This window comes from Sparus aurata, chromosome 20 (assembly GCF_900880675.1).
Source record: "Sparus aurata chromosome 20, fSpaAur1.1, whole genome shotgun sequence".
NCBI lineage: Eukaryota > Metazoa > Chordata > Actinopteri > Spariformes > Sparidae > Sparus > Sparus aurata.
The window spans coordinates 24,237,170-24,381,348 of record NC_044206.1 but is presented as its reverse complement, the minus strand read 5'-3'; the positions used below and the strand labels follow the sequence as shown (position 1 = coordinate 24,381,348).

Genomic DNA, 144,179 nt, shown 5'->3' with positions numbered 1-144,179 from the left:
ACGCATTTATGTTGGTTCCCACAGAGCAAAACATGTTTTTGTCAACATCTTTTTTTAGATGTTGATGTCCAACTGACATCTTTACAGGCTTCAATGTGATGTTTTTACAATGTCATCTCCTCAGCTTCAATTACAGACCTCTAAAAGGACAACCAGGTTTTATGAAGGCACAGTTTCACTCCAGGGAACCAAAAGCTCAGGGTGGAATCGAACCATCAACCTTCACCTCAGGACGTAGGGCATGTGCTCCACCGGATCAGCGATCGATCAGCTTTATTGAGCAAGATTCAAACCCTTGAGTAAAACTGGGCCGTCATAAAAAAAAAACCTGTTATTTTGAAGTGTTTTATACGTCTGTAACTTGAGTTGAAGAGATTGTAAAAACTTTAATTTCAAACCCAGTTTGACATCAACAGTGAACGCTGAATAGACTTCTAAAAAAGACTTCACAAAAACATCTATTCTGGCTCTTCAGTGGGAGTCTTTGGACTGACATCTTTAAGATATCTTTAGCATGAAAGGGAACATAGGGACACCGCGTCTTTGCGTTCAAAGCAAACGGCGTAAAGTGACAATATTTCATTTGAAGAGGCAACAGCCAGCCCTCTGTTGCCACCACCAGCGTTGGTATTGTTGTCACAAAGACGACTGGATCTTTTCTCCTTTTTCCTCAGATTGGCAGCTCCCAACGCCAAAGGTCAAGACGTGAGTTTAGTCCTTCGTTTAGTCAATAACAGAGACGTGACAGCGGAGAGAAATGGTGCCGGGCAGAAATCTTGTGTCAAGAGTAAGTTGTAAGTTGTTTCAGTGAACCGTATAAATGTTTGTGCCCGTTTTCAAAAGATACACTCCAAACTTCACACCAAACTCAAAATTATTGTTACGAGGAAATGCAGCGCTGACTTTTTAAAACTAGCATCGGCGTCCACCGTTCATTTCCTGTTTCCTACTGAGTCAACCTGAGCTTCTTCCTTAAAGTATTAACACAGCACTCACCAATTTATCTATCTAGAATTGATTTACATATATTACAGATTTACATACAAGGGAAGGGCTGAAAAAACTCCACCCAGAAGTCTAAAACTGTGCAGCAATAGAAAACAATTGTTCTCAAAGTGACGTTCTCGAGGGTCCTTGAGGGGCTCCGAAGGGATCCAAACCAAATAACTTACTACCACTTACCACAAGAGAGAAACTTGTACACACACTGGTTTGTTCTTTCGACAATGTAAATGTCGGTCAGAGCGTATGTGAAGCCTCTGTACTGTTTGTCTCCATCGTGTGTTTACGTCTGCTGCCTTTACGTCTCCGTCACCGACGCGGACTATAAAGCCCGCCAGAGTTTTTCTAGCAGCGAGCAAAAGAGCAGTCAGTTTATTCTAATGTGAAGTTTAAGACTAATCCCTTCGAGGCCTTTGATATGTGATTGAAAAAACGCTTGCTGAGTGATGTGCTGCAGAAATAGAGGCCACCAGGGTAACTGCTCCTCACTGCTGCTGCTGCTGCTGCTGCCTCGGGTCCTTGTTGTGGTTCCTGACACCGGACCAGAGAAGATCTGAGCCCGGCTTGACGGAGCAGAGGACGCAGACAGATAGGCGGGGGGACCCTTGATGATTCTTACTTCTTTCTTGTGCCCTTTTCTGTTTCCTCCAGGGCTAATAATGATGTCACTGAAGTAATAGCTACCGAGCAGCTCGAGGCAAATCTCCTGATGAGCGCTGTGACGACTGAGCTGCCATTACGGAGGCTCTCGCGGCGCTCTGAGCGGAGGGTGTGGTGTGTATGTTTTGAGGCACATGTTTTCTACCAACCAGCGAGCCAAGCAACCAGCCGGCCCCACCCGTCAAGCCCTCCTGAGAGAGAAGCTCGTGGTAATGGCCCTCGAAAGTGTTTGAAATAGTTGGAAGGATGACACACGCAAAAGGAAAAGAATGGCAGAGCCAGAGTAGCATGAAATAAACTGGCCCTCGAGCAGAGACAGAGACCAGAGAGCAATTTGTTTCCCCTTCTGCGAATTACAGGCCGGAGCCAGCCACTGTCTCTAAATGGGAACCAGCTCGGTTCTGCCCAGACACCACCACTCGGGCACAGTAAGTGATTTGAGTCGAGGAAAACACCGGCCAAAACCCCACGTCTCCTCTGGGCTACGAGAGCCTGCCTGAAAAATTCTTGGGTGTTCCTTTTAAAACAATCCCTGAAAGGACTTATATAAGAGCGTACAGTGGAAATATCTAACACGGTGTCGGAGCTCTGAGGCGTCTGTTCTGTTTTATCAGTATCTGATTTGTGCAACCGGCCACGTGTCATCATCCGCCTGCATACTCACTGCACCGACAGGAGACTCAGCTACATACACACACACAGACAGTGTTTCCTTTTTATTTGCTTATAAATGTTTTGATTAAAATTGCTGTTCTGCGTGAAATTGTTTAGATAAATCATTTCTGTCTCCGGTGGTTACACATCCAGGAGACTATCAGTACAAACTCCAACAGCTGAGGCAACAAATAAACTACAAGCACCGAAACATTATCGAGTCAGATCCCTTTATTAGCCAATCATCATCCACCTGCCACCTGCACATCAGGAGCTGCATGTTACTAAAACTTGATCGGTTCCAGATTAAAACTCCGGATCAACCGAATTTAAAGATGTTTTCATTTGATATTAGATTAGGCTTGACTACTTTAAAAGGGGACTGTTGGACCTATTTGTAGTTTTGCATTAAATATATTTAATTACCTTGAATTGACTTGATCTCAATATAATATTTAGACTCCAAAGAATATAATTCGTAGGTGAAACAAGTGTTTTTCCTCAAGTAGAAGGAACAATATCTTAAAATGACTCGTCTGACCAGCTTGGACCGCTTGGACTGTATTTAATTTCAAATACGAGAACGCTGGCGACCGCAACAAGATTTCTTAAGTCACCCATGAGAATAAATCTGTCCTGACATGATCCCATCGGTCTCACCCCAGAATCTGAAAAATCACTTCATCAGCGCTTTCGACGACACTGAGTAAAACTGGAAAACGCCCCAAAATCCGTCCCTGTGTTTTGAGCCCAAACACCATTAAGATCATGTTTAAAGCTGCACAGTCAACTTGACTTCGCTCTCTGTTCCCTCCCCCTCAGTCTGCCTCCGAGCCATTTCCATGAAACTTTAATAAACGCAGGGACGGCAGAAGTGATGACGGCCTGTGTCTCTCTCGTCTTTGAGGTTAGAAACCTCATTGCATAAAAGGAACGTCGACGCCGTGACCTGTGACGTTATTACATGTCAGACGCTGTTTTCTATCATTTCCCGCACGCATGACGCAACGTGTTTGCTGCGGCAATTGGCAGACGGGTTTCAGATGAGTCACCGGCTGGACGGGCCGACTCAACTCCCAATTCTTGCTGAGCGAGCAGATCAACCCCACACGTTTTTATTACAGAATAAACATATAAATAAAAGCACGTGCGCGCGCGAAGATGTCGGATCAAACGAGCAAAACAGCCGCGCCACGGGTGCTGATGTCCGCGCCGCCATTACAGCAACAAAGCGTCCCGCGGAGTATAAAAACGGTTCTGCAAGCGTCTGGTCACTGATGTCAACAAGCACCAACCACAGCATCACATTAAAGATATTAAAACGCTTCCCTCCGGTCGTTTCTTTCAACTGCATGGGTGTTTTTTCTTCTTCGTCTTCCTGCACGCGGATACGAGCGTTTCTACTTCAGACAGTGCCACGTATGATTTCAGCCAATCGCAGCCGGTTGGGTTCGGTTTTCCACTCACATCTTGTGCCCCTGTGGCCACTTAGCTCATCTTGTCCTCTGGAAAGAGATACTTATTCAAATGGATTAATCACCAGAGGGGTCCACTTTGAAGAAGTGCACAGAGACGAAATGAAGGGGTGGAAAGACGGTTGGAGGAGAGTGGATGTGAGGGGATAAGATGCGATGTTGTAGCCAAGGCAGCGGGGAGGATTTCAATAGCAGGCTGTTGGCACGACTACGTGGCTTAAGATTCCTGGCATTGCCTGCATGTCTTCAGGGGGCCGTCTTTTGCGTGCCCACCATATTAAGGTGGGCCAAGATCCCTCAGAATTCAGCCCATATGCTCCCCCTCTCCCTACCCAGCAGCACCCTGCGCCTCAGCCAAAGCACACAATCTGTCCCGATTACCAGCCTCCCCCCCTCCTCCTCCTCCTCATCTCTGATACTGGCCTCATCTAAAATATGCATGTGTCTGGTTGTCTCTGCACCATAATAACTCAGCTGCACTACAAACCACGCAGACCCCACCTGTCTTTACCTCCGCTGAACTGTGTCCAGCAGCTTCGAGTACAAATCAACAGAAGTTTCCTCGCGGTGCGGCAAGAAAGGAGGATTTCATAACGGAGCACAAACCGCCGTCCCACGTCTTCTCTCTCTCTTTTTTCGGCCGCTCCTCCATCCATCGTTCAGCAGGGGTGTGACATCAGAGCGCTTCCCCGTGCCAGGCCGAGGCCGGGGCCAGACTGAAGCTGCAGTTTTTTCGTGGTGCCTACTAGCTATATCGGACACTCTTGGCCCGGCGTGGGGACGAGTGCAGCTGCAGACGACCCAGTCCACAGCGTGCTTCTGATGGCTGTTTATTCAGTCAGAGTGCCCCACTAATGGCCTGCCACATGTAACCAGGACGAGCCAGACTCGCACCGCGGCGGCCACATGTCTCTGAAAATACTGATGCACCACATACAGCCAAATGTGCACTCAGCCGACGATCATTTTCATAATTAATTAATCAATTACAGAACCTTTGGGTCCATAGAATGTCCAAAATGCTAGAAAATAACAAAAATCGAACAACAGAATGTCACGTTTTAGACGCCGGAACAAGCGAATGTTTGCATTCAGGCACCAAAGCACAAACACAATCACACACTTTCAGACTTTTAGAAAAAAATAAACTACTTCCTTACTTCCTCCATATTAGGCAATAAATGGGTTTATTGATTTTATTTCAAAGCCATAGAAGAAACTCTGGTGACACGTTTACTCATAATTAAATTCCATTACAGGGCAAACAGCCAAACGAATACAAAAGAAAAGTATGACAAATACACCTCATCCAACAAACCTAATACACACCCCCCCCCTCTGCCTGCGGGGAATGCTTTTTTTTTTTTTTTTTTTTACCTCTGCACAACGTAGCAACGCAGTACGTGTTTGTCTTGCTTTGGTGATGATGATGATGGCGGACTAATAGACTCCAAGGACAACAAACAGCTTTACAAAAGCGAGTTGAAAAGGGCTAATGAGTAACTGCAGGTCAAACATTAGTGAAATATGGTCCCCAGTGACGACAGGGTTTTTTTTTCCTCTGAGCTTGAAGGCAGCCACCCGGTCCTGGCTCCCGCCTTGTGCCGTGCCATGTTGAAATACTTCCTTTGCTTTTACATGCTTTCATTAGAGCCTGAGTGGTCATTAATCACAGCTCCTCTGTTAGACAAGGCTCTGCGCACAACAGAGCGAGAGACTTAATGTTGGTTTATAGCAAGAGCAACTCCACACTGACACGCACATTACACAAAGAGGCCGGCTCATAGAAATGCTAACAAGTGTGTGCAGATACAGATAAAGCGAAAACACAAACGCTCGCACAGATCAGGGCTCGAGAGTAATGGTGTCCGGTCATACCGAGGGGGCGACGGGAAATGGGTTTGGGACGACGCTTGAGATAAACTCTGGGACATCTTCTGGACGAAACACGTAATTATCTCTTAACAAATGACAAACTGAACCAAGTGGTGACAATAACAGAGCACACAGGCAGGCGCAAACCGTATTTCTTTCCCTGATAATATATTGGAAACAACAAATAGAGAACCAGAGTCCCAGGTGAGTGCTGAATTCACTCAGGGTCGACCTGAATTTTTGTGTGGTTGCTTGCTAACGTTAGCTTTGTTCTCTGGTACACTGAGGCCTTAATCCTAATTTTCTTCATGAAAATAACTAGAAGAGAATAATGACAATGACTGCTGGTTGCAGCCCTCCAGTTTAAAGGGATATTCCGGTGTAAGTTTAATCCATGGTCTAACACACCGTGAAACTGTGTTAGACTCCCTCTCCAGAGATCAAGTTAGCAGACCGCTAATTTACAGAGTTTTATCAACCTCAGAAACGACCGCACGACAACAATACACTGCAGTAAATGGATCCAAATATAAACCGCCACCAAAAAGCCACAAATAATGCTCAGAACAGCACCAAACTTCAGCAACAGTACAAATAGGGTCTCAGCACATAGTCCGGGGCATCTAACCTCCGCTAGCTTAGCTGGATTTCTACTGAAAAGCTGACTAAATTTACCACTCTTCTGCAGCAGCTTCCTGTTGACGGGAAGTCCCGACGAGTCGATTACCGAGTGCAGTAGAGTTCCGCGGCTCATGGATGAAAATGTATGATTATGACTCCATGGAAAAGCAATCAAAGTTCATATGTGTCTTACCTGCCAGTTTATAACAGTTATTATCGAGAGCGGACAGGGAAAAGAACGGAATTGAGCGTTTCTAACCGCACTCGGTAATCGTCGCGTCGGGACTTCCCCGACCCGGAAGCTGATGGAGGAGAGTTGAAGTCTGTTTTTAGCTTCCCAATAGAAATCCAGCTAAGCTAGCGGAGGTTAGATGCCCCGGACTATGTGCTGAGACCCTATTTGTACTGTTGCTGAAGTTTGGTGCTGTTCTGAGCATTATTTGTGGCTTTTTGGTGTCGGTTTATATTTGGATCCATTTACTGCAGTGTATTGTTGTCGTGCGGTCGTATCTGAGGATGCTAAAGCTACGTGAGCTAGCGCTCTGCAAACTGCACAGTTTCACGGTGTGTTAGACCATGGATTAAACTTACACCGGAATATCCCTTTAACATCACTTCGGGGTGGTAAACTTCATTTTTCAGGGCAGTTCTGGGATGTGGTGGAGATGTTAAGTCTTCAGCCCTGGCACTGGTTCACACATGGTACAAAGCTGCACTCTGACACATTTTCTTCATCACTGATAAAGCTTTGTACTGCGTAGCCTATGAAAAAAATACTAGAGGAAAGATCTTACCATTTGTGACAGACATCCAACCACCATATCTGATGTGGCGGGCTCAAGTTTCAATCTGTCGTGGAAACTCCAGCAAAATTCAAACAGTGCTACAAAATCCAGCCGTCGACCGAGACGTAATCGGTTGTGACGCGAGTTAGACGCCATCATCGAGTTTTGCTTCGGCCAACTGGAGAAATGGCTAGACTTTACAGAGCGCATTCTTTAAGTCTCAGAGATGACTTCTCCATACGTTCAAGCTGTTTTGGGCAAGAATATAAAACGCCAATCAGCGATGAATCCTGCGCCCGTGCTGACACACAACGCTAGTGAGTGTTATTCAGCCTGATGTCAGAAGCTGCCAAACTTTTTATGTGCCAAACCTGATGAAGTTAATACTTCACCCTCATCCGACGCATTATTTAATGTTAAATTGTCAATTAAACTTTTATGCCGCGACCGTAGAGAGAGCCACAAATCTTCAGCTCCATCTTTTATTTATCCGGGCCTAGTTTGCGAGATACATAAAGCCTCGCCATGTTTAGCACCTCGAAACCGTCCGCTCATCACTCCCGACATATTTTTTAACAGTCTGCAGTAATATCTTAATGTCTGCCGATTGGATGACCTCTTTTTTTTAAAAAAAAGGTGAGGTGCAACATCGAGGTCACCTTGTGTGCATTAAAAGTGCTCCGCTGAAATAGAACAGAACCAGAGACAAAAGGTGGGAGAGGATCCAAAGAAACGGGGAGTTTAGGAGTCACACCACATCAATCCAGAGCTGAAGCTGCTTCAAAGCCGATACCTCACAGCTCATTTACCTCCGCGGTCATTTTTCATCTGAGGAATCCTTGACAGCCGGCGAGGAACATGCACGATACACGCTCACAGATGGACACCCTTTGGCATTAAAAAGGAATCCAAATGAATTCTTACAGTATCAATTTTTACCGTCTCGGAACACGTAAGGGCATCCAGCTGTCAAATAGCGCTTCAGTAATTTGACGAGAATCAGTCGACCCCGACGGTGATAATGAAAGATGCACGGAGGGTATTGTTCCTAAACCATGTATGAGAAACTTCCACGGCCGTTTGTGTGGAAAGCTTTTCAGTCTGTTAAACCTCCTGGAAATGAAAACACATTGACAACTGTGAAGGGCAGAGAGAGAGAGGGAGGTTTGTTCATACTTATTGGCACAGTAGGCCACAGGAAACAGAAACAGAGGAGTTCACATTCCCCATTTGGAATCCACCCGAAAGCCCATATCCATCCTTTATATTCACCAGCCATTAAAATCAGACTGGGAAATAAAATCCAGAAGCATTTTTGGAGAGGAATTCGAGAGCCAAGCTGAAAATAAAAAACTCCCAAATGTTCTTTTTGCTCTCTCTCTCTCTCTCTCTTCTGAAACGGGGAAATAAAATCTTTATCACACTTTTAAACAGAGCCTAGTTTAATCCCTCAGGGGAGCTTCTGTCACCTCTCAACCTGCAGGACGACAGAAGAAAATCTGTCTACTGTTCTCCAACGGAACATCGCTCAAATAAACAGCTTACAGGTTTCCTCCGTCAGGACACGTTTTCAATCAAAAAACGGTCAAATTAATCGATTTTCCAGCGCTGAAAGAACCAAAAAAAAAAGTACCGGTTTCTGGCGCTGTCGTTTTGCGGCAAACCTCGTTCTCCAAACAGGTTAAACCGAAGCCCGTGAATCGTCTGCAAATACCATTTGCCTCGGCTCAAACTCACGACTATATAGCACGTTAGTGAAAAGTCTCCAGTGGGACGGATCAAAAAGAAACTCTGAAACATAACATCTCATGTTAAGTGCAAGGTGCATTAAATTCTCTTTTTATTCCTCTGTCCATTCATGGGCAATGTTACTTAGCTTATGCGTCACACTTTTAGCGTACTGCATGTGTGTTTTCAGAGGTGAATGACTGTGTGTGTGTGTGTGTGTGTGTGTGTGTGTGTGTGTGTGTGTGTCAGGACTCCTTGGACGCTCTTCACGGCCGTGACATTTATTCCTCTAAAACTGTAAGCTATATATTTGCTGGCTCCATTAAAACCTGCACTGTACCTCAGGAGATGATCCAATAGCGTTTACATCCAGGCCACCCAGCAGAAAATACCCCTTTAACGATGGAAATGGAAGAAAAGAAAAGAATGATCAAACTGCCGTCGGGGTTTTAGAGCATGCAGCGCCTTTGATACAGGCCAGTCGACTGTAGCGCCGACTGAAAGATCCCATTTTGCTCTAAGGAGAATATAATGCAAACCAGCCACAGGAGGAAGAGAGAGAGAGAGAGAGGGAGGGATGGGAGGGATGGATGGGGGTTCACGTACGTATATGGAGACAGCGGAGAGCGCTGTCCATGCGTCGGCGTGATGAAGACCTGGAGATGCGGGCACGGGGAGCCTGGGATGCGTCAGCGATGACGAGCAGCCACGGGAGCGGACGCCACGCAATTCATCTCTATTAACTCCGATTCACCTCTCCTTTGAACTGTCATTTGACTGGATGGAGTCTGTGCATGTGTTGCCTGAGCGTCATGGCGCTGTGTATACACTACCTTACTGTGTGTGTGTGTGTGTGTGTGTGTGTGTGTACGTGCCCTGTGACTGTAACCAGCCATCTGAATCTAATTTGATAATGACTGCATCTTCCTCAGCAACAAATCTGCGCTATTAACTATTAACTGCCTGGTTTGTTTTTTCAACAATATACAGTTTTGACGTTGTTATCATGATATGGTACATTTACAGGATCTTAATGACCGATTCATGGCTTACGTCAAAAGTGTATGTTTTTAGAGTAAATTAACTGTTTCTGCTCACTTTTATCTTTATAGGCTTTTAAGCGAGTCGTCACATGTCTTAGCTAGTACATTGTTATATTCAGAACAAGTCTGGGTAGATAGATATTCCACAAATTTGACTATAAATAGTTTTATGCAATTTAAGATTGAGGTTTTTATGTGTTCAGGCTCGTGTAAGCTTCCAACATTTTAAACTTTGACACAATACGAGAATAAAACAGGATGTCTGATACCTCTTTAGATAGCAGAGTATCGAAATATCAAAGCCTCTGACAACCTAAAGCCTCGAGAGTTTTAACGAGTATCTTTACATAAATGCATGAAAGTGTTTGTCATTGTTTGAGGAAAATACTGTAAGAACCATGCCGGTTATGCCAAAAATATAAATATACTTACGTCTCTTTTAGGAGTGATCATGATCTTTCTCCGCGCAAGTTTTACAACAACTGTTCCCATAATGATTACGGGGGACGTAAACAGGAAGTACAATATCGTCAATCAATGATTCCCAAGCACTTTTATGCATATTTATTCACAAATGTAATGAGATAATGGAGAACAGAGTGCCATTTTAAAGGTTAGACAATGAATCGCTGGGTAAAACACTTCATAGATTATTTGATAATGGAACTTATTTTTAAGTGCCGTCCTCAAAAATGCTTCAATTCTTCACTTTTTCCATCCCTCAGAATATTTGCATTCTAGGCATTTCCTCTAATCCAAGTCTCTATAGAGGATAAATCATAAATCGGTTCTGTGTGTCTGCAGCCCGAGCGATGATGATGATGATGTGTTAGTTGGATCAGTAGTTTGGGGGGCGAGTGATGATCCCTGTGAACCATAATGGCCTCTGTTTTTTCCCCCTGGACCCACTGAACAGGAGCCTAATGATCTCTGAGACCAGATGAGACGCATCGCGCTAAAGCCTCCTGTGTCGGATCACACAAACACACACGTGGGCGAAACACATGGGGGCACAATTAGAAGCATATGTGCATGGAAACACAACATAAGGCTCACACTTACATATAGATAGGGAGTACTTTGATACTGATATTTTGCACCTGGGTTATCGACTGCAGCGGTTGAGGTTATGTAACTACAATACCTCTTCTGAAAACCACCAATCCAACCTCATGTAGCCGAAATCATCAGCATCAGTGGTGGGAAGAGGTCTGCAGAGAATAGATTTTTAGGGGTCTAGTGGGTAGACAAGTACCCCAAGTCCAGACATCCACCGTCTGTCTGCTCATCCGCTCCCCAGGATGTCACTCCATTCATCATCCGACGGCACGCCACACAGCTCCGCTTAGCCGCATTCTTCAGTTACAATCAGGCTTTCATACTCATCCTCTGATGACTAAGCCAGACACTGGAACAGACAGTTGCTCCCTCAGTTGGCTCTCAGTGACAGGAGATGCGAGGACGGCTCGATACCCTATCCTGCAAGCAATCTGCCAATCAATGCATGTAAAACTATATCTACAGAGAGATTGTGTGAAGAAGTTGCCCAGGCATAATCTGAGTTTGAATGGTGCACCAACCTGCGCGAGAGAGTGAAGATCCTCCTCACAAAAGAATGGGGGGGAAATGTGTCCTACAAGGGTTGAAAGGCAGGTTTATGACTCGAAGTTAGTGGAAGTTGGATTGATTTCCAGCTGAGAAAAGCTCACGGGATAAAACGAACAAAAAAACGTCTGAATTCCTGAAATGAAGATGGGCGTCTACTCGGTCCTGGGGGTGTATTCAGTCCATTTATATGACTTCTCAGCAGTGAACCCTAAGCAGCAACCCTTCGTTTTTTCCCTTCCTGGGATGGCGATGGAAAGTTGACGTTAATCCAGTCATAGGGACCAAATATTCCAGACATCAAACCCAGGAAGCTTATGGTTAGGGTAAGGGATTAAAGCCGTTTCCCACCAGTGCAAAGCGATTGATCAGAAATCCGCTGACATCGACGGTCGGACGAATATTTGTTCCCCCCACAAGAATGTTCCTGCAGCGATGTAATATGTTAATAACAACCTTGAAAATTAGTTTTTACAAACTTCTTTGTGAATTTTTTTAGTAGACGCTTTTGGAAAAACATGCACGGAATACTTTCTTGTAGCGAAACAAAGCTAGAGACCAGCTTGCAAAGTACTGAGTCTTTACTGCATTGTTGCGTTTGGTTGAACTCTTCCCATCTTTAAACTTGGCTTTTATTCTGATCACAACTACATACCTGTGAGTGGTTTTAAAACTAATGTGAGGCAAGGTAGTAAACTGGGGCGGGGGCTTCTTCCCTGCTTCAATCTTCACACTCAGCCTTCATTGTGATCTCATCTAAAGACCTTTGAAGCATTTGATGCGATCATTTTCATATAAATACGTTTAAACATCTGCAACTGTGCTGTAAATCGCCTCTGTCATAACTCCCGCTACAATAGGTGTTTCCAGGAACAAACTGTGCCATGAAACCAAACACAAAGACTCACAAGGCGAAAACAACCTGGTCCAGTTCCACAGAAAGTCACAACTTCAGCCAAGTCCTTCTCTTCATTGTGTTGTTTCACTCCTATATATTTACTTCTCCTGTAATTTCAGATCCAGCCACTCCCTCCTTCTCTGCAGAAACCCTTCTCCTCGCCATTCCCATCACCTGCTCACCTGTTCCCCATTTCCTTCATTAGTCTCGCAGTATATACACTGGCCCATTTCCACTCCGTCTAGTTTGCATCCACCTTGGCTGCCCGCCGGCCCCACTTTCCTGTTGCCACTGGTTGTTTTACTTTGGTTTATCTTCTAAAAACTTTTCGTTGGCTTCGTGATTATTATAGATTCATTTATTTCGTTATAACAGTTTAGTCTATGAAATGTCCAAAACCAAAGGATAACAAATATTTGCTATCCTAGAGGAGTAAGGAGTAAATATTCTCATTTAGTTTGAGCCACCAACCCAAAGCACCGGTATTTGATGAGTTGGGAATGAGACTCAAAAATCAACTTTCTCACAAATTGGACTATTTTTTTGTCAATCACCTAATTAGCTCTAAATATTTTAAAGCCTTCCCTTGTCATGAGAACCAACATTTTTGGTTTAAGCTGCCATCAAGTCCGCATAAACGATGCAAGACTGCAAACTAGATCAGTCCTCATCATCTTACTCAGCAGTGCTGCTGTCTGACGGTTCATTCTTTAATTGTTTTCATTGCAGACTTTTTCCCCTGACATAGAACCAGTTCTGTTCCCATTTGTGCACCTAATTTCGTCCTGAGCATTTGGACCAAAATTGGTTCCGAACCTGAAAAAGTTTGTTCCCAGCTGGAACCCAAAATAGCAGGTTTTCCTCGACCATAAGTGTGAACCAAAGTGAGCGTGACATATTCTATATTGTTGTTGATGAAGCAATTATAAAAACGATGGCTGTGCTCAAAACAGATGAACAGAACAGGAACTGGAGCTCATTTGGTGGGAAACTTTGCTTTGTTGCTTTTTCACAGTGGACTGTGGTTGTCACGTGCACAACATGACATACTGTTGAATGTAAAGTAATTGTTCCCAATGGATATAGACTGGAAAGGTAATTTTAGTACACCAAAAAATCTGAAGTCCAATTGTTGACTGAGCTACAGAGTGCTCCCCGAGGAGCAGAGAAGAAAACCAGACGAATTCTCCTTGTAGTTCTTCCACCATCTATTAAAGAAAAAGATGACCTCAGTGAACGGTGGAAGAGCAGAAAGCATACAGGCGGATGACACAGAGAACACTGTCAAACCCTGAGGACATAAAACATGTCTCCCCTGTGATTAATCTGAGGTATAAAGATGAAAATCAGCAGTGGTCCTTTAATAAGGATAACTGATCTGAAATAACTGAACCCAAGACGCCGTAAAAATGGAAAAACCTGAGCACTGAAAATCTTTGTCTAAATCATTTTTTAAAAATATGTCTTCTGAAATTATTGTAAAAGCCTTTTAATGATAGTCTCTGTAAGGAAATCCTTTGATGAAATACCTGCTGTGGTCTGTCTTTTTTTTCACACAGTAAATGGAGAAGGTAGCTGAATCCCTCTACCTGTCATATTAACGGCCCTCAGAGCTCTCACGATGCGTTTCTCAGAAGGTGATTCAAAGTTAAAGAGCCGGCGAGCCTCCCGCAGACAAACCCAAACAAGAAGAAGATTTACAGATACCCCCGAAAGCTTGGGTGAAGTTTCACATGAGGGAGAGAATAAAGAGGCTGGAGAGGAGATTATTTCTCTCGACACTGATCGAAAGATTAGAGGACCGGGTCTGGTTTTGAAGTTATACGCTCCCGAGTTCCTATTCTGCTTTTCTCAGCGTCAACTTCACATGACAAGCCTTTGGAGAAATATCTGCGTTGGATCAACGGAAAAGCGAACCAGTATAAGTCCTGACATTTCCTATCAGGAGGTTTAATTGATTGATTCTTTTGGAAGAAGGTGCACATGTTGAATTTATTCTGTGCAGCAGTGCTCTTGTGACAAGAGTGCAGCATTGATAAAAGACTGTTCAAAAGAAACGTGCTGAATGTGGAAAAAAAAAACAGTAAGTAACAGCTCCACAGCTCCGGCATCACCTCAGGATTTCTACTTTCTTCTACTTTCTTTCGAGTCTTATTTACCGATGATTATTCATATATAGGACCGGGCCCGTTGAGAGGGGGGGTGGGTGCAGAGAGTTGTGTATAAGGTGAAAAACAAGACTTGAAATGGCCAAGGGGAAATCATTACCAGCTCCGGCTCTAGAGGGAAAAAAGGGAAATCCACAGTAGGATTCCTAGACTGGAAACTTTGCTGAAGGGGCTGTTCTGTAATTAAGGAATTTGCAGGAGAGGACGTCGTCTCCAACAGCATGAGAAAAGAGAAAATACCATCATGTTGGTGGGTTCACTACTGCTAATTACTCTTCTTCTCCTGCTCTTTCTAAATCTACTTGTACTTCTTAGAATAACACAAAAACACTACAGAACTTAAATGCTTTTGTAATGGATCACTTCAACACAGAACAAAAACAATGATGAAGGAAAGATGTAAGAAACAATCTCATAATTAACGAATCGTTAATGGTTCCTGAACAAATCTGATGTAATGACTATATTACAGTAATTCTGCGTGAAGTTTGGTAACACGTATGTGGATGCAGATGAACAGCTGGTGCTAAAAATGGGCGCTGCAGGATGAGGCTCACAGATTCGGGTGTCAACCACATGGACGCCTTTGCGACTCTTCAAAGCTGCAACTTCACCGGTTAAAGTTCACCGAAGCTCAACTCCACATCAAAGATGCAAAGATGCCTCACAACTTGAAGGGAATGTTTAAGTCACTCCTTCGCTCACACAGATCTGGAGAGAAGGCAAATATTCACCAATGTTGTGATTTTGCATTTCTGTGCTTTAAAATGGTCGGTAACAGTCAAGTAATCATGAGGTAATGAGGAACTACTTAGTAAGTACTCAGTAGGTAGTATCACTGAACTTGAAAGGGAACAAGAGGAGTAACTATCGATGAATTAATTTGTAATACATCTTTGCTAGTTTAATAGCAGATGCAGACTTAATCAGGAACAACTCATGAACTAATCATTAGCTAATGAGTAAAATGGTAAGTCGTGTGAACTGAGTAAAAGCTACTTTCTTCTTTCTCTATGAGCTTTTTTCTCACTCATTCCTTTGAAACTACTCACATTTTGTGTTCCGTTGTAAAGCGTCACCAATAAGCATTAAATAAGATCTCAGGCAAAGAGCTGTCACCACAGACGGTTTCATCTTTATCCATTTATGTGTTCTTCATTAACGGCAATCATTTGTTTTCCGACTGCACTTCGAGCTGCAGGAAAGATTTAACCCACCATTTATTTATGCTGACAGATTGAACTCGGATCAGAAACGTCTCTGGAGCGATTGGAGGGGAAAACTTTCAAAAGACAGAAGAATAAAGGAGGGACCGTACGATGCGAGCAAGCCAGCGTTTGGAAAAGATTCACCGAGCAAGCCTGCGGCAGGTGGAAACAATGGAAAGCACTTAGCCTGGGTTCTCATAACGACGTGTCGCTGCAGTAGCTGTTGACATCCCGGCTCAAACAGAATAACAGTAATAACGCAGACTTCCAGATGCGGCCCGATCCACTTTTTTGGGAGGCGTCATACAGAATCAAATTCAGAGTGCTATTTCTGCTCATTCCCTTTGTCACTTTCTCTTTCTCTGGCCTATATTTCAATGCTACACCTGTTCTACTTTTTATTTTTAGCGCTACACAAACATGAGTCTCGCTCTCCTTCACCATTATCATCTTTCTCTGTGTTTCCTCTCGTCTGGCAGCGGGACAAAAGTTATCTGGCTCTGCTTTCCAAATGTCAAAAAAAGTGGGCAAACGCCTCGCGAATGTGATGCTAACTCCATGACAACTTCTAATGCGATGATTTATCGCAGCCAAACATGTGTATATGGGCGTACGGGCATGTGCTCGGAGCTCGTGTCAGCTCCACTTACCACATCCTCTGCATGATGAAAAAAAGATCTCATACCTTATCGATTGCACTCCTGGTTTAATGGTGTGCATGTGCACGGAGGAAATACCTTGTCTCAGAGTATCCACAACAACTCCAGACAAAATCAGTATCAATCATATGAGGGAAAATCCCCCGAATATCTGTGGGTTTGGCCATTCCCAGCCACAGGAACCCCAAAAATCATAATAGACACATTCGCGCTTGCCAATGTTTGGCTCCGCGTTCATTCTGTCGAAGAATCAGAACCAATCTTTTGCAAATGACGGCGAGGGGAAGTTGAAATATAGCTGCCGTAGATCTATTAGATATCCACAGTATAATATTTAGCTGTCTTTGAGATGATCCTTATGAATCGAGGCAGGCGTGAAATTGTTGGGTGAGTTTGGAGCCTCCGTCAGTTCGAGATAAATTAACTACATCAAAAATAACTTCCGAATAACCTGTAATGACTTTATATATCAGAGAATAAATGTTGCCAGGTCCTGTTTGAGTTGTGTTTTAGTCAGTTTTTATTACCAAGAGTTTTAAACAAGAAAGAAATCATCGTCATGGGAACCAAAAACTGACTTTGTGTCAATTTTGTCCTTCTTTTTATGGGTTTTATAATTATTATCTTTGATTTTCGTACTCGTTGTTGTCAGGTGTCGTCTCTCAAACGGGCTCACGGGTCAAACACTGGCCCGGCTCTTGATGCACGTTCGACAGGTTTGGTCTGAACTTGGAATGACTGCTTTTCTCTTTAGTGCACCAGACTACAGAACACAGCACCTCCTTCTGATCAATACACTTCTGCCTTTTAGGCATTTTTACAAATTTGATATCAAGTCTCACAACCTCCACTTTATCTGTCAAATTATACCACAGTTGCAAAGTTTAAACTGTATTTCAGTTTATAGTTTAATCATCTCAGTGAAACTTTTCTCTGTAACATTAAAATCTTTAGTGTTTTTTATTATCCAATTGTCTGACTGCATTATCTTTGTAAGTAAATCTTTTTAATGTTTTATTTTTTCCTTTTCTTTGTTTTGTAGTTGACTTGATGTCATGACGACACATAACTCTCTTTTTTTAGACATGCAATCTACGACGAACCAGATCAGACGCAGACTCCTCCGGCCCGGCTGACCTTCTGTCTTTCTCTGTTCAATCGGGTCCTGGAGCCGCCGGTTCCTGTGTGGGCTTATCAGGCCGATAAGAACCTGTGCCTCCTTTCCCAGGGAACTCTGGAGCTCCCGGGCCCTGAGGGTTCTGCAGAGGATAGAGGCCGCCTCTCAGGGCTTATCTCGCCTTTTTGCCCAGCAGTACAGAGCCGGAGCCAGGTGGGCATCCCTGTGAGGCATGTCAGCGCCACGCCAACCACACACACACACACCCTCCAGCCGTCAGCCCTGGGCTTGTTGCCTCCCTCCCTTCCATCACTATCTACACTTGGCAGCCGGGTCAGGGCACAACATGAAGCGGATATTAGCGATATGTGGGAGGCTGCTGACAAACCAGAGCACAGACTGTTTCTTCTTTATATCCTCTTTGTCTGCATCAACACTGACACCAACTTTCATGTTGCTGCTGCAGCTTTTACACCATCAGTTTGCCCAAATTACGAAACAACAGATTTCCTCACTTGTGCATCAATGTGCTGTTTATATACAGTATAGTGCCAAAATAATTTCTTTATCGTCGATTCATCTTTTGATTATTAGTTTGGTCTTGGCGTAGATCTTCTTTTGTACACAACAACTCGAAGATATTCCGTTTACTGTTATAGAGGGTGAAGAAATCAGAATAATATTCATATTTAAGAAGCTTTTTTCTTTAAAAAAAAAAATACTTAATATATTTTATAATTTAAAAGGTACAAGAAACATTAACCAGCAGATTAATATCTGCAGTGACTGATTTCTTTTAATGTCCAAACAAGCTTCATGACTGAATAAACTGAATAAACAAAGTGACCTTAAAGGACAACACAATTTTACTTTGTTTATATGTGGCGGACCCTGCCACTCTCTGACGTGTTTTCACTCAGGGACATTTTCTTTGGTAGAAAGTCATTCGGGTGGAAACTGTGACACTGATTTTTGCAAATTTACACAGATAGTAAATATTTTAGACGTAAATCTCGACTCTTCCCTGGTCTCTGCTGTTGTATTTATATCTCAAATACCTGGCAAATAGAAGCAAAGCTGAGCGGATGGCTAGATAAATCACATGTTTGTTATCTGAGGTGAACTAAGCCTCTACATTTGCATTATTCTCCTCTTCACACCTACTTTACATGATGTTTTATCATCCCGTCTACACTGTGAAGTCCGTAATAATCCACTTTCAGTCGTGTGAATCCTGTATTTGTGATTCACTGCTGTCCAATTTAAAGTTTTCCTGCAGCAACTGAATAAAACCAATAATTTATGATCTTTCAGTTGAAGACAATCACAACAATGTGAAGCACAGCAACAATAACCGGCCAAGAAGAAGAAGAAGAAGAAGAAGGTGAAGCAGTTTCTCTGTCGCTGCACACTCAGCAAACCTCACCTCCAAACTTCTCCTGTGCTACTTTTTTTTTGCCCGCGGCCTCCTCCTCCTCCTCCTCCTCCTCCTCCTCCTCAATCTTCTTTAATTCCATGGAAATTTCCCTGAAAGTCTTCCCCCTTAATCAGATGATGTGCTGAATATTGGATTTTCAGAGAACGGTGAATGTTTACACATGTGGTAACACTGATTGGCCCCCCGGAGTGTCTATTTGTCATTAGGAATGAGAGCGGTTCATTAGTGATCGCAGCCAATCGTGAGTCTTCGGGGCAAAAGATGTTTTTGCAGCGGTGTCGACTCAGCGGATCACCGAAGGTAACCACGGGGGAGCGGATTCATAAAATATGAAGCGTTTATTTTGGGTTTCCTGAAAGAGAGAGAGAGAGAGACAGAGCGCTTCTTTTCTTTCAAATCAAGGAAGATTAATACAGAAACAACAGAACGGAGACGATAACCTCAGTTTTAATTTACAGTATTTTCAGTATTTACGAGCTGTAAATACACATTACGTTAATCTGGTTTGATTTATTTTGTGTAAAAAATGAGTTGGAAAGCACTCGATTCTAAACTGGGAACAACAGATGATTTCCACTATTTAAAGAATAAACTCCAAACCTTGGATAAGGTTTATAGCAGCTACTCAGAGTCTGGTGGTTATTCTTACACGAGGACGCTCGGTGTTTGTTTACCGCGAGCGCTGCCAGGCTCCTCACATGCTCCCGACCAGCGAGCGTTCTCTCTCACAAACAACCCGAGGGACTTTTTTTATGGTTTGTGTTTTGTTGCCACGGCCTGGCGGAGAACCGAAGACATTTCGGTGTGGCGTTGTTACGACACGCCTGCGTACGAGCAACCCGTTTGGGAGAGGAACATTACGTTACTGCAGCGGGACGGAGCCGGAGGGGAGGAACTGGGTGTTTAATCACATAACAATCAGGCTTTTTGTTTCAGGTGAACGCCCTTCGTTCCTCGTTCCTTTATATCGCCCTGAACTGGTTGGCTTGTTGGGATAGCTGCCCCTGCACCTGCCTGAGCATTTCTTCAGTGGAGGTGGAGGATGTGATGTGGAGGGTGTTGGGAGTGGGCGGTGCTCTTCGTGTTTGATTGACAGGTGCAGACAGGAACTGTGGCAACAAGTGGACTGCAGTTACTTCAGCTGCAGGGTGGAGGAGGGTGGAGGAGGAGGAGAAAACAACCTCAGCTGTGACGAATCTGTGGGCCCTTCACAGTTCAAAGGCACCGACACATGAAGGGGAGGGAGGGGGTTGTGTGTGTGTGTGTGTGTGTGTGTGTGTGTGTTCTTGTTTTGTGTTAAAGAATGAATGTTTGGCTGACGGTGATCTACGAGGAACGTCTGAGTGTTTGTGGGAGCGTGTGAGGCCAATTTAACACAATTTCTCCAGATATTTCTTCTTTTTGCATAATGCTAGCTGTGCTCACTTCGATTTGGACTGCAACTGACATTCGTTTTCAATATTAAGCGCTTGATTTTCTTCTATCACGTGAAAATTCGATCGTTTTTCTCCAGTCTTTGTCCATTACAAGCTCAAGACCGGCAAAAAAAACCAGAAAGATATCCAAATTACAGCGATGTAAAACCAAGAAAAGGAGCAAATCCTCATATTGGAGTCGATTTAGCAAGTGAACGATTATTATGAGTCAAAGATTTACTTTTACGATTAATTGGTTATTCACATTTCTGTCAAATTGTTCTTTTCTGTCATTCGGCTAATGAATTAATCAAATACTTATGTGAGAACTAGATCGTTCCTGTAATATCTAAAACTGCAAAAAGGAGGAAACGCAGGAAACAGAAACACTGGAGGATCATCATTCAGTGCAATTTCTGATTTAATGCTCACGATTTCAATTTGATAAAAAAGGAGAAGAAATTCAGGATTGATGGCTCTGCTACTGTGAGACTACCACATTTGAATTTGCAAAGATCAACGCATCATTTGTTTTATGTCTTGACATCTCATTTACATAGAAACAGAACAGCAGTAGCTTGTCTTTTTGTTCCTGGTGGCCTTTTTTGGGGGGGTTGGTTAAAGCAAGTTAAAAATATCTTTCTTTTAGTAAATCCTCTTCACAAAACAAATAAATAGAAAGATCTCTGGTGATGCTCTCTGTTGAGTTCTTCCCTCATGACTGAGCTCTCCTCTCAAATAAATCAATAAAGGATCTCTGATGCTGTCGGGGCCTCGACCTCAGTTGATGTGTGATCTGAAGTGTCTGACGTCACCAGGAAGACGGCTGTGATGTTCTTTATTTCCTTGGGATAACGATACTGATCCTGAGGCCGAGTTCGATTAATTCTCCGCTTCAGTGGCGTGCACAGACTTTTTGAAGGGCAGGGGAGAAAAGAAGGGCACTTGAGCGCGAGTTTTGGCTCCCAAGAGGGCACTTTAGCGTGAGTTTTGGCTCCCAAGAGGGCACTTTAGCGTGAGTTTTGGCTCCCAAGAGGGCACTTTAGCACAAGTTTTGGTTCCCAAGAGGGCACTTTAGCGCAAGTTTTAGCTCCAAGAGGGCACTTTAGCGTGAGTTTTGGCTCCCAAGAGGGCAGTTTATTATGTTTTAACCAGCCAAGGGGGCAGTTTAGTGTGTTTTGCCAACAAAGAGGGCACTTTGGCATGCTTTTTTGGCTCCCAAGAAGGCACTTTAGAGCACGTTTTGGCTCCCAAGAGGGCACTTTAGCGCAAGTTCTGGCTCCCAAGAGGGCACTTTAGTGCAAGTTCTGGCTCCCAAGAGGGCACTTTAGCGCAAGTTTTGGCTCCAAGAGGGCACTTTAGCGTGAGTTTTGGCTCCCAAGAGGGCAGTTTATTATGTTTTAACCAGCCAAGGGGGCAGTTTAGTGTGTTTTGCCAACAAAGACCCATAAAAAAGAAACTGAGCTAACACCACCATGAACTATCATCATCATCATCATCACACCGTATATATTCAGCTGCTTTCCATTCGCTGGAGTTTTAATAAAGACGGGTGTTTTCTTGTCATTTTTCTCACTGTCTTGTAATCAAAATCAATTTAATCTAATTAAAAAAAGAGAGAGAGATCTCGTGTTTCTCCGCAGACACGCTTCGCTTCCTCTCTGATACGATCAAAGAATAGCATTCCATCGCCTGGACGTCTCACCGCATACTTCTCTGACACAGTAGTCTCGACCCCGATAGAGAGAGAGAAAAAAAAACACCCAATGACGCTTGAAAGAATTGAGAATTTTGAATTATCTGTTCGGACAGTGAATTTGGATTAGCGTTGTTTTCGTTGGCCAGCGCGTCTCGATCCTGTTACAGAACCGCACATACCTCTGTGTGCGGCGGGTCGGGGGGAGACGGGGGTGAAGCCAGAGCCCCCCCCCCCAGAGGAGAGACACCTGAGCCGGGGAGGTGGGCACCCCTGAGAGCTCTCCCGTTCCAGCTAAAACACAGACTATTTAAGAAGGAATAATAAAAACGCCTAACCTTGTTAAGCATAAGGGCAAGTATTCTCATAACACTCACATGCAGAGGCATGGGGGAATTCAGTCATCGAATTGGTTAGAGGGGGCTGAGCTCGCATCACAGCGTTTTCACCCTGCAGCAAGACTAGATTGCCTTTCCTAAGCCTCCCAAATAATATCGGCTACGCGGTGTGAAATGGCAAGAATGTTCCAATCTGATTTGACATAAGGGGAGGATTGTTTCATTTCAATCTCTCTCTCTCTCTCGCTCCCCTCATCTCTCTGTCACACACATACAGACAGACAGACATGGTGCCTTGTCCTCGGAGACTGGCAGTAAAAATGGCAGGCAGTTGTTGCTCTTTTTTTCCCCCATCGGTTTGGAGAGTTGTGTGGCGTGTAATTGGCAACTCCGGCCCTCAGGATCTTTGAGCAGATAATAACTGTCTGTCTGAGAGGGGCGTCTCAGACCAAAATGTGCTAAATTCATTACCTGGGACCATTATTCAATTACTCCACTCCATTAGGACATCAGTTATTCGTCGTAGCCGTAGCGCCGCAGCCCAGATAAAGATGATCACCGGAGCTCAGGGGGGAGAATCTGTCTTCTATAAAGGATGAAGGTCAGATTAGGGGGATGCAAAAGACTAATGAGGTATGACACAGTGAGGGTAAAAAACATTTTCCGAGCTGAAGTTGCAGTTTTTTGCAGGGTAGAAGTGAGACGGCTACAGCAGCGCCGCAAAATGTTGTTCGAGGAAATCACAAATGAGACCGAACCACAACTTGTCACACAGTAACAATCGAACAACACAACAGCGTGAGTGAACGCTTCCTGGAGGAAAAAAGAGCACAGAAACCCAGATGACTGAAGAATGTGAAGAAACATCCAAATGTTTTCTGTGTGAGACTGAAGAGAAAATCAAAAGACCGTTATTAAGTTTAATTTACAGGCATCGTTTTTACTTGTACCGCAGTGTTTTTCCAAGTAAAATACTTTTGACAAGATAATTTAGGTTAACGTCACATAATTGAAATGGAACTTTGACTTTGATGCCTTCATCCTGTGAAGTAAAATGTTCTTTAAAGTGCTGCTGCCTTTTAAAATCTAACATTCCTGCAGTGACACAAAAGTGTGCATAGCGATCATCTGCAGTTTAACAACATAGTGAGACATTTTGGGGAAATGCTCTCTTTTTGGCCAAGAGTAAGAGTAAAAGATTCCATCCCAGCATGTTCAGTTAAGAGCTAGAGGCTGGAGTTAATTAGCGTAGCTTAGCATAAAGACTGGAAGCTGAGGGAAACAGCTAGCCTGGGTCACTGCAGAGCTCAGAAATGCTTTTAAAGCTCAGATGCTAACACATGGTCGTCATGGTTTTATCCAAACACAAATCAATGTGTGAAAAAGCTAGTTAGCCATGCTAGCTATCCCCTCTTCTTCCAGTCCTTATGCTAAGCTAGGCTAACCGACTTCCACATACATGCAAGTGGTATCAACCTCTCAATTGACTCTCGATGAAAAATAAATTAGCAAAATTCTCCCACAAAATAACAGAAATTAACATATTTGTGCTCTAAATAATACAACTAAATCAAAGGCAATAAAACCCACGGCTGCTTTATTTAACACCTGTATACTTTTGTCGTTACAGCCTCACTCGGCCTGGTACGATCGTTAATGATAGAGGCTAATGTTAGCTTACATTAGCAAGCTTCCGATGGACTTTATTGAGTCATTTCAATGGATCTACTTGTGCCAATGTTAGAAATAATGTTTTAGCTTCTACCATGTGTCCATAATTACCACTTTAGTCGAAGTTTCATAGTCTTGAATTAAAGTGGAACTTTAAAACAAACAGCCCTCAACACTGGTGTCATTGTGAGACTCAAAGCCTCGGACGTCTGTGCCCAGGTGCCGGTTGAGACGAGCTGGCATGAATATGAAAAACTAGCAAAAAAAAAAAGAAAGCGAGAGTCGGCCGGCTGGGTGAAGCTGTCCCACTGACATGGAGCCCCGGCAGACTGCAGAAAGGAAAGCTATGAAGGTGGGAGGAAGAGGAGGAGGAGGAGGAGGAGGGAGGTGCAGATGGCCCCGATGGTGCAGGAGCCACACAATTTCATGGCGTATTTTCTGCAGATGTGTCTGTGGTAACTCATGCGAGGGCGCAGTTTGGCCACTGACAGGGGTGATGGATAGACCCCGAGTCCCACTGTGACAAAAAAAATAAAAATACTTTGTCTGCTCTTCACGCTCACTTTTCAGACCGCGGCACAGAAATACTTCTCTTCTCTTTTTTTAAGAAAACAAAACAAAAAACTGTAAGACTATCTTTTAATGTTCTGCCATCAGAGAGTGACGCTGAGACGGGGAAGCACATTTGGCAGAACGAGGAGCAGAACAATGCCGGAACAGCAGCTGCTCCGGGGGAAACGTTTCACTCTCCCCTCAGCTGGGAGCTTCATCATGGACCCACTGAATAACCTCATCAGTCCATTGATCACTTTTTGAATCAGACCTAAATTAGATTGAGGGATAATCCATAAATGCTAATGTGAAGCGGAAAGAGATTTGATGCCTCCACACTGGACATCTGATCCGAGACATTTCTCTTCGCTTACATGTGATCTTCAAAAACTTCTCTCTACTTTTCGAAAGTTAGAAAAACTAATAATCAAGTGGATCAGGTGAGAGTGGAGGGCTGGTGGAGCGAAGGTATTCACGTGAATGATTTCCCCATTCACCTGAAATACAGCGCCATGCAATTTCCCCCCTCTGAAAGGTGTGAATTTCCCTCAGGATGAGCCAATAACACGCTCGTGATGCATGATCGATGTGATTCAACGGCTGATGAAAATGAAGCAGATGTTTCTAAACCGAAACATTCATCTTGTGTCGAGCTTTTTGTCCCGACGTGCCGGCTTTCATCCAGCAAGATGAAGAAAAAAAAAAAAAAAAAAAGCGATGTTTTGAGAGGCTGATGAAAATTACATCATTGGGAGGTAATTTACTCTGCAGAACAGAGGAAACACATTTCATCAAATCAGACTCCAAATACTGATGCTAATTTGATTAATGGTCACAGTGTGATGTTATTAACGTGGCCGCGCAGGAGTCGCTCATGCGGCGATGTTCCTGATTAACAAGTGGAGACGTGCACGCGTGGCAGCGTGACACATTTAACATCTGACTGTGTGCATCCACAGTCTGTTTTGTTTCTGTCCGACCCGTCTCGGCAGATGTGGTTCTTTGTACTGCCACCTGTGGAAGCCCTCGGGATGCCCTCCCTGCCTGCTCAAAACAAAGTCTGGGATTCCCCACATTCCCAGAGCCCCCCCCCCCCCCCTTTTTTTAACTTCCGATCCTGATTTCCTCAGGCAGAAGTGGGACGATCCTCCTGCGTGTTTGCTTCCAAACTTCATTCATGATCACCTCTCCCACAGGTAGGTCGGTGGGTTTCTCCTGGACCACACAAACCTCAGACAGAAACTTCTTGTTTCAAGTTTATTAAAAAGATGGAGGGGGAAAAAGAAGAGTGACTTGAGGCATGATATTCTAACCTCAAGGTAATAATAATGTTTACTGTCTGAGGGACATTTTACTTTACATTTAAGAAGGGAATAATTCATTAAGGACGTTTGTTTTCACCTACGAGTGTGTGTTGGTTGGTTGGTTTGTCGGCAAGATTACACAAAAAAATACTGAGCTGATTTCCACAAAACAGACAGAGGATGGGTTCAGAACAAACCCCATGAACTTCTGGCGCAGATCTGAAAGAAAGGGACAGATCCAAGAATGTTCTTCTCACTTTCTTTAACATTGTGAGATGGTGAGATGTCTTTAGGTGGCTGGTATCTATTTTTGTGAGTACAAAAGACGAGTGTTGGGCCTCCGGAGAGGTGCGTGCTCAACTGAGCCCACAACATGTAACGTTTGCATCGTATCCAAGCTGCTGGGAGGATCTCAAGCCTGCACTGAGTCTGTTTGATTGAAGTGTACATGACTTTCCTAATAAAACTCTGGATGCAGGTTTGTTCACATCATAGAGTCGAGGATTGTCGCTGAAAATAAGATTTAAAAACAACATTCAAATTGCCATCCAGATAAAATCAACCAGGCTTTTGTCCGATCTGATTATTGTCTAGCATTTGTCTCAACTTTAAATGACTAAAATCAACAAAATGCAACTTCCTGGAGGGAGATATACGACGTTCTCGGTTGTCAGATCGGGTCAGATTCAACCCAAAGCATCAGCATCTCTCTGCAGGAAGTTCTTTAAACCACTGCTGCAAAAGTTTCAGACAAACTTCTCTGCAGTGAGCTGATTTTACATTTACGTGGTTGAACTCCATCCTGACAACATACTGTACGACAGAAAAAAAATTGTCCCTTTGTTCCTCTGACCGAGGTTTATTGATCACTCCTAAATCCAGGCAGCGGTCCAGAGGAGGCTGTGGAGTGGTTTCCATCCTGTTACAGCTGAAGGGTAAACTCTCTTCTTCTACCTTCAGCAGAGTTCAGACCACCGCACTCCGGACACCTTGCTGTTTATAGATCTGTCCGCGGTGATGGATTACAGATATTGTGTGGACTTTGTTCAATGCCCCCCCGCCGCTGCACTTCACCTGACTGATCGGACTGTCTCCTGGAGGAGCGCGGATCGATACCGAGTCTCCCTGCTCTTTAAACCAGACGCATCCCGATTCTTTATTGAACAGACGTACATAACGACGTGAGAGGAGCCCGCCTCTGATGAATGCCTGCGAGATTAGATTTACGAATAAAGCTTGGTGTTGAAGTGTTTTCTTTCATAAATCTTATTTTTTTTTTCCCCCCTCAGATGACAGATTGAATTGTGGTTGCGGGTGCACTCACCCACACAGGCATTCTCAGACAAAAACATCTTTGACAAATGACGGATCGCAATTTAATACCGAGCACGGCGAAGGAAAAGTACAGAACAATAAGGGCACAACACTGTAGCACTGCATTTCGCGGACCTGACGCCATGCGGTCAGCACACATGCATCCTGCAGGGCGCCGGCTCCACCGAAAGCCATCTGCCCCCATCAAGCAGGACCCACCAAGGCACATGCAATCTGTTGCCTGCCAGTCAGAGGACTGCTCTGTAATCTCCCTGAATCTACTGGTCCAGAAACAGCCCTCAGCTCTCCACAGTACGGCTTCTCTTTGTGTAGATAAGGCTGAATAGTCCCCCCCCCCCGCGCCGTAAACTGCCCTCATAAACCCAACGTCCCTGCTCACTTCAGCAGGGGGCTAATCATCCAGACCAGGGGGAGCTGAGGTAAGAGTCTGGGGCTGGAAGGGTAAGGAGACGGGGGGGAAGGGGACGCAGCCAGACAGAGAGCCGCTGCAGTCACCAAGAGAAGGAGGTGACGATCGCACCAAGAACAGAGGGGGGGGGGGAAAAACACAACTGGAAGCACGGCAAAGTTTGCCGACGACCCGCCTCGACAGATAAGAGAACGAGTGACTGCGCAGGATAAGAGAGGAAAAGCACGGAAAAGGTAGAGCCCCACAGGAAAAGAGGATATAACGCCAATCAGGGAGCCGAAGGGGCTGCGCGAGGAAGCTGAATTTCCTCCGGTGTTTATCTTAATGCCTGGATTTGAGGGCTGGGAAGAGTAAAAGACTTTGAGGGGCTCATAAAAGGACAGTCTGGGAGGATTAGAGAGATCAAGAGGGTCGCTGTTGCTACCTTACGTAAGTCACAAAAAAGCAGAGTAAATTCAGATTATGGTGGATTTGTGCTCCTCAAATGAAACTTTACGTCTGCGTGCAACACCGAGCACATTCGTCAGACTGCAGAGGAGGAGGCGCGAGGAATCCTGATGGATATTTACCACAAAAACGACCTGCAGTTTGCTGGTTTTATTCAGGAGCTGTTGGGCCACATTCTGCAGCACACGGGCCAAAATGTGAGGGGAAGGAAAGATTAGCATTTGCCCCTCTGCTGGTCCATCTGTAGCATCATCTCATATCCCTCATGTGCTGGCAGCTCAGCGCTTCAACCTGTTCACCACTCCGGTGACGACACGTTCAACATGCACGTGAAGAATTAAATGGTTTCGCAACAACTCTGATTATTGAGCGATCGTTGAGGTCATTATTTGAACAAACTTTCAAACCACTCGGTTGTCACGGCTTCTTGAATACAAGGCTTTTTACGCTATTTACAATAATTGCATCAAACTGTCCTGAATATCCCTCCAATAACAATCCTGTATATTCCAATAAGTAGTTAAATCGCTGATTGTGCCATTTTTATTTCCAACTACTTTCTGTCCAACTCCCTCTCAGCAGGCCAATAACATCAATATTATTATTAAATAATTCTGGGGTAATTTCCAATCAGTTTTGAGGTAATAATTATTTCAAATATGTTACTTGGAAACTTTGAAGTAATACAAAGTCACGCTACTCTCTACCCATTATTTATTATATTCCTGGTACTGTGCATGTTCTAGAAGATTTCTTATGAAGAGTAGTTTTGTGTACTAATAGTTATTAATGTCTAGAACGATTTAAGATTCTCCAACAAGCCTGCCGGGCTACTAGATGGCAATTCAGTCAACAACACATCAAGTACCAGACAGGAACATACCACACGATGATTTCCTGAACCTGACAGGGTGGTTTTCTCGTCTAAACCCGATCAAACGACGAGTGTGTGACTGTACGATGGAGGTTCGGATCACCTGTCACTGGTGATTTTTGGGAAATCACTGGCTAACAACCTACTTAGTCGTTTAGGTTTGTTAAAAAGAAGCCAGAGTCTTGAAAAATCCAAACAAATCGAGCTCAAATATCTCTAAACATGAGAGCAAAGTCTTCGTAATTTCAAAATAAAAGTATATATGAACATTTTCATGGATTTCCTCTCTTGTGTTTTTGTTTATATTCTGACATTTTGCTTTAGGTGATGTTCACAGGAAGCATTCTGTCAGTGAGCTCACTGAGGACCACGTGTTTATTTTAGCCTTTATCTGTTTACATGTCGGTGGTTTTGCTGAAGAAGCTACCAGCAGCTTCCTGTTTGCGCTGGATATCCAGGAAACAATCGGCCGGATTAACATCAACACGGGAGTCCGAGTCTGTTTATTCTGTCGGGCGATCTGAAGTTATGAGAAGAAGTCGTGAATCAAGGTTCACAATTTTCAACGCATATCACACCAATCAGCAACAAAGGATTAAGAACATTTGGATTGCTGGCAGGACAAATGAAACAATTAGACGCCGACGACCTCGTGTTCTGGGAACTTGTAAGAGTAAGCGAGCGAGGATAATTTGGTCCAGTGAGCCCGTGGGTGCCTGCAGTCCTGGCCAGATGGCTGTCCACCTCTCAGCACATCCAGCCTGTGACAGGAAGTGTTCGCCTGTGGCCAGGATGTGATCAGTGTCAGCACCCGGGCCTCATCAGCTCGCTCATCAGGCCAGCTGCCTGCCAGGAAACGTCTGAGCGACGGGCTTTGCGTCAGGCGCTCTTTGCTTTTACCGCACCCGGCTCTGTTTTTCTGTTTCTCTCACTCTGTGTTTGTTCTCATGGTTACTTTTAATGACGAACCAGTCGCCGAGAGGGATCAATATCTCACCGCAGGAAGTTCGAGAGCTGGAAAAACAAAACAATTAATTTTAAATAAAAGGCAAAGTTGTAAAATATCTGATTTCCGTTAATGTGTGACAGCGCGACTGAGAGCCAGATACGACTTACGTATGCTTGTTGGCAGTTTATTCTCTTTTTTTTTATTGGAGGAAATCTAAAAGTGAGAGCAGGAAACTGAAGATACTGTAGGAAATGTTTCCACTCAGCCGGAGACTGTTCAGGACGGGACGCTGTTCCGGGGCAGAAGGGATGAGCTGAGCGCCGCCGTCGGCTCTGCTCGAGATGGATTCAATTAAAAAGTCCGGTTCAGTGTGGAAACCACCTGCTCTGATTTATGTGTGCTTGTTTGTGTGTGTGTGTGTGTCTTCCTGACTCTAATAAGTTACATGTGTTTTGTGCGTCTCGTTGCTTAATCTAAAGTTTGTGTCAGTGAGTGCGGTCATGTTTTCTTCTTCGTTCGCACACGTCAGTCACTGACACACCTGTGGAAGGAAAGAAAGAAAGAAAAGAAAAGTCTGTTTTTATTTAATTTTGAAGAGGAAATATCAGATGTATTTCACGATTACGGTTTTTATGTTATTTTAACTGTTAAATACCAAGAAAATTCAACCGGAGCAGAATGACTTTATCTGACTTTCAACAGAGATTTTGCGTCCTATTACAGACAAAAAATAATCTTCATCTGATTTATTGATAAATATGAATAAATTCACGTATTTGCATGAAACTGAAGCTCAACACAATATTTCTACTTATTCAAATGTGTAATTGTTTGAGGATTTTATGGACATAACAGATGACAGGATGGAAGAAAACTCGACATGCCAGTTTATTTAATGACCTCAAACCACTTTCATCGTTAATAAACAGGACTCATTCAATAAGAAAGCCTTTTTGTATTTAATTGTGTGCTGACTGTGGTTATTGATACCGATGCCCTCTGGACGTGCTCGGGTTCTGTTTGTCGTCGTTGCTCTTGTTCCCAAAATAATAAACATATGTCACAAAAGAATAAATGAATAGGACTCATTTCTCAGCGACTGCGAGCTCCAGGCTACAACCAGCTTTAATTTTCCTACTTCCTGTTGTGTGAGTCAGAAAGTCTTTTATTTGCTTCAAATATAGATTTAATGCACAATTTCTTGATGCGTACAGTTGCGGTAAACATTTCTGATGGATAATGTACATATGCAGAATTTAGAATTGCCTCAAATAGAAAATATAACTAGCAACAACAAAGTAACCAGTGAGATTTGGGTTAAACCTAAAACTATGAGCTCACAACAGCCTCATAAATAATATTTTAAAAACCAAAAAACTCTTGTGCTGCTTCTTCTATCACATCCGCCGGCCTGGATCTGCTCAGTTCGACTCGGCACGGACTAGATTTTGCATTTCCGTCACGACTGGGCTACGTGTGTGAAGGTGTGTCTTCGTCAGTGACGCGCTTGTCCCGATCCTCGTCAAAGTACTGATTTCAGACGGAGACCGCCGCTTGTTACGGCTCGGCTGCAGACCTGAGTCGTCACCGGGGCCCACTTGGAGGTGGAGACGGCCGCGGCTTGGCCCCGCTCCGGAGCAGGTCCATCACCGGCGCTGCTCGGCTCAACTCGGCGCAGTAAAACTGGTGATGGAAAAGCAAATCAGCGTGGCTCGGTTTGACTCGGAAAAACGGCATTACTCTAAGTAGCTTTTACTTCAGTTTTCCTCAAATCATGCCAGGGGATTATTCTGACCCGGCGACTGTGAACCGTTCACCACAGCATCAGAACCGGAGAATAACAAGCAACTATCTAACGAGCTCTGAGCGGCCCGATGTCCAAGTGATGCTCGGATAAAGAGCGGTTACAACCAACTGTGACAATTAATTTTGTCCGAGGCTCTTAACGTGTCGACTGACAGAAAAACAGACCAATTAGTGGAAGTCTTGCTCAGACAGCGTGCAGGAAGCGCTCGGCCCGGATTTCATTTTAAAAATGCGATATTTCTGGCAGCAGCTTTTAGTTTATCTTTGCGTTCATTTTGCAAGAATCAACACAGCTCCACTTATTAATGAGAGCTGCTCTGCCTTCAGTAAACAGTAACATATAATCAGGCTTAATCTAACAGGAACTGGAGACATGTTAATGGGAAATGCTTTAACTGGCCCCTTAAATCAAGAGGATTAGGAGCCATATGTGAGGTTTTTCTCTAATCTCATTTGGGAGGGCCCTGAAGGCTCACGCTGCTCTGCTGGTATGTTTCACATTAGCTGAATCAGAGCGCTTTCTGCCAGCGCGGTGGCATACGGGTCCGGGCTCGGGCTATAGGAAGCACAGCGAGCGCCTCCCAAGTGTCAAAGCAGTCAGACGGATAGAGGAGGATGAAGCTTCCTGCACCCGCCGCGTAAATATTCCATCGCTCCTGTTTCGGCCTTACGTCACCTGTCCCCAGCGTCGGACACAACCGAGGGAAAGCATTTAAATATTCATGGTATACACATATATTAATAGACTGTGTGTTTTCTGCCCAAATTAACTGTATCTCATCTTGAGGGGTTCGCTCATGCAGAAGTTGCTCTCCATAAATATTTCAGCGCGCCTCACTCCCCCAGCGAGTTTTCCTCAAGTATTAAAAACTTTGCACGGAAATTTGCAGACGCGTCTTAACAGGTCTGAATGCAGATCAGCTACGACGCTACGCTATAGACGTGAATGTGTTGCTTGCTCCTGATTTTTTTGCGAAGGCCTCCTCTCCTCTCCTCTCAGGATGCAGCTCTCACATGAACTTCTATTTCAGCTGAACTCGTGCTGAACTTCAATAATTCGTATGCAGTTTTCCTGAATCGCTGCCGACATGAACATAACACTTGATGTATTCCAGCCGCTACAAGACCAATTACACTCGAATAGGTGAATTTTAGCCCAGCGACTTTGCTGCAGCCCGCTCGTACAGATGCATTTTGCAGCTGTGTGAGAGCTTACGGGTCTACGGACGGGTTGTGGGAACGTCGAAATCATTCTCCTCCACTGATGGGAAAGAATGCAATTGTAAAACTCTCGGATTAAACCCTGGCATCTTTAATGCAATCAGCACAGAGGGGAACAAGTCAAGGGTCGGAGTTTTGACCCCATAACTAAAACACCACTTCTCCACTTCTTCTTCTTCTTTCTTTTTCAAAACAAGCTCGCAATCGTTTCGGAGCACAACGAGAGCCCGTGATGAGATCTTGGAGGCAACTCCAAAGCCACAGAGCAATGAGATCTTCAGTAAGGAACAGATTAGAGTAAAGGTCCGTCTATCAGCACGCTAATAAATCTGAAAATGTATTCCTCCCGAGGACGGACTGCCAACTCTATCAGCTCCAAGTCGTGAAATGAGGTGGAAAATCAGAACCACGTTAAAAGTTCAAAAACTATTCTGTTAGGTTTTTTTTTGTGCGCTTTTATTGGTGGGGAATAATTAGCTGAAGGCAGCCGGAGACGACCAGATGAGTCCAGTTTGTATATGGAAAATAGTCACAGCGGAGCAAATACCCATCGCCGTAAAACAACTCTTTGTCTAACTGTCTGTGATCGCTCACAGAGCCGGCTGTTAAAGCGCCGCATTAAAAGTTGCACTCTGATAATAAAAAAAATAAATAAATACTGTACATGCAGACTTTAAAGTGACATCCTCTGAAGACGGGCCACGTTTTCTGCAAATGTTTCCCCATTTCTACCTTCATCTTGCTGGGAAGGAAAAAAAAGTGCGATTAGATTTCAGTAGTTCACATCAAGCTGTAATGATGCCCGTGGGGAAATTGGACAGCGGGAAAGAATTGGATACAGATAAAAATACCACTGAAGATGAACGACTGATAACTGCGACAATAAAAGAAGATGGTAATGCAATAACCATCCATCTATCTACACATTAGCAGGGATGCAAATGAAAACGCTGCGAGGGACAAAAAGAGAGGAAGAACATACGATGAACTTAACACTCAGTTTTACGACTTCCTCATGTATCTCCTGTATGTTTTATAGCACATGTGCTGTATAATGTCCGATTGTAGGAATTAGGGATGAATTTTATGGCCAATAATTGATGACCCCCTGTGGGAAAGCTCCAACCGTCGAATTTGTACTTCAATATGCCGGATTTATCATCAAGTTCCGAACATTATCCCCTGAGAAATTAACAAAATTGTCGTTAAAACGTCCTGATTTAAAATGTCAAATAAAGAGAGGTATCCAATTCAAAGATCGAAAGGTCCATCTTGAAACCAGACCCATCCTCCACTCCAAGTTTCACAGATATCCGTTGCGTAGTTTTTGCGTAATCCTTCTGAAGTACCAACAAATGGACACGGGTGAAAACAGATTTGTTGTGTGAAAACTGAAGATGTTTACCCTCCAGAACCCGTGCAGAACATGTACCGCAAATTGCAATTGTGCCATCTTCCTCGGAAACTTTTAAAATCTTCCACGATGGCGGCAACACGTTTGGCTCTCTAGTGTTTCCCACACGTATAGTTTACCCGGGCGGCCAGCTCAGGCATATTAACAACCGTCTGAGAATTTTGTCCCTTTATTTCTTTCTATTTGTACAAGAACGACGCAATCTGTGATTGATTAAGCAGCCTGGTGGACGATCTGCCCTCATCACAAAGAAAGAAAGAAACACTTTGTAATGTAAGAAAAACTCTATTCGACGGCCATAATTGAATTATGAGCAGACAGTCAATAATGTATTTATCGGCCTGATACATATCATGCATTGATTTTTAGATTTATATGATCATACTGTGAATACTAAGAAGAATCTAAGCTGGTGGCAGAGACCAACAACACAAGGTTCAAAACATCGGCATAAGGAAAAGTATTTGAGGATACACAGTGCAGTCTGGGCGACGTGGAGGATGTTGAGTTTGATTTGACAGAACAGGAAACACTGATTTAAAGAATGCCAGGAACACAAAGGGGGTACAGAGAAATATCAGGCTGTGACCAAAACCGTCTGAGCCCCTGAGAGCGAGGCCGGCGGTTTCTCTCAGGTGTGTTTTATCCATTATGAGCGCTCAGAGACTGGGAGAGGTGAAGCGGCAGGAATTACAGCATGAATCCGTTGGTTTTCCCGTCAGGATGGACGGACACGGTGCGGGCGGAGAGCTGACAGTATTTATGTTTCCACGTTTAAACAACCGTGCACACTGAAAAAGCACCAACGTCACTTATTATTACTGTGTTTATAGTCTCCTCCAGCAAACACTGCCGACCACGCAGGCGGTTATTTGATAGCATTGTAAAGAAATACAAAAATATCTAAATGATTAATCCATCCGAGACGAGTTCAGAATAGTTTTCAAAAGAACGTGCAGAACTCTACATGGCACGACGGAGGCCAACGTTTCATAAATGATTCACGACGTACAGTGTTTACTAAAGGCTACTCTTTGATTCAGAGTGAAGTGTTTACTCAACCCCGGGGAGGAGAGGAGAGGAGGAGAGTCTGAAGATATTAAAAAGAGGGTCGTCCACGTAGCGCAGAGACGTACGGGAGAAGGAAAAGCATTAAAGGGATATTCCGGTGTAAGTTTAATCCATGGTCTAACACACCATGAAACTGTGTTAGACTCCCTCTCGAGAGATCAAGTTAGCAGACCGCTAATTTACGGAGTTTTATCAACCTCAGAAACGACCGCACGACAACAATACACTGCAGTAAATGGATCCAAATATAAACCGCCACCAAAAAGCCACAAATAATGCTCAGAACAGCACCAAACTTCAGCAACAGTACAAATAGGGTCTCAGCACAATAGTCCGGGGCATCTAACCTCCGCTAGCTTAGCTGGATTTCTATTGTGAAGCTAAAAACAGAGTTCAACTCTCCTACATCAGCTTCCAGGGTCGGGGAAGTCCCGACTGCGACGATTACCGAGTGCGGTTAGAAATGCTCAATTCCGTTCTTTTCCCTGTCCGCTCTCGATAATAACTGTTATAAACTGGCAGGTAAGACACATATGAACTTTGATTGCTTTTCCATGGAGTCATAATCATACATTTTCATCCATGAGCCGCGGAACTCTACTGCACTCGGTAATCGACTCGTCGGGACTTCCCGTCAACAGGAAGCTGCTGCAGAAGAGTGGTAAATTTAGTCAGCTTTTCAGTAGAAATCCAGCTAAGCTAGCGGAGGTTAGATGCCCCGGACTATGTGCTGAGACCCTGTTTTTACTGTTGCTGAAGTTTGGTGCTGTTCTGAGCATTATTTGTGGCTTTTTGGTGGCGGTTTATATTTGGATCCATTTACTGCAGTGTATTGTTGTCGTGCGGTCGTTTCTGAGGTTGATAAAACTCCGTAAATTAGCGGTCTGCTAACTCGATCTCTCGAGAGGGAGTCTAACACAGTTTCACGGTGTGTTGGACCATGGATTAAATTTACACCGGAATATCCCTTTAATGATGGCTCCTTTTAAGATATCCCCGTTTATAGCCGCTGTACTCTGCGTTTCTGAGCTCAAACGTTGTGTCCAGCTGTGACTGAACGTTTGATTACTGGAATTGAGAAGCGTGGTGGTCAGTTGACACGGAGCACATCTGTGTTTATTCCGTAAGAATGTGCGTATAGATGAGCAGTAAAAGGTGTGAAGTGACAGGTATGTTATGATCCAATGCTCCATTAAAAGTGGATTCAGCTGCTTCCGCAAGCCAGGACATAAAAAACAGAAGACTGTTCCTGAATCTGTTCCCACAACCCCCCACATCACCGACCACTGTCCATTATTCTGCATACCAATAAAGAGTGGGTCACCGCCGGCCACTGTCCATTCAGGACGCTCTGACCTCATCCGCCCCCTCCTATAGGACGACGGAGGCTGACCACAGCCCATTGTGGACCCTTTGTAATGGTCCCCAGAGAGAGATCCACATTTGGGTGGCCGGCCCTTCTGTGATTGATGCCGGCTTGACCCCAGCAGTGGCCTGTCGCAAAGGTTCTGGTGGACGCGCAGCTGCAATTAGTCTGAGTTTGTCTCTTTAAGTGTCCTCGTCAGCCACAAGAGGTGTGAACGCCGTGGAACAGAGAGTTTAGGAGAGGCTCTTCTTTCTTTCTTTCTTCCTGCCTTCTTCTTCTACATCTGTCTCCTGTCCTTCTGCCCTTTATTCTTCTTCCAGTCTCCATCATCCGTCTCCTGGTAACGGCTTTCCCATCATGCTCCACTCCAGGGTTTTTGCCGCTCCTCGTGGAAAATTAAGATGGGAATGTGAGGGTCATTTCTGCATCCTTCATCTTTTCTCTTGTTTATCATCTCTTTTTCATCTTCTTCTCTTCTTTTCCTTTCCATCTTTGAACGTCCTCCTACTGCTGCACCTCTCCTTAATTCCTCCTACATCTCTCCTTCCTCCTTCTGTTCCTCTTCGTGTTTTATCTTCCTTCTTCTAAAGCCATCTTTCATCACACAGACTCGAAGTAAAATGTCTTAAATAATTCACACGCTCGACTCTGATTGGAAAGCTATGTTCCGCTGCACAATTAACACACATACGCGCTGTTTTCAAGTCTCCGTAGCTCATAAGTTAACATAGTGAATGGGGGAACTACGATTATTACGATCAGCGACTTTTCCCACGTATATTTAAAATGCTTTTACACAGCTGACCTGGATCTCAACATTCCCAGATGGGATGAAAACGAGGAGCTGAATTTTAAACCCAGAGCACTTCAACCCAAAAATAAATACGTTTCAGAGCATGAAAAGTTGGTTCCCAGCTGGTTTTCTTTGACCTGACGTGTGAACTGAAGTGGACTTGCCATAACATTCAGGTCTTTGTGCATTTTGCAACGTCCTCCATCGGCGATTCATCCTTGACATTAAAACGTTTCCAGGAAAATGCTTCTGGAGATAGCCCCAAGGTTCAAATAATCTCGAACGTAACCGATTCATGAACTCAAGTTAACTTCGGGGGAAAGAGGCTCGTGTTGTTGTTTCCTCACCACAGAGGAAATCTGCTTCACCCCGCGTGGAGGACAGAAAGGAGTCAGGACTCCTCTCGCTCCATTCCTACCAACTAAAAACACTCATCAGATAACAGACACAAACTCGTTCTTGATTTGGTAATCCGGCCCTGATTCTCCTCTTCTCTCTCTTGGCTTTTGTTCCCCCTCGTCTACAAAATCCCACCTTCCCCTTCACGACTCTCACCTCTCTGTGAACACACTTTATTCACATTGTCTTGCTTTCATCCAAAAGCACATTGTCCAAGACTTCTTTGGCAATATCGCATTTCCGTTTTACTTCCCAGCCTCTTATCCCCCCCTGAGGAAGTCCTAAAGGAAGAGCTGCTATCACTTTCTATCTGCCTCCGTCTCCTGTCCTGCAGAGAGCTGTCACCACTCCTGCCCTCGGCCTCTAATGCCTCTGCTCTCGCTGTTTAAAGGGGTGATAACACCTCTCCCGGTGCCTGTCGTCGGGGCAGCTCCGCAGGGTGCAGCGCGGCTCCCCGAGCGAACACCATACATGGCTGCAAAGTGACGGAGAGGCCCTGGGACTGTCAGCCGGCTTGTAGTTTACTTCTCCCCCATTTCTCTCCTCGTCCTCGCCCCTTTTCTTTCCATCTCTCTCTTGCACCCTGTCATCTGTTCTGGCACCCTCGTCAGGGGACACTTCAAAAAATAAACACCGGCTCTTCCTCCCGCCCCCATTCTGTTTCTCGGCACAGCAGAAAAAAAAAAGTGTCTTAACTTAAGCCGCTGAGAATATACTGGATTGGTTGTGTAAGAGCTCGACTGGGGAGAGAACTTCTTTCAAAAAAACAACACTAAACTTTACTTAATGAAAGCGATCCCGCTGGGAAACAGGTAAAGATCTGCCAGACGTGTCCAGTATGGAGGATTCAGGGACAGAAACTGAATATGATATTGGCAGAAATTGAATACTCACCTGAAAATGAGAACAGAATGAGCTTTTTCAGCCCACTCGCCGCTATAAAATGTTGGCAGGTAACGTTGCTGCAAACCACTGATGTGTATCATACTGACATTTATACGATTACCTTTTTAGGACGTGACTTTCTTACCAGGAGTCAAAGAAGATGGTGGAGGAGCAGGATCGCAGCCATAAATACGTGAAACCACTGGATGTTTTGGACGGGAAGTCAGGACATCTCCAGTTGTGTTTTATTTTTTTTAGAGAACCTTGTAGGATCTCCACACAAGTTTGTGGCGAGCAAAACGGGTGTTTTTACCCCAAATCTGATCCTTTCCAAACCCTTTTTGTGCCCGAACCTGACGAGACCATCTGCAAAGCGTTCGCAAAACATCAAATTAAATATTGAACCTAAAGACGTTGCAACACAGAGAAATGCAACTTTTAATCTGCTATTGGGACGAGACTTTTATGTCTGCAGAGGGAGCGGGTCTTCTTCTGTGGAGTCATGTTGCACCACCGTGTTTCTACAGTAGCCCAGAATGGACAAACCAATCAGTGCAGATCGATGTTCTGATGTCCTGATCCCCGTGTTGTTAGCAGGACCAGGATGCACCTACATGCCACCACATGCACACCCGTTACATCACCAGGCTGTTACAACGCTCCCGTCTGCCAACTGCAAAGGGCGGTGACGCACGTCGACGGTTGCTCCACATGATGCGCCACATAAGGTCACAACGGCAAAGAAAGGAAGCGTGCAAGCCGACGGAAAATATGCAGATTTTAAAAACATTCAGCCTGCACATTTTGCCCCCTTGATGTCGGGAAATCCCTTCAACATGTTGTCGAGGCCTCGAGGACACACTTCACGTCTTCTGCTGAGAAACGCCGAGTGTAAACAGAACTGTTTGTGTGCGCGGTAAACTCCTCGGGGCGTCTTTAAGATCGAACATTTAAATATTTCTATCTGAATGGCTTCCACAAAAGTCTTTTTTCCTCTCTGATTGATGTGCGGCTCTGTTGTGGTGCTGCTCCTCCTTCTGTTCTCCCGATGGACGGGGTGAGAGCTCCCTCGTGTCGAGGCCTGTACAACACCCAGATCCATCAAGCGCCAAGAGGGAACATCGGCTTTGACATGATAGATTGAACCGACGACACGTGGAGCGTGGACTATGCGCTCTCACTTGACCTTCTATTGGCTTAAAGGTCCGAGCAACGCCACTCAGGCGGCTCATCGACGTCGCTGATCGCACATGTCACGACAAAGCTCTCACGCTACGGTAGCAAATAATGATTTCCTGATTTATTTTTGAAAGTAAACTGAATCCCGCTGTGCCTGGGTCTCTTCCTCCATCAGCGTCCTATCTGCATCGGTTATCAGAGCTCTGTGGTCGAGGCGTCAGAAGCCAAGTCTCTCTTCAGGGGCTGAAGATAGTGATTTATTGAGCCGGCCCCGTGGTTTGGTCAACTCCTTCCTCACATCAACTGCCGGCTTGTTTATTTAAGAGTAAGTCGGCGGGAAGTCACCTTGAGCTTCTCGTCTCATCTTCCCCTCCCTCCTCTCCGTCGCTACATCCTCACATTCATCCCTCCCAGACTCGCTGATCTGAACTTGTAAAACGGAGACCTCACCTTGAAGCAAAGCACAGAAGACAGAAGTCTTATTGACCAAATACGCAGAGAGTATTGAAAACAACAGCACGATCGACAGAATAAAGGTTGGATTTGGATGTTTCCTCTTGTTTTGGTCGCAGCAAACATGGCTGGAAATGTCACGTGGTCTCCTGAAAAACACCGAGCACTGTCACCACACGGGTGAGTAAAGACGTCCCAACTTCCAATCCAAACAATCAGCTTTTTGTCGTCACAAACACGGCTGGAATTTGTCCCGAGGTCTGCTTTAAATGTTTAAAGAAACAATGCGTTTCCTCGTCATGAATATACATAAAGTCGGAGTCCTCTAGAGGAGGAATTTAAGTGTTCAACGTATTTCTTTTCTGTTGCATTCTGCTCTTGTGTTTTCTATGCAAATGCACTTTGTATATTGATTAGATATTTATCTTCCAAGCTGTTGAGGGTCTTGGCTTGGGGGGTCTGCAGGGGGCATGAAGAACAGAGGGACCCCGCGAGGCAGAAGAAAAGACCTCCCGTCCCTCAGGTCACAGATTGAATCTCTGTAATCGGGAACGTGAAAACCGCTCCGAAGCCTGTTGATCACCAGGGTGCCGCTCAACGCTGATCAGCAATTACTCCAGCGTTTAAAGTCCCACGTCTCATTTACACTGTTAATTACAATATGTGTCGGAATATCTTTGCAGGTTTTTTTCTGACACCAGTGTGTCGCTCTCGAGTACGCACATCCTCAGACGAGGCAGCGGCGGGAGGGCTTGACTGAGCTATGGAGATGCAAATGACCCGAGAGACAAAAGTGCGCTTAAAAAAAAAAAAAAAAAGTGTAAATGCAAATTAATATGCAAGCGTGCTGTGTGGACGGGCATCATCTGACCTTTCATGCCAAGCCACGAGGGACCGCCCCCTCCTCCCTCCCCCGCTTGGTCCTGTGACACGACCTCGGCATCGCGTGGGGATTCCTTCGCTGACTCAAAACAATCAACAGCCTCCACGAATCCAATCTCATATTTGCCCTGAAATAAAGCCTGAAGAACAACAAAGGAATAGCTGAGTGGGAGTCCAACGCGAGGAGGGGCCCGCGTGCATCCACGGAGGGTCCCGACTCAGTGTGACATCCTTTCTAATGATCGGCGGAGCAGATGGCGAGGGATAGACGACACATGTGTGCCCGCCGTGCGTCTCGGGCATGTGTCGCCGTCACCCGCTGCACCGGCGACTCCGCGGGTCGGCTTCTGTATTTATCAGAGGGATCACGCTCCGTTAGCCCGGCACGATGTGGGAACACCGTCTTATCTTAATCTTCTAGTTAGCCTTAAACTTTTAAACACCTCCAAATAGACACGAACGCCAAATCTACAGACAACATGTTCTTTGTGTGTGATATAATATGAAGCCAGGGGGTGAAGATCAGTTGTGCAACATGTTTTAATTGACTCGAGATGTTTACTCTCAGGATGAACTCAACAACACACACACACACACACAGAGAGAGAGAAAGACGTCCTGATTTGTTCAGGACACTTGATTCATTTCTTTTTTCTTTCCCAGGAGAATCCCTGCAGCACGAGCAGCGGTGGAAAGCGATCGCTCCTGCTGGAGGAGTTGGTGTAAATTAAACGGGGGAGAATGGGAGGAATGTCTCTGAATGGGGAGGGAGAGAAAGAAGAAGACAGAGTGGAAACCAGAAGCCAGACCCCTGCATCTGTCCCCTCTCTGCTGGCGTCCCTCCGCCACCAAGGGAACAGCAGACGGGGGGAAAAGCCTGCCAAACCCCCCTGTAGCACACACACACACACACACACATACACACACACACACACACACACACCGTCTCTCTCACACACACACACTGAGTGGCAGGTCCGTCTGGGTCAACAGTGCCCCCTCTGACATTCCAGCAGTGAGAGAGATACGGGGGTGTCGGCTCACCTGGTTTTTGGCTGTGTGGCATACAGAGGACAGTAGGGGAGCGGAGCGGCTGTTCACAATATTGGTTTAGCTGTTCGAGGAATCAGCGACGTCTTAATTTACCCTCCTGTTTGCAGAGTCAGGCCGAGGCACGCCGTCGCTCTCTGGCCGGACGTTTGGGATCACTGGACATCAAAATGCTAAAGTTTTAATTCATCTGGATGCAGTCCGATGAGGATGTCGCTAGCTACCCGTGTAGGAGAACCAACTCCTGCCTCTGAAGCAGCTAAAAGGTCCTAATTTGTGTGTATTCTTAAATAATTTGTATTCCTTTAGTCCATCAGGGTCCACTGATGTCTAAAGACTTCTCCATTACATTAATCCAAGTTGCGATAATTGTCCCGCTCTGTTAGCCAGCACGGTGGCGACCCGCCGCTCCCTCTGGATGCGTAAGATGCAGATTTGAAGTATCTTCTCCTGACTGGTGACATGTTTTCTCTCTTCTTCCTTTCTGGTGTGTTTTATTTTTCTGTGTTGTTGCCTCCAACATGAAAGTTCACCCCGGGGCAGACGCAGCTCAAAGGGGCCGCTCGGCTCAGATCGGACAAAGTGCATTTTCTTTTGCAGCGAGAGGCGACTTTTTCTAAACGCAACAATCGGTTTCGGATGATAATAAATGGTTTTATTATCAGACGTGTTTCATTCTCTACCCTTGACAGCACAGAGGTCGTTACCCAAACCTACATGGAGTGCATGCATTCTTCCTGGAGTGCTGTATCAGGAGGAGGACTGATATTTCACCCTAAACCCCTTTGCATCACTTTTCCACCGTTGACTTTAAATACACCTCGAGCTGCAGGTCGGATAACTGGGTGGACGTCGTGGCACCACATGCACCCAGATCTTCTCCTTTACAGCCCTCCTCCTCCTCCTCCTCCCCCTCCCTCAATCTATAGGCACAAGCACTCCCAAGCTCCTCATCCTGCCACTGTGAGCTTATAGTGTGAAAGCCGAGCAGACACAGACGGGCGCTGACATCCTCCAGAGCAGCCGGAGGGTTTGCCACACACTGCGCCTCTTTTTAGCTTCCAGCGACAAGAAAAAGGTGCAATCCAGCTGCAAGGCGCTGGCTGGATTTCCTGTCCCAGCGTATCGATCTATTTATTTATTTACTCTAAGCTCGATTCCTCCTCTCGCCTTCCTCCGTTTCTCTCCCTCCGTTCTCCTCCTCTCCCTCCTCCGAGCACCCAGGGATCTCTCTCCCGGTTTAATAATTCATGAGCGCTCGGGCTGCTGCCGTAATCCTGACTGACACTAAAAGTCTGTCTAGATTTAGCGTCATGAAATTTTCATCCGTAAATGTACAGTCGAGCTGCGTCTCTCTCCTCTCCTCTCCTTTAAAGGGGCACTCTTGCTTTTACCCAGAATCTCTCTCTCTCTCCCCGGCAAGTTTGCAAAGCTAGCCTCATTCTCTCACTCGCGTGCACGTTTGTACGCGCATTAAAACACATACAGGCGTGCACACGGCGACAGGTAACACACACACACACACACGCACGTGCAGAGGCATAAATAGAGAATCCAGACGGCACACACTCGGTCTGCTTTGCTCCGGCTTGATGAGGCCATTTACAGTCTCACATCTGGACTCATTTGTTCGTCTCTGTCAGCAGCTGAGGGGAAGAGAAGAAGCCCCGCGAGTACAAAGTGACTGAGAGAGCCGCGAGTGGTCGTTTCCCCCCCGCGGGAAATCATCCTAACCGAGCGTCGGTGTCACATTTTAGCCAGCGAGCAACACTGAAACACAACCCGGCCAGCCTCGACTCGTCGCAGCGCCGTCCTTTCACCGTCAAACCTTGGAGGACATTTTCAACATCACACCGCTGACTGAGATTTCTATCTTTTGTTTGCTCGTCTGTTTATCAGCTTTTGGGTTTTTCGGTCATTGTGTGCGTCCTAACCAACAGCCTACATGAACGAGCTCTGCCAATGTATTCAATATATATTTATTTCTACAGTTACAGTTCAGGTCAGGGATGGTTAAAGGTTTGGGGGAACTGGTCCTGTTTTATTTGCTCGGCCCGGTCCGTCGGTTCTGCTCGTGCAGATCGACTTTGACCAATCAGTGATGAAAAATGGGCTCAATCTACATGGAGGTGCCTCATTAATATTGTTAAAACATAAATCATCCTTGCATGTAGCTCTGAAATACAAGTGATCATTTTATTGGTTTGTAATTTTAAAACTCTTGTTTCAGATAACTCGGGTAGCTGAACCTTCCTGAGGCTTGTTTTTAAATAACCAACAGGTACAATAGCAAGAAGCCTAAAGAAGAAATAGACTCACATTGTATTTTTATTTTCCATTAAAAAAGGTCATATTTGTAAGTAAAACTGATGCTGGAAGTTTGTAGGACGAGTCGGCCGCCATCCCAAAGCGTCGTTGTTTGACAAGTTGGATGTTAGACCCAAAATCAATCTTACAAACGTCACCTATAACATGAAAATGTAGCACTTTTTATGCAGATGTCCAATCAGAGTTGATGGTAAATGTAGTTTACTCAAGTCTGTGCTATATTGAACAAGAAAATCTGCAGCATAATTGGTGTTAATGAAGAACTTCAACCTATTTCAGCTTGATTTAACATCTGGCTGGCAAGTAAGGGTGTTGGCGCTCATAAACAAAACTTGTGTCTTGTGTGTAAGTTAACAACATTTCAACAGTGAAAGTAGCATCCTGAAACGTGGAGGATGTTGAGGATGAGGATGCGAGGTTAGTTGCTGCAGAGAACTCAGTGTAGCCGAACTGAGAAATACAAAAGCACTGGTCGGACGTCCATATAAAAGTGTCCAGTCAGTGAAACTGTGGTTGCTCCTGTGAAAACTTGAGCAGTGTGCACAAAATCTCTCTTTACTTTTAAATAAGTTATATAACGAGTTATATAACTATGAAACTTTAATAAAGGCCTGTGAAACCAAAGACGCTGAATAACACTGTTGAGCATCCTCTGATAAAATTATCGAAAACCCGTCGAACGTGATGTCAGCGACATGCTTTGATGTTACTTTTGGTGCTGATGGCTTTTGGCACGTACTCAGTGCTTGCATGGAAAAAGACGAAAACAAAGACTTTTTTAAAAAAACAACAACCTTGAAGAACCCGTCCTTTCCTTGAGAGAGGGAAAATCCAACAATGAGTAAAATTACAACGCTTTCTGAACGAGAGGCGAGCTCACGACTCCACAACACGCTTGTTAATTCATGTCAGCACGTACATTCGTCGCCCGGAGCTGTTTTTATATTTCGCCTTAGAAACAACTCTCCCCCCTTTTTCCCATTAAAAATGCACTCGATGGTTTTACCGAGTAATCAGTTGATAAGACGCCTGGAGCCTCGCCCCTCCTGGTATCAGCTAATTCTCTCCAGAAGAAAGAAAGAAAGAAAGAAAGAAAGCTCGGGGTGGAGTTGATAAACTTTCAATGCTCATCGACAGCCATTCATGGCCGGTTAAGTGCCAACCATTGCCACGGTATTAATAGCCCTCTTATCAGTGGAGAGAGAGAGAGAAAGGCCCCTTTAATTGGCTGCCGGAGTAATTTTGCGGCGTAACATTCGCCAGTATTAAAAAAGAAAAACGTGCGAGCGGGAAAAGATGGACGGATAACCCTCCGATGACGGTAATGTTTCTAATTACCACCCACCTCTGCCTCCATCGCCTCCCGTCTCCAGCCTTCCCGCCCCACTCTCGCATGCTTCGAGAGGGCCAAGTCAACCTGAAGAGAGAGGTAACCACAGCGTGGAAAAGCACCACTCACACTAATGGACAGAATATGGTGAGCGAGGAGGAGGAGGAGGAGGAGGAGGAGGAGGAGGAGGAGGAGGAGCAGGAGGAGGAGGAGCAGGAGGAGGAGGAGGAGGAGGAGGGGGGAGAGGGTTTGAAGACTCTTTCAGCCCACACAATTTCCCATTCCTCTGTTTTGCACTTTCTTTAATGTCCCCTTTTTTTCCCCCTCCTCTCTCTCTCTCTCTCTCTTGGCTTAACCACTTCTCGTACTATCTGCTTCGCCCTGGAAATGAAAAGAAAAAAGAAAAACATCAGGCGGCACCTCTACCACGTCTTCTCACCGCTTGTATAAACTCGCTGCACTCTCTAGCAGCTGTAAAATATGCATGGCGACGTATCTTTGCTCGCTGGCGGTTTTCTTTTTGCCGGGGACACATTTTATGCAGGTTACAACGGCACCCTGTGACACCTATAAAAGCAACTTCCACTATCTCTCCTTCACCTCTCCGGCCCCGCTGGAGGACAATCGAATGGAAGCTGTTATATCAGCAGTCTGGCCGTTCGCTTTTATCGCCGCTTATTAAAAAGCGACATGGACTCCGGCAGCGCTGAGGTCAGTCGGCTTCTCTCTTGCCGTCCTCTCCGAGTTCACCGCCGGGACTATCAGGATCTTTTTATCCATGTGATGGCAGTTTTTTATTCTTTATTTACATCACTCCATCTCGTATAAATGTTACGCTATTCCTGTCATCTTAAAAAACAGCACATTAAAGTTTTAGCATGCTGCTAAAAATGTGGCCGGCGCTGCTACACTCTCGCAGCACGTGACTGAGTTTCCACAGGGACGAGTGAACGTTCAGTAACATCAGCTGGAGCAGCCGCTGAAATCTCTTTATTAGGCCTTTCTAATTGTAAATCTATCAGGCGATGGTCAACTTTTAGTGTATTTGAAGTTGTAAACACGAGGTTTCCTCTCTGGTGTTTGCAGTTAGACTTCTGGTAAGGTTGGAGGCCGGTGGATCTATTTTTGGCGAATACATGAAGTCGCAAAAGTCCAATTAATAATGAGTGCGACCCAAAATCAAACTGACACGGTGCTGTTTCTGCTGCGATGGGGATTTTTTAAACAGTACAGACTGATAAACACGTATTTCCAATGACTTGTCGTGCCTTCATCTGCACGGAAAGTCAGTTTGTTGATTACTAAACACTATTTTCAGTCAAATATCAATATATACCAACATGGCCGTCCCCGTTGACTTCACACAACAAGTCTCGCCTCTTTTCACAGCTGCAGTTACGTAATGCGTGATGCTGACCTGTAGACCAGGTCTACATGGCTCCAGTTGTTGGGTTTTGGTGAGCGTTACCTACATGTTTAACACTGTAACCACGACAACAAAGGTGCACCAACCTCACCAAGGTGCCGATTTTAATCCAAAAACATATTTCCCAAAACCTAACCAAGTTATTACGTGCTAGAACCCAAACAAACCTGAACAACAGCGATGTCAAACACAACTGAGGTCTTTCTGTGGATGCGCATCAGTGCATCATTCTACATGACATGACGTTTTATTTAAGAACATGTTGGGTCATTGTTATTTTCAAGTCAAAGGTGCATCTGATGATGCTCACTGGCAACAATGGAGGCCGACGGCAGCGAGGAATGAGCTGGATCAGGACGATACTTGATTTGTTGACTACAGAATTAAAAGAAGGCCAGCTCGATCCTTCAACCTCAGCAGAAATACGCTTCTACTAACCTCTCCACACATTAATTCTTTAGGGTCAACCCTTCCAGGTTACAGGCTAAGTGACATCCCTGAATGCTACAACACACCAGGATCTTTCCTTTCGCCAAAAAGAAGCTTCACCGCGTCTTCTGTTCCTCTTCCACACCCTCGGCTGTCGCACCCACACATGCACGATGACGTGATTCTATTCTCTGTGATGCAGATACTATCAAAAGCATTATTATCAAATGCATAATCCCCACTTGATTTTTTTTGGGGGCTTTGAACTAGTGTGATGAAGCCATCGCCCGGAGGACAGAAGACTGAACGTTTGAACCGAGGCTTCAAAACCCGGAGTGGATAAATTTAGTCTGGCGAACTATCCACGACTCTATCCACCGCTTGATCAGAACGGTAACTAATGATTCAGAAGAAGTGAAGAATGGCCTTTTTATCTGCGCGTGCTCTGAAACACTGCCTGCAGCGTCTCGGCAATTATAATGGCGGAGGGGAGAGCATCGGGAGGACGGGAGGGCGGCGAAGAGGAGGAAATAAAATCCACCGTGTAATGAAGTGATCGCGTGTTTCAAATGACTTGTTGATGGCGACGCATGTGTGTTCGCCGGAGCAGAAAAGAAATGCATCAGTATTCAATATCACGGGTGGAATCAGCAGCCAAGCGCGGTGGACGGGACGTTAAATACAGGTGTGACTGGGTCCGGGTGGCGTGCTGCTCAATGACGTGATCTAATGTGTTTATTTCATTCCCGTGTTCGTGGCGTGTTGATGGCACGCAGCCAGATGCCCACGTGTGTGTTCCTACATGTGTGTGTTTTGGGGAAACAATGACAGACGCACACTCTCGGGGTCTCGGCCCCCCGTGTGTGGAAGATGACGCCCAGTGGGCAATCTCAGCAGACAGATGTCAGCGCCTTATTAAAGTGGATGCCCACCTGCCCCTGAGGCCGGGAGAAGGCTATGAATAAATTTATTGCACTAATGTACTGACCTTAAAACTGTAAGTGACGCTCAAACGCTGCAGTGATGCAGGCAATTGATGTAATAGTCATTAAGGAGAGAGGAAAATATATGCAGAGAGAACTGCCTCAGTCTATGATACATCCCCATTCTTCTTTTTTCTCGCCACATGTGTATCCGCACCGCCACCAAAGTCTACTTTGTCCAGAGGAAAACCCCAAATGGGGCCCCGTTTCCATGCCAGGACCGGGAAGGCACGGTGGCAGAGGAGTTTCCACCACCTCCATCACCAGCAAACCACCTCAAACAGACCCGCGGCCGAGCAGGAGCGCTGGGCGGTGGGCCGGGCCGCTCTCATCAGGGCCTGATTAGGGCTGTGAGTGGGCCGTCGGTCATGGACCGGCAGGAGGAAGTGGCAGGCCAATAGTTTCCAGACTAAAGAGTGGTAGCTATTGCACTGGAAGCGTTGCCATTGAAGTCTGAATGTGACATCACCTAAACAAAGATGAAGTGCCGCTCTGTTCCCCCTCGAGGCAGAAGGCAGCGGTTTACGGTGATGCCAGCGCGGCCACATGTGGAAACGCTGCTGCGCACACATGCACACGTGCCCGCGCGTGCGCACTCACACGCCGACATGCCCACATTTTCCTCTTTTTCCTCCTCCTCGTTACTTTGATGCAGATGCACGCAACACACGACCACAGTCAGCTCCGACAAAAGCAGAAAAATATCCTTCATGAAAAAAAAAGCCACACAAAGTCTTGCAGCTTTAAAGATTCCCAGACATTCTTCTGTCTGACTTCCAAAATGGGCTCTCAAATGATTTTCATCTCCTTTGATATTATACGAACTGATAATTCCTGCTGACAGAATGATAACCATTAGATATAAACAACACCGAGGCTGAGACGATGTGCTGAAACACAGAATCTTTTCAGCTTCTCTCCGCTCTGATCACCCACAGATTGACACCCCTGCCTCCCCCTGCCTCCCCCTCTCTCTCCCCCACACACACAGCATCCTCCTCTCCCACACATTATCATGCCAGCAGCTGGGCAGAGGACCCCTGCTGACAAACTGTGAGATATTGCCTCATCTGTTAGCGAATGCTTTAACCATTATAGAGACCCATTTCTCTGGCACAAACACCCAGGCTGTCTCATGCCGGGACTTAATGTTAATAATCACGCATTAGACGGGATGATGATACTCACTCACAGACTTGCGCCGGGCTACTCTGCCGATGAAGGGCTTCTTTTATTTTTTTTTTCTCCTACTTTTCTTCCTCATCAGATGGGAAATTGAAGCCATCCGTCTGTGGAGATGGGGGGGGGGGGGGCTTCCAGCAGGGACAGACCAATTGTCCCTGATGATAACGCGGGTTGCCGGATCCCACCGCCATGTGCATTATTGATGGCCATCAGTCGGCGTGTGTCTGACCACATTTAAGTGTCTCAGCAGGGGGGGAGGGGGGTGCAGTAATCAAAATACACGTACACACTGCAGCGTCTCCGGCTCGCTCCCCCTCCCTGCACGCACTCCATCATCAAGTGTGCATCGGCACATCGAAGCTGGCAGACACAAGTGATGTTTGCATGCAAACAAACACACACGAGGATGCAGAGAGAGCCGCCTCCTGGTGACACAGACAGCAACTTTAAACTGGTTATTAAACAGTCGCAATTTAATATTCATGTCTGTATGATCTGACCTACGTGAGCAAACGAGCTATCAGTTAAAAGATTGGCGTCTCACAGCCTGCAGACAGACGCTGCTCTGTAGTCTGATGGTACCACACAAAATCAAAAGATACAGGGATGTTTAAAAAAGGAAACCAGCATTAAAAATACGTTGCGTCTTTCTTTTACTGGCTCGCACAGTAAATGCACATGCTAGCTCGCGAGATTAAGATCTTTACAGGAGGCCGTGCTGCTTTTACTGCTTTCCCTTTCCTTTTCTCTGTGTAATGCAGAGAAATATCTCTTTTTCTTTACTGAAATTTTCATGGAATGAGCGGCTCTCTCTTTTTGTTGGACGGTAGGTTAGTAAATTACAATTTGATTCATGCAGTTTTTCTTGCTAGCCTTCTGAATCGTTAGCCTCGGTAGCCCCCGAGCTACAACTTCTCGCGTCATAACCACAAGTTCCACTTGAAGGCAGCGTCACGTTCAAGAGGCCGTGACAGGATTACATAATCAATAGGATTCTGGTGCATCGCTCTGCGTTTGTGTTTCCATTAATCTTCTTTTCTAATCTACATTGTACCCTGCAGTGTTTCCATCAGCAGCATAAAAGCTCTCCCCCCCTTCAGCTAAGTGCTATATTTCACATTTCCACTCTGATTTTTTATGCTCAAACTGAAAAAAAGTTCCAGCTGCAGCGTTTCTGTTGCTCATGGCGGCCTCCGTTGTGTCACAACTCATGTCCTCTGTCATCACACAGCTCCAGCTGTCGTACCGACCGTGCACAGACCGGCCCCGATGTTTCCTGTTCAACACCCAAGAAGGAAAAAGAAATGTGTCGACTCAGTGGTTTGGTTTCTGAGTGGCTCCGAGTTATGTAAGTTAAGCTGTTTGCTTTCATAGTAAACAAATTATGATTCTGACTCATCGCAGCCAAACTGTTTCCTCTCCGAGGCAGGAAAAACTGGGTTTCGGCTTTAGCTCCCCAGCCAGTTTAACATAATACACATTCTGAAATGTTCGTTGTACTTTTAGGCTGTTTGGACCGACGCAGTATCACAGCAGTTCATAAAAGTAGAGACAGGATTTAATCAACAGGATCCGTGTAAGAGGGCAACAAGTCCCCACTTCTTTTTTCAAGTTCGAGATGGAAATGTCGCTTTCTCTAACCTTAACTGAAGTGGAGCCCATGAAATAAATGTCATGACCTTCACCAAAGTGCTTTTGGTGCCTGAACAGAACCACAGACTGGACGAGAACCCTCGATTCTTGTATAACAGGCTTACAGAGCCACCGTCCACCTCGACCACCTCTCTCCCAAAACACTGTGTTCATGTCCGTGACTCCTGCAGATTATATTTCACCCCAGTGTCACAAGCAGCCGACACACTGTGCTGTCACAGATGCATTGTAAAGACGCAGAGAGCTGCACAATCTGCCGCGTATCCAACATGAAGCACGTGTGCAGGATGTGTAAAACTACTGCAGTACAACAACATTACTTACGGACTCGGGCAGCGCACAAACAAGGTAGCGGCTGTAAAGCGCTTTTAAAAAGGCAAATAAATCACACATCAGAGAAGCAAAGCCTTCTTCTGCAGCCGCAGTGGAAACGAACTGCAACACTGCAGCTTAACATGAACCAGGAACAGTAAAACGCAAATAGAAAAACCAGACGCCATAAAAATCACCAGCAGCGGCGATCACTCGCACCGCGCCGGCTCTCGCAGGTGTACCAACACCAGTCGCAAAACATCTGTCCCACACACAGTTATTTGATTCATTCTCTTTAATCAGTGCAGCCCACCTGCCCCCTGCTCCACCTGTACACCCCCTCATCTGAAACCAACACACAGCCTCCCTGTTGGCCACCACGAGGCAGACAGGTGTGAGAGCCAGCTTGCCGTTTCCTGCGTCTGCCGGTAACGGAGACTCATCCGCAGAGCCGGCGGCCGACCAGAAGGGAGGGCTTACACTTGTGCAGCACACACTATTCCTGTCAGATACACTGCGGCGCAGGCAAACAAGAATCTGCATTCGTAAATAAGAAGATACGACAGATGAGAGCGCGCGGGTGTAACAAGCGAACAGGTTGTCAGTCTGTTCTCGCGGGCTTCCAAAACAACACAAAAACAAATCAATCTCTTAATCTGCAGTAGCTGCATCTATAATGTATGAGAGATATACGCATTAATACGATCCTGGAGCTTCCTGTCAGCACGTATCCACATTCACCCCGTCTTTCTATATGAAAGGCGACCAGCTGAAAACCTGATCCCGGCTGTGATAAAGTCGGCGGAGGTGAGGTGTGCTCGACTGATCTGAGGAGAGAGAACCTGAGAGGGCAGCTGTGCAGGGCCCCAGCGCAGCGCCACCTTTGTTTAACCGGTCATTACCCCCGTGGAAACCAGCACCAGCTTCTCCTCAGGTGTGTCGGCTAATCTCCTTTTATACCTGCGGTGATAAGATAGACTCCCTCTTGATCCCCGTGTTTCCTCTCGCCGTAACATCTCCGGCAGCTGAGCCTGTCGCAGCACGTCTGACATCTGTCAGACGGAGGAAACGCTGCAGAGGGAGGCCGGGGACGGAGGGTGAGGGGAGGGGGAGGCGTGATCCAGATGTAGGGGGATATATTTGGCATGTAGCGGACTTTACAGTACATCCACCTCAGTTTACTCACCTCTTTCTTGTACGAGCATGTTAATTCAGTTTAGCGTTAGACGTCGTCATGATCTAAATTTGGATTTAAGTTCGGTACGCAGCAGAAAAACAAACCTCTTCCTCTGCACAGTTCTTCTGAAACCTGACATATTTCGAATCGAGGTCACTTTTTGATCTCCTCTCTTGTTTCGTGGACTCTGGGGGAATTTCCACTGAGACGACCCGGCAGCTTCAGATGTGCGCAGGCTCTTCTTTATCTTCCTCTTCTCACCTCAGTCGACTGACGTGTATATAACGCAAGTCTAAATTTATTGTGTGGTATTTTTACTTTATGCTGAGTGGGATTTATTCTTGTGCCGATTGATCTATCGTCGTCAGACTCGGAGGATGATGTTGATCAGTTTGCACCGATACACCATTTTTACCAGTTCTGATTCAAGTCTACGAGGCCCGCCTACATTTGGATGCAAGTTGCGATCTTGCTTTTCTGTGTTTCGGGACTGACTGTTACAAGTTTAGTCAGTTGCAGACTGTCTCAGGTCACTCTGCATCTGGTAATACTAATAGATGTATTACTTCATTCAAGAACATTTTGGCTTTGAGCTTAAAGGGATATTCCGGTGTAAATTTAATCCATGGTCTAAATCACCGTGAAACTGTGTTAGACTCCCTCTCAAGAGATCAAGTTAGCAGACCGCTAATTTACGGAGTTTTATCAACCTCAGAAACGACCGCACGACAACAATACACTGCAGTAAATGGATCCAAATATAAACCGCCACCAAAAAGCCACAAATAATGCTCAGAACAGCACCAAACTTCAGCAACAGTACAAATAGGGTCTCAGCACATAGTCCGGGGCATCTAACCTCCGCTAGCTTAGCTGGATTTCTATTGTGAAGCTAAAAACAGATTTCAACTCTCCTCCATCAGCTTCCGGGTCAGGGAAGTCCCGACGCGACGATTACCGAGTGCGGTTAGAAATGCTCAATTCCGTTCTTTTCCCTGTCCGCTCTCGATAATAACTGTTATAAACTGGCAGGTAAGACAAATATGAACTTTGATTGCTTTTCCATGGAGTCATAATCAGACATTTTCATCCATGAGCCGCGGAACTCTACTGCACTCGGTAATCGACTCGTCGGGACTTCCCGTCAACAGGAAGCTGCTGCAGAAGAGTGGTAAATTTAGTCAGCTTTTCAGTAGAAATCCAGCTAAGCTAGCGGAGGTTAGATGCCCCGGACTATGTGCTGAGACCCTATTTGTACTGTTGCTGAAGTTTGGTGCTGTTCTGAGCATTATTTGTGGCTTTTTGGTGGCGGTTTATATTTGGATCCATTTACTGCAGTGTATTGTTGTCGTGCGGTCGTTTCTGAGGTTGATGAAACTCCGTAAATTAGCGGTCTGCTAACTTGATCTCTCGAGAGGGAGTCTAACACAGTTTCACGCTGATTTAGACCATGGATTAAACTTACACCGGAATATCCCTTTAAACTGCATGACTACATATGATTCAGGAAAACCTCCCACTATGGCATCTGGATCAGTACATGGATGTGACGTCAGACTAACCAGAACAAGGTCTTGAACCCAGTCTGAAAGCGACCTGTGGATGATTGACCACAACAGAGAGAACACCACATTTGAGCAGTATGACGCACAAACCTGAGACCTGCAGTAAAAAGACATGACTCTCCCGAACCCAGCTGTGATCCTGGATTGTGTCATTGATGCTAAGAAGACGGGGACCCGTGAAGACCTCTAACCTCAGAGATGGATGTCTCAAAACCTCAGCAGAAAAACCCCAAAAATCCAATGCAAGTATGTTTTTAATATTTTGTGCGACCCTGTTGCAGGGTGCAGACAAACAAGGGGGCATGACACGGGCCAAAGTGCAAGATCGCGTGTGAAGTCGACCACCAAGCCTCCATTTCCTTTTTAAAGAGCCGCTCCGTGTCGATCTCCCGCAGGAGGGCCGGGTAGACAGCTAAATCTTTAATGCCACCCCTGCAGCCCCTCTGCCATGTTTCCAGCCATTGTGACAAGCCTGTTTGGATATTGTGCAATTGCTTTGCAGCAGCTTGAAGCTAATATGATCAAACACACCACACAGCAACCTGCTCTGGGTGTACTGTCAGGGGAGGGAGGGAGGGAGGGAGGGAGGCGAATGGGAAGAGTCAATAGGGGGTTTGCGTGTCTAGTGCTGCCAGGTGTCTGTTCCCATCCCAAAGCCCCGAGCAGCAGCCGACTGTACCCATAACAGCCCAGGAGGCACCCGCGATGACAATAAGACATCATCTGCAACCGCTTCAATTACCCCCTGTCACTCCGCCGCGCTCCTCTGTTAATTACACAAACCATTTCCTTCAAGATGGCTCGCGTTGGCTGCCGGCCCGGGAATCTATCACTCCTCTATCTGCGTCTGTCGGATCCGTGAACAGGTTAATCGGGTTAGTCACGAGTTAATGCAGGTGGCGTGGATTCAGGGGACAGGCTGGGCGCTCGCCAGCAACACATGCGCCACTTCAAAACCTGCCAAGCTGGGTCTCTGTTTTTTGTTTTTTTCCCCCCCGCCCCGCCCCGCCCGCCCTGTCTTCATTCACACCACATCCTGTTTGTCTTCCTCTCCGGCGTGTCTTTCACTGCTCCAGCTGAGCAATTATCCAGCTCCAGACTTGTAAATATCAGCGATGATTTCTGATGAGAAGCAAGTCGGTACCTGTACGTGAGGTCGGGGGAGGGGAGGGACGACGGGGAAACCACATGCTGTTTTCGCTTGGATGGATGCTGATATGCTCTGTTTGCACTGCATCGTATTGTGCTGTAATAATGGCCGCTGTTTACACTGTGTGATACATTTTCCACTGAGGTTAAGTGGCTCCATGGGGAAGCAGTGCCACCAGCATGCACAGCGCCATTAGCCCATATTTCCAGCGGGCAGCGTTGGACGTCATTATTGTGCGTTGTGGCGCGCTCGAGTCTCAGAATCCGACCGTAACCACTTCCTCTTTTTATTTCGCTCTATATGAATGTTGTTGTTCCCTCAGGACGATGTCTGACTGACAGGAAGGAAACACTTTTCCCACCTTTTTATTTGCCACAGCATCACAGCGGGGATTTCTGCTGTGTTCCACTCATTACAGCCCACTTCTTCCTGGGGGGGGAGTTGGAGCGCATGAACAGGATGCTCACCCCCATCGGCCAATACCTAATACTATAATAATACTTTAATTGCATTAGAAAGTCGTTTAATTCCATCCAAGTCATCCCGAAATTGAATTTAACTCAAAAAATACAGTATAATGTTGCATATTAGGTTTTAACTTTATTGCTTATCTGAATGAGCCCCACTTTGAGCTGCATACAGCAGCAGGGATCTTGTTTTTTTGTTGGTTTTGTTTACGCAACCTAAAAAAGGGACTCACACAAACACCCAGCAGGATGTGTCAGTCAGATATGGAGCATCTATACCCCCGAGAACGCAAAGAGAAAACAATGAATCAGAGCTAATTTTAACTTGAGAAAATCTAGATCAGTCCAAGAACCCGAACACTTAACTTAGTGGAGCGAAAACACAGTGAAATGTTTTCAGCACGCACGACAATATTCTCTTTTTAATGCCGTCTTTTGTTGGGAAATGTTACTCTGATCACACAAACATTTTAGTAAAAATAAGCAGTTTTTAACCAGTGAATAAGACATTTTCTTCCAATACGTTCTGAAATCACAACTGCAACAACCTAAACTCTTCATTTTCAATCATAAATGACAAGAAAAGCAGCAAATCCCAACACTTAGAAGCTGGAACCAATCAAATCAAGTGGTGATTCACTTTCTTTTAATTGTTGAATCGATATATTGACTATTTCTTGCAGCTCCAGCGTACAAAAGTGTAAATCTGTGCTGTAACTGACAAGAAAAGTCGGTGTGGTATTTATCTTTTCAGATACATTCTGGCCAAAAATCGCCACGACCAAGAAAACTTCACCCGCAAATTGCCGCGGATGTCAAAAATCCCCACCCGTGGACAGGTTTGTAAATACATCACCTCCAATTTTGTGAATGGGCGCCCTGTTGATACACAGAGGTGTTTCAGAGCCTTGTAAACAAACAGCCCTGGAGGTGTATCTCATTATGAGCCACGAGGAAACATTGGCTGCTTTTATAGGCACTGAGGGTGTAGGGTAATGGGAGGGAGGGGGGGGGGAGGGGCATTTCCGATAAGCAGGCAGACCCACCGCCACCGGCAACCCAAACCTCCCACACAGCTACGGGTCACCTGAAACCACACAGACCCCCCACCTCCAGAACCGCAGTGCCAGGCCCAGCAGGAAGCAGAAACACAAGGAAAATATCCAGGACTCCAGAGAGAGCTGCTGCTGCAACACGTCTTCTTCTGGACACACGGAAGTCTCTCATTGTTTCAGATACTCAGATGTATCTGTTACACAGCCTGTGTGAAGGTTACATTCATATACCGAGTTTAAATGTCCATTACCAACACTGAATATGTACGTATGAGCTACATGAGCTCTTAAAATGAGCAACTAGTAAAGGTAGCATGCTAATCATGTAGCCCAGGCGCTAGTCTGATCCCACGCAGCTTCAGCTGAGAGATATAAAGGCGGTGAGCTCACTAAGTACACAAAATTATCTCAAACTCGTGACGGCGTGGGACAAAATAAACATCGGCCTCTCGTCCGTGAGGAGACGCACGCTTCCTTCTGTGCTGTGATTGGAAAGACTTTTTTACACATGCAAAGATGTAATATATATAAAAGAATGAAAGAAACCAGATTAACAGAAAACATGTGCAGCATAAAACTGAATATTGGGCAATAAACTATGTGTGGTTGATTATTATTATGATTATTATTATTAGTGTGCATGTAAACGTGCTCACTGACATCTTGGAAATATCATCAACACTGATATTCGTCATAACTTTGAATTACTACATTCTTGCATATTGCACCTTTAAGTTTTGCAGACATCTCTCAACCAGTCAGTGAAAGACAGTGAAAAGCAAAACTCCAGTCATGTTTAAATCCCTAAAGCAGAAAGGAAACCCCCAAAAACAAACATGTCACGTGATTATTATTAACAGAAATCAAACAAACAACCGCAACAAGCAGGAAACTGATCACAGATGCACACAGGAGCAGAAATTATCAACCAGCAGCCGACTCACTGCTGACAGGCCACACTCAGAGCATGCACAAGCAGGTGAGACTCAGTTTACCTGTGCATCAGTGGAGCAGAGGTCCATGACTTCACCAGGTGATCACCTGTGGCGCCACAGCTGAGATGAATGACGTCAGAAGAAGAAACAGCAGCAGCAGCGACAGCCACAAAGTCTTCTTGGAGTGATGTCATCAGACTGTTAGCAGCTAGCTTGATGCTAAAATGCTAAATTAGGGAGAAGAAAGCTGCCACGCGCCGTCAAAACAAAGTGGGCGGGGCTTACAGATCTTAATGAACAGGTAAGTTCAACAGGTGTGTTAGAGAGGACACTGACGTCATACTGCAGTTTAAGTAAAGATATCTTTTTAAATTATTAAGTGAGAGTGAAAGTCTGATATTAAAAATGTAAACATGTACTCATGGAATGTAACTGAGTACATTTACTCAATTTTGAGGTATTTTACTTGAGTGTTTCCATTTTTCTGCATCTTTTTGCTTCCACTCAGGGAAATATTGAGTTTTTTACTCCACTACATTCATCTGATAACTTTAGTTACTAGTTACTTTACAGATTACATGTTGCATCAGAAGTGGCACATTTTTAGATTCATTCATTTGATAGTAAACAGTGAGTACACTACTGTTGGGTACAAATTGTACCTCGAGTAAAACACTTAAAGTATCTGATATTAAATTTGGCTCCTTCAGCTTCAGGTACTCGTGAATCGTGATTATATAAAGTGTTAACTGGGCAGCTGATTGAAGTTTAACCACTCAGGGATAAATACCTTATTTTGTAAATAGTTATCTTCGTCTTGTGATCAAAAATATTGATGTGAAGATAATTTCTGAGGCTTTTCTAGAAGTAGTTTCCAAGTTAATGATGAATATGTGAACTTCTGTTTGACTCACATCACTCTCAGGCGAACTTTAATAACTTCTGATTATTCCTGTCCACGTCTGGTTGAGATCCCAATTATTAAAAGTACAAATACAGATACAGATAATTTAGTTGTTTGAACAGATATGTGTGCTACAATTAACCTCTCCAAATAACCTGTGAAATATGTATTCATTTGTATTAATGAAGGGGATTTTCCTTTACCAGGAAACAGTCATGAAAGTAGGATTTTTTTTCTAGAAAATGAAGTAATTCAAAGCTTTAGTCACCACAAATGACCTCCTATTATCAAGACGGAAGCAAAAAAAATATGCTGATGTTCTTTCTGCACTCCTGGTAGATGGAGGTGAGGAAATGGACAGACTCTTGAATTATGTATGTGTCCTCAGCGCGGGACTACAGATGATGTGATGTGTCACGGAGCCAAACCTGAGAATGACTTCAGTGTTTTTCTCTCAACCCAATAAAAGTCCAGTTAATGCCCGGTTCTGCTGGTACACTTAATGTCAGAGCTTTTTATGAGAAAATCTTCCTTAATATAATGAAATCATGCCTTTTAAAAGTAGCAGTCATTAAAAAAAACAGCTTACATTTGAGTAATAAAACTCCGGGAGAGAGTCGAGGAAATAAAAAGTCAAGCACAGGACGTTTTTTTTTTGGTAAAATATATACTTTTTTATTTATTTCTTTCATACAAAGAAATATTATGAATGTTCAGTATTTAATCATCTAGAAACATCTGTTCCATTTTTGCTTTTTGCATTGTGTAAAATTAATTTTCCTTTGATGTACATACCACAAAATAACTTGATTTACATGTCTGTTTCATTTTTTGTACATACAGAATTTGTTCCTCTAGTCTAAATACATTATTATATGTGGGTAAGACAAACATTTCTAACATTTTTTTAATTTTTTAGATCTCAAAACAGGTTGAATAAAACTCAACCGTAACCGACGCAGCAGCGCGGAGGAAACCTTCCCTCCACGAGTGCCAGTTTGTTTCTCAGATATTCCCTCAAGTTGCGTGACCATAATTCGAAATGCAAGTACTCGATCAGTTTTTCGGGGGGAAAATGTCCGACGTTCCTTCCTTCGCCGTGAGAGGTCATCGTAAATGCTTTTGTGTAATCAAAACATTGCACTAAAAAAGGAGAGAAGGAGGGAGATGGAGGCTTTGCTTCGGAAACCATCGCTCGGCGCAGAGAGAAAAGTAAAGAACAGCACTATAATAATAATAAAAAAAATAAAAGAAATACAGTGTGACAAGCCTCCATCTCTCCTCCCGCTACCAACCGTTTGGTTTGAGGCTGAAACCAGGCAGCTGGTTTCAACTGGAAAATAAGAGAAGTCGCTGAATTCGGGTCATTATCTGTTTTAATGACAGAGGCAGGCTGACTGTGTTGGACTGGAGCGTTCGAGAGGCACGACATTTCAACTTCACAATGAAACAATTCAACTTTTAACTCAAACTCAAGTGACTTTTCTTTTTTCTTTTTTTTTAAATTGATTGGAGGGAATTTTTTCTATGAGGATAGGTTGCGTACATTCAGTCTGGGCCGCTTAATAATCCCTTTTCCCTTTATCCCTGCATTCTCATAATGGCCACCACTTTGAGCATGCATAGCATAGCATAGCGTAGCGTAGCATAGCGTTAACGTAGCATAGCGTGGCCGCCCTCCTGCGCACCGCCCGCTGCAAAGAGATGCGCCTGTTCTCCCCTCTTGCATATCAAGAATTCAAGTAGAAAGACAAAAAAAAAAAAAAAAGAAGCGATGCAGGGGGAAGAGCCGCGTGAAACGTGATATCAACCCGAAGGGTTTTTTTTATTTTTTGGCAACAAGTAGAGAGAGTTGTAGATCTGGCGTGGAGAGATGAGGCGTGTGAGGATGAAGAGAGTGAATAAGGCATAAAGTATATCGGCCATGGACGATGGCACATGAGGTTTCTCTGACGCCGCCGCAGAGGTTAGACGCTGAACGCCGCCTGAGGCAATTCTTGCCGTGCTGAGAGTGTTGCACAAAAACCTTTCCTCCCCCTTTTTTGATCTGTTCAGTCTGGGATGTGAGACGGGAGCCTGGTGGACTTCTGTTTGAAGAAATGCTGTTGCAGTGAGGCGTTGTTTGTCTGTCATCTTTTCTATCTTTATGTTCCATTTCTGACAGACGTGCCTCCGCTACCTCACGCAGAGATTTCCCATCTCACCGCTGAAAACAAGGCACACGCTCCCCTCAACAAATCAAAAGCCTCTCAAGGAAATCTGATTGAGACTTTGTGTGACCTTTGAACTCCCAGCATGCAGTGCTTCTAATGGGGGGGAGCTGGAGAGCGGAGGCTCGATCGATCCGCCGGTTACCTTTACCCGATTAGCATAACGTTAACATGGTGCCCTTACGTGGTCCGGGATGGGGTTTAACGTTTGATGGATGGGCCGTTCATTAGAGCGGGCAGCAGGAGCACTGTGAATGAAAGGGCAGCTGTATACTTTAAGCATGAGTGACACAATGAGGATCAATTAAGCTCATTGATCTACATGTTATTGAGTGGAAAAGGGACACAAGAGCTGCAGCTTTGGCCGAAGCCAGCGCAGGAAAAACGGGCTCGCAGCGAAAACTTAACTGGACGGTTTGTGTGAAAAGTGGAAGGATGAAGTTGTGATGGATGAGGATGCACATGGGGTTGATGTTCTCCACCTCTCTGTGAGCACTCTGTACCCGTAATATGGTGCTTTTTTTATTTTTTATTTTTTTTTACATTTTCCACCCCAACTTCTACTTCAGTCGTCGCTGATTATCTGCATCACGAAGCACCGATAAATCCACTGAGTGTACAGGACGGACGGCGCGGGAGGAAGCGAGAGAGTTCAAAATTAAAATGAGGAATGTTAAAAAAAAAAAAAAAAAAAGAAAAAGAAAACAACACGTGGGCCAGATGTTATGTACAAATATGGTTAGGCAGCTTAGTGAATTAATTGCTTAGAAATAAAAATAAATTATTATAAAATAGATTTCTGTACATTTTACATATATATAGCAATATCTCCACATCTTGCCGTTGAATTACAGAGGAAAACAAAAATAACTTCTCAACAAATTAACAAAAAAAAAAACACAAAAAAAAAAATGTCTCTCATGGTTTTTCACATCAATCCCAACCAAAGTTATGTCCCGTCATCTGGTAGAACTTCATGTTGAAGGGCCGGTAGAAGTCCCGTAGCCTCTGCACCACCTCCGGGTCAATGTTCGGGTGGGTCCGGCCTTTGGTTTTGCCCAGGCAGTGGGGCTTGCTGCTGCCCTCGGCCTTCTTGAGGCACGGGAACCCCTTGGTCTGGTTGAAGTAAAAGTGTTTGTCTGTGATGATCCTCTTGAGCCCCAGGAAGTCCTGCACGCGGCCCAGCTCCCCGGCCGGGTCGGTGATCAGCCGCTCGCCGCTCACGAACAGGATCTGGCCCATGGGGAAGTACTGCAGCCAGTTGTCCAGGTGCTTGGCGTAGATGCCGATCTGGATGGCGCTCCACGAGGTGTCGATGAGCCCGGTAGTCCTGTTTTTGAAGGTGAGGCTCTCGAAAGAGGGAATGTCGGGCTTCTTGGACAGAGTCTGCGTGTAGTCCGAGATCGCCCTGGTGACCGGGTCCCTCACCACCACGATCAGCTTGGTGTCCCGGGACATGGCGGAGATCCTGGCCGGAGCCTCTCTGGTCACGAAGTAGCTGGGGGTTTTCTCCATGGTGATCTGGCCCTCCAGGGTCTTGGGCATCAGCTCCCTGCAGAGGAAACAAAGCGGAGGTTAAGAGAAGGGTACGCCGGAGCACGGACCTGCATAATGTAATCAGGTTGATGGAGTGAACCATGTTCTGTAATCAATGACTCACTGAGCCTGTTTAGGCTTATTACAGGCCTCGAAAAACCCTATTAGTGTAGGCAGCTCTCCAACGTCAACATGCTCGCTCACTCACTCATAAGATATCTCACTTCTGACAGAACACAGAAAACCTTTATTTACTGCACAATCAAACACCAGGAAACATTTACAGGAATTTCTAAACATGGCTGACCCTGAATTTAACCATATATGGGATCAGGAGCTGAGTGTTCCCACCTCCGCTCGACACAGCTGCCCTTTTTTTTTTTTTTACCCCTTAATAATTCTTTTAGTGTGAATAATTTTTTAATAGCCCGACGGAGCATATTTTATAAATTAGCTCACAACACGTGTGAATGTGAAGTTCCAAGAGTGGCGAGGTTTAATCAAATCTCATCCTCCCTTTTTGGAGCGAGAAAACAGAATCTGCCTCGCTGACTCAGACGCGCCCCGCCCACCCGATCCGACCCCGCAAAAATAAAAAAATAAAGTGCTACAGCGGTGAAAGATGATGAGGCTTGTTTCAGAAAGGGAATCTGTTTTCTGACAAGAGCGGGTTTGGTTTTGGCTGATGGGCTTAACACAGATATGTTACATGCAGACGTATAATCAAGAGGTACTTGAGAACAACTGGGGTTCGAAGGAAAAGTGAACGCGCTCCGCTCTCTCGGCGTTAGGTTTCAGAATTGGTGGCCAACCGCGGAGTCTAGATTATGGTGGAGGCGATAAGAGCGGTTTGACTGACACCCGGGGACGTGGATCACCTTTCCCCCCACCGAGCCCCGAGCCCCGGGACGGAAACCAGCCCGTGTGATGTGCGTGGGATCAAATGTGTGAGGATTATGGACTGGAAACTCCAACAGCCAGAGCTTTCTTTTTTCTTTTTTTTTCACAGTCAAATCAAAAAGACAATCACTTAAAGAGGCAGTAACCAAAAAAACCAGCAGATAAAGCACTCGATGGAGGGAGAAACAAAAAAGGAGGGCGAGAGATAACCGAGAGCGCCGGTCTATCAGGGTGAACACACTCTCACAGATAACACTCCTGTTGTCAAGGCCGGGGCGCTGACACACCATTGTGTAGACAGTACTATTGTAGCCGATCCCATTCAAGTAATATGTAATCCTGCGCACAGGGGCGACAAGTACACACATTCTTAAACCAAATAGAAGTAAAAACAGACTCTGGTAAAAGTAGAATAACAGAGGAACAGAGAATCTGCTCTTGTGTTGTCTTGTGATGTTGGGACGGTGGCGTGCAATGACGCAAAATACGCGATAATTGCCCTCAAATGCATTAAAATGAAGGTAACAAACCTGTTGGAAAAATTACTAAGGTGCAACACCAAGCACAAATACTTTGTTACTCTGCTTCGTTACTTTCTTCGCCCGCCTGCGTGGATATTAGCTCTGTAGCTGCTCGCTTCACAGCCAAAAACAACATAGGACCCTGCTGCTAACAGCTAACTAGCTAACAAGCAGCTAACTAGCATATAACAGCTAACCAGCATATGTTGTTTTCTGGTGCTGGTTTTGTTTTTTCCAGCAGGGCTATTAACTAATTTAGCTGTAAGATATTAGCTCTGTAGCTGCTAGCTTCCATAGCCAAAAACAACATAGGACCCTGCTGCTAACAGCTAACTTGCTAAAGTATGATACGTACGCCTACGATAGCAGATTTACTGCGTTCCCTCGGATTTTAACGCATCGTGTTTTTCTGATGTCTCACGGTGCTAACAGCTAACTAGCTTTGTCAACTCTTGTCGATTTCAAGACGGATTTGTTGCTCACAATGTAGCATTACCAGCAACAGTTAAACACGCTTGCTTAGAAAACCAGGCTATCTTTGCTACCAGACGCTCACTCGAGGTTGAGGACGACGTAACAGAGAATCTGCTCTTATGTTGTCTTGTGATGTTGGGACGGCGGCGTGCAATGATGCAAAATAATCGATAATTGCCCTCAAATGCATTAAAATGAAGGTAACGAGCCTGTTGGAAAAATTACGAAGGTGCAACACCAAGCACAAATACTTTGTTACTCTGCTTCGTTACTTCCTTTGTCTGCCTGCGTGGAATATTTACACGCTGAGAAAGATAAAGAACGCCAGAAACTACAATGTCGACCCGTTCTGTACACTCAGAACAAGTCTGTAATACTCGATTCGTCCCCGGAGCTTCAGCCGTTCCTCCGGAAACTCTAAAAGCTGGAATCTAGTTCACGTCCATCTAGCTCATGGCTAATTCATGGAACAGCGGCACTCCATCAATGCACATATCTGTGTGCGAGAGAAGAGAAGATGGTGGGGGAGAAGAGAGAGAGAGAGAGAGAGAAAACACAGGGTAACATCAGGTAACCCATAAAAATGCCTCATGGAAATGGTGTTGGCAGATTTGTGTAATCCTAATGCAGTGCCAGTGATCTAATTATGATAATATCTTCTTGATTGCTGACACATCAGAGGGGATGAATGGACTCCGGGGCCTGAGCTCATTAAAAGGGTATAGAAATCAAAACAGATTTTTTTTTTTTTTCCTGCAGGAGGATGACAGATCTTTTTTTTTTTTCTTCCACCAGCGAACCATTTTTCTGTTTCTACACATGCAAACGTCACATAATCAACGCGCGCAACATTAATTCTCCGCCGCTAACTTGAAACTGTTTATACAGCACCTCTTGAATGTCCTCAAGGAATATACAAAACCAAAACATGCCTCGACTTAAACTGCACGCCGTTCGTCATTCTCTCGACGCACAATGGCGACGCTGCCTGCAAGCTTTTCTGCCGTTCCCTGTGCTAACATACAAAAAGAGTCCAGAGCCGACACAGAAGAGGCAAATGGCTTCCCATCTAATCCGATTTCGGAATAACAATGCGGCATGGAGATAGGGAGGAGGGGGGCTGAGTTACAATGTGCATAGTGATAGATTATGCTGATCCAAGCTCAGGGAATCCTTTTTTTTTTTTCTTTAAATCAAGTGTTGGGGGTTGGAGGAGCGTAAAAAAACAAGGAGATGGTTGGATAGCGAGGGAGAAAGAAAAGTGGTGAGGAAACCCCAAAAAAAAAGCGCCAAGACTCCCCCACCCTAATAAAAAATCTCCACCTCTGACTTTGCCCACTCTCTCCGCCAAAAGACAGAGAGAGAAAAGGGAACAGAGGAGGGGAATTTTAGTGGGACAAGTAGCTCTTGGAGAAAACAATGCCTATTATGCTCTTTTTTTGATTTATGAGGTGCTGCTTTTAAAGATTCTGTCAGCAAACAGGCAATTCTGTGACACCGGCCTCCTCTTTTTTTCCTGCGTTTCTTTGAAAGTGAGCCATTGTCCCGGAGCGGAGGGGTGAGTAGGGCAGCGGTCAGGGCACAGGGGCGGGGATGGTGGATGGTGGGTGGGGGGCAGGGTGGAGAGAGAAGGGAGGCTGATGGAGGAGATGGAGGTGGGAGGGGGGGGGATGCTTAACAGGGCTGAGTGGAGCACTTCTACGTCCTCCTAAACCTCGAGTGAGAGAAGCCTCTTGGAGAGCGCTTAAGTGGAGCGTGTGCCAAATTTGCCCTGCAAACATCACCCCCGTCCGCCTTAGATACCGAGGACCCCGGACCCAGAGACGAACAGCACCCCGTCGTCCTGGGGACAGTTATGCTCCCCCGGCTGCCTCTGGTAGCAAAGATAGCCTGGTTTTCAAAGCAAGCGTGTTTAACTATTGCTGGTAATGCTACATTGTGAGCAACAAATCAGTCTTGAAATCGACAAGAGCTGACAAAGCTAGTTAGCTGTTAGCAGCCGGTGGGCAGCACGAGACATTGGAAAAACACGATGCGTTAAAATCCAAGGGAACGCAGTAAATCTGCTATCGTCGGCGTACGCATCATACTTTAGCTAGCTGTTAGCAGCAGGGTCCTATGTTGTTTTTTCGCTATGGATGCTAGCAGCTACAGAGCTAATATCGTACAGCTAAATGAGTTGATAGCCCTCCTTGGGAAACCAAAACCAGCACCAGAACACAACATATGCTGGTTAGATGTTATATGCTAGTTAGCTAGTTAGCTGCTAGTTAGCTAGTTAGCTGTTAGCAGCAGGGTCCTATGTTGTTTTTGGCTGTGGAAGTTAGCAGCTACAGAGCTAATATCGTACAGCTAAATGAGTTGATAGCCCAGCTGGAAAAACCAACATTCAACATTAAGTTTAGTTTAATGTGACAAAAAACAACTTCACAGTGAATAAATGTACAAAACGACTTCAGCTGAGGCGGTTAAACTACTTTAACTCATAATACTTTCAGCTAGCTACTACAGTTATAAACTACGGATGCAACATCTGGATTATCGGACGGTTTATATTCACTATAAGTTGGTTAAAATTGCATTCTGGGACAGTTCATGCATACACTTCTACTGTCTAGTATGTGATCCAGTCACACTAACATCTTTTTTCAAACATAACAAACTTTTTCTGTGCTTGTTTGTCCTTTCAGATGATTTATAACAACAAAGCTTTTCTCCCCCCCCTCCTCCTCCACGTCTCTCTGCAGCTTTTGTCCATTGAGAATATTTCCAAGTTAAAAGAGATGCCAAACACAGCGATAGGACACAAAGCAGAAGCCCTTGTCACACGGCAGCATCAGACAGGGGCCGGCGGAGTGGCCCCCTTTGCCCTCGGCTTTAAAGAGCCCTCATCCCCAGCGGAGATAAACGGCAGGCAGGAAAAGGGTTATTTCTGTGTGATGCTTCTGCCTTCCCTCCTGTCATGTTTGATTTGATGATAACGGGCTGCTGCTGAGCCGTCTGCGTCACAGCATCCCCGACATAAATGACTAGTTTGCCCGTAGACAAAAGGGAAAAAAGCCTCTTTAGTTGTCTGTCGATTTTCTAGTCGATACAAAAAGGTTTACAATTGTCTCACATGTCTGGATTCTGAAAGCATTTGAATCTCAAATGAGGGTTTGTTTATTTGACTACAGACAAATCATGGGGGCATTTTGTATCCTCAAGCGATGGGAGGGTGTGGTTTTACTCTTAAGGGGCATTTAAAGCTCAAGATGTCAGGTTTCTATGGCGTGGAGACCCTGGAGCGAGTGCTCACCGTGCAAAACAACAGCGTACACTCAACTAGCTATGAGAAAATCCAGAAAATCAGCTTCTGCGTGCTGCAATCCTGCGTTTTCTTCACGTATAAGCTCTCCGCAGTCCCCACTCTTCACCACACTCTCCTTCCCATTGATCCAAAGAGCTCCCCCGCCCCCCCGACAACCAGCCCTTGAGGGTCCGATAGCAAAGTGACACTTCACAAGTGGGAAGAAGGAGAGGGAGGAAATGAGGGAGGAAGTACTGAAAGGCGCCCTTTCTTTTCCAAGGGGCCTCTTAACCGAGCCCTTTACATGAACCGACGTGTTGGACGTGCGAGCGTTTTTTTACGGAAGTACAAAGAAGCATCTTTATTCCGCATCGGACGATAAAGATCTCCAGCACCGCTTGTTCGCTCGGTTCTAAATTTGATCTTATCTTCCCCCCCCCCCGGGGACGACAAGCGTTTCAGTGTTACATGCATATTCAAAAGCGCGACGCACACATTTTGTAAGACTGCGCGTGAAATCTGCTGTAAAAATCCCTCTCGTGGCGTTGGAGAGGATGATGGATGATGGGAGCGGATACGGAGGGTTCATCGCAAGAACTCACGGATGAGTCGCTCGTAAATAAAAGTGTTCATCAATAACCGAGCGTTCCCCTTTTTTTCACGGCGGCAGAAGCCAACATGCTATGAAACGGAACTGAAGGAAGCAACATGTTTATGTAACGCACACACACACACACACGCGCGTGCACACACTGCTGATACTACAAGGGGGGAGGCGGCTCACGCAGGCCTCTGCTGGCTCGCCGACTATTTTTCAAAAGCAGCATTTAAGCACATACAGAAGCCAGACATTTTGAAATATACTCCACTGTGCCTGGAGTCTGACATTATATTTAACCACAGAGCATGGCTTTGGCTGTAAATTAAAAGAAGGGAGAAGATGGTTTATGGCGGCGCAGTCTGCCGGGGCCAATCCGACCCAGAGAGGGAGAAGAGCTCCGGCTGCAGTCTTCGTCTCTCTTTCGAGCACTTAGTGGAGTCCAGGTGTTAGTATGTGGCCACTTAGAGCTTTCTGACAGTTCATTTCCTGGCAGAGAGAAGCCAGAGATCAGTGCTTTAGCTCTTGAGATCTTGCAGGTGTGCATCTGTGTCTTACATGCCTCCTTTTTTTTTCGTGCTGGTACGTTTTTTCGGGTTCGTCTTTGCACCTGCGTTTTGAGTCGGCTTACGGATCTTCGCACCCGCTCTGCAACGTAACACCAAAATAAAAACTCCTACGTGATGCTACGTGATGCTACGTGATGCTACGTGATGCTACGTGATGCTACGTGATGCTACAGCTCTGTCAACCCGATCAGAGCCGATCCTCCCGAAGCCCGAGGTTTCAAATTAACAGGCTTCACTGAATAACGGTGTCACTGGTAACTCAGGAAGGTGGCTGAGTGGAAGCCCCTCCGAATCATCCGTCTGCTCAAAAAGGATTAATAATGCAGGCTGGCCTAGTATCACACTCAGACCTGGATGGAGGGGCCCTGCATGGGATGGTGCAGCGTATCATGCTGCTATAAAGAGGAGCGCTGTTTGAAGGCTTACATTCCTCCTTGAGATTACCGGGGAGGCCGTTGTCTGGCCTGTCGGTGCGAGCGGAGATACTTCAGACTGTTTTCGACTGTATCTGCCGCTTGACCTTCAAAAAGCGCTTATAAACGACACACATCAGGAAAGGGAAGAGCTGGAGGCTCACGTCTCGCCTTCACTAATAATTTACTTTGGCTCTTATTCTGCGGATCAATGTCGCTATATCTGAGACTCTTGTATTGGATTTCTGAGACATATCGGGACGTCTGTACCTGATCTAAAAACAGCACAGTGGAACTTTTTGCTTGTAGAATGTGTATGTTTCATGCCTATAATATCAACATTTGTGCAAAACAAAACTTATTACATATAACACACCTCAATGGGATCATTTTGATAAGACGTTGGGATGTTTTGCAGGATTTTTAGCGAGATGTCGTCTAAATTTCCAGCTACGTTGGTCGCGACAGAACCAGGTTAGCCACCAAAACACGATCTCTCCCTGATCCTAACCACGTAGCTTTTGTTCCTAAACCTAACCAGCACATTAAGCAAAGTGTTGTAGGGACATACAATTGCAAAGTGCACTTTAAACATATCCATGGTTTGCAGAAACATGCGATACAAACATTTTTTCTGGTGACTGAAGATTAATAAACGCAACTGGTGATCCCGCTGCGCCCTCAGACACGCTAACATTCAGACAGATAAGTTGCAGAAAGTGTCCTTAACGAACTTCGCTCAATTCATGACTATTATTTGGTTAAACATCTTACAGCTCGTGGACGTCGTCTTCTTGTGCCGAGGGGCAGCGAGCAGGCAGTGCTTGCAGAAACAAGAGCCTAAAAAGGTTGGGAACCAGCGGCTTAGACGTTCTCTGAGTTGGAAAATTGAGTTTTTAAAAAGGTTTTGCATGAAAGTAGACTTAAAAATACAAAACACACATTCAGGCTTTGATTTCACAGCACTTAATTAGACCTACTAACAAGAGAGGGGAAAGAAGGGAGTCACAACAGGATCTGAGGTCAGAGTACAATGACGTGGCGACCATTTTAAGCTTGTCCAGAACAACAGTGCAGCGGCCGAGCTGGTAGGAATGGTTTCTCGCTCTGTGACACTTTGACACCCAAACTCTCTCCTAATCTGTTTGATAAATACCGACTCCCAGACCCTCAACTCCATCGAGGAGTCGCACTATGTCAGAGCAGCCTGGGAATCTACTGACCCTCCGTGTAAACAAAGCAGTTAACCCGACCGACGCAACCCGTCCATCCATCACTTTTCACTGGAATCAGGGAGTCGCGCTTCGCTAGAGTGGAGCTTTTTTTATCGGAGCGTCTCTTACAGAGTGCGTAGGAGAGGGAGAGTGTGTGAGTCGAGCGAGGGAGGGAAGGGGAGCGAGGCCTCGCGGTCACCGACCATCCAGACACGGTCCGGGCTCGTACCCAGCCCGGTTTGGAGGCAACATCAGCATCGGTAAATAAATAGAGAACTTTCCACCACATGTAATGTCATGGACTACATGTCGCACACCCCAGCAGCATATTACCCCCAGCCACAGCTCCAGATACCCAGATACCCCCCTCTGCTGCATCCTGAAAACACTTAAGTGAGGCTAAGACATTCTCCGCTCGCACCACTGCGGTCGCTTTGTGATGGGCAGCATCGCAGAGGCGTGACAAGCACAAATTATTCAATTCAATAACCAAATATCATTTTTCCTGCTCGGAAAAATCTGTTTTCAAGTATATTTGTTGCTATTTGGCACCTTTGGGAAACGGCGCAGGAATGTGCGGAGCCATGAGGGGTTTTTTTCAGGGTCCGGAACCACATCGGCCTGCGGGCCGTAGACGGCTGCCTGGAATTACCGAGTGTTAATAACCCTGCAGTGAAGCGAGGAAGCCCACCATGTGGTATAAATAAAACAGAGGAGCTGGTGAAAGGGATGGTAGAAGGGAGGGTAGGAGCACCTCCTCCCTTCCTCTCATGAATGTTCAACAGCACGCTGACAGAAGTATCATTTCTTTTCTGGTTTCTTGAGGCTTTCAAAAGCTCCGAAAAAAAGCAGAATTTTCCTGGCTTAAAAGAGGTGAAAGATCCCATCGTTTTTGGTGACACTAAACACAACATCTCATGGCTTTGTTTGACACGCGATACGAGACGAGTCATCCGACGCGGCCTCGGCTCTCACCGCAAACTCTCACCAGGCAGGCGCGCTCTTGAAAACCCACCACTTGGACGACGTTAACCCAGAATTTGTTTAGCTCGAGTAATCCCGGCCTAATCAGTGTGTTTGCTCTGGGTGTTTGCTGAAGGTGTTAGCCCGGAGCTAGCCACACATTCCAGCGCGCCGTCAAGAATCAGGGCGCGACTGACTGACTGACTGACTGACTGACAGCGAAATAAACCGATGAACCGTGAGAGGATGAGAAACAACCGGGCAGACAACAATGAAGAGCTGCAGGTGTAGAGTCGGTGAGCAGGTCTGTGTGTGTGTGTGTGTGTGTGTGTGTGTGTGTGTGTGTGCAGGCAGAATCAGCCATTCTGACTGATTTCCTGACACTTGACATGCACCAAGAGGCACATGACTCCTTGATCTAGCTACAGCAAAAGATGAATAAAAGATGAAACAGACTCGAGAAGAAACATACATGCCACCACCCCCACTCCCCAGACGCATGCACAGTCACACACACACACACACACACACACACACACACACACACACAGAGAGGGAGAGAGAGTGAGCGAGCTACTTTGCATCCTGTTTGAATTGGCTGTCATCCGTAACTGCCTGCACACCTTTTTTGAAGACAGGTGAACTACAAAGTGTGCACGAGAGAAGAAGAGGGGATTTCCTCTCTCTCTCTCTCTCTTTCTCTTTACTGTATGTCGCTCAGTGAGCAGAAAGAAAAAACCATCTTCCTGTGCATTTGGACTATCATCCAGCTTCCATTACTCACACTGCAGCTGTTGAAGGTTAATGGTTTACAAATTCCTGAAGAAGACGGCCCGCCTCCCCAGCTAACGTATAATTAGCCAAATTGAGTAACGATAGCGCCAGTCGTGACAATTAACCTGCTTCTTTACAGAGATGGAAAGAAACGACAGCGCAAAAAAAAAAAAAAGAAAATTCCTCCGGCGATCCTTCAGTTTTCTTTGGATCCGAGCCTACACGTTGTCTCCTATAATATCTGCGAGCGCCCCGAAGACAAGATAATTACTGTTAAGAACAGCGAGCAGCGTTTTGAGGGCAGCCAATGGGAGTTCAGTTTCAGGGTTTCAGGGAGCAAGACGACAAATGTTTTCACCCCTCGGCTCTATCTCCATCAGTAAGCCTCTTGGTTAGAAGTGAAAGGGGATCTGTGAGAAGTCGGTGCCAGGAAGACAAGCCATTCTGTGCATGGAGTCGAGCCGGCGCAAAAAAAAAAAAAAAGAAATGTGATGTACCGTCTGTCAGCTCTTGGCTGAAAGCCTGTAGAGGATGTTTGTTTTAATAAATCCTTTCAACAGGTAATTAAAGTGTTTTCTTGTTTTTTACAAGATACCCGTGTTGTTTTTTTTTCCCCCTTCGGTTGGAGAGCACTTACGCACTCGTGCCAAAAAAATGCACAATCATCTAAGTTTGTGAAAGGTTTACACTCTGATCCGGATCAGATGATAAAAATCGCAGGCTGTGTGTGCCAGATTTTTGTTTCCAATGAAGTAAAAGTGCAGCAGTGTGTGAGAGAACAAACACAGACAGTGTGTTCAACAACACCATGTTAAAGGAGCAGTGTGTGGGAATTTTAGTTTAAATGATAAAAACAAAAACATCCTAAAACAAGTGCTGCAGACAGCTTCTGCAGTTAGCATGCTAACCAGCTAGCCTCGGCCCAGTTAGCTACAGTTAGCTCCTGTGATGTCCTGCCCCGCTACTAGTGTTTTGGAGCTGGATGATGTTGTCGAGCAGCGTGGGATCATGGGAGTTGCTGTCGTCACTGTCAGACAAAACGGCAGTGTCAGGGAAGATCGTTCGTTGATTTCTGACGTATCCGCTAATGTTTCCTTGGACGTTATAGCGACAGGCGAACAAATAAAAGTAAAGGTACAAGTAGAGAAACGTCAGAGCCGTTCTCAAAATAAATGCTGCTAAATGTAGCTAGTTAGCTCAGTTAGCCGTGCAGCTAGCGGGCCTGGAGCACGGGGGAAACCGTTGTTGCTTAAACTTTGAATGTTTTTAACTAAAATTCTCACATATTGCTCCTTAAATATATAACAAAGACATTTTAATGTGGAAATATTACTTTAAGAGGAAAATCAGCCCACACACACACACACACACACACACACTCTACCTCTCAACTACATCAAGTCATCAAGTGTTTTGGACATCCTGCTATTTTTCTGGGAGTGTTTTTGTCGAATGAAAACTCGGCTCAGAAAAAGCAGCGTGTCAGTTTGATTCTGATCACTTGAACAAGCGAGAGAGAAAAAACACACTAAGTCTCGGTGGGAAAAATAATTGAAAGCGAGCAGAGTTTTGGCCAGGTCGTCTTGGAGTTGATGCCGAAGTGTTTCTTACGAGCGCGGCGCCCGGCAGCTCGGGGAGTACATCTCAATGGAGAGAGTGACGAGTGCCGAGCAGCCGCGGCGCAGAGAGACAACTCAGGGCTTCTAATGAGCTCTGCTCTTTTTACTGCCGGGCTAATGGAACCTCAGGAGACCTCCCTCGCTCTCTCTCTGAGTGTGTGTGTGTGTGTGTGTGTGTGTGTGTGTGTGTGTGTCGTCCTCTCTCCCGGAGGCAGACACACTCTCCAGCACCCTAATGGCTACCTCGGGGACTTAATACCTGGGACGAGTGCAACTTTTACAGGTTTCCCGTCATCACTTTCTCCTCAACTGCATTTTCTAGCTCTTCTTTTTTTCTCTGGAAAAAGCGGAGAGGAGTTCCCGCACCGACCTGCCTTTTAATAAGAGTAATAACAGCGGATGATTAAGGAAAAGCCTTCCAGCCTCCAGGGGAACCTTTTCAGTGTTTATTTAGCGCCGATGAGTGACCGTTAGCTCTGGAGGGAGGACGTCTGGTTCTGTTCTGACATGTGCAACAACATCCAAATTATCACCTTGTTAAAAAACGGGGGCTAATTCACGCTCGGCGCAGAGGGAGGGCTCGCGGCGCTCTGATACTACTTCATTAGACCTCTTTATTGAGTATATTAACATTTCCTGTAGCAGCGGTGGCTTGAATCCTCGGGCAGCGTGACTGCGCACAGACAATAGTCCACGCTTTTTTCTGTTTGCATCAACCTTGTGAGTGTTTGACAGCAAGTTCCTGTCAGCGTCTGTGGCTTTTATCCCCGACTCCAGCAGGAGGTTCCTGCCTGTGGCGGCCATATTGTCCTCACCAGTGTGGGTAGCGTTCGCTGGACACCGTGAGGAAGCGAGAAGAAGAAGAAGAAGAAGGGGGGGGGAGGCCACCACAGTGCAGCGCTGCCACTCCCCTCTCCACAGGTCTCTGCTTTCACAATTAACCGCTTGTAATTTGGGGTTGAAAGCTGCCTTTTCACTCAGGCAGCAGGGAGAGAGGGCCTCCGTCCCCTCGGCGCTGACCAAAGGCTTCTCTGGGAGGCAGCCACTCGTGGTCAGCGAGGCCTGCAGCGAGGCCCCGGCCCGGGATTGGACAGAGCCGAGCGCGACATGTGACACCAGCAGCGCGGGTGCACAGCTGGAGGAGAAGCAGCTCGTAAGGGAGGGATCTGCTGTTAGCAAATAATCCACTAATTTGGGAGCTGAAGGTGGAACTCCAGCCAACACAGAGGCACGGTTTCAGCGAGCGGGAGGATGAGAACCCGCTGTCAGCTGTGCACGCTTGGCCGGCCCGGGCGCTCGTCCCCGAGGAGCCGAGGAGTTCCAGGAATCGGGGAAACAATCAGAGCGCCAAAGTATCTAATCATCATCTGAATTCGTCCTCTCCGGGACGGAGTTAGGAGCCACTTTAAGCTTCAGCTGTCAAAAGAGTTTTAAAACAAAAAATCAGCCTCATCTACATAAAAACTGCGCTGTCGTGCCATTGTGTTTCTGCGAGGAACGGCTGTAAGAATCCCCCCGCGGGGCCTGCAGCATCCTGCAGCTCTGCAGATGGTCAACACACAGAGCCTGTCAGCGAGCAGACGTGGGCTGACCCCCCAGTCAAAGGCCCTCAACCCATCTCTGCACATTACCTCCAATCAGGCTTGACCGATCAATACCGGTGGCAGCAGGGTGAGGGGTGACATTTGTGTTGGCTGTCTGAGTGCTTGTCATTCATCGGCGTTTGTCGCAGCTGAGGCAGCCGTAATAACACCTTCCTGCACCTCCATGTATGCAAACACGAGCACTGGATGTTCAGCGGGACAATGACTTCACTGGAGCGCTGGAGAGCCAGGTGGCCTCTGTTTGGTCCCATTGAGAGGAAGGAAGGAGGGCGAGGTCAGCGGCAGCAGAGAGCGGGACGGGTCACCTACAGGGAAAGAGGAGCACCCCCGCGGCGGGCAGATAAAGGGACGTGCACCCATCCAGAACCGGCCCTGACACGGGCCCGGAGCTGCGGTCTGACTCGAGGATAACGGCCCTTTCAGAAAAACAGCGCAGACTTCCGAAAGTCTGATAGCGGAACACCATTTTTTTTTTTTTTTTCCAGCCATGCTCCACTTGTCTCTTTATTGTTGTTGTCGCGAGGAGCTTTTTACTGACGCTGCTTTGTGAGCGTGTTTACCTCTGCGGTGTTTTATCACTGGACGAGATACAAAAAGGTCGACCGGAGAGACATCCTGCTCGAGGACGGCGGCGCCGAGTCAATCCCAGCAGCCTCTTGACGGCGACTGAAGCCTAACCTTTGATCACAAACCACATCACACACCGACAGAAGATTATACAGTCCTGTGTGTGTGTGTGTGTGTGTGTGTGTGTGTGTGTGGGCTCCACCTTACATATCCCATTATCATATGAACAATGCACACTTCTAACCTTAAAGGAGCAGTATGTAGTTTTGGAAGAAGTCCAACGTCAGAATTTTAATATTTACAATATAAACTCAGACATATTTATTTAATTTTATTACAAGCTGTTCTCTAAGAACAAGTTCTCTAAGAACAATACGAAGCTCCCCAGAACACTGTGTGAAGCTAGAAAAGGTGGCAGGGTCCGCCACAAACAAAGCAAAACAGTCCTTTTAAAAGGTCAGTTTGATTATTCAGTTTAATCAGACATGAAAACAAAGATTTAGTTTGTGTGGACATTAAAATAAGAGCTCTCTCTTCTGAGACAATAAAACTACACACTGCACCTTTAAAAATCTCTACAAACTTCTGGTAAATCTGTTGAAATAATCACACCACGACCTCTAACAGAACCCACCACCTCCCGTACGGACCCGGGCCGTTCACTCTCTGTCTCCTGGTTTAACGCTAAAGCCACTCTGAGGGAGGAGGAGCGCCGGCGTCGACACTGCCGGGCCCCGACAGTGAGCTGAGACCGGAGCCCGCGACACGACAGCAAAACCACAGTACAGTAATTACATATCAAAGCCCCCTTCATAGCCAATAGGGCTAAATGGAATATGAAGAGAGCGACGTGCACCGCAGCCTGACAGGCCGAGACGTGGGCGGCAGTCAACAAGAGTTAGGGCGTAAATAAAAAAGCTCTGGTTTAAAGAGGAAGAGGAGAAGAAAGAGGAGAGGGGAGGGTCGACTGCAGAGAGCCAGTCAGAGTTTGTTAAAAGTGACACACTGTAAATATACGCATTAATACGTATGTATGGTAAACATGGCGATCTGACATGAAGCTGCAGTGACTTTAAAAGAAACAATATCACTGCTGTTTTCTTTTTTTTTCCTGTGTTTCTTCTTTGTTCATTTCATGATTTATTAACTTAACATTTTGTGGGTTTTTTACCCTTCGCCTCCTTATTTCTGATAAATTGTCTAATTTAACTTTTATTTCCTGAGTTCTTTGTAACTTTTCTTGTGAAAAAAGTTTTTAAAAAAAATTTTATGTAACTTTCTAAAGGGGCCCTGTGGAGCTCCGGTTAGTTAGTGGAGTTAGCGAGCTAACGTTAGCGGCTGCAAGAAGTCACATCGGGCCAGTAAAAAGGTTTTAATTACAGATTTTGATGAATTATTACGTAAAGCTCCTTTAAAGGTGCACTGTGTAGTTTTAGAAGAAGAGAAATATCTTCATTTACTGATTTATTTCGCATCTAAACGAATGAAACAAACTCTTTGTTTTCATGTCTGAATAAACAAACCAACCTTAAAAAAGTGCAACACAGTTTCATACTGTTTGACTTTGTTTGTGGCGGACCCTGCCACCTTTCTAGCTTCAAAACAGAGTTCTGGGACCTTATTTCTGAGTTTGTAACATCGTCAATATTAAAAGATTCTCAGTCTGAACTTATTTTCCAGAACTGCACAGTGTCGCTCTAAAAACATGCAAAATACAAAAGCAGGAAATTAAAAAGAACAACTTTGCTTGTTAGCTGGTGCAGACTGTTCAGGAGTTATGACCCTCTGCAGGAGTTTAAACTCACTGAATTTGTCCATTAACGTACGAGCTGAAGATAAAGACATATTTTACTTATCGCTCTCAGATAACACCGGCCGACTTTCACCGAGCCGCCGGACAAAACAGGTGCACAACAGATAAAAAACACAAAGAGAAAATAATAAACCAGCGTCCACATTCAGTCACACTTGTTGAGCTCTGACTCTCTGTTTCTGTGTGTGTGTGTGTGTGTGTGTGTGTGTGTTCCTTGGGGCCAGTTCATGCATGACCTCACCGCGAAAATGTGTAACCTCCTCATACGAAGGACCCCCTCGGTCAAAAGCGCGAATCATGTGTTTGTCTTTGGCAACAAATAAAAACTGTCAGAGTTCATCAGACGCCCACAATCAGACGTGTTATTACCACCACCTCCATTCATCTCCAGACTTCTCTCCCTCTCTCTCTCTCTCTCTCTTCCTCTCTCTTTTCTGCTTCTCTTCTTCTATGTTTTTTTAATTTTTTTTTTACTTTGTGGAATTCCAGCTCTAAATGTGCGTCCGTTGAGGGGGGGGGGGGGGGGAGATGGTGCAAGCGAGTCACAATAGCGGATGGCGGAGACAGATTGTGCAAAATGGACAAACAAGGAGAGGCTTGAATTGCTCAACACACACACACACACACACACACACACACACAGAGCAACACATAAACCGTCTACAACCGCCTCCGTAAAAAAAGAAAATGACCCTCGCTGCGATCAGATCATATTCCCACAGAATACATTTCAATGCCACGCAAATTTTCGCCTCCGTCTGGAACATTCCAGCGTTCCTCTTCCCCTTCCAGTATCTGGTCCCTGATAGGAGACTGAACAGGGATCAGCAATGAATGAAGTATGATTTCCTTCCTCTCGGTTCATCCTCGCTCGAGAAACACACTCACGAAGAACCTTTTTTTTTCCCCCTCCCTGCACCACAGGGACGACTTTCTCCAGCTGTTTTCTCTGAAACATACATTTCTCTGCTGCAGTTCTTCCATAAAAGTGCATCCAGACAGAAACATCACCGTCTGGAGATCCTGTTGCAGCGTCAAAATCCCCCGTTGCAACCAAAAAGTTTGAGGGAATCTCACTCTGAGAAAATTCAAAATGAATCTTTGTGTATTTCTGTGCGAGTGAGACGGCGCGTAAAAGACTTTTTGGCACCGGCACACAAGAAAATGTGACAAAAAAACTTGAAACTGAAGCTCCAGATGATACACTTCCATTCAAACCTCCACAGAGAAACCTTGAGTCACGACTTCTTTACATGGCTTTGAGTAAGTATTGGATTTCGCGGCCCTGAACGTTAGCAGACAGCAGCGACTCCCACGATTCCCCCCCCCGATCCAGAAAAGTTACAAGATGTTGAAGTTAAATAACAACTCCTTCCTCTCCGGCAGTAAATCTGTTTCTATCAAAGCGAGCAACAGGAGGGAAACTTCTCACAAATCAAGAGCGTCGTGTCTTTGACTGGTTTTTCATGATGTCGACCTTTGCTGAGGCCCAACTTCAGGATCTTACATGGAGAGTGAAAGCCTGGAGCAAAATCTGCTCATTCAAAATCCCATTATTCAATTTCTTCTTATCAATTTCTTTTATCAACTTCAGAGAAAACTTTGTGAGACTTTACTGAAGGCAAAAATACTTCAAAATAAGACAGTTTTAAGTGGAGTTCCAATAGCCAATCAATTATTCATCAGCCACAGCCTGACCCCGTTTACTTATCGTCGAATTAAAGGAATAATCGAGCAGTGCGGATCAACACTGACTTTGTTCTGATTGAATTATGACTCAAAACAAACTCCAGCTCCAGCAGCTCAGTTCGTCTTATTTCATTAACGTGCTGGGGCGCTTCACGCGCGCTCATTAAGCTCCTCAGCTCGTTATGTGAACGCACTGTGATGCAAATGACAGGACAATGTTAGTGCGTCGACCTCTGAGGACGTTTTGTTCCGAGGAGGATCCTCACTGTGCCCTGCTCACTGACGCTTTGGCCATTTTAGGTGCGTAAAATACCAAAACAGGAAAAAAATAAATAAATAAATACAGCGAGAGGAAACAGCTTTTTAAAAATCAATTCTCAAAGTTTAAATCCAGGATAAGGTTTAGGAGAATTTTGGAGAATCTTGGTATTTGGTTTGGAGACATTTGGCAGCTTCACGTCACAGAGTGAAATATAAAACACGATTTACTGTCACAGGCGCGCACCCAAACGAAACAACCGCTTCCCTGAGAGCTCACATCATCACACCCTCACCAGAACTCCCACATCTGCGCCCGATAAATCTCAGCTAATTTATCAAAACGAACCTCGGTCCAAACAAAGCGCCCAAACACGACCAACTTCTACATTTTTCACTCCGTCAGAGGAGCCTGCGGGCGCGTCACCGTCAAGGTGCAGTGTTGCGCTGCGTCCAATAGAGATCACTGCGCGTCGCAGAAACGGGCCAGGCTGAGCGGGATCACGCTGCCGCACAATGTGACACGATCGATACTTGTTTTATTAAAAATATGCGCAAACAAAATCAGAGTGCACCCGCGCGTAAAATGCACAATTTTTTTTTTTTTTTTTTTTTTTTTAAAGGAGACACCAGGGAGAGCAGACAGGCTGCTGCGTAAATGTGAGAAAGACGGAAAATGTCACAACTCAAGTGTTTTCATCTGCTTTGGAATAAACTCTAAACTCGCTGATAATTAATATAATTAGCCTGAAAATATCTTAATTAGTTGAGCTGTAATGAGGTCCGGATTAATGTCCGTGTAAACCGACCCGGAGTCAGTCAGCTCGCTGCGCTCTGAGGCTGCAGGAAGGAATTAAATAACTATAACAATTCTCAGAAACACAAGAATTAAATGTAGTAAATTCAGATTTGGTCCTGCTGATCACGGATCAATATCAGCTCTGCTGCAGCTACAATCTCCAATAAATCGAATTTACGAGGGAATTAAAAATCATCTCAATTAAACCAGCTACATTCATTTTTTGTTTTTCTGGATCCACTCAATCATCATCAGGACGCACGAGTGTCCACAGCAGCGGGCTCACCTGTACCAGTCCAGTCCGTTCTCGTAGTTGCGGTCGAAGAAGTGCGGTTCCGCTCCCACGGCTCTGATGTCGGGATGGACCCGGAGGAACTCCAGCAGAGCCCGGGTGCCTCCCTTCTTCACCCCGATGATGATCGCCTGCGGCAGCTTCTTGCTCCCGGAGCCGTTGGAGAAGCTGGACATGGCGCTGGGCTCCGGGGCTCTCTGCTGCTGCTCGGCCCGCATCTCGTCCCAGTCGTCGGCTCTGTCCGCCTCCAGCTCGTTATCGAGCAGGTCTCTGGACGCGGCGGTCCTGATGGACGGCTCCTCGTAGTCGCTCTCTATATCCTCCCACGGCTGCGGCTTGGCCAGCAGTCTGGACACCAGGTCCGTCCTGCTGCTCTCTGTCCTCCGGGCCACCGCCGAGCCCGTCTCCTTGCCCCGGTAACCGTCCACCACCAAACTTGGCATGGTGGAGCAGTAGCCCACGCAGGAGTACAGCATGTAGACCCACACTAAAAACATGATGCTGAGCAGGATTAGTTTCTTCTTCACGGGGCTGGACCAGAGGGCATACAGGCTGTGACAAACCAGGCTATATTCCATAAGCCTTTCGGGTGAGAATCATATCCCAGCGGCGCATATTGCCCAACTCAGTCCCGGCGGCACCTCAGCGATCCTCGCGAAATTACGCACATGCTCACCTCAAACAAAAAAATAAAAAAAAATAAAACTCACAAATAAAAACTAAAAAATTCTAATGTGACTATCACCGAGGAGAGGGATAGATCCAGTGAGGAGGCTCGGAGGGTTTCTGACTCATACTTAGATTGTGGAGAACAGTTGCGCACCGCGGAGCTGCTCCAGGCTCATCTCAGGTTTGTTAAAAGTGCTGCTGGAGCAGGAGACCTTATACAGAGACGACAGCCGGAGTGACACCGGCGCGAACCAATCGCTGCTCAGAGGATAAATACGCAGCCGTTTGTTGATAGAAGCGGACCAATCAGAGGAGAGGAGACGTGGGCGGGCCCGGCCGTGGGAGCCTCGGTATGGAGATGGAGCGTGTGTGCGCGACGCAGCTGAGAGTTTGGAAAAACTTTCTTATTGGGCAGAAAGTCCAATTAGGTCCCGGTTCTCGTGTCGTCGTGGTCCGGATGAGCTGAGATGTTCTCTGCAGGTTTATTCTGATTTATTCTGACACGTTTTGTACTTTATAAAAAACCTCACTGCGCCTCATTTCTACCGCGCAACAAACACGAAAAACATAAAAAAAAATCAGCTCATTAGGAGATGAGAAAACACGGAGAAACAACACAGACACGCGTAAATAATCATTTTAAGTCTCAACACTGACTTTGAGCTCGTTTAACTTTATTTCTGACACTGATTGAGAAGTAAGGCAGAGGTCACACAGCGCCGGCTCAGCCTCAGCAGGCCTGGTAACAATCTGTCACTGACGAAAACAAACAAAAACAGATACAAAGCGACAAACTGACATTGTTTTAATTACATAATTAGACGTTTAATTGCTGTTAATTAATTTCATGCACGTTATAATTATTAATCTGGAAAAGTTAAGCCTGGAGAAACTACAGTAGAATAAAAATAATAATGTACACATATAATTTCATGACATTTAGGACATGAGAATAACTTCTTTTAATGTGTTTTACATTTAATTTGATGCGTCTTTACGCACGTTCCTTTGCGCCTTTAGTCGGTTTTACGCAGAGAAAATGGCGCCACTGACAGCTTAATTAATATAAACTGTATCATAAAGTAAATCACTTCTTCTGCTCAGCAGGTGAAGCTCTTCACCGTGCTCGTGTGCACCATTAATCCAAATATTATCACAATTAAATAAATTAAATCTCCAGCACGTCTCTGTTCGTCTTTTATCGCCTTATTTGTGCCAAAACCGGCCTCCTCACAAACTCTGTCAAAGTTCTGCTCAACGAGAAGCAAATCAGGAGAATAAATCAATAAATAATTAACTGTCTACATTTACCCCTCGTTGATTTCTTCTTTTGAAAACCGAGCGTGCTTTAACTTTAAAGAGAAAGTCTGTGCGTAATGATGAAAAACTCGAAGCTTCATATTCCACACACACACTTTTTTATTAAATACACACACATCTGAGAGCACTTGAAGATTCCCAGCAAAAGCACAGCATTTGGGGAATATGCACTTAATTTCCAATTTAGAGAGAAGAAGAAGAAAAGAAGAAGAAGAAGAAGAAGAAGAAGAAGAAAAGAGAAAGTTGGAGCGAATATGTTTCATGTGAGTTTGGAGATGAGTCAGAACAGATCTGTAATCCAAACCCACGGGGGCAGCTCGGCCCGCGCGTAAAGCAGACCCACTCGTTTTTTTTATTTTATTTTTTATTTTTTGGTTTTATGGTTTCAAACGAACGAACAGATTAAGAGTAAATGTGGATAACATGCACTTACAAAATGTGTTTTACTGCACACGAGCATGCGGCCCTTTTTCTTCGGTTCTTCTGGGTTCTGGCTGAAGGGGAACGTGGTCTGAGTCGCGCCGAATCGACGGCCCGAGTCCTGCGAGAAGCTCCAGATGAAGAGCTCATCTGTTGGAAACTCAAACAAAGTGCCATGTAAAAAAAATCAGCATTTCTCAGAGGGAGTTTGGTTCCATTATCTGTCTCTCCCCTGGTGAGAAACCTTAAGAAAAGTGGCCTGTGTTGGACAGTTAATCACACTGGAAGTCATTTGCAGCCTCTGGTTCTCCTGCAGGGTCTCTGCTCTCTGGTCTCTGCACAGTTTCAGTGTACATGTTGCTTCAGGATCACTGCAGCTCTCTTTTTGGCTTCTATTTTGCAACAACCAAACTTTTGAAGAGAGGCCAGAGGTCATCCGTCATCCTGAGATTTCATTGCTGGCTGTTTTTTTTTTTTTTTAAAGAATCCTGGAATCTGAGCTGTTGTACAGTGTTCCCCCTCCTCCTCCTCCTCCACCTCCTCCACCCTCTCCTCTGATGTGAGACCCAGTGTGGACATTAAAGCTGCAGCACCGAGGTCCACTTCAGTTTTCTGTCCCTGGGAGTAAAAACTCTCTCCTGTTTGCTGATGCATAATTCTGCTCTTCGGCTTGTTGACTCTGGCGTGAAAAGCTCAGCGAATAAGAAGAGCGATTTAATGAGTGATATCAGCAGCGAGGGAAGAGGGACGATCATGTTTTTATGCATCGAAGGAAGTGAAATATCATCGGCTTATGAAAAAATAACAGACTTTTAAAAGTTTTCTTCGGTTTATGAGAGTGAATGTGAGAAATCTGAAGCGCAGAAACGCGCAGCGACTCTTTTTTAATGCAGCGCTGGAAGTTTTTCTCAGATCTGTGACTTTAAAGTAAAAAAGTCCTGCTTTCAAACTCTCACTTGAGTGAAAGTTCAAAAGTGTTAGCCTCAAAATATAACTTAAAGGAGCACTACGTAGTTTTAGGGAAGACATTTTAATCAGAAGAGAAAAATCTTCTCTGACTAAATAAATAAACTCTCTCTGTTTTCAGGACTCATTAAACTGAATAAACACGCCGACCTTAAAGGACAAAACAGTTTACACTGTTTCACTTTGTTTACATGTGGCGGACCCTGCCACCTTTCCAGCTTCAAACAGAGTTCTGGGACCTTATTTTCCTCTGAGAACAGCTTGTTTATTCACTCATGGATTAAATAAATATTTCTGAGTTTGAACTTCTTCTCCAAAAACTACAAAGTGCCGCTTTAAAGTACCAAAAGTTAGAAAAACTTATTTGATTCCCATTTCAGAGAATATACACGTTATTTTAAAGGATTATGACTTTTCAGTGTTGTTAAAAAGTAAACCACAAGTCATATGTGAGTAAGAGTACAGACATTTTGATGAAATAGTACTTTGGTAAAAGTTAAAATAGTACTTGAGTAAAAGTCTAAAAGTCTCTGACACTAAATGTTTTTAACTTTATCTATAATACGTCATAATTTATGAGTTGATTTATATTTTGTATTATCAGCCTGAATGTGCAAAGTAACTAATAACTAACAGTTTAAAGTACCCAGAAGTCAGACTTCAGTAAAAGTAAACATATTGTGTTAAAATATTACTTTGGTAAAAGTGAAGTTAAAGTATCTGATATTAAATATAATAAGTTCAGAAAGTCATTATCATCATTGTTCTGATTATTAGAATCAGTTTTATCTTTTATTTTTCTTAAAGCCGGTTAAATAAATTGATTTTAAAAAATTCACTACTTTGTCTCAAGTCACTTGTAAGTAAAGTTATAAATTACATTTAGTGGAGTTAAATTACAATGTTTGCCTCAAAAATGTAATAGAAGTGAGTAAATGTACTTTGTTACATAATCTCACTGAAACACTTGAATGTTGCAGCCGGTGAAGGTGGAGCTCATTTCAATGACTTTATAATACATGACAATTTATTTGTGTTTTTACATTCTGTGTTATTTATCAGAATGGAAAAAGTTACCAGTATCTAATAATATAAAATAATTATAGTGGGAGTACAAAGTGCAGTTTTTGCCCCTGAGATGTAAAGATGTAGAAATAAATGGAGTAACTGAGTAAATACACTTAGTTACTTTGAATACATGGAGCAGAACTGGAGTTCACGGCCTCCTCGGATGATTTATCGAGACACAAAGTCACTAAAATACTAATAAAACATGGAAATATCCTCCAGACATCTGCTGAGATATTTAAAAATTTCTAATTTGTTCCAGAAAAATAAATTCTACTTACCTCATTTAAAACAAAAAATGTATGAGACATCTACTCCTTCTTCACTGACAAAATCATAATGCACATTTTCTTTTTTCCTTTAAAAAGTTTAATAACTCGACAGAAAATGTCTCTGAGAGTTCACGTTCCACCATCACGACATTTTAAACTGCACGTCGGACTGAGAGTGAAACTTTTTCCTCCGTCAGCTGATGATTTCTGAAATCATTCAGCGCGAGCAAACATCCGAGTGAAGTCACAAAACTGGAAACACATTGTTGGACTGAAGAGGAGCTTTAAGTCTCTCCACTTGTTGCTTTAATAAACTCCCAACATCTAAATCTGAAGACAAACTCGCCAGAGACTTCTTTTCTTTTTCTTTTTTTTTTCTAAAAAGATGAATTTACATTTCATCAGAGACGTCTCTCTAGTGCCGTCTGAGGAGGAACGCCTCTGCAGGTTGTGGTTTAATAAATCAAGCTGCAGTTGAAAGCTGAGCTACGGGCCCGAATGCTAAATACAAGTCATGTGCTGAACCATCAGAAGAGGAAGAAGAAGAAGAAAAAGAGAAGTAACTCCAGAAAAAGAGAGCAGAGCCGAGCAGGACAGGACAGCACCGCAGTGCCCCGCTCCACCTCTGCAGGATCGGATGTAGTAAACCATGACAGGCCGTCGTGCAGAGCTCTGGAGGTCGGGCCGCGACATTCGATCTCCACGCAGGTTCAGGGTTTGTGTCGTTTCCCCACTTTTTTCTCCCGACTGTAACAGCTGGCTCCATCGCTCCCCTCTCACCCTCTGATATGAAACTCCGTATCCGGTCAGACACTTTACGAGGATGTCGAGCCGCTTCAGGTCCCCCGGCCTTGGCTAAATCCCCTCAGCCCCCACCCCTCCCTTTTTCTTTTTTAAATGGAGGATGGCGGCGAGGGGAAGGGGAGCGCTTGTTTCTCCGAGTGCGGTGATGGAAATGTAACCAAATACCAAAACTAGGGGTAAAAGGGGAGGAAGGGGGAGCACATGCTGACTGACAGGTGCAGAGGTGGCCTGCTAAATACAGCTCATTGGAGGGGACGGTGATCGTGCTTAAAGCGAGCACGTCCACTAAGGCTTATAATTGAAACTTAAATCCATATATGATGTGGAGTCAGCAGCAGCAGCAGCAGCATCTAACGAGGTGCAGCGCCGGTCTGTGTGTGGACCGATAACAGCTTCAGGTGTGCAGCCGCTCCAGCGAGTAAATGATGACTCAGAAGACGAGAGTTACAATCATGACGTGTGTTTATTGTCAGAGAACATTGTCTGCCCGTGTGTTTCTTTACAGGGAGTTATTCTCTGTGTTCTGGTGAACCGTGTTGAGTTAAAGCATGTTTTGTAAATGATTGAGGACCCATCAGTGCAGTTTTTTGCCGTGTGGCAAAATACAGCGAGGTGAACGAACTGTCAAGTATCAGGACTGAGGCGAGAGTCGAACACAAAGCAACAGATTCAAGTTGAAAGTCATTATGTATGCCCTGACCGAAAACCAGAAGTCCATCTTTTAATAGCACATTTTATATATTTCCTCTTCTTAATAACATCTGTGTGGATCCATAGGAGCAATTTACACTGTACAAGATTTAACATCAGTCATGTACAACAGAGAGGGAGAGGAACTGACGGGCCCCAATATAAATAAATACAGAATATATACAGTACACACACATTCAAATGATTACAACCTGATGTAAAGATTAGGTGTGTTCTTCTGTAAATCATCTCATTTTGATCCGAATCATTTTCCAGCTCATTTCCTGATCTAGAGCGAGCACCAAAACGAGCAGCATGTTAAAACACACGGTTAAAATAATGCGTCCATCATCCGGCCTCCTCCTCCTCCGAGCACGACGAGTGGTTAGAGGGTTAAAGTAAAGGGTCTGTGAGGTGGGATCTACGAAGCTAAAGCAGCTGGAGGTAGAGCTGCAGCCTCCGGGTCTCTGCGAGGCTTCTTGCAGAGGAGCGCCAGCAGCAGCAGCATGGGCAGGTGCCAGAGGCTGCAGAAGAACAGCTGCCGGGCGCTGCTGCGGTCGCCCTTGCGGTAGAAGCGGAAGGCCAGGAAGCTGAGGTACAGGTTGATGGGGAGGGAGATGACGGGGAAGGTCCAGGTGGTGACGTCCAGCACGGGCGCCAGGGAGGACAGGCCGATCAGGCCCACGCTGTGGCGCAGCGCCACCCTCCTGCACATGCCCGGGTGGGTGACGGACATCATGCGGTAGCCGCCGCGGGAGTAGTCCTCCCTCAAGTTCCAGCTGAGAGCGTTGAAGTGAGGAAACTGCCAGCAGTACAAGAAGCCGCCCAGCAACAAGGCACCTGAGGGGGAGACAGAGGGAGACAAAACATGTATTTATGTTCATTTCATTACAAGTGTCTGTTCATGGCTTTATTAGATGTGTAGCTGAAGAGTGACATGAAACGTGCTACATACTGAGCTATGCCTCGTTTATTCATATGTTATTATTATTTTCTGCCTTTTCTTGGCTTTATTGATATGACAGACGTAAAGAGACGCGGGATGACACGCAGCAAACGGCCACAGCTCGTATTCTAACCCTGGACGGTCTGTCCGAGGCGTCCACAGAGAGCATATTCTTAATCTGTCAAACAAACTTATGTGCTCTGTAATAAAACCATAAACGCAGCTGACTATAAACTCATAACATCGGAGCAAAAAGAGGTGATTTAGTCCGCGACTATAACCGGAGAAATGGTTTTTCCTCCATGATAAGAGTTTTATTATCATCATCTAAACCCGAACGTGCACAAATGATTATCTTTTACTGGCGCCATCAACGCCGATGGGGGGGAACTTTTCTCTGGAGCTTTACACTGCGTGGTTATAATTAGTGCTTCATGTGACGCTGAATGACTCAAACCAGGAGAACAAGAGTACAGACTGACAGGAAGTACAGGAGGGAAAAAAACCCTCTACAACCACCCCGACACTGTTTGTCGGTGACAGTAGCTTGTGTTTCGCCTTCAGTGTGAGGGCGACAAATACATCTGTCGACTGTCGTGTTTACTGCGAACGCTAATTAGAGTGAGTCAGCGGGAAACTTCCACACGGATCAGAGAGCAGAGCTGCAAACAGAGCAACACGTTTCTTTTTCTCTTGATTTTAGTTACATTAAATATGGTATGAAACGATGTCACGAGGCTGCAGCTCGATAACAGTGTTGTTAGCTTTACAAATATATTTACCAAAGCTGAACAGTGTTTTTATTAAAGCTTTCCTGAATTTAAAGACTTCGATCTCTGGAGATCAGATGCAACAAGCTAATAAATTCATTAATCTTCCTGTTTGCATGAATATAAACTTGTGTGTTTGCTCTGCTCAGTGAAAACACACACACACAACACAACAACAGCGTGATGAAGCACATTTCATACAGCTGCCACGACAGAAACAACTGACTGTGTTCACCCGACGGGCTGAATGAGCCCCTCAGTCTGCATCTCTTCACTGACTCAACATCACATTCACTCCGCAGACACTTTTGTCCGACGCCACTCACAATAAGAGCATTCAACCTCCGCAGGAACAAGGAACAAGAGTGTGAACGGCGCTGCGGGGACTCCGGGCCGTATGTAAATACAGCTTTATGTCGTGAGATCAGAGGGGGCCTGTTGTATCCGGAGAAGAACTACTAACTAGTTCCAACTTCAGATGCAAACTAAGCATCATTTTCACTTCATTTAACTGCTCAAACTTAAAAACAGTTCAGATAAACTTCGAAAACAGTTCAAAACCCAAAGATGTTCAAAGAAAACAAGCCTGAGAAGTTCGGACATTAAAACAGTTATCAGATAATTTTCTGTTGATTCACCGTTTGATTAATCGACTAATTATTTCAGCTGCAGTTTATCCGAAGCCTCAGACTTGAACTTCTGACGGGATGAACTCTGGCGCAGACTGATAAGATGGAGACGGCGTTAAGGAAACTAAATTACTGCAGAGAAAAAAATATATTCAATACCGGATTGTAATTGAAATATATTAATCTTTATAGTCTCTATAACGTTATATTACACCGTTTGATGATAAAACCAACTTTTTACTTAATTTCCATACCAAAGGGCTCGGAAGACTCTTTAATACGCTGCTCAGATGTAATATTTATGAAAGTCTAACATATCCTACTTGTGAGGAAGACAAACGCAGCTATATGAACTTTCTGTGAACTTCACAGACTGCAGCAGCTCTTTGTCCTCCTGCAGCGTTTGCAGACTGACACGTCTGAAAGGGCGAGAAGTACCGATACCAAAAATAGAGCTGATTCTGACACCGATACTGCGGTTGAACATGACTCATTTGCTTTTTATTCAGTTGTTTCCCTCATCTGTGGACCACGGCCACGCAAGAAACATCATTTTGGATTTTGGTTTTCCAAATTAAATACAGTACATTGTTTTATAAAACGTCAGAAATAGTGGAACGACTGCTCTTTCTTTCCCAGAAGCTTAAAATTATGTTTTTAAAATGTTCCTCTATCCGATCAACTGTTCAAAAACATATAACACTGATATAAAACAGAGAAAAGCTGGAAATCCTCATATTTAATGAGCTGAATCTGGTGAACGTTTGGCATCTGCGTTTGATAAAAACACACGTCTATCAATACTCCACATCGCAGCCGGTGAGTCGTACCTGGCTCCAGACAGCCCGTGGCAGCCGTCCAGCCCATGATGGGAGGTATCGCGCCCACCGCTGCTCCCACCCAGGTGTTGCTGATGCTGAGCCTCTTGAGCGGTGTGTAGCAACTCGTGTAGAGGAAGATGTTGAGGGCGCCCAGGAAGCCCGTGAGGGGGTTCACCACCAGCGTGAGCAGAGCGACTCCGGGAACGCCGCAGGCCAGAGCGAAGGACACCGCGTGGAGAGGACTGAAAGAAGAGAAACACAGAGGGGAGAGGATATGAACATCAGCTGAGACAGCAAGAGAAAGAAAAAACATACAACGGCATGTTTGAAAGACGAGTTTCAGATGTGTTTTTTTTATTATAAAAGTCGAGTCACAAAACAGAGATTCAGCCTCAGACAAAAAGCCCATCACGGTCATGGGAACTCTGGGATGATAAAAGTTTTGTGGGCTTGTGCAGACACGAGATAACACAGTGATAGTTCCACATGTTCAACACACACACACACACACACACACACACACACACACACACACACACACACACACACAGACCTGCAGAGGCCACACACTGACAGTCAGCAGCCGTCTCAACACAGGAGGCTTAGAGGAGAATCATCTGATAAGAGTTTGTCGGGAAAAAAAAGTAGCCCCTGTAAGATGAAGAGCATGTGCACACGCCAGAGATCAAAACTAGCTGGAGAAAACCACCGCGGCTCAGGCTTTTAGCCGGATGAAGACTTCCTCCTCCTCCTCCTCCTCCTCCTCCGCCCTCCACCACCACTACCTCCTCCTCCTCCACTCATCTTTTATTGAAAGCAGTGATGGCGAGGTCTGGTTCAAATTCACCAGTAAATGCTCCATAAATTAAAGAAAGGTCTAGATTAAAATCTTGACCGAACGCAGGCCCTTTTCTTCAAAAAGCAAACAGGGCTGTTATTTTGGTGGCGTGGCCGCGCGGGGAGATTGGAGGCATTAATGTGATTAGTGGTGTTATGTCTGTTTTATGTGGGCTGAGGTGGGGCCGGGCAGGCTGGCTGTGGGCTGTCGACAGTCTGGCTGTGGGCCGGGCTCAGCGGGGGTCGGGACGGGGAGTGTGTCACATGGCCCGGAGGTGCGTTTACCGTCCTCTGCCTACAGTTCTGACACGGCAGCAGCAGCTCTGCGTCAGGTGGGTGACGTCAATACAGAAGGTCAAAGACGTGGAAGCCTGGTTAGACCACAATCAATGTTAAAGATCTGAATGTTAAACACGGGGGATTTATATATCAGGGGTTAAAGAAACAGGACGACAGAGCTACAAAGATTAGTTGATGAAGACAATTAGCAGCCAGCTGTTTTAAATATCACTTAAAGGGGAAGCAATTAATCACAGTAAGGTGTGTTAACGGGTCTCAGGAAGCACTGCTGCATGTGTTAAAACCAGGATTATGAAGCCTTTTGTGGCTCCAGAAGAAGCTGCGTGTAATCTGATAAACTGCCTCCAGTATCTGAGAAGAAAGACGAATGTGTGGAAGAGAAAAAACAATATCTCTGGTTCTGCTGCGTCAGTTTTAAACTCTCCATAATGAGTCCAACTGTGTTATGTAAGTGTAGGGTGGACTTCTTTTCAAGAACTGGTGCCTACATCACCCACAATGCAACACAATAAGTGACATAACTGGCATACTGTCCAAAAAACAAACAAACAAACGCAAAAAAGTTGAACATTTAAGTTTTCTTAATACAGCAAACTCCACTTTCTGGTGAAGACTGAGAGATGTGACTGAAAGCTCGGTGAAAAAAGCTGATTAGTGGATCTGGACTCGAGTCAAATGAAGAAATGAACCTCAGTGAGAACAATAGACACATATGATTAAAATAATTTCAACCTCAGCGCACTGTGACTGTCAGTTTGTTGTTATAAACGAATCAGAACCATCTGCAGCCTTGAAAAAAGCTGCAGTATGCGTCTCCACCTTGATGAGACTCAAACTTCTGTTCCTCCTCTCGCCAAGCTGAAAGCTATTTAGCCTCACCACATGTAGAAGCCTCAAACTCTGCAAAAACCACTACAAAGGCCGAGGGACTGTCATCCACGTTCCACAGAAGAACAATAAAAAGACGGGAAAGATGATACACCATTGTAGTCCCCGGCATAAGATGACAAACTATTTCCGACGCTGACATGAGAGGCGCAGACAGACTCCTGCAGTAAAGACAGACAAAGCTGAGGAACATCATTCGGCTCGTACAAAAAGCCCCGTCCTGGAGACGGCATGGAGAAAGTGTAAAATGTGGCCTTGTGATGGCTTGTTTGACAGGAGCGAGTCCAGCCTCCCATCTGCTCGCTGTCTCTACACGAGATTGTATGTGTAAGTGAGAAGAAGGAGGAGACAAAGAGCCGGAGATCGAGTGTTTCTGAGCGTCTCGGAGACGGACAGACACCTCTTGTCCCGGGCAGCCTAAAAGCCGGCTGTGTTTAGACGGAGAACATCTTCCATCAGCGGCTCAACAGAGTCCACTTTTAAACAGCGTGTCAAGGGAGAATTCCTGAAACTGGGATGAGATAGCTGCAGGTCAAGGTCCAGGCTATGCTACTAACAGGCTGTTCAGTCATAAAGTGGTTATTTGGCGCAATTAAGCTCCCACTTGTTAGCTGTGATGGTGGAGGCGTGTTACTCTTTAATGTCAACAGGTTGTTTTGCTTTTGGTTATCCTGAATAAAAAACGAAAGTGGAGATTGAAAGATTATCCCGCCTGAGTGACATTCAACGGAGGCAGCTTCCTGGAACAGACAATGGGTGAAGAGGACATTTGCTTGGATCGTGGTGTTTTTATGGTTCATGCATCAGGGAACATGTGTGCGTCCGCCTGCTGCTGCACGGTGGCAGGCGTCCAAACAGGCAGGTAGGGACGAGATTATCCAGCCCAGGTTTCTATTACCTGGGAATTACATTTCTTCTTTTTATTTTTTACAAGGAGAATCTGTTCAAATTAAAGCACAATGAAAAATATTTCCCCTGAGCACAATTTTATTTGCATTATAGGTGCACAGGTGTATCTTCACAGCTCACTAAAAAGACAACAGACAGTAAAGACCAGGAGGGACAAGATGCCATGTTTCAAGGTAAAACAACATATCTGATAACACATTGACCCATTATTGCTAATGTTAGCATTCAACTACTTCCTAGCTAACATTAGCCTTTTTAGATAGAAAAGGGGCTGTGAACAGTTGACAACAAATTTGTCTTCAAAATAAGAGCTTTACATTGCACCCCACTGGAGTTAAGAACTGGGTTCTTAGCGGGGTGCTTTTAATTTGAAAGTAGCGACCGTTCCTAGCTTGCTGCTACAACAACAAGCTAACACAATCAAACAGCTACAGAGACCGAGGAGACGCTAGCATCTCCTGGATCTCAGCGGCTATCTAGTTGCTAATCTTAATGTCCGCGGATGAAGTGATGGACTGACTGCTGTGATCAGCTGTTTCCTGGTTTTAAAACTCCCCGGCTGTGGGTCACACAACAGTGCAGGTCATCGACACCTCCGCCCACCTCACGCAGAGGCCGGCACATTGCCGCCTCGTTTTTAGATAGCAGGCGAGGCGGAAAATTGTCGGACCGAAACAGACCCCAAATTTGCCGGCCTCTGTCTAAAACCGCGGATCGAGCCGCCAAAAGGACGGGCAAATTGGCGGCTTGGTGCTCTGTCTAAAAACGGCTATTACTGTTTGATAGTACAATAGGAAATGTGTAAATTCATTCTAAAATATCAGCTCATAACACCGGATGTATTAATATTGTAGCTAATGGGTCATCAAATACGATGTTTCACCTTGAAATATGGCCAGATTTTAACCATCTGTCATATTTTATGCCACTTGCAAACTGAAACGCAGCAGCATATCGTCACCCCAACAGCTGAGCTTCCCACCCCAAGTGTGACATCAGAGGAAAATGGCCGCCTTGTGAACACGGTCTATAAACACAGATATAAATCTGACTGCAATCCCTCCCATCCCTCCTGGACGCTGAAGTCTTCCGAGATGCGTGGACTGGGACAAACCCCGATCCGATCTTTGAGTCGGACTTCTAGGAGCGTAGCGATGCGTGCAGTTCACTGAGCACCAAAGCCGGGGTTATCTGACATCTAAGCAGTAAACTACACCCTAACCCCCCCGTGCCTCCTCCCTCTCAACCTGCTAACAAGCTCGCGTTACACCTGACAGGTGTGAGGCAGCAGGACTGTCACTGCTGGCATGCACCTCTGCTGCTGGGCATGAAGGACCTCTGGCTGCTGTTCCCCTCACAGGTCTGCTTCAGCACCACCACAACTCAGTAACTACAGGTGGAGCAGAAGGGTGTAAGTCAATATGGGATGTTTGCTCAGTGCTACTGTTTTATTCAAGGTGTGGTCTTATTTCAAATATTGCATGCAAGTACACAGGTCACGCCATGTTTTTATCCCCCATCAGCAAGACGAGGTACAGAAACATTCACATATCCTGTAAAAACTACAAAATGCAGCTTGGAAGGCTCATCAGCTGTCATGGAGCGTTGCTGCGATGCCTCCATATTGAACTGAGCCCCATGCTGAGCAGCTGCCTCGCTCTCCTCCTCTCAACTCACTCTTCACTGTCTTTTTTTAAAAGTACAAAGAGTGCACGCAGGGCTGCTGCACCATATCTTCCACACAGAAGATCATGAGAAAGTGCTGTTGAAAAAAAGCACAAAGAAAGAACGACTGATACCTGATTTGTCCTCTGACGAGTGGACGGTTCTTTGTGCGGTTCATGTTGGAGTCGAAGGGCACCTCGAAGTACTGTGGAGACACACAACAACAAGTGGGTTAATGCAGGAGACGCGCACAAACACCTATCTTTAGCCGTGCACGCACAATACATCACGAACTGCTGCAGGTAGCGGTGAAGAGGAATCATTTTGAGTGTTAAAGCAGATTTCAGGCAACACTTTATATATGCAGGTATGTTCTCGCACACCTCCTACACTGCGGCTCAAAAAAAGGTACAGATGTGGTTTAGCAAATATAGCAGCGCTGCGGTGCAAAAAGACACAGACACCAAAAAAAGGTACGAGTGGAAAGAAACAGCCGGTGTGAAATAGGCTGCGTCTCACTCTCTCCGGCGTCGGTCTCGTTAGCGCTCACAGAAATGTAAATCGACCTGGTAAATTCATAACCGCCTCTGCGGGGTCTTTCTACGCAACATCTGGAGGGGAAACGATGTGACTTAAGGCACCGTCGCAGCAAACCTCTGGACCAGAATGCTCACCCTGCAACCTGGAGAGCAAATGGACTGGAGGTGGAGGGTGGAAGGTGGAAGGTGGAGGCGGTGGGCTGTCGGGTGGGAGGTGGCGGAGGGTGTTCTGGGATACAACTATGTGAAAAACTACTTATACTCCTGTTTTATGATCTGCTCTGGAGGAGTATGCTTCAAAGTGCTCCCATGAGATTGGCAATGTGTGACTAAAATGCAAACACATGGGGTGCTTAAACGCAGGAACTGGCTAATCTGTGTGTGTGTGTGTGTGTGTGTGTGTGTGTGTGTGTGTGTGTGTGTGTGTGTGTGTGTGTGTGCGCTTGCCCACATAAGAGCCTTTGACTAATGAAGAAAACAGATAAAGCACTTAGACTACAGAATATCGAGATCCATCTCTGCTGATATATGGTTCACATAAAATATCTAATAAACAGATAATCCACTTTTCTCTTCTTAAACCCCAGTTCCAAGATTTACTGCATTTATGACATCTGAAAGCCACCATATTATTAAAAAAAAACTCCTGGTGGAGGGCACTGCGTCTTATATCTTCTATAGATTTTTATTCTGAAGAACATTAGAGGAGCGGGCTGCAGCATTCTGGTCTGAAGCACCAGATATCTCACTGGGAACTGGAGCCGAGATTCAGATTCAAAGAACCAATAAAATATCTTAAATGTTTGGTAACAACTTGGTGTTGTAAGACGGTTCAAGCTTCTTAAAATATGAGAATTAGCTGCTTTTCTTTGTCATTTACATGATAGCAAAAGAAGAGTCTGGACTATTAGTAAGCTGGACAAGATGCAATTCGAAGACGTTAATTTGGGTTCTGAGGAATCCATTTTTTAAAATTTTTAAAGGCTGAACAATTAATCTGTTAATCATGAAATAATCCAGCAGAGTAATCGTTAATTAAAACATTAGCTGCAGCCATTTCAGCGTTAAGGTTCATCAGTCTTTGCCTCCTCCTCCGGTTTTCTGGGTAGAAATGGATCACAGAGTGCAGCTTCACTTCATTCAAAAGATAAACTACGCGTCTATTTTGAAGACAAAAAATTTGCATTAATCACAAAAAAAGAAATGGAGCCTTTGAGCGGTTAGAAAAAGGAGTAAATATAGCTCCTGTTTTTAGCTCCAGTCGCTGCTGACAGAGTGACACTAAAACCCTTCAAGCACCCAAAAACATTCAAATGAACTCTGGAATAATCTCCCTCCAAAAGCTCCAAAGAAAATCTCCTGCTGCCCTTTTCCACCTTTGGTTCAGTTGAAGTGGAGAGGCAGCTAGCTGGGTCGGACTGGACTGGACTGGGCCGGGTTAATGGACAGCTGTGTATGCGGCTGTGGGACCCCAAGGCCCGGGCTGAGGTGTTAATTCTATTTCCTGGGTCAGGAAATGCGTCAGGAGGTCAGGGGCCGCATGAGAGAGAAACGCACTTTGTGGCCAGGCCAGAGCAGAGCAGTGCAGAACCAGGCCTCGGGCAGGCCCGGGGCCAAGCCCGCTGCAACTGTGCTCACATAAAAAGGATCCACTTAGTTTCCAATAACATCATCCCACATGTAAGGAAAGAACCAGATACTGCATAACTGCGCTCTGAGGATTGTGGCCCCCACAGACGTAAAAGGCACCTGTACAGTAAATAAGAGGAGAAGCGAAGGAGAACTTCCCAGAGCGAGGAAAGTATTTCCAAACACGAGGTCCACAGTGTTGTTTGGATGAACCCGTCGTGTATGTGTGTGTGTGTGTGTGTGTGTGTGTGTATATATGGATGATTTGATGTGAATGTTAAAGTCGCTCCGTCCAGCGCCGGTGCGTGTGCCGGCCGGGTTGTCATTTCACAGTTTGTCGAGTTCTGCTCTCGGTCCTCCCTCTCTGCCTTTTAAGTCCGAGCGCCTCATCTGGTTCACATCAGCGGCCCTCTCAGCCCGTGTCATTATTTCCGCCCAGCGCTGCCATGTGTTGCAGTGATGGCATTAAAATAATTGGGCCATTTGTGTTTCGTGTGCGGCTACAGGTAGGTCTGAAGGCTCGGTTCAGAGTGCATCGGTTTAAAACTGACGGGTGTTTGCCTGCATTGAGTCGAGGTAACGTGACTGTGTAATTAACTTACATAACATACGTATGTTATAGCTTTTAGTGAACTAACTCAATCTCCAGTAGGGCACTTCTGACCGGAGGACACCAGTGTGTATAATCAGGACTCTGGACTAACGTTTTTCAATGTGGTGCTCCTGCTAATTATTTTTGGGGCTTCCCATAATACATTTTTATTTAATTTCTTATCAGGTTTTGTAAATTACACGAACAAATAATGAAAATACATGTTTTTCTAAAATAAATTGTGATAACCTTAATTGTTAAACTGCTTAACTCAACTTAAAACTGCTTAATTTTCACCAATTAATATGTTTAGTTGCACTCTACAGCCATTTATCAAAGCTTATAAGCCTTTAATCAATTTTAAAAATAGCTCAACCCCCCAAAATACTCCTGAATACTCATCAATACTGAATATCATTTAAACTTATGGTGTTATTGTTAATCATGTTAAATGTTTGTTACTATTCATTTGCAAATAAATCTAATTTCTAACAATCTTTCAACAACATCGTCTAAAAATTAATGAAGAAAAACAATAAACAAACCATTTTCTTGATTAATTACAGTGCTGTGATTATAATAATCACATAATACAATCTTAATAAAAATACATTCAATAATTTTTCAATCCAATTAAAAGTTTTACAGATACAGGCCCTCAAAATAATTATTAAAGCGATATAAACATGTATGACGGCTGAACATCTTTGCATTTAATTAATTTTGTTAAATATTTTTAATTGTGTGCTTTGTATTGCATCCTACATCATTATTTATCTTTGAAACAGTTTGTTCGTTGTTACCCCTGCGTGCGTCACTCATTGACACATCATGACACAGCAAATTAAAATGACATTCACTCATGATTCACTCTCTGATGATGCTGAGCGCTGGAGCAAAATGGGGCATTATCGAGCGCAAACAAAGGTTCAGAGTCGGGCTTCACATCAACATACACTTCCAGCGGGTTGGTTTTGATTCAGGCAGCTTTTGATGGATCGCCCTGAACCGGAAGTTATGGAGAGTTTGGCTGCTGCTTTCAATTACGAACACAAACACATAAACACACACGCACGAAGCCCATAACTGTACCGACAATTATCTGCCAGATGATGTGGACGGAACACAGGCGAGACCAAAGTGAGAAGCAAAGGCGAGGGGGTGTTCAGCTGCCAGATCCTTTGAGCAATCAAAGACGGAACGTGATCCACCGCCAACCACCGGGGCTCAATTGATAACAGGCTGCAGGCAGGCATTTCCTGTTCTTGTGCAGACGCGACGGAAGATAACCTGGTTTTGCATCGTGATATAATTCATGGTGAACTCAAAGCAGGAGGAGTTTGGGGGCGGCACAGTTTTGACGAGGTGTCAGTGAGATAATTTAATTAATAAGACTGGGAAACATTACACTTTGATTGTGCACCAGCCGCTCCTTGTGCTCCCCCTTAGGAAAAGGTGTGCCTTACTCAGCTCCACACCTCCCATCAGCCTGCAACAACAACAATGGGAAGTGCAGTGAAGGTCGGAGGCGAGCGATACTGTAACTACACACTGTGCATTTACTGTGTTTACTCGAGAGGCGGGAGTGTGCCTAAACACAAGAGCGCACACAGCTGAGCAGCTGTACGGCTTTGGCTCGCAGGAACGTCAGCTGGCCTAAACAGCACGTCTCTCTCCCGCTCTGCAGAGGAAAAACCCAGGTGCAACGGGCTAAACCCAACAAAAAAGACCAAGTCATCACTTGTCAGAGTGTCACCTGTTTGCACGCTGGAGTTGAATGGCGGACTCAAACATCCACAGGGGTGGGTGTTGCTCCGATGCATGCGAGCCAAGTCTACTTAAAAAAAAAAAAAAAAAAAAAAGCACGAGAGCTCTCAAAGCCCCCTTCAACACCAACTGCGAACTGTCTCTGATCAGCCACTTGACAAACAAGCAGCCAAAGATTTACATAGATTAAGCTCTCCTCAGAAGTCAATTCAATGGCTCTGGCAGACATTCACACTGTTTTGAAGTCAAATGAAAGAAAGGAAATGGGAACAAAACAGACGGGGCATGCAACCCGACTCGTCACAACACAAAAACGCTGGTATGGCAGATTAAGGTTATTTCAAGGTGTTTCTGCGGTAGACGTCGGGCCGCTGCTCTGTCACAGAAATGCTTTTGATGTCTCTTGAGTGAAATGAAGTCGTGGAGCTATGTGAGCAATGCTGTGATTTTGCACTGCCTCCCTGAAGAACCTGTTAAACACTTCCAAAGTACTTATTACACTGTTAGCAGGAACCTGCGAGTGTACGGAGAGCAGAAGTGTGAGAAGTCAGAAAATATGCAAAAAATAACAAAATACGTGAGAGAGAAGAAATGAAGAAACAGAGGGATGAACTTAAAAAGAAGGTAACTCAAAATAACAAAGTGTAGAGGAAGAGGAGGTTTATTACTGGTGTAAATGTTGCAGGTGCAGAATGGATTTTAATAACAACAAAAGGCATCAAAAGCATCTGAAACACGAGTGAAGGCTTCTTTTGTCCTAAAAACAAAGCTGAAATGATGCAGAAACAATTTTGCATCACCGCAAAAATCTCAAAAACTGAAATAAATTTCTCTTTATAAATTGTATGAGTCAGAAAATATACCAACAACAAGTGTGTCCAAACTGTGAACAGCACTTTAAAGTGTCCTCCAGAAACACTTGTGTATTTGTTTTAAGTATTATAACAGTAGTGGAATAATAAACACATTTTCCGCACGATTCGGTTGCAAGACGTTAGAATACAAAATATCCTGAGGGTGCTGACGTCTATTCTGTTGTCAGACCATCGCACCTGCATTTACCAAGATGTGCTTTCACACCCCGACACCTGTCACTAACATTTACAAATCTTTCTTTTTAAAGATAGGAGTATTTTTCTACGAGAGCTCGACTTCATCCTGGTGGCTTTTTGCAAGTTCAAGTAATATTCTCCAAGGATTCAACAAAAAACAACAAAATAGAAGTTCATTCTTTTAAAATAGTTGAATCTGTCGGGAGTGAATCATCTCACCAAGAAAATCCAGAAAAGGAATCATTGCAGAAGAATATAAACCCGACACCTCCGTCCCTGATGGTGTTACTTTTTCAGCATATGGGAAGAATCTCTTCTCCTGCTTTTCATTTCTGCTGATCAAAACTTAAAAGCTCATTTTGACCCCGAACAACTTGAAAACTGGATTTTTGCCCTGAAGTGTTAAAACGAGTACTGAGGCACATCTCCATCACTTCATTTCTGTCAGTGAGCAAATTGCGATGTTTAGTTCACACTATCTGCAGCGGAGGTGGGAGATAAAAACAGGAGACATGTGTCTGTGTCTGGAATGCTGCGCACGGACAGCTGGCAGATGTTTCTCGGGGTTCCTCGCCTTCTGAGACCCTTTGATGTGATGAAAAACTCGTATTGTTTGCAATGTTTAATTCATGAGAGAAGACGTCATCGCATAACCTACGGGCTGGAATTCTTTTCACAACCGAGGCGCACACGTTTGCACGACTTCTGCACGGACACAGAAGACATTTTTGCGTCAAACCCTCGAAACATGTAACGATCCGAGTTGAAACCATCTGTACTTCTTGGTTTTTTAAACACCCAAACAGCAATATCCTTCTACAGCTACACTCCTCTGGCTCTTCACAGGCATCACTGTAAAGACTGCAGTACTCCGTCTGGCCGAGGAGTGGATCACGTCTCTCCTTCAGCTGTGTGCTGAACCCACACCTCCTCTCCTTCTCTTTATAGTGGTCTGTGTAGAGCTGTTGGCAGCGGTTCAGCTGGCACGGCCTCCCTCTTGATTAATGGCCTGAGTGTGGGACAGTGAAGTGCTAAACTGTCCTTATGTTAATCAGCCAATTAATGCTGAGCAGAGCCACATTACCTCTGCCCTAATCAGTCCCGATGCCTGTGAAGATATGAGCAGGATCTGGGAAAGCTTCACCGCAGGGCAGAGGCACGCTACACTCTCGCTGCCCTGAGCCGCGACGGGAGGGAAAAAGGATCGCCGGAACAAAAAGAGGATGAAGCACAAAACGGAGAAAAACACAAAATGCTAAATGTGGAGGAATATTCTGACATGCTGCTTTTCTTTTAACTCGTCTGATCAAAAGGAGCGTTTGACAGCAGCTGTTTTGACTCCATAAATAACATCAAGAAAAGTTTTTGTTGGGCAATTACGATAAATGAGTGTCGTCTATTTTGGTTGCGTGTTGAAGACAGTTTCAAACCGCTACAACCAGGGGTTTGGGGGAATATGTTGCCTTGTTTCTCATCATGTGGGCCTTGTATGTCAGATCATATCACTACTTTCATCATAAATGCGGCTTCGAGACAAAGCCACAGTGCCTCCTAGTGTGAGGGAGGACTCGGATTACAGGCCGAACTCTTGGTGGATGGCAAAGAGGATGACAGCAAATCAAGAAAAAAAAAACCTCCCACAAGGACATATTTCATTCTGGCATCTGTTTGTTTAAAGCCTACTACTTAAGGCCCCAGACCTCAATTCATAATTTAAAAACTCAGTCAAAATATGCGTCACACCAGAAGAATGTTACAGTAGAAAGAATCTTGCGATTTGGGGCCAAAGTCCTCGAATATTAATCTTCATTTGCAGAAAAAAGAGTTTTAGGATCATTTGCCACTGAACTAGACGTTTGGGACATGCTGGCTCACACATTCATTTTCACTCCACTGTAAACATATCAACTGTGCAAACAAGACAAATTCCTTTGTTGGAGTGCTGGCGAGCCATATCTCCAGTCTGAGCCTGATAAGTTAACGTTCGTACTAATGAGGGCATTTCACTTCAGTTGCTGATTACCATTAACTGCGCACACACACACACACACACACACACACACACACTTGACTGGTTTCTATTGAGTTTCACATACTGTGGGAAAACATATCGGTGAGAGCTGACTCCATGGAACTAGACTGCGTGTGTGTGTGTGTGTGATCACTTGTTTAAAAAGAAATAAACAGTCCTTTCCGCCATCAGCGGGCATTTGCAAATAACTGTGAGAGTGTGACTGACATGACATGCTACAAGTTTGAAAGGTTTTCAACAGTCTGGGCGCAGTTGAAAAAGAGGCATGTGCATGACCGTGTGTACGTTTGAGAGAATGCGAGTGTTTAGATTTTTTGTGCGCAGCTGTGTCCGACCGCAACGAGACGGGAATGGGTGTGTGTGTGTGTGTGTGTTCGTGTGTGTGTGTCAGCTTTAATTCAGCTCTGATACAAGCTCGTTCTGAAGATCTCAAAAGAAAAACACCCTTTGGAAATTAGAAGCGATAAGGTGCAGACACAGTATGAAGGCCCTCACTGTTCTCTCAAACATGACAGCAGCCATCAGCACCTCCGGCAGATTTGCATTTGCCGCAGTGACCCGTGGTAAAAATCCAGCCCTTCATCTAGACGGGCTCATTCAACAAGCCTTTCAAATCAAAATGATGAGGAGCTCAGAAGAAGACACACAGCGAGCTCTGCTTCTCTGTGTGCAGCCAGTGTTTCCCCCACTCGTCCATTATATTACCTTTTAAGGATATTGAATTTACATCTGGATGAAGGTCAACTACCCGTTAATGAAACAAGTCAACTTTTTTTTTTTTTAGAAAGCCACAAGATGCCTCTGGCACGGGTCACGGGTTTCACCCTGCATGCTTTTCCTCCGAGGTGCATTTAGTTCTGAAAATATCCTGCAGACCCGACGAAGTGAACACAATGTAACAGACTTCACATTGTTCAATCAGCATCTTTGTTCAAACTCTCTTTTCTGCTCGCCAGCATGTTCGGCAAACTAGACTTCTGATAACACACAGTTTGGCTCAGGGACAAAGTGAAGGGGAAGGCTAGAAAGATTACAGTGTAAATCATCACAATTCATAAGTTTACATTTGCAAATGTAGCTGCTTTTCTGTAAAAGCGGATGTTGTTGAAAAGGAAAATGTACTCGTTACAAATGGAAATCGGTAGTAAAAACATCTAACATCTAATAACAACAGTTAAAAGCTAATGTATTGATTGCCGAGTAAGCTAATGTGTTATTTTGTAGGGACAGACCACCCTGTAGTCTCACTCAGTGTCCTGCCCACAACACTATCGACTGGTTACATGTCATAAGTAATAGACTGTCACTGAATAATCTGAATCTGCAACGTAACCATTAACTAAGTTATCAAATAAATGTAGTGTGTGGAAGTATAAAGTAGCAGATAAATGACAATACGTTAGAAAATGCATCACTGGTTATTCTGTTTTTGAAGACTTTCACTTTTACTCCAAATTTAAATCGGTAACAAATATCATTGAGAGAAATATCCTGGAAAAACATTTACTTTTGTCAGCCGTCCAACTGTTACATCCCTGATAATTGAGCAGAAAGAGTTGCTAAACCTCTTCTTTGTAGTTTTTGAGCGATGGGAAACAGAATAAGGAAGAGACTAAACGATGTTTATATTGCGGTGGAACATCTGCTGATACACCCAAAGCAAAAGGGGAAAGACAGTAAACAGGGGCAAAAAGCAGCAGGAGTAGATAATTTATCCATGAGTCTCGATCTCGTTTGCCGGAGCAAATGGGATGAGACTGCGCGAACAGGGTAACAAAGTTCCTGTCAGAGTCTGTCCTCCTCCACAGCCGGAGCTTTGCCCTCCCGAGACCCATCCCTCTCTCTGCCATATTCTCTGCATCCTCCTCGCCTCTCGCGCTTTCCCCTCAAGTGGCAAAGCAACCAGTTAGCTTCTCGCCGGGTTCTAGAAGTGAGCTGTCAACCATCTGTCCCGTGAATGTAACACAGATTCTTGCTGTCAGGATGTTACGTGACAGCTTCCAGTGTGTCAGTGCTGGCACAGTTCCTCTGGGGTGAGCCGCAATGTTGGTCACAAACCCGAGAATGGCACTCTTTTATTCTAGACTACTGACAGACAACTGAATCACAACAGTAAAGTCTTCAAAATAAATATCTGAAGAGGTTTTTATCAGGTTTATTTAGTCGAGGACTCGAGGATAAAGCCTGTTTTATCGGCCTCTTTAAAGCTGAAGTTAAACGATACATTTCCTGGTCACGGCACACTGTATAAAAGGAAGTCTTAAACAAAGACAGCATGTCAAAGCGGTAAAGTGCCATTAAAAATTGTGGGCTGGTGAAACCGGAGCCACTCTTCCCCTCCCAACTCTGTCTCTTCATGAGCAATTACTACAAAAGAAGGATACAGATAAAAAGGTCTAGCAGAACAACCCTACACCACTAACAGTGCACAGACAGCGGAAATGTTAAATCCCCAGGATGTGTGGAGCTGAGACAAAGACCTTCAGAGTGATAAACACACATGCGCTTACAGACGGTGTATATCCACTCATGGACACACTCTGATGTCTATCATCCTCAAGCTGGTTACAGTTGTGTGGGCGTAAAATGAATGGGAACACAGCAGTGGTTCCCTGAATGAGTGACGTGCGCTGACATTTCTGGTGTTCAGAGCGAAACACGTGTTGCACTTCAAGGTCTTTTTGAGTTTTTTTGTGGCGGTTGTGTTGGAGGGATGTGGGCAGGTACATAATGCCACAGAGGATGAGTGCAGCGTGAGCGTGAAGGTCTCCTTCATCAGACGCCAAAAAAATGTTCATCACGATGACGAGCAAAACAAAATAGTTTACTTTGAAACACAAACTTGGGAATGTATAAAACAACACAGCCTGAAAGTCCCAACGAAACGTCTAATCGGGTGCTATTTATTTTGGAATGTTATATATTTCTTGTTAAAACAGAACGCAGACAATAGCACAGAATATATTCTATCAATAGAGCTCAACAGTGATTCATTTACCCCATTGACGTTTCATAAAATCATCATATAAAGAGTTTTAGGCCTGGAACCGAGCCAATCAGCTAGGAGATGAATCGTGACCATAAAACATTTAATTTGGCGCAAAAAAAGTTGGAAAACGGAGAATAAAGCAAAGGTACAAGACTGTACATAATTATCTTAAGAGTAAAGGAACTACTAATCCCATAAACCATTGCGAATTTAACAGCGACGTCTCTGATTGGTGGAGCTCGCTGTTGCCATGGAAATGTTTACCGAACCCTTAATAAACTCTTCTCCTCATCACTAAATAAACGCAGCAGGTCAGAAAGTGAAATCATGGTCGCTCTGTGGTAAACCATCGTAGAGTTCAGTGTTAGCAGTAACTCGCTAACATGAAATTTGCGGGTTCGGTAAACATTTCCATGGTAACAGCGAGCTCCACCAATCAGACGTTGCTGTTACACTATAGGATTGTGGGTAGTGTAGTACTTCTCCGTGACATCGCGAATAAAACGTGTTTTTCTCAAAACAAGATTGATATCATACGGACTTGTGGCTTCTACAGGATCATATATCATCGTTTGACAATCTGATAGCTCGTGGTGAGTCTACTTTGGATGGTTACGACATTATGGCCAATAATCAAAATCTATATGCAGAATATGAATGGCATCTTCACTTCCGGAACCTCACTGTTGAGCTCTATAGCAGTGTAACAAAATACAGCATGTATTTATTTGACAAACCACAAAGTGCAGGATGAGTTAGCACTGTGAGTCTCCAGAAAGTTCGAACTCTAAAATACATTGAAAATACCAACAACACGGCCTACTGATGGCCATTGCTGGGCCGGATTCTGGCTCAGAAGAGATCCAGTACTGACGGGTCAGTCCTAGCTGTGTTTTGAGAGTTGACTCTTGCACTGCTGTAGTGCTTGCATAGCTCAACTTACTTAAAAGGTACATTAATTTAGATGCTGTCGTTCTTAAAACACAGTGCATAAAAATCTAAAAGTTTATGCCCTCGTGGTATCAAATAGATGTTTTTCAAAGTAAATTCCAGTTTTGTGACAACACCAGACAGAAGTCCCTCCAAACAGCCACAATTCAGAAGATACGTCACTTTTGTTCTTGAGCTGACGGTGCAGCTATGTTACTTAAAGCTGGCTTACAGGTGAGCCTCAGTAATGACAGAAAACACTTATTAAGACATAAAAGCACGGCGGGGTAAAGTAGTGTTATGCTGCAGACACAAAAGTTTGGTTTTTCAATCCCTTTGTGATCCCCAGAAAGCAAAAAAAAAAGCACCACCTCATGTGCAGAGTGGAAGGTGTTGGTGCAGTTTGGTCCGTCTTGCGAGCTGTAATCAACAGTTTCTACATGACAGAGTCTGACTGACTGCCATGTCATCATATAGCTGTAGATCCTTTTAACTGCGCGCAGCATTTCCTGAGACAGAGACAGACAGCGGTCCACACCCAGTCCAGCAGGACGACTTCCTCAGGTGAAAGAGGACCGGAACAGGTGGACCAACACGCTGACAGAACACAAGTAATGCTATACCGAGTCAGACACACAAAGGCAGACTTACCAAGTCTTTTGTGCTCTGCAGGGCCGCCACCCCACATAAAGGGTAGTGGATGTTGTATGGCACCGGAAAACTTTAAAAGGGGGTTTTTTTAAGAGGTGGATTGGGAGGCAGGAGTCCATGCATCTGCTTAGGTTACCTTAGGATGAGCTAGACTGATACAAAGCTTTCAAAGACAACCTTAAATCTGCAGTTTATCACACACACACAAAACAACTATTGGTCCAGTGAAAAAGAGCGATGTTGCCTCATTTGAAACACTAAAACGATCCAATTCGAGCTTGTTTTAATGACTTCTTGTCCAAACAGTGCAGTTATCTCACCTGAGAACATTCATATTTTCTTTAGAGGATCCCTTTGCCCCTGAACAGTCTTGGCATGGTTACAATACTCACAACAATAGAGCCCCGCAGATTATCTCCGCTTTCAAATGTGACTATTATGAGCGAAAGCAGAAAGCCGAAATCACACAAAACACATCCCTTTTTGTATTCTAAATATCACCTGTGGCTTTTTAAACAGTTCAGTGTATGCCGTGTGGTTGAATAATAAAGGACTGGGGGCTTGGGTGGCAGTTAGCAGTCAGGAAATTCAGTCTGAATAATTGTCACTGGAGAAAAGAAAAGAAAAGAAAAGAAAAGGCGAGAGCCCCATTTAAATTTCCAGTGTTGAGAACAGAAGCTGAAAAGCACGGAAATGATTACTCAAACTACAGAGCAGAGAGAAATGACAGCTAGTCTAAATCTAGAGTGCCTGATATTAACGTGATGTCTTCATAGCGCTCATATGAGACGGAGAAATGTACAATAGTGGAGTAAAAGGATTTTCCTTCAATAGATGAGGTGCAATGTAACGCATACGTATCCAGAACAGCCTCTTTATCAAAAAGACTAGAAGGGTTTATGAAGCCACAGTTATGGTGACAGAAATTAGCTCAAATCTCAACAAAAATGATAAACGCACCAACCAGCTGAGCTCATAAATGCAAATCTGGATTTAATCAATCTGGCCCCTTCATTAATATTTAAACTAATAATCACCTTTTCAGCACACCTTAATGAATTTAACCCTCCATGTGCCATTTAAAAATCACATCCCTGAGGCAGTTTTGTTCAAAGCTAAAAACAGTCTGCACAGACTGTACAGACCGGTCAGACATCCTCGTGAATTTGGGTTAAAAAAATAAACTAAATAATTAAACGCGAGTCTCAAACTGAGATTTCAGAATGTGGGACACACCCATGGCTCGGGGAAAGCCTCAGTGCATGCCGGTAACCATTTTGTTTTCCAGCAACGATGCCCTTGCCCCAAAAGCTTCTCGGTTTGAATCAAATTAGCATTCAGGGTTGGCTCGCGGGCACGCCATAAACAGGGCTGCTTTTGTTAATTATCCACGGATCTCAGCATTACAAAGAGTGTTCCTACTTGCCTTTGGCTAAGTTACCTTCAAATAGAGAGGGCAAACTTGAGTTTCGTGGAAAAAAAGAAAATACGCAAATCCATAAACGAGATGTCTTTGGAAAGTAGAAGCTCTGAATACGCGTTCCTTGTTTTGCTGCAATGGAACCAGTTTTGTCTGTACGGAACTTTGTGAGGTTCTTTTTTTAATCTATCCTTTATGTCTGAAAACTGTCAAGGCCAAAAGCTTGTGATCAAAATACGCAAGCAGTATAATCATCTCTCCGGCAACTAAAAGGCGGGCAGGCAGGCAAGAACAGAGAAGGCTAAATAACTATCAAGTTTCACCTCAACAGAAAACAGCAGGTCACTTCATGACATCTGTTATTCACCTCTGTGTCACGGATCTTAATGCTGCAGAGTGCCACACACCGAAACACAGAATGCATTCATCTGACCAACATTAGCATGACAACAGACTGCCTGCATCATTGCAAAGTCATTGCTTCACTTTGTCATAATACTTTTTACTTTCTTCATGTCATAACGGACAATTTTTGAGCTGCTCGGCTAAACAAAAAACATTTGGGCTCAGGCTTGGCAGCATTCAGCGAGATTACATCGACTGAATAGGCATGCAAACCTCTGGCCCCAATCTGCTAATGTTCAGCAGTGCAGAGGGCTGATGACAAGCAGAGAGGGCCACTTCTAAAAGGACAGCATCTTCAGCAACCCATTATCACCGCCCGCAATCTGCTTCAGTGTGACACCAGTGCCAGAGGAACGGTTTGTCCTCTAGACATACAGGGGCCTCTGCACTAACTGCCACCATTCACTGATACAGTCACAAAACACGCTGGGTGCACTGACAGGCCACTTTCTTCCTCAGTGAAAGCAGGTCCAGAACCGTCAGAGTTAACTGAAATTGATTTATTTGATTAGTTGTTTATTGGGATCCATTTCAGCCCGACTGCACTTCTCTTCAAAGAGTCCCTCAAACTGAAACCCTTCACTTGTACAAAATATACAAACACAGAGACACTTAAAACCCACAATCTGGCAGATACGCTGCACAGCACACGGAATAACATTAAATCTGTTAAAATCCTGCAACCAGCAGAAAACCCACCTTGTATACACAATGAAATATATGACATACATCATCATCAGCTACTTTAAAACGTTTCATAGATATTTCACGAGTGGCTGATGGCCGCATGAAACAATGTTCTCTTACCAAGCTCTAATTTGTGCGTGTAGCTGTTCTTGTTTTAAATGGAGTCGGTCATGAATTACTCCATTATGTACGTTATGACACAAACTCGTAAGGCTTTTGTCAACGGTGTCATTCACAGTAAACCCTCACAGTCATTCGTCAGCCAGTGTCTGGGAAGGTCGGCGAGCATCTGCGTCCCAAGCTGCCGCGGTGCGTCACCGTACTGTTAGCACCAGCCGTCCCTTATAGGAGGCTTCTTTTGGTATCTGAGCGTAGAAACTGCGGTGGTGCTGTTCAGCTCAGCGAATTAGAGCAGAAACAGGAAAAGAAAGAGAAAAACCCCTGAACCTGTCGCTACAGTATCCATGATTTCACCCATTTATCACAGTTTCTCCTCATTTTTCGCCTCTCCCGACCCCACGGTACTGTTTGCAACTTTTCTACCAGACATATTCATGAGTAGAAGCGGCTATATTAGCAAGAGTAGTGTCAAAATATTCTGCTGTCTGAAGTGCAGCTTTTTGGCTGACACATTTAGTTCTGGGACGTTTAGAGTACAACGGACTTCAGTCACTGGGGTGTTATTTTCAGACACTGACAGCACCAAAACTGTAACACAGAGCTCCAGAAGCTGCTTTCAATACAGGCAGTAACGACTGTTATTCTAAAGGCAAATTCTGCCCCAACAAGCTGACCATAAATATTCAGACTCGACCTTTTACTGGCTGTAAAAGCTACAATCAGCAGTAATGGGTTAAGTCAGAAAACAGATACATCAGATGGAGTGTCCCAGTTGATGTAACAACATTTCTCAGCTTGCGTGATGTCAGCCGTTACCGAATGCAGCTTGAGGTGTAAAGAGGTTCATTGGTGCCAGACAGTGTTGAGGTGGGTGGTTCCCCAACCTCTGACTCAGGTCTCAGTGCTGTCTACAGCTCGCCTTGTTGGTCACTGAAGCCCATAATCACAGTGTTTTGTCAAAAACTAAAGGCTAATCAGCGAGGTGGAGAGGAGTGGCCCCACCTGCCCATCAGTCAGTCATGTTCTTCCCCTCAGGTGACGGCAGCTCTATTGGGGTGAGGCGTGTTTGCCCAAACAAGCTGTGGCACTGACAGCTCTGAGAGACACTTTGCGTGTGAGTAGTACCGCGTTTCTCAAGTGTGATCTTCACAGAAGATGACGACATGCGGTAGACACCTCCAATGAGAAGCCATGTTATGATCTCCCTTTGAAGTATTTGTTTGTGAAGGCTTAATGGTACTGGGACAAAGAGTACGTAGCTGAAGGGAAAGAAGTCACGAACATGTTGAAAACGCTGTATGTTCTGTACTCTTACCATTTAAGATGCAGAACCAAAAATAAGAATCTATTTGTTTAATGAGGGTGAATATTTTTATCCTGTATGCTTTTATCCTAGTTAGCTCTTGGGTCCATGGAACAGGAAGGCTATAATTGAGGTTGGGGCCATTTCATTTCCCCGGAGTGAAAAATTATAAACAACCAGAGCTGGCTTTTATACACCACGTGTTATCTTTGACTGCCAGGTCAGTGGATGGAGATTGCAGAATGATTCAGCTATAATTAAAAAAAAAGGAAAGAATCATATTTATTCTTGTCGGTCTCAGTTTTCACCTTTTCGTCTGCGCTGTTTTAACTTTAGGATACGTGTTTGTATTTACGATGCTTTATAAATAAAGTGGAGCTATCTTTTATTATTTGTTAGAAATGTATCCTTGAACTGAAGAAAAGTTTCCAATATTTCTCTGACTAAACCTTGTTGGACTGGATTGAATTCAGTAAGGCCTGTTTCACTGAGGTGAGCTTGTACTTTAAGGATTCACATCAGCAGAAGAGTTGTCGTATAAAATCAACACCCTACAAGTACTTAATCAGACTGCTGCCGTTGCCTGCCAACACTCTTTTATAAATGACTCGCCTCCAGCTACGTGTCCATCGACTTTACTGAGTTTGTTTTGTACCTTTGAATGTTTAAATCCTTCCGCTGTGATTGTAATGTACAGAATGTACCAGTACAGTGTTAATAATAACTAGTTTTCATCTTTATCTGTGCTTTCTTGGCACCATGTCTTATATAGAACATATGAAGAAATACAGCTGCCTTTAACTCCAACATCGACGCTAAATTCTTTCAATAGAATGGTATATTAAAAACAAACAATGCACAGCAAAATCAACAATTAAAGAACAGGATATCATTTACGTCCTTGTATCTCTGCCTAACTAGCTCTTTGCCTGGCAACAGTGTTCGCTCATGCTTCCCCTCAGGCATTATCTTGGGGGTAGATAATAGATGGATTTACCCTTCATGACTTTATCAGAGGAAAGCATCTGTCTCCCGTCGGAGGCTGCAAGAGATCCATTTGTACAGTTTGAAATGGATTGGCACCCCGTGGTCGACAAAGACAAAAGCCTTTAAAGATATTAACTATTAAACAGGGGCTGTCTAGTTAAATATTCATTTTAATCCAGCGCAGAAACAGAGATGTCCACTGAGTCCTTACTGCACCATCTTGCTAGGCAATTAAAAAGGAATATTCATTCCTTCTCCCAGGCTGGACTAACAGCTCGGTGGAGACCATTAAAACAAAAGAAAAAATCAAACTATCGATGTCAAAGATCAGCTTGCTCTTTTGTTTTGACTGAGCTGTTGGAAAACAAGATCTTAAGAGCAGCATCTGCTCTTAGGAAAGGATCTCTTTTCTTTGCTAAATTGCCTGTTTGGCTAAGCCTCTGAAGTGTTTGGCCTTTAACTCTAAAAAAAAAAAAAAAAAGACAACCCACAAAAATGCCCAAAACATAATCCTTTGACAGACAAAACACTTTTGAGCAGTCAATTACAGTACAAAACCAGTGGAACTAATATGACAAGCCCCGAAACGTTTATGACTCTATCGGTCCTCAGATATATTTTGAAACTTTCCACGCAGGAAAAATAAATACAGTACCCCTTCAATAGAGGTGTTATTCTAAAAAGGCATCCACTGCAATTCATCACAAGGACTTTGGTATGAGAATGGTGGGGGGTAAATCGCAAACAGGAGGAAAATATATTGCACCAAAAGGATAGCAATGTCATCATGCTAGAGGTATCTGACTCGTGCCCGTTTGAAACCATATCTTCTATCGCTACTTCTCAGCGGGGAACAGACACAAATCCAGCGGTGGAAGGTTCCCATTGTCTTTGAAGGGCGCAGTGGTTGGTGGGGTTTTTCAGGGCAACGAGGTCTTGTTACAACTAATGATCCTCTCAAGAGGTACTATGTTATGTGAGGTACCCCAAACTAGAGCGAGAGGAGCCCTATTCTGGAAAATTGTTGTGGCAGCCTTGACTGCTGGGGCGCAGAAAATCTGCCGCCAACCCAGCCTGAGGTGGACTGCTACCACCTCCTGCGCCGCTGATGGACCGCATTCTTCACCTTCAGTTTGTCAAACAACAACGGTGTGTTCAAGTTGGCAAGCAGTGTTGAAGTAACAGCCAACCACTTCAGAAGTGAATGGAGTGCATTACATGTGGCATAAAAACAGCATTCTTCACCCAAGTCATATTATAGACTCGTCAATAGTCTATAATATGGATATTATTTAGGTAAATTTAAACAACTAAAAGCAAAATTAATGTCTGGAAAAAGCTCGACAAGTCTCCTCGACACGCTCACTTTGTGTCTCGGTACATTGCCTGTGATGACGCTCCCTTTGCATGCAAATGGAATCTTTATAAAAGCACAGGAGGATAATACAAGGGAGAAGAGGTGAAGTAAAACCTGACTGGTGGCTTTATATCATCCTATTAATAATGAATATGTTGACATATCAGATTACTTTATGTTGCGTAAAGATGGAGGACTAAGTGCAAACAGGGCTATGGTCTGAGGGCTTATAGGGCCGGACAATATATATTCTTAATGCACGGTAATATAAAACATTACACAATGTTACGGTCGATGTGATTTGAGGACCAGCTTGCACATTCGCATGGGTACAGTTCACAAACCTTCACAGATGTATGTCTGATGCTATATGTGCCTCTATGGGGGGTTCAATAAGTAAAAACAGGGTGAGGGGAATCTCCAGTCTCAACTCAGATCTCATTTCAGGTGGCAGCACACCAACCTGACCTCCAAATGCGTGGATAATTCAGATAAACGAGATCACTGCCACCGTAAACAAGATTAAAGATAAAGATCACAACCAGCCTGCACTGCAACACCGCGTGCTTGAAATAGTATCCCGTGGCATCACTAGATTCTGAGGACCATGACAATGTTTTTAAAGTTAAGCACAGATACTGTGGCCCTGTATGATGACACTGAGCTGTGTATTAAGATTAAATTATGAATCTAGTGTTATCCATTATTCTGCTGATTAAAAACTTCTAGACGTAGCTTGAGAAATCCTCTAACTCGGTGTCTCAGTGCTCATTATAGAGCTTTTTCAAAATACAGCTTTGGAGTGCTAAAACAAGATGTTGCTCTGTTGTCAGCTTTAATTAACAGAACCACATTTCATGCTGTTTTGAAAAGGTTATGAAATCATTCGACCTTGATTACATCCTCACATCGCCATCTTAACAAACTCAAAAACAAAAACACATTTTAAAAGGGTTTAAAAAAGCAAATCAAACACATCATCAGAATGCACTGACTTGTCTTGATAACCTAAACCTCCCCATGTTCAGTCATGTACCCGTACGCTGTAAGGGGCTAACCAAGATGCGCAGAGAAGGAGGCATGCAGGAGGGTAAATAATGCATGCCTGCACAGGACAGGCGAAGAAGGGTGTAGCTTGAAGTGGTAGCAGTGGATGGGCTGGGGGCTTGTGGGGGCTCGCTTATGCGTGCCAGCCTCAGACAGCTCACCGCAGGAGAGACACAGACACAAAAGAAAACTCACTGTCATGGTCACGAAAGCAGAAATGACACTAGGCGGCCACAAAACAAGCCAGCTTGAATCTTCATCAAAACAAACACGAGAGCTGACACGGTGTGACTTACACTATAGCCGCTGTCAAAACAGTCGAGCAGTACTTATTTGACAGTAAAAGGCCATATCAAGGTTTTTTTTTTCCACTACTGGGGACCTCAGGCCTCCCCGGGGTCTGTTAGGCTCCAGACTGAAACTCTCGTCTGACCCAATTATCCAATTAGCTGAAGTAGTGGCCAGACTGGAAGGTGATGACGGCTGGAACACCTGTGGAGGCTGTGCCTGGTGTGGGGCCCACCGGTCCCGAGACCAGACCGACCAGCACTGCTTCAACTAACATTAACCAGCAGACACAGAAGGAACTCTGTAGTGAGACTTTTCAGCTGAACGCCTCCAGACAAAAAGCAAGACTGAGGTGTTAGCCAGGACTGCAGCTCACAATTACATGACATCCACAACCCAGAGACATTTCATTTACCCTCATAGAAACAAGAAGAAACCAAATATTCACATTTAAAAAGGCAGAATCAGATCATTTCGACTGTTTTGACAACATACCACATATCAAAATAGCTGACGATCAATTTAACTGCAGCGGAAAAGTTCATAATTGCCTTCTTATGAGCGCTACTTGAACTAGAAGCTAAAATAATGACATCTCTTTGCCGTACGAGCCGACTGTCCTCACTGATTGTAAGACAGACATGACAGCATTAAGCCTTTTGACTGTGGTGGGAAACTCAAGACGACGAATGCCATTGTTACGTGACTCCAAGTGCTTACACCCTTCTGTCAGTTTCCTAAATAGAGTAACATTTTAAAAGGAAACCACAACATTTCTGTTTGCCCTACGGGCGCTTCCCAATGAGGACGAAGAGCAGCCTTTGCTTCTGACAGCTCCACTGAAGGGTGGCTGCCACTTTTCCAAGAGCAAAAGCATTTTTCTCTCCCTCAAGGCATTTTCCCCCTTTTTCCTCAAGGTAATTCGACAGATGTGTGGTCACATACTTGCGCTATCCTCTGCCTCTTTACATGCAGAGAATTAAGGGATTAGGGCTGAGCAGCAGAATCCATAGGAAGTGATCTTCACGAGGGTTTTTCCCCGCTCTGATTAGTTTGTCAAGCTTTTGTTTAATTATTTACATAAAAAGAGATTAGCTTTGATCGCAGCTAACCTCACTAATGGTGAAGCACCAGATTTTCAAGATGAAAGACGGATAAGAGAAAAAAATGAAAAACCTGGCAACTGATCTGACGGTAGAGTATTTTTCTTTTTTTCTCCACCTTTTCTATTCAGGATTATGAAAAACAAACAGATGACCAAAGTGTTGACAGCGGTTACACACAGGTGAGGGTGTGTCTTTGACAAAAAGAGCCGACAGAGTGCGTGTTAGTGCGTTACGAAGAAGTGTAAAGAACCGCCACAGTGGCAGTGCAACAGGCAATTATGAGTCACACACGACATCCCTTGTGCTTCTGTGTATATAATTACACCGAGGAAAATGACATTCTTCTCCAAACAAAGCAGCACCAACTACTACTGCTGCGTCGTCTGCAGAAGTGCACATAGTTTTCATACCAGACAGAGTGAGACAAGATGCTACCAACTACAAATACATTTATTTTCCTAATGATGTTTATCCTTTTAACCACCATTTAATCAAAGCAGTGCCCTCGCACGACTTTGTCTGACAACCTACTTCAAAGACAGCCTCGCTCAGGACAGGTGGCTAATTCGTCTGAAACAATAATCCCATCTTCATCTCTTTCCAATTAAGACGACGATGACACGCAAAATGTCCCGACAGAGTACGAGGCAGAATGACTGACTCGTGTGAAGGATCGGGCTCGCATACCAGCTACTAGCCACAAAATAAAAAACAAAAAAAGGGCAGTTCTTGGCCTCAAACAGAGAAAAGCGCAGATAAATTTCACACAAGGCTGTTTGAGAAAACAGAGAAATGTTGAAGTAATATTCTACCAGGATCTCTTTACAGTTCACTGTATATTTATCCACAGAAACCATGTGAGGCATTCTCAAAATACCATACATTCTACTATAGAGGGCATTTTAGCCACATGTATAATGAAAAACCAACTCCTAAGTCATATAGCGTTCTTCATATCGTGACTATATGGAAGGTCAACCTACAAAGGACTAATTTCCTCTGATTTAATGCAAAAAGAAACATGTCATAATGAAATGAAAGTATATAAACTTCTGCAAAATGTCCAAAATGAAGCTGCAATATTAGTCGATTAATCGAACAGTCAATCAAAAGAAAGTTAATCATCAAGTATTTTGATAATCAACTAATCATCTTGTCACACATTTGCAAATTCCAGCTTATAGATGACATGGTTTTCTTTGTCATTTGTAAACCGTAAATGAAGAGTATTTGGGTATTTGGGCCCTGACTACTGTAAATGCTGTAGTGTGAAGTATTTCCTGGAGGTTTTAACACACGCTTATCTAATTTGCAACCAGAATTTGGACTTCATCTGCTCTGAACTTCACCTCTGCCCATGATTCACCTTCACCGCATGTTTGAAACTAGACCAGCCTATGGGGGGCCAAGAGAGAGGCACTGAAAGGCAAATAACATTGTTTCAATGAAATATGAAGCCATGTCGTATCCTAACCTCAGGGCTGAGTTAGTGGAGAAAATGAAGACTGACAGGACTGATGTGAGGGTGGGCCCACAGATAAAGGGACACCCAGAGTACGAACAGTGGCAGCCTCCGCTTCCATCACTCAGCGCTCTGAACGTCTCGGCGCTCGAGCCTGGACTGCTCTCAGCAGCAGGAGGAGAGGGGGACATTTTTCAAATACCTGAAGGATATTTACACACCTGCTCAGTGTGAGGTAGAGCTGCACAGGGGAGAAGGAGCACGGCTCGGTTTCAGCCCACTAAAGAGACAATACAGTTCCAACCTGAGTGATGGACTGACTGACATTATCCCAACCTGACTACAAAAACAAAACTGTGTAAACATTTGCACATTCGTATCCATAGATTTAACCCCCTGTGGTGATGAAGAGGGAGGGCTAGACTGTACCTAAACAATACAGAAAGCAAGTTCAGCTACAGGATGATCAGTCTCAGCCCAAATCAAGGTTCTTTGACTTGGTGGGGAACTTGGTGGAGCATTGCTGTTTATGGTAGTCTTGAGTGGGAAGGGGGGGGAGGTCGACCCGAAGGGCAGGAACCTGCAGTGTAATCAAGGCTTTTGCCAAATTACAGGCCAAAGACACTACTAAGCAGAGTTCAATCTCGGGCTGAGGGAGAGGTCACTCATTATACTAATATTCTTGAGTCGCAGAGCAAATTCCGATGCACAACGTCAACACTCGACAGCAGCGGGAGGCCCGCTAGGCATCCTAGCTGTTCTTGGTTTACAGCTTCACAAAAGCTTTCAGCAGGGAAATAATAATAGCATTACAGTCAGCTAAATGCATTTCTGAGATGCGTAGCAAAAGAGGAATGTAGAGTGGGTAAGAGCGGGATGCGGTGGTTCTTTTGGCATTTTGAGGAACAGAAGCAAATTATAAGAGGAGGCACTGTGGACGTGTGTGTTTGTAAACAAGCACATTCGTGTTTGTATAACATGCCAACAAAAAATCTATTATTCTTTATAGGAGCAGCGCTGAGACCAGCCCTCGTCACTTTTATATCCAAAGGAAATTGGTACTTAAAAAATAAACTTTGTGAAAGACAAGAAACATCTGTGCTGTTTACTGCAATGCTTGAAGCAATTACGCGAGCCATGTGTTTAATATTTTGGCTTCATTGATTAAATTAGTGGCGGTTAATCATTCATTTTACAGAGTTACCAGTTTATCACACAACAGGCCTGTATTATCCCGCAGTACCTGCTACCTTTGGGAAGCTTATAATGTTCAATATTTGTTGACGACGTGCAGAAGAGGTGTTGATCAAACACTTTAATCACATGTTGTTGGGTCGAGTTCAGCGGGCTTGTGCTGTAAGTACATGTGGTGAGCAGGAAGCCAAGTAGAAAACAAACTCATGCGTACAGAAATAGCCGTGCGTGGCCTGGTTTGACGTCTGTTTCGAGGATAACTGACCTGGTTGATTGAATTGGCGGTACAGGAGGCGAGGCCTGTTCCTAGACATGAGACGAAGAACATGGCGGGGTCGAATGGAACTTGAGCCATGGCAAAACCAGCTGCTGCAGTCGTGACCACCAAAGCTGAAGTAAGAACAACAGAACAAATCAAAACGTGTATTTAAAAAAGCGCTACAGCAAAAGGTTAAGAACTCTACAGATCGGATGCTTTTGTTGCAGCTGAAGCCTGAATTAGTGTAAATATATTGTAAGGAGAGCAGTGTGGAGGAAAAGGAAAGCTAGGAGCACATTATAGTTTCTTGTGAGGTAGAATGAACAACTATCCTGATATTATAGTTAACAGCATGTTTTTGTAGAGTCAATCAGTGAAGTTGTGAAGTATGTGTAACTCAACACAACAGCATGAACTCAACTGAATAAATAACACTAAATGTAACAGACCACTCAGTTTACTGATCATCTGTAGTTCAGTCAAATCCAAACATTCAGTTTTGAACTAAACACACCCCTTAAATGTCACACTACTGTCTCCCATACCACCTAAACTCTGCTGGAAGTCACATATTAAGCTATTTATTGCTAAAACAATATATGATTGGAAACATACTGAGCATACAGAGAAGTGAATGATGCTGCAGGTCTCATCTCCTGTGAGAATGGACCGCTGTGCACACCACAGATGTGCGCTAATTCTGTTAATACTAATTGATGGACTCACCTGCACAGTCACATCAAACTGGAGATACACTTATGAGTCCATCCTCTGGTAAATAAATGTAGACTGCCAAGCACAGGCGGACACAGAAAGTGTGATTTCAGCTTATATTTCAATCACTGATACCTACAAACAACAATTCCATAGACATGAATGTTGGACTCTTTGCGCCGCACAATTATGAAATCTTGCCTGCTTGTATAGCTCTTATCTGTATATGGTAAATAAAGGGGTAATTTTGTATATGTAGTCGTCATTTGTCTTCCTTGTTTCCGAAGTTTTGCCATGGTTTCAGACTAACATGTACATCTGGATGTATCATCTTCCATCTCTTAATAATTCACATCATGCGACAAATACTCTACCTGTGAGTTTGATTTTGGCGAGCCTGGCGTAGACGTCCGGCAGCTCCTCCATATCAACCTTCAGCTGCTTCCACTGTTTTTCTAGACGTGCCTCTCTCGCCAAATCTGTCTCCACATTAATGTGGGGAGTCTCAGTACTGGACACAGAATCGTTCTGTACTGCTGCATCTTCTGTCATGGGCTTCAAGGTGGATATTTCAGGCCGTGTGTTACTGGTGTCATCCTCTGACACAGTTTGTGCAACCAAAGGGTCGATGGCTGATATTCTCTGCACTTGTCTTTCAACGCTGTCATCTCTCTCATCCACAATGGTCAGGACCGGGGCCTGCTTCGGGATGGCTCGTTGCTGAAGCTCACTCTTGTTCTTTGAGACATACTGAAAGGAGAACAAGTGCAAAAGAGTGAACAATGGAACAATTTTGAAGACATTTAGAATATTTGAAAAGATCTGTTCACCTTTAAGGTAAAGTAAAGAAAAAGCATTAACAAGCAAATCCAAATATCTTTCAACTATAATGGAAGATAATGAAAAACAATGACTGGAGGATACCTGTCGCTTCAGGAAGTTGAGATGCTGGTACGTCAGCCAGTTCGACGGATCTCTTCTGTGCAGCTGAAGAAGGCTGCGAGCCGTCTGGCTACACCGAGGAACATTTTGAACTAATTTCTGCTTCACGCTTGCACCGACCAAACCTGCGAGACATGTTGAATGCCTTGGTCAGTCATTAAAATACAGTTAGCAGCGTTTTCTATAAATTGGATGGAAGGAGTCAATCGTACTTAGAACATGGGCATGCATAGACACAATAAAAACATTACAGAGACCAAACAAGTTGCCCAAGTTATTTCCATTGAAGTGCTTTTCGTCTCAAATGAATATCGTGATAACAACAAACACTACATTGACCCCAGTTTGAGCCTGTTGCAGTGACATTACATCTGCACTCTTCCTGTTTGCTCACCGAGAACTTGATGTGAGATGTAAACATACATCTTAGACATACAGTTTATATACTCACATGATCTTTGATGGGTGTTTTAGCTAAAACAGATGCAGAGTCTTTCTACTGCTATAGATCCTATTTTATGAGGGCTGTTCTGCTCTAGTTGAAACGGTTTAAGAAGGTTATTAATCCATTTAATCACACTCGGGAGATGTTCCTAATATTTACAACACCCCATTTACATCCACAGGTCTAAACTAAATCCCCAGAAAAGCCCCTTTTATTACACAAACGTTTATAACATGTTATTGATGACGTCCTTTACCTACTGAGCGGTCATGTAAACAGCTAGCTACATAACCCACAACAACACAGCCGTGTCCGCTCGCCTTTCACGTTGTTCGACCACATATTGTCACAATAAAACAGCGTAAATGTTGTCGCTTCAAAGCCCGGCATTTAATTGCTAATTCTGGTCTGTGATGATGGGGTTGACTTCCATCTAAGGTCACTGTTAGCTTCTTGCAAAACAACTCGGTTGGCCGTATGCTAAGCTAGCTAGCCAGCTTCCGCATCAGCTTCAAGGGGTTCTTTCAAGCGGACACGAATCAGAAACGACTTTAAAATGCGTCGACATGTAAAAGGAAACATCGAACGTCGTCTTGTCTTACCTGACAGTCTGCTACATGGCGTTTTATACATGTTCTCGAATCATAAAAGCCGGCTCCCGTCTCGTCCCCTTCACATGCTGCGAGCCGCCATTTTGACCTCGTTAGATAAAGAGAAGCACTTCCGGGTGGCGATACGTCACGCGTAGAGTCGAGACGCGTCTGTGCTGCAGATGATAGTAAAAATAAAAAAATAAAAATAGCAATAATAATAATAATCATGTTAACTAATGTGTACTTGTCACATTACCAATAATAATAATATGTGTATTAAACAATTACGCGGGAAATTCCTTTCTAAAATTACTTCTACTGCTTCTTATATTAACTAATAACCATTTAAAAGAACTGATTAAATTAAAAATCATATTTAGAAAAAAATAAAACAGAAAAATAATTGGTATTCAGTTGTTAATATAAATGTGTAATTTTCACGGATCTTTCTATTGTCTTTTTATTTTTAAAAATAAAATGCTGTGGGGAAATATGCAACATTTCAATGGTTGTTAGTTAGTTATGTTAGTTTATCAAACATTTCATTTGTCTGAGTCTTATTCATTGTATTCTATGTGTGGCTTTCCCCCAAGTAACCAATATGCACCCAGGTTCTTTTGCACCCTGTCTAACAATCTTATTAGAAGGTGATTATTGTTCAACACATAACATTTGTTGTGTGAAATAGTGTAGCAGTGCTGCATTTAATTCAGTAAAAGTTGAATAATGTCTCATGAGTGTGACCCAATGAAACGGCAAAAAGAAACTCTTCCTTCCTCAGTTCAAAAGTGCTGCATGTTATTGTAATGATTTGATTATATAGTTACAAGAGGAAGCGAATGTCTTTTCCAGCAAAGCTCCTTTTTAATGATTTTTTAACACCTGGGGAACCTGAGTCATTTTGGCTGAATTTAAAATGCATTTCCTTGTAACAAACACCAGTTGGCATTTTATTTTGTCAGAAGTCGAGCTGCCAGAGGACCTCCGCCGCTGACCAATAAATCTGAGCTGAAGATGGGATTCATTTAATTCGAAATTGCCGTCTAATTCAATGTCTGGCCTTTTGCCTCCTGCCCTTGCGCGTCCTCTGACTAGCCCAGCTGTTTGGCCGGTTATTTATGTGCACGATCATCTTGTTGGCCCCGGCTGCCACGGCCAACAAGATGGAAACCTTCTGATTAATACCCGCTCCACTGCTTTCACTCTGCAGCCGTTGCTTTATTGAAACAAGGATAATAAAACAGTATGATTGTCTGTTTCGGCCGCGGTGTCTCATTTCCTCGTACAATAACATTTGACTGAGCCAGGAGGGGCGATTATTATGCCCGTCTGAGTGTACAGATCACTTTCAATACATATAAATAAACAACCCATCTTGTTTATTTCCTAATTAAAATCAGGTAATCCAATTTTGCGGCTGTCGTGTTCTATACAAGTGTGGTCCGTTTCGTTTTTAATATGAACACAATCAAATGTTTTATGAATGCTCGTGATGCAAACACTCCTCACAATCACAGATGTTGTCAAATCCGACCCGAGCATCCAATTCTCCTGATTCATCTCATTCACTCCAGTCTACTGCCGGATCCTCCTTCCTCCCCCCCCCCCCCCGCTAAGATTACATGGTGTAATCTCCACGCACCATCAAGATGCAGCGGCTGATGAATGCCAGCAATACACACCTACACAAGGCCATCCGGATCCAGCGCAAGAGCACCTTTATTACAGGAGATAACCGTTATGTGCTGTTCTACAAGATTTCATTCCGCAATGACCCGGTCAACCTCTTTGGGGTCTGGTTGTAATGCGAGTGCTGAAAAGGAGTTTTATTGCCTGGTTTTACACTGTATTATTTCATTTTCGCCGCTACTGTTATTATTTATTTCTAGGGTACTGCTACTGAAGTTTCGATGTTCCACGCTCGCTTCACTTTTGCTCCTCTGGGGCTGCAGAAAATACAGTTTTTCCTGAGGGTAGGCTCAAACCTGCCAAGTTTATGGCTGTGCAGGGCGCTGTGTCAAACCATAATCTTTTGTATAGCAATCTGTAGGCGACCACTGCAGATGATTGACATGCTTAACAGAACGTCGGGGCCTCGCATTAACAGACAGGCTCATTCATGAGTACGCAGGCGGCCCCCCTCCTCCTCTGGAATGGAATGGAATAATATTTGTTTATATCATCAAGGACTAGTTTATCCCCTGCCAACGCGTGTGAGTTGTGTAATAGCTCGGGGGAATTAATTCCAAGGAACCAGCCATCCTTTCCCTGCAGCCTGACCAGCCGTCTGGCAGCTTGGACTGACGCATCTCTACCGTGTAATTTGGTGAGTTTTATTAATTTGAAGGCGGAAAAGTTACAAGTTGTAATTGAGGGTTTGCGATGAAATACCGTCGGAGATATATTGGCCGTGTTTGTATCCAAATGTATCTCCGCATTTTTTTTTTTGCAAACCTGCAAAAGAAGATACAGATAAATGCTCGTCTTCGTCCGCTTTAGTCTAACGAGTATTCGGAGTTGGTTCATTGAGCTCTCCAGCTTCTCCAGATGGAAAAACGTTAAACTATCGCAGAAGATGAGGGCGCAACGAGATGAAGCAACTCTTGAACCTGAAACTCAAACCATGACCTCTCCCGAACCCGAATCAAGTATATTTCGTGCCTGACTCTAACCGGAACTTTGACTTATGTTTCTGAAGTTAACACTGATTGCATTGTGGTGAGGCTCCGGAGAAACTAAACCATCCAAATATAGATTGGTTCCCATAAAAACAAAGGATGACTCACATGGAAGGTGGAAGCACATCTGCCAACACGCAACCAACACAGGAAGAAGCATTGTTTCCCCCGGTAGCTCTCTCCAGGTAAGGTGGAACAACAGCAACAAGGTGAACCAAGAGTGAACAGACAGGCTGTCACTCAGTGGAGAGTGCTGGTGTTGTGTTGCAGTCTGTTCCCCCGCTGATAAGTGTTTCCCCAACCACCAGGACTTTAAATTGTGTCTCTTGTGGTTGTTTTTTTCTTTGGACAGTAGCCCGGCTGTCAGCGTTAGCAACATGGCTAACGCTTTCTTTATAACAGGGAAACTCTGATGGAGAAAATTGACTGTTTCCGCGTTATTTAAAGAATAAAACATGATATCTTTGTACAGCATGCACGATAAAGAAACAACGCAGACACATCCTGCAGGATTCATCACAAATGTACCGTTAGCATCGAGCACTGACAGCAAAAACCAGCGGAAAACACGATGGAAATACGGAAAAAGTAATTCCACTTCCCTTTAAGGTCATTATTTTTCTCAGTTTGCTGTTTCCATGAACCTTTTCTAATGGATCACATTTACATAATCACTCTGACTGATTCTGTGAGTCACTCTCCTAAAGTCAGGAAGCTCCACTTGTTTGGGATAATTTGCAAGCTGCACACCAGTGAGTAAAGACAAAGCCAACCTTAGCTTTTTAATGCCTTCTGTCCATAAGGTGCACCAAAAGACAGGACCTGGAGAACAGATGGACTAAAAGGAGTGGAATGGCTCCGTAACAATAGGAGGAGTTTTGTGAGGTCCATTCAGCCCAGAAGGGGTCCCCTTTGAAAGGATCTTTACAGTTGTTTCTGTGCTCTGGTGGTGGTCTCAGTGTGAGAGGGAGCCTTTTATCACGCTGCTTTCACTGCATCTTGAAAACAAAAAAAAAAAATGAAATGGCTGTAAACATCCTCTCCAGAGAGAAACAAAGACACAAAAGGAGTCGAGGCTTCTTATTGTGAGAGGGTGACGACGTATAGTTCATCAGAGTCAGAAGCCGGCTGACGTCAGCAGGGAACGCGAGCGAGTGTGGATGAGTCTGGGATTTTTTCGACTTAGAGGGAAAACAATAGCTGACTTAACTTAAAGTATGTTTAGGCTGGGAATATCTCTAATAAATGAGCCTGAGAACATTTACGTAAGATTCTACTAAATGGAGTGAAGACAGGAGTTTTACTTACAGTAGACACGGGGTCTGTTTTGTCCTCGCGAAAATAACTAATGATCACTTAAAAGGCTTTGTTATCTCAACTGAATGGTCTCGAAAACAGCATATTTTACTTTCAAAGAGGGCGAAGACAAATACTTCTGAAGTGGAGAGCAGACGTCGGTTAAGATTGATGGTCTAGCGCGGCGTTAGGATCTCTGGCCGTCTGGTTTACTGCGAGAGGAAAGCGGGGTGTCTTTAGCAATTTCAAGGGGTCCAGGAATTTACCCGGTTTTCTATTTAAAAACCCAGCTTCTTGGCACTTAGTGGTGAAAAGGTGACATGTTGAATCAATTGAAAAGGTACTTCGGGGCCCCAGGTTGTGTAAGCAAAGTGCTGAAGGGTCATTAATAGCATTAATAAGAAAGGCCCTGTTACCCCATGAACACAGTCTGCTGCCCACATATGGCCCTCGCAAAAAATGGCCAAATCATTTCTTACTCTAGTTCTACATGTCTCACACTGGGGGGAACGCACTAAGCGCCTATAATGAGACGCCCCCCCTCCGAGGAAGCCCCAATAAATGGTGTAGTCAAGTAACGGAGGCCTCCCAGACCTGTCATCGCCCCGGTTCATCTGCTCTGATTTACAAGCACTGTCTCGGAGGCCTCAGTGCCATCGCTAATCCCACAGGGACGACCATCTGAATGGCAGTGGAGTTAGACCTTCTAAAAAAAAAAAAAAAACCAGAAAGAGGCAGACAGCGCTGCATAACTCCGAGCAGAAACAGATGCAGAGACGCTCTCCTGTTTATAATTGATTTTCAAGGGCAGCATCTTGTTGTCATAGTTTGTCTAACGAGGCCCTGACTGGCGCCCTGGAGCTCGTCAACCACAGGGCGTCACATGGGGCAGCCGCCCGCCACCCGGCGGCACCATGCTGGAATACTGACATCACCCTGTGGAATTTCCATGTGGGACAGACTTTTAAAACCCTACACGACTTTGTTTTAAAAGGTATTCTGAGTCAGCGAAGCATCCCAAACCTCCAGAGGAAGAGCCGTCGTCCTCCACAGCTGCCGGTTCGAGCTGGACAACAGGTATCTTCAGACCCCTATGGCCGCCAGTGTTTATGTCTGAGATCACGGGTGTCTTTGTGGGCCTCCAAGGCTAAGCCTCTAATTGGCCATGGCTCATCAATCACAGAGAGCAAGCCCTTTCACCCAAAGTCTCATCCAAACAGCGAGGAGGAATGGGACCCGTGGAATGGACTCGATGCCTCCCAACGGCCTGAAAGTGGGTTTGGGAGGGGCGAGTGGTTTGTGAGAAAACCACACTTATTCCAAGTTGATGTCAGGCAATGTGTGCGCCTGTCCTTTGTCTTCCCTGACACGCCGAGACGACTTCCCCTTCGCGTTAAACGAAGGAAATAAATAATACACAGTGTCAGCCCAGTTTATGAACGTGGCGTGCTTTTCTTTTTAATAACGCAAGAGCGGCTCAGACGGGGACGCACGCTGTGTTGACAGAATGCTGATCCAGATTGAATCTCATTACATCCATTTAAATGTCAGTTTAAAGAAAACAGACAAACATCTGGCTTCACTTTGTTTCTTATTTGTGCCGTTTAAACTCGAGGTTGACCTCACGGCGAGAAACGAGAGCGTCACGTTCGTTCTTTATTGTCTTGGGTTTGGGTGGCAGCGCCCGGCACGTAGGCGGCGGGGAGCCATTCCATTTGGCGTCGGACAAGGTGACACTCTGCACTTTGTCTTAAGACCGTAATCCAGAAGCGGTGCTCCAGACAGGGTCAGAAGGGTCACAGCAACTCCTCAGCCATTGTGCAGCCATTATTTGGTTTGGCTGAACTCTCCAGGTCCAGGTTTTTGGCCGCAGCGTACCGCCGAGCCCACAAATTTGTCAAGAGGAGTTAGGAAAAGCACATGCGGTTTTCGGGGTCAGAGCAGAGTCTCCACATTTCTTCACATCCAGAGACGGCATGCGCACCACTCGATATGCTTTTCCCATTAGTCTGGGTGTGTTATTTATTTACTTATTCCTTCATTCAATAGTTTTTTAATCTTCTCCCACGTCAGGTAGCCTGTTTTTTTTTTCTGTTTGTCCGTGGGAAACTTTGGCCGATGGAGGTCACGGGAGGTTTTGACGAAGAAGAAATCAAACAAAAGTGGGTTACTGTGCTTCCATCTGCCGTATCACAAACACAAACACGCGCACTCAACCTCCCTGAAGCCCGTCCATGTCCAATTCTCCTCAGTAACCGAGAGTAATCAGCTGTGTCATCCTCGCCATAAATCTCCGAGCACGCCGGTGGCTCCCAGCCCAGATGGGAACGGGCCTTGTTCAGTCGCACTTGCCTCCGTGTCATAAATCCACGGCCGTCCTCGCAGGATCGGTTTCCTGCTTTGTGCGTGTCTCCCGACAGAGGAGTACACGGGGGAGGCGAGGATATTGCGAGACCGCAGTCTCCTGAAGGAGTCAATTTGTAAAATGGACTGTCTCTTCCTCCCCGCTGAAATAATGTCGGGTTTGGAGGCATTTTTTTTTAACCGACGGTTGCGGATTTCGCTGCCTGTAGCTGGAGGTTTTTTCTGAATGAATGAATGGGAAAAACATGGACGTGGACATTTTCTGAATTAACAGTCTTCAGAAATGCTTTTAATTCTAGCTGTGCTCGTCTCCTCTGAGCCCCTCTGGCTCACTGACCTGCAGACATATGGTGAATCTGTGCGGATACAAAAACAGACAATACCTTTAAAATGACATTTGTATTGAAGGGCCGTCCGTTCACTGTCTGACATTTATTGGTATGAGTGGGAAATCAATTCTGAGTGACCTAATCATAACAGTAACCTAATCCCGCTCTATACGGCTGCATTCACTGTAAATCCAGTTTACATTCCCGGGATTTGAGGTCGACTTTCATCACGAAACAAAACACAACCGGCTGTTAAACACAAGAAACAAAGCAGAGACGATCCTGATCTTGAATCGTTCCCAAATATTTCACTCTGTGTTGTCAGAAGACCATTTTAAACCTGCTGTACGTTTGATTCTTCATCAACTTTCCCCTTTTTACATCCATGTTTCAGCCTCCCTGCCGCACAAATTGGCTCGAGCCTACAATATATTTAACTTTTTATATCCCTGTCACACTCTCTCTCTCTCCGTAATGACTGTGAACCATCCTCCTTTTTTTTTTTCCCTCTGAGAAAATGTTCTATTCTCCGAGGAGAAACCAGTTAGTTTCTACGCGGCGTGCGATAGCCTCGAGGCCAGCGGAGGACCTTCCAGACTGCAGGTCAGCGTGCATGGCTGGCTGGATGACAGAGTCTTGGCAGCTGTGGTCTAAAGGGCTCTTGTGAGGGCGGAGAGAAATATTGAAAACATTCCTGGATGCCGCTCTTATCTGCGGGGACAAAAGCTGTTCCACATTTTACCATAACAGTCTGAGCTGCTTGTACCGCGGCGGTGGTCCGCTCATCATCCCTCTCACCCCCCCCCCCCCGACCCGGCAGAACAGGGACGTCACACACACACGGTGACAATCTGACGTGATAAGATTAAACTCTCCAATTACAGCCACCTTAATCCAGTTCGCCATGATAATGGCATTATTTAAATTATAACTATCACCTCATTAGATGCATTAGAATGAGGTTTTATTCAAGTCATCAGTTTTGCTCGACCCGATCTGCAGAGAAGAACGTTTCTGCAAAACACACAGATGAGTTCAAACTGATCGGTTCTACTTTTTCGCAACTTTACTTTCATTTTGGTTGGATTTTCTGGTTCTATCTCGTCACAACTGTGCTTACGCTCGGGTTAGGTTTAAAATAAAGAATCCTGGTTTGGTCGTCTAAACACTGAAAAAAAGCAGTTTTTGTCGCCACAGAAACGGATGGAAATGTCTCCAGGCGTCCTCATAAAATAACCGTTTTTGACTTCACTGAAACAGCTGGAAACATCCCCAGTTGTCCTTAAAAAAAAGGTGCGTTTGACTCCCAAAAAATGGCTGGAAATGTCCCCAGTTGTCCAAAGCATCCAGCGGTGTGACTCAAACTGCAGCAATAACGCCACCATCGTCCCCCTCCACCAAACAAACGAGTCTGAAAATGTCGATCGTTTATTTCTGCTCGCAATTTGGAGCATGAGCTTGAACCGTTTCAAATAAATTACATTTTGAAAGTAAACAAAAAAAGAATAAAGAGGGAAAGATATAAATATGACCAAGAAGCCGGCTCAGTAACCGTAAGCCCTCCTCCTCCTCCTCCTCCTCCCTCCTTTTTTTTTTTTTTTTTTTGGAAAGTGCCAGAATGACAAAGTGCGCGAGAAAACCGCGGTGACAGAAAACGAGGGGAATCCTATCAGTGCATGAATTTAATTACCACTCAGAAGGCTCCACATAATGAGGAAAAGGTGGACGCTGTTAGAGACTTGCATAATTCATTTTGCTTTTCTCATTTCAAGCCGCTGCAGCCTCCTCGCCGCCGCTCTGTATTTTCCCGCCTGGCGGTGCCACATTTCTCTGATCTATGATCAATAATTTCTTTTCAACCAGAAACATTTGCATAGCGGGGGAAATTATCCGTGCGGCTGAGAGGAGAAGTCGCAGAAGCAATACAGGTGGTCGCATCAGCTTTCATGTTGTGCTCTCTTCCTCTCGCCGCCTAATTTTTCTTCTCCTGGCGGTAATAAATGGAGGAGCAGCGCCGCAGCCTGCCCACCGCAGACAAGTCTGGAACATCACTTATACCAGGTGCATTTACGACGGCCCCTGGGTGGGCAATAAATGAGACAGGGGGTCCATTTCGTAATTAGGGAGTGATGTCATCCCGGTGAACCGCAACAATGACCAACAGCAACGCATTTATGGAATCAATCAGCTGCAAAGACGTGTAAAATAAATTAAATTCATAAAGATGATGATGCGGAGGCTTTCTGCAGCTCGTGTTCTGTGTGCTCGACTCCCCCGATCGCTCCCATCAACGTCCCCACGGGAAGCAATTTCCAGTAAACAAACTCACATAAGCTGAGGATGTTACAAGACTCTGAACATGTGCTCGTCTTCTCCGGTTTACGAGCATCAGCGATTCCATTAACCAGCGTTACAACCAACTCTGCTCAGCTGTCCTTGACCAGCCCAGACCAGCAATGCCTGTAAAAATCCAGCTCGGACGTCGGCTGGCGACGTCTTTAGACTGGCCGGGTTGGGTAAAGGCGGACGACGCTGTTTGCTAGAGGATTCGCAATCTGCCACTTGAAAGGTTAAGTTTGGAAAGTTACAAGAAACTACAAGAAGCCACTGTTGACTGTTGCACCAGTATAATAATGTCGTGCTTTTTGTTTTCTTTTTCATTTTCAGTCCCGTTCCCTGTGCGTGGGAGAGACGCTTCACATAGAAAAAGCTTTTGTAAGTGGCGATGTGCTGCTCTCTATCAGAAGTGGGGAAACTTAAGCATGTGTGCGTCTGCCAAACCAGGCAATTATCTCTCATCCCTGAAGTCTTCTCTCTTGTAAAATCAAATCATGGTGAAAAAAAACGACTTCAGACACGGAGCACATTTCTTTCTGCTGCTCGTCCACAGATGTACAGTGGAGCTAGACCCAAACACGAGTCAGTCCAAAAAGTTCTTAGCTTCTAACTTTACTTCCTGCGTATCATGGATTTGAGTCGCTTTTCTTGGCAAGAGGAACGTTTTACAATTATAAAACTCTCACGGATCACAAATGAATAATAAAAGGAGACAATCGATCTTGTCTGCAGCTCGAGGCGTTCTGTCAGAACTTTTACAGATGAATGTTTTATGATGGTGGATTATGGGTAAAAATGTCTTTTTGGGCCGCAACAGCAAGTTCGCACGCTTGAGCAAACTCAGGCTACACAACCACGACAAACGCACAAACACTTCCTGCCGCCGCTCCAAGATCCAAACCGGACACAAATGAAGGCTCTTTGGAAACTTTTTGTGTTTCTGGGGACTTTGTAGGCAAGAAATATGCCTGTAGTTGTTGAGTCTGTCTTCATTTTAACTTAATAATGACTAGTTTTGAGTTATGAGCAACGTCCCGTCCCTCAAAAAACATCTAAGTAAGTTCTTTCAACTCATCCTGGTGTGCTGAACAAAAAATCTACAACCACAGCGGACCATAAACTGTAGCAGTAAGATCATCCAACACTCACAAACAATCTCAGACTGCCACACAAAGTGACGTCCGCTTCATCAATCCTATCTGAAAATATCTCTTTAATAGGTTTTAAGCATTTGACTGAATAACCGGTGTTGTTTTTGTCTTTCTTCTGCAGACCGACGTGAACAAATTTAGATTTCACAGTCGAGTTTTAGAGAACAATCTCTCCGGCATCCAGGACATAAAAGTTGTAAAACTATTGAAATGAATCACCAGCGAGCAGCGAAACAGTGTTCACACATCAGCAGAAGCTTAAAATCAGTTTATTGCGATGCCTTTAACCAATTAGCGCTTAAAAAAATACCTTTCCAATTTCTGTGTGTTAACCCTTCTTGTGTAAGACGGTAACACTGAAGCTGCGCAGCGGTCCGTCTCCGTGAAGGTCTTTGTCTTTCAAAAGACCTCTGTGTTCATTTCAGCTCATTTACAGAGCGCTAAAGCTTTCATTGGGCCGAATTCCTGAGTTTTTACAATAAACTACCAATCGGCCGGCGTTATGAGGTATGTGTCGCCACACTAAACATTTTACACGTGGTTTTCAGTGGCGTGTTTTTCGTGTAAACGTGCATGTTTGTGCATCTAAGGCGTAATGTGTGCCCCAGAAGAGTGTGTCCGTGTGTGTGTGTGTGTGTGTAGGATGACGGGACCGGTTGTTTGAAACTTGACCCGAGGGGCCTGTTGGATCCATGAAGGGCCTCTTTCATGTCCCCCCCTTTTTCCCATCCGGTGTCAGGCTTGAATCGTCCCCGCTCCGAATCAAGCGCTTCCTTATGCCAAATATTTACTCGGCTACTTAAGAATATTAAACACGGCGCTCTGTGAAGCTGGATGTGTGGCGCGTATGTGTTACGTGTGTCAATCAAACGCCGGCGACCCTCGACAGAAAATAGACACTCTGTCATCTTGTTTTTCCTCATCCCTTCGCAGATCTCGCCCCGCCTGATACGTGCGCGCGCTGTATCAGCCTCGCCGTAGCGAATCGCGCTGATTTATCCCGACTTGATTCTGTTTCTTTCGAGGACATTCGTGCCAGGTGGGATAGTCATTATCCGGCGTTCGCAGGACAGTTCACCCGGGCGGGGAGGAAGACGAGCGGGATGGATGGACATTCCAGGAATCCCCGGGATACTTTATAGGACTGGAGGAGCTGTTGTGACCGTCTCGTGTGCTGCAAAATATACGTTTTAACCGCCAGAAAAAGAAAAAGAACAACACACAGAAAGATTAAGTAAAAGGGGGGGAGGACGACGGATGTCTGCAAATCCAGATGCTGCGAGGGGGGGAAGACATTTCTCCGGGTTTTTTTCCGAAGTTCAATATGTCAACGAGTCGCAGGAAGAACATGCGACGACTTACGCAACATGCATGTTTTATCGTGCGTGTGTGTCTGTTCGTGTGTGTTCCTCGCAGCACGTGGAGCTTCAGTGTGGCCTGTGATGACACATTTCTGTCGTCCACGTTCAGGTGTTCCCGTAAATACTGTCGCACTAATTTGATTAAAACCAAAATGGAAAACATGTTTTTGACTCCTCGATGGATAACAGCTGTGTGCGAGAGGCGGTAGCCAGGTTGAGAAGCCATCTTTTCCTTGCCTATATATGTGTGTGTGTGTCTGTGTGTGTGTTTAATGGCACATTGTCTCCAGCTGGATACCTTTTGGCACAACGCAGACACGTGCGATGAGTCTGCAGCTTCTGTTACTCAGCGACGATCATCCAGACTGAGCTTTATAAGATCGCCGACAGGTTGGAACACCTGCGCTTCACACCAGCCGGCTGCTCCGACGCTAACGAAGGAAAGTGGAGCTGTGATTTATGAGGAATTCCTCATATCTGCGTGTGATATTGTGCCGTGATACGTTCCGTATCCTTGAAACCTTGGAGTAAATGTTGATTATTCGATGTCGGTGTTAAACTTCCCTGTCCGACAGCGAACCGACGCTCCGTGTGGGGGATCTCGCCGGCCCGTACGCGACCTCTCTGGGGAGGAATGACTCATATTTTTTGTTAAGATGTTTTTTGACCTCTGCCGTTAAGTGTGAGGAACGTCAGTCGACACGCAAAGTATTTTATTCCCTCGCGACAAGTGTTTCTAATTACAACCAGAACCATCGCTGCTCCTCAGCAGCAGACGTACGAGAGCACGTTGATTCGTTTCCCCCCGAGGGTTGTGTGTTTTTTCTTCGGAGTGGAAACAGAAGGTGATGCTTTTATTAACCTGTGTCATGTTCGCTACATCTTTTCTCCTTTGATGTTGCTTAAAAAGTTGTCAGAAGAACCATATCTTATTTTTTAGACGTTCAGTTTGTGGAAACTCTTCCTGATGTGAAGTTGTTGCCTTTGCCGGATTCCTCCAGGAGGTTTTTTTTCCATAAACAAAGTGTTTACGGGCTGCTTTTTCGAGCTGAAAAGGAAGAAAAAACCCAAATCCAGAGGTCACGCATGTCACGGCTTCCACGACAAAGCGGGAGCAGATTACATGTGGTATCTGAGAGGAGGCATGTGAAACAAAACAGCTGCACATAATGGCACAAAGGACCACATTATAATATCCTTCTTTGGACGTTCCGTACAAACTAACAGTTTGTTTAGGAGCAATAAGGGATGGAGAGAGTGGATGGATGGGGTTCAACTGAGGGCAAACTTGGTATCGTCGGAGTCTTTTTAATTAGGAAGTGCACTCTCTGACTGCAGGCTGGAATTCGAGCCAGTTCCGGACACACTCCCATCATTAGGTGTTGGAGGAACCTCTGCCAGTGGTTTGGATCGCGCTCAAGTGGAGGACTGGAGAGGTTTGGACGAGGAAACAAGGGGTTTGGGGAGGCAGTTATGTTAAAGTCAGGAATGAGAGTGTGCTGAAGAGCTGGTCGCCGCGGACTGTCCCTCCCACGCTGGTACCTTCGAGCACAAAGTACATATTGCCTTTAGGGAGGAAATCCAATTTAAAGTAAAATATTGACAAGGCTAGAGCGGCTTTTTGAAGCTTGTGCCTATTTTTCTTCATCATAATTGCTGGAGTCTGGACCAGGACTTATTTTCTAATACTAAAAACAAGTAGATGCAACTTTTTGGGCAATTTAAGTGAGTTCTGAAGCCTTGAAAATGTGTTATCTAGCTTGTTTTTCCTTTAAAGCTGTTTTGTATGAACAAATAATCTCCTTGCTCATCGTGACAAACCCACAGAGATATCACCTACCCTGCAACCCCGATCTGTGGAGGATTTTTAGTGTCTTTCAGCTAAATGTTTTGGCCGTATTGGTTGCTTCATTTTCTCTGCATGGAGCCGTCTCAGCTAAAGCCACTGTACACAACCTGCCGAACACAAAACTGCAGACCGACACATTTAGCAGGTAGCTGACGAGCACGGTGCAACATTTAGTAGCTAATGAGCCAGATATTTCCCTCAGGAGGAGGTGGGGTGATGAACAGAGCTGCTCGTCCCACGGCCACAAAACCAGACTTTCAAAATTCAAAATGATAGCAGAGAGTGTGATCACACGCTAAAGGGTTAACTTTTTACTTCCACTTCACCACATTTTCCTGCAGACACCCAAAGTAAAAAGCATGAACCTGAAAATGAGCATAACGTGGGACTATCATGTCTGCTCACATCTCCACGTGTTTTCAACATCTCACACAGGAAGAAGGAGGAGAGAACAGTGTTTGAGTTTCACGAGTTTTCCTTCGACATACTCTGGATTCGTGCATCTGGCGTTTGAGCTGACTGTGTCGGATAACGATGATGCTCCGCGGATGCCGCGTGCATGCTAAACACTCAGCACATCCTCACGCCGGTGAGTCTCCACCGCCCCGGTTATCCCATCCAGCTCATGAATAACTCAGCCACTTTTTCTCATGTTTAATTCAGGCTCAGAAAAGCTGTTGACACACGCTTTATGCCAACTGCCCATCGCGTTTATTACACTTTTATCACCACTTTGAGAGGAAATGAAGTGTTGCAGCGTGTTCAAGGTGTGATCGTTACCGAAACGACTGTGTCAGCGATGGGAATTCCTAACAACTCTTTCTGCCGGCTTATTGGAATCGCGCTGTATTAGATCTAATTGGCTCGTGCGAAAAGTGCTTGTGCGTGTTTCCAGACACATGAGCTTGTAGAAACGGCCTCTCCCTCTTGTGTTTCCATACCTGCTGTAAAAACGTCCCACGGAAGATGAAAAGCTGAGGGGAAAAAACACGAGGCATTTTCTAAGATGAAGTGATAGCGTCGGCACTTCTTCGTGTCTTCACATGTGTGTAGCTGCAGCCGCGGAGACTCAGCTAATGTATGGATATTGTTCTGCCTGGGTGGGCAGAGGACCTGGAGGTAATCTCTGTCACGCAGCTGCCACCAGCGCCGGATAAACTAGCGCCGGTTAAACGATGGTTGAACTCGAGTGTGGGGGATTTGTCTGTGACACAGGTGTCATATTTAATACCCTCATATATCAATAATTGGCTGGAGGAGAGCAGGAAGGAGCCATATGTGCAGGAAGGGCTCAGACAGATCCCTGAAGATAATCTTGTGTACATTTAAAAGCCCATTTGCCATTAGTCGGTGGAATCTCTGCGGGTGCAACAATGAAATAGCTCCACACCGCGTGGAGCCAGCACTTACTCTCATGAGGCCAATACGACTGTTTATGGCTGCGTGACCTTTGACCGCACAGGCAAATAGCAATGAGTGAAAATAATAGGAGTTATAATGAAGACGAGATCCCCCTCCATGCTTTTATTCCTTTCTCTATCCCCCTCACTGCCCTTATTATAATGAAACACACATTTTATCTAACATGCGTAGACTTGATTCACTTACAGATATATAGAGAAAAAATGAAAGTGCGAAGTAGAAAACATACAGAGCTGTAAATCTCTCTCAGCGATGCATCGAGGATGACCTCAAAAAGTCCGCTGGAGTCGGGATGCCGGCGTCAGGTCGTCGACGAGGCGCGAAGGAAATCGCCTCCTTTCACGCGTTTTTTTTCTTTTGATCTGATATCACAAACATTTAATAGCATGTAGCGGTGATATCTTCCCCCGAAACGTACACTGTACTCGCCACGTTCCTGGAAAAAAAAATATGACGACAGCTGGACACCACTTTGTTATCACTCAGAGACTAATTACACTTTCGATTCCGCCTCATCCGTTTCTGGCAGCTCCCTCCTCTCCAAACCACACATCCATCTCCTCTTCCATGGACACACACACACACACACACACAGTGTTAAACGCCTTATTTTCCTTATCTGTCTTCTGAGCCGACGCCGCTGCACCTCCCCAGCCACACTGCAGTCAGATGTCTGGCTGCCTCCGACGCTCCTGCCATTTCTCTCGCTAATTTAAGGCTACTGTATGGATTCCTTCAATGTCCCCGGGCAGATTTCTCCTCTCCTCACTCCCCCCCCAACCCAATCAATCAATCATTCTTAATTGCTCAATTACTCCAGTGAGAAGCTAAAGGAAGGGGAGAAGGAGAGGACATTCTGTCAGCTTGGACTGCTCAGTCTCCTTCGGTAAACAGACACAGGCTGGAGTGATAAAGTATGTCCTCCTGGAGGACGTCAGGGGATGAGAGTCACTAATTAATCCAAACATTAGCCAAGCAGGGGATTTTTTTTACAAGAGTCAGACTCTCTCTCACTGTCACACACAGCTGCTGAACAACAGGCTCCATGCAGCAGTGTAGGACCACAACGTAATAAAGTTATGAAGAAAGACAGATGAGAAGATCGACAGTACGTGTGTTTGTTTTTGTGTGCAGAGCTGGAGGCAGGAGGTGAATAGCTTAGCTTAGCACAAAGACTGAAAGCAGGGGGAAACAGCTGACCTCAACAGCTGAAGTTAAAAAAAAAAAAAGGAAGGTTGTCAGCCAATCAGCAGAGACTCCAGGATGTCGCTGCACCTTGCTCCTGTTGGCAACTTTCTCCCCATAAAAGCACGACATGTCATTAAAAAAACAAGATTTTAAAATGCAGAGGTTTCAGGTTAGTTTCTTCCTGCGTCCAGGCTTCAGCGCCTCCTGGCTCTTGGTTCGTCCTGATCCTACTCACACTCCTTATCAGGTTTATAGTTGAGATTTCAAAATGCTGCAACATCTCTAAAAAGAATAAACGGAGGTCAAATCCCAAAACATGGGACTCTTTTCCGAAGCAAAGTTAACTTATAACGTATAATTTGCGTGACAAGAGTCGGGAGTGACTTGTTTTTCAGTTATGTTCCTTAAGTTAATTAACACACATGTGACGTGCTTATGACACCTACGTAACTTCTGTTGGGGAAGTTGAACTAGCTATTAAATCCCAAACTATGATATTTTCCAAAACCCAACCAAACCGCAACCACGAACATCTCGCCAAAAGTCAAAGCATGTAATTATGTTTTAACTGTTTGTAGGCAAGCTTTATTTATGAAAGTGTAACCGGATACAGCTGCTATATTTGACTCGGGTGATAACTGATAGAAATGATGGTCAAAACTATAAACAACAATCTTTTGATGTCAGTGCTGGAGTTTCATCCAGACACCACATGGAACATCCCAAAACAACTTTCTTTATATAATTTATTACAAGAAGAACCAGGAAATGATCCCAGAGTCCAAACAATAAAACATCAGTGAGCTCATGTTGCACTCACAAACGTGGGAGCAGAGAAAACTCTTCTTTCTTGTTCTCATCTTCTGGGAGACAAATATTTTGAAACTCAAACTTCTCAGTGTTGCGTGAAGTTTCATGATTATTCACTCAAACTGTCATCAGACACAAATGTTGTCACGGAGGAGAATGCGTCGAGGAACAGCTGCGGGAGCGAAGCAGCTGTGCCTCTGCGGACGTTATTGCAGGTCGTCGGGCCGCCGTGTCGGGCCCGAAGTCCTCCCGCCGTTTGATGAGCCCGTTAGTTCTTGTGCATGGCTGCACCTCGCTCTGCTGTGCTGGCAACCCCGCACCGAGACTCTAATGAGTCGCTGGCACTCGCTTTTATTAATGACCGCATCCCCTCAGTCATAAAAGTGACACTTCCAAGATAAGCATCCTCCGAGGCAACGAGGTCGTGCAACTCATCAGTGGTACTGGCTGTTTTTGTGTGTGTGTGTGTGTGTGTCTGTTCTGTTAAGTGTTATGATGCTGCATACTGCAGTGAGTTACACACCGCTCTGCTTTGCTTACTTAATCCTTAATGTGCATACAACATACGCTCATTTGTCATATTCCCATTAAAATAAGAAAACACAAGCTTTTTCCCAACAGAACCTCCTCAGTGAGTAAATCTACGGGAATGCAAATGTCCTTGTCTGTTGCTCTCATCTAGACAGACCCGTATTAATCCTTTGGGCGATGTGATTTATCCCCCGTCTGTCCTTCGCGCCGCACTAAGTGGAAGATACATCGGGCTCAGGGTGGGATTTTAGCTGCCTTTCTCTCAAAACGCCCTTTTCCTCTCAGTCCCTCGGTTCAGCATCTGTTCTCCAGGGTGAAACAAAACAAGGAGAGGAGGAGCAGAAGGGAGCGGGGAGATGACAGAAGACGGAGAGTATGAGGCATTAGAGGAATTGTCAAGAGCCGGATGGGGAAAAAGAGCATTTATTCATCGGGGTGGGAGGGTCATGAAAACAGTTTTTGTACCCTGAAACCTCCGTCTATTCACTACATGACACAGGGGAGCAAGAAAAAAACACCACACTGGACTACAAGCCGGAGTATAATTCTTCTCCGTTCAGGAACAAATTAAGTGTCTTGGATGGCGTCCAGGAGTCCTCCTGCACTCCGCGATTGCAGCGCTTGTTAATTGATTTTCAGCCAGGCACGACGTCAAGAAAAAAATTACGCAACAGGATTAGGGCCAACAAGGGGGCCCGGGGGCGCTGGCGGCTGTAGGTGGAGAGACCTCCAATTAAATCTCTTCTCGGCAGAGTGGAGTTTGGTGGGTGCTGTTAATAATGTAGTGTCTTCTATTTATTTCCAGTCTGTGTGCATCATAGACGAGGAGGAGAAGCAGCAGCCCAGTCGCCAAAATGTTGGTATTTTTACATCTCTGCAAACCAAAGATACACTAAACTTATTCAGACTATATAAATATTAACATGTTCTTGTAACGACATGCTGAAGGACCTGCAGGAGGAAAAACTGAAAGATGGGCGTAAACACGTGTTTGATGTTGCGAAAGGGACTTTTAGTTCATTTTAACCCAAATCATGTTTTCAAAGTCTTTCTAGTACCGAAACCTAACCAAGTCCTTTTGGTACATAAACCTGACCAAGTAGTTCTGGTAGGTTAACATAACCAAGTAGTTCTAGTGCCTAAACCTGACCAAGTGGTTCTGGTGTCTAAACCCGACCAAGTAGTTCTGGTACGTAATTCTAACCAAGTAGTTTTGATACGTAAACCCGACCAAGTAGTTCTGGTACATAAACCTAACCAAGTAGTTACGGTACCTAAACCTGACCAAGTGGTTCTGGTGTCTAAACCTGATCAAGTGGTTCTGGTGTCTAAACCTGACCAAGTAGTTTTGATACGTAAACCCGACCAAGTAGTTCTGGTACGTAATTCTAACCAAGTAGTTATGGTACCTAAACCTGACCAAGTGGTTCTGGTGTCTAAACCTGACAAAGTAGTTCTGGTACATAAACCCAACCAAGTAGTTTTGGTACGTAAACCCGACCAAGTAGTTCTGGTACGTAAACCTGACCAAGTAGTGTTGGTACGTAAACCTAACCAAGTGGTTCTGGTGTCTAAACCTGACCAAATAGTTCTGTTACGTAAACCTGACCAAGTAGTTCTGTTACGTAAACCTGACCAAGTAGTTCTGTTACGTAAACCTAACCAAGTGGTTCTGGTGTCTAAACCTGACCAAGTAGTTTTGGTACGTAAACCCGACCAAGTAGTTCTGGTGTCTAAACCTGACCAAGTAGTTCTGTTACGTAAACCTAACCAAGTGGTTCTGGTGTCTAAACCTGACCAAGTAGTTTTGGTACGTAAACCCGACCAAGTAGTTCTGGTACGTAAACCCAACCAAGTAGTTTTGGTACGTAAACCTAACCAAGTAGTTACGGTACCTAAACCTGACCAAGTGGTTCTGGTGCCTAAACCTGACCAAGTAGTTCTGTTACGTAAACCTGACCGAGTAGTTCTGGTACCTAAACCCAACAGAGTAGTTCTGGAATGTAAACCCGACCAAGTAATTCTGGTGCCTTAACCCGACCAGAGCGAAAAGAAACTGTATAGATAAAGAAAAAATAAAGAACTTTGTGTGTAAATATAAAGGGAACACTATTATAATATATTCCAAACACAGTAAATAACCCAGTGAACCACAACAACGGTGCAGTTTTCACCGTTGTTAAATTAATCTGAAATGATGGTGCTGGAACGACACCATCACATTGATATCAGACACACATTTTCAGACCGTATTCCAACATTTGTAAGCGTGAAACCACTGAATACTTTAAACGAGATGTCGAGACATTTTCCAGCCACCTGATATTTTTTAAAGATTTCCAGATGTTTGTGGCGACAAAATCAAGCAATTTAAGCCAAAATATGATTATTTTCCTAAACCTTACCCAAGTAATGTAAATTGCCAAACAGCCCTGCAGCGTTTCCTCCTCACACTTCCCACACAGATCCACGGACTTGTTAGGAGCTGGGATGGAGGGAGAAAAAAAAGAAAGCGAGAGAGGAGGAAAGTGAAATTGAGAGTAGGATGAGCTATGAGATGTCTTTAGTCTGGCTGCTATTATCATCATCTGTTCAGTGGTCATTACCACCTTGGGAGTCTGCTGTCTGGACCAAAACCACTGATGGAGGAGGCCGACGGAGCAGCCGCAGACAGAGCTCATCCCACCTCTGCAGGCTGCCACTTATCACCGGGCGGAGGAAGAGGAGGAGATGGAGGAACAGTCGAAGTGGAGCCGGAAGGAGGGAGAAGAGAAATGCGGGGACGAGGAGAGGGAAGGTGTAAAAGAGAACAGGTTCACCGGATTTGAACTAATCACACCTACACTGGCTGTCAGCAAATAACAGGAGGAGGAGGACAAGGAGGAGGAAGGTGAAATTAAAGAGTCATAACGGAGCGGCGGGGAGGGAGAACATATAGGAAGGGAGGTGAGAACGAAAGGAGGAGGAAGAAAATTACATCAGGGGATGGCTCCATTGTGTTTGAACGCATCACACCCACGCAAGCTTTTAGCAATTCAACAAGAGGAAGAGCTAAATGGTCGGAGTGGAGGAGGAGGAGATGAAATGGAACGAGGAGAAAAGAGGCAGAGTAGGAAAAATTGTCCACAGTGTTTTTTCGTGCTTAGTTGAATATTCCTGGCTTTTACAGACACTGTGAGTCTCTCGTCTGCTGATGATAGCACGAGATGGAAGAAATACAAATTATACTAAAACACTGTGATCTGATCTGCAGCAGGTCGGCGAAGTATAAGCCTAAACTCTCCTGTTCATCTGTCTTCATGAGTGTAATGAAAATGTCAGGGCGTCACGATGCTGTTGGGTGGACTGAGTACTGAGAGGATGTAATTAAGGTTAAAAAAAAAAGAGAGATGACGTGATTTGCATGACATTTTGTTGAAGTACAGCAGCGGTTCCAGACCTTTTTCTGTAACACACAGCATCACAGTCTGTCTGATGAACTCTGGTACTGATTCACCAACTCCCAACACTTACGTACGTGTTAATTTGAACTCAATTTCAACCAAATTTTATCAAACTATCATGAGTTTGTCTAAACTTTACATTTATTTAGGCTCCATTTTCAATTATCTCACTCTAGTTAGGTTCTGATACCTGCTTTGTCCGGTGAGGTCCTGCTCACAGATACTGAAACGCCGTGTTCCCTTCGTCAATAAGCAAAACGTCCTCACACCTAAACGACTGAACAGATCGATTGTCAGCGTGCTTCCAAAAGACACATACTGTCTCTCAAAACGACGTCAAGAACCGTCACAGAAAAGAAAAGTTCTCGGATTAGGTGAGCAACAAAACTACTTACAAGAAAAATACTTGGTGGTAAGTTTGCAACAGAACTGCACGCTTAGGCCTTGAATCACTAAATTACTTCTATAACTTACGTTCCAGTACGTAAGTAGGTTGAAAGAACTCATTGTTGACTTTTGTTTTTTATACTGGACACAAACACCTCGATCAAATCATGTGCTTGTAGACTATTTCCCCTCACTTCCTACTGCCGTAATGTCTCCAATTACATGTAGTATTATTATTATTTTCAGCCTACAGGGTCGTTTTCTTTGGGAGGACGGGCTGCAAAAACATCCTGTACAAATATTGAAACGCAGTCATGAACCGTGGTCACTGGCTTGGCAGCCATCTTGCTAGAAACTCCACGTCCTGATGTCAAAGTCAGGATGTAAACATGAAACGTGAACTTGTCAGCAAACTCTCCACGTACCCCTCCGGCACCGTAGAGTCTTAATCTGCCAACCAGCACGTGAAATTCTCCGTACTCGCACAACAAGACGCAGAAATCACAAAATCGTCTGGTATCAATTCTCTCTGCTTGGAAGCGAGACGGAGGAGTCGTGGCAGCAAACGAGTGTGATTTCATTTGCCCCGGCTGGTTTCTCTTCTCTTATTAGTAAATTTTCGGGGGGAACAGACGGAGACGGTCGTTTCAAAGTGCAGCGCCTGGAACTCCGCAGGCGCCACAGCAACTCAACAAGTCCGGCGACTTTTATGTATCTCCAAGACATACAGTTGTGAGTTGTTTCCTCTACACGAGCCGGAGGGAAAAATCGAAGGAAAATAGCTCGGATTGGACAATAAAACAGAGTGCTGATGTTGGCGGTCTTGTCTTTCGGGGCACTCTGTCTCTGATTGTCTCCCTCTCTCGTCTCTCTGTTTCCTTTTCTCTACCAATCTTGTTCAGTGCCTAATACGTTCGCTGTCCTCCAGGTTGGGTTTCAGTGTAAGACGATCGCTTCGACCGCGTTGTTCTTCTGGTGTAACTACTTAGTCAGACGTTTATTTCCTCACCATCTCCCTCCCTCCGTCTTACTCCCATTGCAGTTATTTAATTTAAAGGTACCCTCAGGAGTTTTCTTGTGCATTCAGTTACTATTAACAAAAT

General features: G+C 44.8%; 2 protein-coding genes across 2 annotated transcripts; both read right to left on the bottom strand.

The window, feature by feature from the left end:
* Positions 1-59,991: 59,991 nt before the first annotated feature.
* On the bottom strand, positions 59,992-82,290 carry hs3st3b1b (heparan sulfate (glucosamine) 3-O-sulfotransferase 3B1b). The gene is made up of 2 exons (XM_030401288.1): positions 81,441-82,290; positions 59,992-63,106 (listed from the first exon to the last, which is right to left on the bottom strand). The coding sequence occupies exons 1-2, from the start codon at positions 82,022-82,024 to the stop codon at positions 62,488-62,490; spliced, it is 1,203 nt and encodes a 400-aa protein (XP_030257148.1). The 5' UTR covers positions 82,025-82,290; the 3' UTR covers positions 59,992-62,487.
* Positions 82,291-87,409: 5,119 nt separating this feature from the next.
* On the bottom strand, positions 87,410-122,091 carry cox10 (cytochrome c oxidase assembly factor heme A:farnesyltransferase COX10). The gene is made up of 7 exons (XM_030401325.1): positions 121,940-122,091; positions 120,875-121,017; positions 120,325-120,700; positions 119,243-119,367; positions 95,555-95,625; positions 90,831-91,063; positions 87,410-88,495 (listed from the first exon to the last, which is right to left on the bottom strand). The coding sequence occupies exons 1-7, from the start codon at positions 121,968-121,970 to the stop codon at positions 88,077-88,079; spliced, it is 1,398 nt and encodes a 465-aa protein (XP_030257185.1). The 5' UTR covers positions 121,971-122,091; the 3' UTR covers positions 87,410-88,076.
* Positions 122,092-144,179: the final 22,088 nt, after the last annotated feature.

Bases quoted from the DNA above. Each gene is read 5' to 3' on its own strand.
- cox10 (XM_030401325.1), bottom strand. From the start codon at position 121,970: ATGTATAAAACGCCATGTAGCAGACTGTCAG. The intron at 119,368-120,324 runs GTAGAGTATTTG...TTCTTACTTCAG, and splicing joins CGCCAAAATCAAACTCACAG to CTTTGGTGGTCACGACTGCA. The intron at 91,064-95,554 runs GTATCAGTCGTT...CTCTTCTTTCAG, and splicing joins CTCGTCAGAGGACAAATCAG to TCCTCTCCACGCGGTGTCCT.
- hs3st3b1b (XM_030401288.1), bottom strand. From the start codon at position 82,024: ATGGAATATAGCCTGGTTTGTCACAGCCTGTATGCCCTCTGGTCCAGC. The intron at 63,107-81,440 runs GTGAGCCCGCTG...TTTCCTCTGCAG, and splicing joins AACGGACTGGACTGGTACAG to GGAGCTGATGCCCAAGACCC.